This window comes from Pteropus vampyrus, unplaced genomic scaffold (assembly GCF_000151845.1).
Source record: "Pteropus vampyrus isolate Shadow unplaced genomic scaffold, Pvam_2.0 Scaffold483, whole genome shotgun sequence".
Taxonomy (NCBI): domain Eukaryota; kingdom Metazoa; phylum Chordata; class Mammalia; order Chiroptera; family Pteropodidae; genus Pteropus; species Pteropus vampyrus.
This window is the reverse complement of record NW_011889264.1, coordinates 212,623-356,801: the sequence shown is the minus strand read 5'-3', so window position 1 is coordinate 356,801 and position 144,179 is coordinate 212,623. Positions and strand designations below refer to the sequence as shown.

The 144,179-nt window shown below is 34.8% G+C and overlaps 3 protein-coding genes and 1 pseudogene across 20 annotated transcripts in view; 2 read left to right on the top strand and 2 right to left on the bottom strand.

The window, feature by feature from the left end:
• The window catches only part of NOB1 (NIN1/PSMD8 binding protein 1 homolog), a 10,016-nt gene extending 6,259 nt beyond the window's left edge, over positions 1–3,757 (top strand). For 4 of the 7 annotated variants that reach the window (XM_023524633.1, XM_023524632.1, XM_023524631.1 and 1 more), the window contains exons 7-8: positions 1–114; positions 3,023–3,757. The exon at positions 1–114 is cut by the window's left edge and continues 31 nt beyond it. In XM_023524633.1, the coding sequence (XP_023380401.1) occupies positions 1–114; positions 3,023–3,292 (384 nt within the window). In that variant the 3' untranslated portion in view covers positions 3,293–3,757. The remainder of the gene's footprint in view (positions 115–3,022) is intronic. The other 3 variants (XM_023524630.1, XM_011382593.2, XM_011382592.2) reach the window with 1 other exon arrangement.
• Positions 3,758–12,251: 8,494 nt separating this feature from the next.
• On the top strand, positions 12,252–23,236 carry NQO1 (NAD(P)H quinone dehydrogenase 1). The gene is made up of 6 exons (XM_011382591.2): positions 12,252–12,409; positions 17,716–17,880; positions 17,990–18,120; positions 20,210–20,323; positions 21,334–21,435; positions 22,321–23,236. The coding sequence occupies exons 1-6, from the start codon at positions 12,403–12,405 to the stop codon at positions 22,624–22,626; spliced, it is 825 nt and encodes a 274-aa protein (XP_011380893.1). The 5' UTR covers positions 12,252–12,402; the 3' UTR covers positions 22,627–23,236.
• Positions 23,237–27,141: 3,905 nt separating this feature from the next.
• On the bottom strand, positions 27,142–135,496 carry NFAT5 (nuclear factor of activated T cells 5). Of its 12 annotated transcripts, none has more exons than XM_023524622.1 (16): positions 132,497–132,552; positions 85,245–85,370; positions 72,650–72,711; positions 72,060–72,199; positions 71,641–71,712; positions 66,773–66,965; positions 64,614–64,804; positions 62,784–62,956; positions 54,725–54,859; positions 54,532–54,584; positions 48,448–48,580; positions 44,385–44,468; positions 39,572–39,720; positions 36,375–38,880; positions 35,456–35,699; positions 27,142–35,039 (listed from the first exon to the last, which is right to left on the bottom strand). In XM_023524622.1, exons 4-15 carry the CDS (start codon positions 72,197–72,199, stop codon positions 35,464–35,466), a joined length of 4,065 nt encoding a protein of 1,354 aa, XP_023380390.1. In that variant the 5' UTR covers positions 72,650–72,711; positions 85,245–85,370; positions 132,497–132,552; the 3' UTR covers positions 27,142–35,039; positions 35,456–35,463. The 12 variants fall into 12 exon arrangements, with proteins under 12 accessions (XP_023380390.1, XP_023380392.1, XP_011380886.1 ...); XM_023524624.1 differs by lacking the exon at positions 132,497–132,552 and adding an exon at positions 77,394–77,506 and having other exon boundaries at positions 85,245–85,372; XM_011382584.2 differs by lacking the exon at positions 72,650–72,711 and adding an exon at positions 134,255–135,496 and having other exon boundaries at positions 44,385–44,465; positions 71,641–72,199; positions 132,497–132,550.
• Positions 54,209–54,327, bottom strand: LOC111732702 (annotated as a pseudogene).
• Positions 135,497–144,179: the final 8,683 nt, after the last annotated feature.

The window sequence follows — 144,179 nt, the reverse complement described above, 5'->3', positions numbered from 1 at the left end:
TCACATTGTGGAAACAAGACCTTAAAGAAAGTGTCTGTGACTGTCAGCGATGACGGAAGCCTGCACATGCACTTCTCCCGCAACCCAAAGGTGCTGAACCCTCGGGGCCTCCGGGTGAGTGGCGTGTCTCCCACTCCCCTAACAGCAGGGCCTGAGGTGGGAAAGCGAGACCTCTTAGCTCGAGGATTGAAATGACCAGAGGACAAAACAATATCTCATGGTTTTTTCAAGATAGTTACTGAAAGCCTGTAATCTAGGTACCAAGAGAGATGGAGGTGCGTGCACAACAGAGCTTCCGCATGAGATTTTTGAGGAGTTTGCAGTCTAATGAGAAATAACCAGTAATTCCAGACAGTGAATAGTATGGGCCAAATGCGTGGGGGGTCAAAAAAAGGGAGATCGTTTACAGTATGGTGGAGGTTAGATTTGTGCCAGAGTTTGAGGATGGGCAGAATCTCCAGAAGCTTCGTGAACCAGAAGGGAAGGGGTGTGTAAATGCTCCGCACAAAAGAGAGGCCTGGGCTGGGTACTAGCAGCTGTGTATTTGTTTCAAAGACTCAGGAGAGAAGGGTTAAAAGACAAATGAGCATGAGAGTGTAGCCAACCTGGCACTGAGTTCTCTAAGTGTGGTGACTGCCACTAATGTACAAGGTGAATTTTTTTTTAACTTTCTATTTTGAAATAATTTTAGATTTATAGGAAAGTTACAAAAATACAAAAATTCCTGTCTACCCTTCACTTCCCTATGTTAACCTTCTACCACATTGCTTTATTCTTTTATATATAGTAGATCCCCCCTTTGCTGCTGTTTTGTTTACTCCAGTTTGTTTGCCACAGCCCACTGCAGCCTGAAAATATTAAATGGAAAATCCCAGAAATAAACAATACGTAAATCGTGCGCCATTGTCCATGGTGCCATGAAATCTCATGCTTTCTTTGCTCCCTGCCCATTAGTCGGCGGCTCGGTTATCAGATTGGCTGTTGCAGTATCGCGGTGTTTGTGTTCAAGGCCCCCTTACAGTAACCTGACACCACCTCACAATCATCATTCACCCCACTTCATCACATCACGTAGGCGTTGTCTCATCTCACATCCTCATCACAAGACGGGTGAGCACAGTACAGTAAGATACTTTGAGAGAGACCACATTTACATAACTTACAGTATATTGTTATAGTTCTTAGTTATTGTTCATCTCTTACGGTGCCAAATTTATAAATTAAACTTTATCACAGGTACATACGTATGGGTCTCAGTACTTACAATTTCAGCCTTTTACTGGGGGTCTTAGAACATATCTCCCAATGGTTAAGGGGGGGACTGTGTGTGTGTGTGTGTGTGTGTATTTTTTTTATTGTACATGATGATGCTTTGCCTTGAGATACTTTAGTATTTCCTGAAACAAGGACATTATCTTACATAACCACAACGTAATTATCACAATTAAAGAAATTAACATTGCTACAATACCATCTAATCTATGGACCATATTCAGACTTTACCACAAATTTCCTTCATAGCAAAAGGAGGAGAGTTTTTTTGGTCCACGATCCAATCTAAGATCACACATTGCTTTGTCATGTCTCTTTAGTCTCTTTTAAACTGAAGTGGTTTCTCAAGTCTTATCGTTCATGACCTTATCATTTTTGAGGTGAGTTACTTTGTAGAATGTCCCTCACCTGAGGTTTGTCCAGTATTTCCTCCTGGTTAGTGTCAGGCTGTGCATTGTAGGCAGGAACGCCAGAGGGGATGATGTGTCCTTAGTGCATTGTGTCGGGGGTTAAATGATAATCAGTTGTATAGTAAATGATAATCAGGTGATAGTAACTGATCACTTGGTTAAAGGTGTTTCTTATGTAACCACAGTATAATTACCAAACCAAGAAATTAACATTGCTATAATACTCTCTGATCTACAGACCATATTCAAACTTTGCCACAAATTTCCTGTAAAGTCATTATTTGTAATAAGTAACTTAATGGAAAGATACTCTAATACTGTGTAAACAGTATTTCTCATTAAAGTTTAATTCATAGTTAAAGTTACCTGAATGAGTTTTTACAATGATGGTTGCCAAACAGTGATTTTCTAATTCGATCATTCTTTTTGTATTCATTACTTGGCATTGGTTAACAAGGAATTTTCCCTCTGTATTTTCCCTCTGTATGTTCATGCTGTAACAAGGAATTTTCCCTCTTTATGTATTTTTCTATATGAGTGAAGTCTTGTGGATTTTTATTTTAGTCTGTAGGCTGTGATCCAATACCATCATTATTGATTTACTCAGACTATTCATGGAAGCTCTTCATGTTGGCCTCTGTGTCCTTTTGACGTGTCTCAATTATTCTTTGAACTTCCTTACTCTCCCACAACAGGATGTTCTGACTCATACTGCCCCCACCCTAGAAGCAGCCATTTCTGTGAGCATCTCTGGGTCGTCTTTTGGAGAATGGTTTTAAGAAGCGAAGTACGCTCATTGTGCTAGGCTGTCAGCCGGCAATGGACAGAGATGGGAAATATATGTATTTGTATATATAAATACATACATGAATATTCTGTATTTCTATATCTGTATTAAACATTGAATTTATAACTTCAGTTTCAGCCCAATACCACAGAGGTCATTCTAGCCCTCTCATTTATAACACCCTATTTAACACCATTTTCCATAATTATTTATTTGCTTAATCCTAGTAAATGTTACTGCTTCAGAATTGCTAACATACCATTGTGAAAATGGCACCTGCTTACTAGAGTTCTGTGTTCATATGTCATTTTTTCTGTCTTTAGCTGAGGGTACGTAGTCAAAGTGCTGCATCAGGTTCTCCATCTGGGAGTTGAGGTGAGGATCAAGTGGGAAGGCTGCATGTCATAGGCCTAGTGCATAGTAGGCAGTGAATGGTAGACCCCACTGATGTCATCTGCATCCAGAGCCATCAGGAAAGCTTGATGTTAACAGGATCTGACATGTGGAAATGGATCTTCATCCTTCTAATGGCCTTTCTTCGTCTTATTTGCAGTATTCACTTCCTTCTCCCAAAGGGGGCAAATACGCCATCAACCCCCATCTGACTGAGGACCAGCGCTTCCCACAGCTGCGACTCTCACGCAAGGCCAGGCAGAAGACTGATGTGTTCGCTCCTGACTACGTAGCTGGGGTATCTCCCTTTGCAGAGAATGACATCTCCAGCCGGTCAGCTACCCTGCAGATCCGAGACAACACCTTGGGAGCCGGGAGGAGACGGTTAAATCCCAATGCTTCCAGAAAGAAATTTGTGAAGAAAAGGTGAAATGCAAGGTCCACAGGAGCTAGGTGGCTGCCACAGCTGCTAGTGACTTAGGGTGTCTCCTTTCCCCAGCTGTGCTGGCTCCAGAGGTGTCTGCATGGGAAGAATACGCCCAGCTTCTATGCGCTGCTCCGTGGCTCCTGCGGGGGTCACGTTGGGTTGGAGGTTGAACGTGTCATGCATCGGCCTCAGCACACCCAGGGAGCTGGGGTTCTTGCCACGAGGGGCAGAATTTGATGAAAACAGAACAGCGCCCTGGAGCAAGTCTTTGACCTTGAAAGAAGGGAACTTCCAAGGGATATTTTTCTAATAAATGTGGTTGCAAGCTTCTGTTTATTTTTATTAAAATATAGGCCAAATCTTTGCTGCTTAGGTGATTTGAAGGCCAACACTTAAGGTATACAAGATCAAGCATTTAGATTTATCTTTTTTTCAAGAAAATATACCGAGTTTGTTTTAAAGCTAAGAGCTCCCATTTTCTTTTTAACTTAAAAACATTCAGTCATTCAAGAAAGATGAGTGTAGTGAACTCCCATAGAAGCTTTCACCTGGATTCACCCAGTGCTAGCATTTCTGCTTTTTCGCACTGTACCTTTCTGTGTACACAGTGCATCTCCTAGGAAAATTATATTCTTTTATGTAACCACAGGACAATCAAATTCGGGGAATTTGATAACATTACTATTCTCCGATACATAACAATTCAAATTTTAACAAATTATCTCAATGCCATCCTTCATAGCATTTTTCTCTCAATTCTAAAGTTTCTCAGCCTTTGTCTTTTCATGAAATTGATCTTTTTAAATAATACAAGCCAGGTGTTTTAAATGTCCCTCCATTTGGGTTTGACAGATTGTTTCTCGTAATTAGGTGGTGGTTATCACTTTGGGCAGGAATGCTACATGAGTGATTGTTAGGTCCTCACCGTGTTACACTAAGCGATGTTAACTTTGATTACTTGGTAAATGAACCTGCCAAGTCCCCAGGTTTTCTTCTTTACATTGATAGAATGCACACAAAGTTGCTGTCTTCAAAAGTTCCTTAAGTTGCGTTTTTTCCTGTATGGTTATCCATTCAGTATATAGTTAATTTTTTTTGGTTTAAATTTAGTTTAAGATTTTTTTCTCTCTCTTTTTTTTTTTAATATGAAAACAGTTCCAAAAATCAAAAAAAGGTATACTGAGAACTAGGTGCCATTCCCTCCCTGTTCCCTTTTCCCCTTAACCTCTGTAGGTAATCAGTTTCATTTGTTTCTGATTTATCCTTCCATTTTCATTTGCAAAAATGAGTGCGTGTGTGTGTGTGACATTTCCACATTTCCTTTTCTACCAACAGCAGTATACTATATTTTCCCCCATTGGAAATCACTCCATATCAGCTCAGAGATCTGTCAACCTCATTCTTTTTATCATCTTCCTGGTACTTAATTGTAAAAACCTACCAATTCAAGCACTCAACCATGTACAGAGTCTATGTTAAGTGCGTAACCTAGCTACTAATTCTGTCACTTCCAGCAGCCTTGGGCTACAAGAGGTTAAATGATTTCCCCAAAGTCACATAGTTGGTGAGTGTTCAGGCCAAGTTCTCAACTTTATTCATGTACCAGTTGAGACATGTACCAGTTGAGACAGAAAACAGGCTGAACACTGTCTTCCCTCACCCACTGTCTTTGTGAAACTCATATTTGGGTGCCAGTTGATGAGCTGATACAACTAGAGCCCAGGGTGCTGGAGGAGAGATGAGTAGGGTCTGGAACCTGGTAACACCACTGCCTTTGCCATTCCTCCTGCTTTTTCCTCAGATTCTATCAAACAAAAGCAAAGGATAACACCCAAGTACCAAATACCCAGGCTTGTCAAGTTAACATTTCACTATGTTTACTTCAAATTAAGAAACATTACAGATAAAAATGTAATGAAAATTTTAAAAATCAATCTCTCTTGCAACTACCCAACTCTGTCGTTGCACAAGAAAATCAATCCCAGACAATACATAAACAAAAGGTCCGTGGTGACAACTATTAAGTGCTCTAATAAAACTTCATTTATTAAAACAGTGGGCTGAGTATGATTCATACACTATAGTTTGCCAACCCCTAGTGATCTGGGTACTTCTGCCCAAACCACATCTCCCCTCCCCACTCTTCCTATCACCATTTGACATTATTTGTTGCCTTCCCATTATGTCTGCATAAATTATTGATGGAAAACAACAGCTTTCACACAAGCTGTCCTTGACCCACATAATTTGTATGCAGAATACTGTCAAGGACAGCTTGTGTGAAAGCCTTGAAATTGGGCTATATTTATCGAAAGACTTATTCACCCAAATGTCTGGAGGTTAACAACTGTAGACTGAGATCTTAGCTGCACTCGCCAGCTGTAATACTACAAGTAGCCTCTTCCTGTAGCATGGGCTTCCTCACAGCATGGTTGCAGGGTTCCCAGGTCAGGCACCCTGAGAGAGATCTAGGCAGAGTCCTATGATTTCCTGTGACCTAGTGCTGGAATTCATGCAGCATTACTTCTGCTGCATTCTGCAGGTTGAAGCAATTACAAAATCCTGCCCATATTAAAGGAAAGGGGAATTCGATTCCACATTTTGTTGAGAGAAACATCAAAGTTTTCGAAGAGCAGGTGAGATCGAAAATACTGCTATGGCAATTTTTGGAAAAGAATCTGCTCCATGGTCCATCTCCTGCTATTAGAATATCAGCTCCTTAGGGACAGGGCCTTATTTTGTCCACTGCTCTGTCCTCACCACATAGAACAGTGCCTGGAACATGGTAGATTCTCAATAAATACTTGTCATATATATTGGGCATTTAATATTAACTTTTTAAAGGGTAATTATAACTCCAGCTGCTGCCTCAAAGCGTTTTGACTAGCTGGTCACAAAGCACAATTTTCTACCAACCGATTTAAGAACTCGTTTTCAGTTATTAAACCAGAGCCAGAAACTAGAAATTTTAGAGTTGTCTTTAAACTTAGAAGAGATTTTATAAGTAGTAAAGTTGTACTGGCCAAGGTGAAGTAAAAGGGTTCACATTTACCCTCACCTGAAACAACTTAAAAACCACATAAAATACAGCCTTTGGAGGTCAGGCAGTGCAGTAGGGTGATCCCTGAAAGAGGGAGAAACAAATGAGGTGAGTGCCACAATTGCACTAGTTTGAGATCTAGAGAGAATTTCCAGGAGAAGGCGGAGCCCAGGCACCTCCTTCAGTTATAATGCAACAGAGCTGGGAGGCCAAGATGGCTAGAATTCACAGAAGTCTTGGAGACGAGGGAGCATTGTGGAGAGAGGGAGCAGAGAGAGGGAGTGTGCTCTGGAGGGCTGCAGGGGGCCCCGTTACCTCCTCAGCTAAGTACTGATCAGCACATGTGAAGAGCTTCCCGGAGCTGGGGAAAGAAAATACCCCAAAAAAGTGGAGGAAGTACTCCTCAGAGCTCACACAGGCCAGGAGCAGTTCACATACTTTCTGAGCAGAGTGGAAAACTTCATAATTCATAGATGTACGGTGGGTACTCAGGAGTGGGACACAGTTACCTCTAGAACAAAGGTTGCTCTAGTCCTGCCTCTAAGGGGTCCTGCTCAAAGTTCAGTGGCCAGAACTAGTCCTGTGGCCCCACCCAACCACAAGGGACCAGGAAATGCAATCCCAAAGTCTGGAAGGTGGGGTTCTAGAAATACTTGGTGAACTGCCTAAATTGACAGCCACAGCTATGACGAAACATACATGTGGCCTTGAAATGGACTTGTAAGCACGAACATTAGGATAAAGAGGGATGTAAATGCAGGCATAGCACATTATTAATTCCAGCATTTCAGTTCTTAGGACTAGAAGTTTTAAAAGCTTAGGAACTTCCAAATGATTGCTTTCCTTCACCTGCTGATAGCTTCTACTGTTTAGAAGGCGAGGGAGCTGTCTCCCAGTCCCCCGATTGCTGTATCCCAGAGCCAGGATGCAGGGTTCTCTTCTATCGATTAGGCATGAGCTAAGGCGAAGCAAACACCATTCTGATCAAATGCTAGAGAGAATAAGAGCACCCAAAGTAAAGAGAAGCAGAAGAGAACTTCATCGAGAAGATGAGAGAGACAAAGTGGCCTCTGGAGTCTACCCCAGAAACACGGGAAATCAAAAACTCCTTGATTATAGTAACATGGGCCAGGTGATGGTCACACAAGAGACCAATGATCTACATATCCCCAAGCCCATTGACCTAATTCTATTCCTCCACATGACCCATCTGTTTTACTTACATGCAAAGAAACAAAACTCATACTAGAATGGCATATTGTCAAAAAGCAAACTGTAGGGAGCTTTGTTTATACCTATGCCAAAACTGGGCTTGCCTTAACACTAAAGGACACAAGCAAATTCAAGTCCTTGAGCCTACGTGAGACATATACGAGAACTAATAATAAAAAGGTAAATTTTGCTTTATAATGGTATAATAGAAAGATGTTAATCTGCCTCCTCCACCAAAAGACAAAACAAAACAAAACAAACATTAATCGTCCACACAGGAATGACCACACAGAAATAAACAAACAGTTTTATATTTTGTAGCCATATTTGAAAACAAGGACAACCTTTCAACGAAAAAATCTAACTTTCTAGCACACAATTTTTTAATTTTTTTAATTCAGAGTGACAATAGATTTTATTTGGCTGAAATAAAATCTTTTATTTGGGATTTAGTAGTAGAGAGAAACTGATCAGATATATTTAACTTATTTTGAAAATACAGACAAAAGGAATGCTTGTTTATATAAGTAAATTGTACTTGAACTTTGATTGCTAGATCAGAATATTTGGGACTCATTTATCCCAAGTCTTACTAACATTTCTTTGATTATCACTTTTAACAAAGTGATAATTCTGTACTGCTATCTTCTTTAATACAAGATACGGATAATAGTGCAGTGTTTGTTATTGACAATTCTACAACACCCCCCATGGAGGCAGCACCACTGTAATTCACAGCCAAGCAGCATATGCAAAACGCTGGGACATCTAGAAAAACAGCCCCTAATCATTACTTATTTTTACCCCAGTACATACAGACAGGAAAAAAATCTAGAGTAGGAATGTTGAACATGTCTATATCACTGTGCTTGTGGTTCATGTTTTTGGAGGTAAAGTCTCATAAATGAAACGCCTTTGTATAATGAAGACAATGATGAGACTGGAATTCTGTGACCCACGATTACGAGGAAGACTGGTATATATTTACGAGGAAGACTGGTATATATTTACTAACAGCTGCTTAGACCTCTTCAAACACTGTGAACTTGGTGTTATCTTTCTATACCCTCATGAAGCTCGGTGACTGGATCTTGAATGATGCTTAAGAAATGTTTGTGGAATTGATTGCGTGACTCAGAGAAAATAGTCATGATGCAGGAAATGCTTTTTCCTTATTTTTCTCTTAGTTTGCTCTTGGAAATTACAAACAGATTCCCCATCCCTGAAGGCGCTCATGTAAAAGTTGAAGTTACTAGAGGGACGAAAATGATCAGGCATTGAAAATGGGGCCCTGGTATATCTTAAATTCTCTGATCTGGCACCAAAACTCAATTTGCTATATCAGATAAAAATCTCCTGTGCAAAAAAGCAGCCACACACGTGGACGTGGTGCCTAAGCAGGTGACTAATGAGGTTGTTTGTGTTCTTTCACCAGGAGGAGGAGGGGGGACTCCTGGGGATTCTCCTCCCCCTGCTTCTTGTTGCTAGATAATGAAGGCTATCAACAGAGCTTCTTACAGGTCCTTAGTGCTAGCCTGCTCCCTGAGGACTGGGAGGGATGCCTTGAGGACACTGTTTTCAAAAGACACACAAAGCCTGGGACATAAACACTCCTGAGACAGAGGCCTGATCAGAGAAGACCGTGAGAATTGTACCGTCTTAAACTGACAGCATATTAAAAGCCGGAGGGACCTTTAAGACAATGCAGCCCAAACTCATATTTTCAAAAATGAGGCAACCAAGGCTCAGAGAAAAGAGCATTAGCAGCTGAACTGGGGCTAGACTCAAGAATCCTGATAGCGAGTAGGGGCTGAGGGCTTGCTCTGGAGTCTGAGGGCCTGAGTTCAAATTCTGGACTGCACCATTGACTAGCTATACAGCTATGGATAAGTCTCATAGCTACTTGATGCCTCAGTTCTCATATATATAAAGTGATCGTTTTATTCCCTACCACACATCATACACAAAAATTAATTCAAAGTGGATCATAGACCTAAATAGAAGAGTTAAAACTACAACACTCTTAGAAGAAACCATAGGTATAAATCTTCATGACTTTAGGTTAGGCAATGATTTCTTAGATATGACACCAAAAGCATAAGCAATACAGAGAAGTTTGGTAAGTTAGACTTCATCAAAATTTAAAACATATGAGTCCAAAGGCAACACTGGGAAAGTGAAAAGAAACCCCTAAGAATGGGAGAAAATATTTGCAAGTCTGAAAAGGAACTTGTATAAAGAACTTTTATGACTCAATAATAAAAAGATAACCCAATATAAAAAGGTGCAAAGGATTTGAATAAATATTTTTCCAAAGAAGATATTTGTAAATGGCCAATAATCACACAAGTCAGTATCACTAGTCATTAGAGAAATGCAACTCCAAACCACAGTGAGGTACCACGTTGTACTCACTAGGTTGGCCATAACAAATAAGATAGACAATAACAAGTGTTGGTGAAGAGAAATTATAACCTTCATACATTGCTGGTAGGAATGTAAAACAGTACAGCAACCTTGGAAAAGTTTGGCAGTGTCTCAAATGTTAAACATAGAGTTACCAGCAATTCTACTCCTAGATATCTACTTAAGAGGAATGAAAACATACATCCAAACAAAAACTTGTACACATATGTTCATAGTAGCATCATTCATAATAGCCAAAGTGGAAACAACCCAAATGCATATCAACTGATGAATGGATAAACAAAATGTGGTCCATCCATGCAATGGAATATTATTCAGTCATAAAAAGGAAGAATGTATTTATTCCTGCTACAATATGGATGAACCTTGAAACCATGATGCCAAGTGAAAGGAGACAGTCACAAAAGACCAGATAATGTATGATGCCATTTATACGAGATGCCCAGAGTAGGCAAATCCACAGAGACAGAAAGTAAACTAGTGGTTGCCTGGGGCCAAAGGGTGGGAACAGGCAAGGATAGGGGACAGGCAGTGAGAATGAAAAGCTGGTTAGCTTTAAAAAGTGACTCTTTTAATGGGGTCTTTCTTTGACTTATTTAACTTTGATTACTTTGGGTCTTGATGACCTTGGCTCTGAAATGCACTCCAGACATTGGGAATTAATTATCCTGCTTATAATAATCATAGTGGTTTCCCTGATGTGCTGTATTCTCTCAAAAGCTTTAAATACATATTTGCAGCCACTAACAACCAAGCAAATGATCTAAGACTAGAACATCAGGAAAGGATCAAAGAGAATGCCTGACTTAAAGAATGTGAACTGCATGTTGTGATGTGTGAACACCACACAGAGATTCAGCAAAAACTTCAAGAACTCCAGAGCATAGCTGGGAAGAGTGTTAAAGCCTTCAATTTTTAATCACAACTCTCAGGCTGAGTGTCTGATCAAAATGGGGGAATTGCTAAAAACAAGACAACAGGCCCAAAATAGAATCACTTATGCCAACCTCCACAGCACCAAATCAAGACTTAATGACAGTTCTGGGTCTCCCAGAAATGGAATCTTAAACCAGTCAATTGGGAATCACCCATCAGCACTAGTTAGGTAATGTGCCTGTTAGACCCCTGGTGTCCCCTAAAGGAAAGTGACTTTGCAATCATCAAGCAGCTGTTTTTTGCCTGGTATAACTTCTTTGTTCCTGCTCCCTTCTGCTCTAAGTCTCTCATTTTGTACAGCTCCTAAGAGCTCATTCTTGCCTGCTGGATTGGATGCTGCACGATTTGTGAATTGTTAAATAAGGCAAATAAGATCTTTCAAATTTACTCAATTGAATATTCTTTAACAAAATAACCAGTATTAACTGCTTTCTCCTTTTTAGATTCACTATAGCTTGCCTTGGCACTGTTATCCATCCTGTCTTTATTTAACGTTTTCATATTTTGTCTATCATGACTTTTTTCTTGACTATTGATTTTTAAAAACAATGCATTAAATAATGAAGAGATATCTTACCCTAAAGATTCTGTGTACTTCCCACCTCACTTCCCTCTGAAATTGCTCAGTTATCATTAAGCAACTGGTTACACTTTAAAGTTCTATTCTTTTTCCTTCACCTTTGGACATCATGTCTCCTCTCTGTTCCGTAGGATGAAAACTTTACTGTAACTTTTACTTTATAGAGATTTAACTTTGTGCTGTTTTCTGTCCAATTGCTCTAAGTAGGACTTTGTTTAAAGTCATTAAACTTTCATCTGTCTTGGCTATTTGGTAACCTTGGATTAACTCGTGCGGGGCATGTACACACTCTGAACCTTGCTCGTAAAGAAAAAACACACGTTTCGGGAGAACAAGTCCCTCAAGTGTCTCATCTGCCTCAGCCCTCAATTCTAAATCTGCAGTGACGGCGAATCTAAGCCTAGAGGTCCGCAGTCCAATGTACCTACCCTCCTACCATTGTCCCCACATCCGATACTTGGACAATTTCCCGGGATTGGGAAAGGCACGGAAGCCGCGACCAACAGAGCCCGGGGATTACATCAGAAACGCCCTCCTTGTGTCACCTGGTGGTTTCTTGGAGTGAGTCTAGATGGACATGCCTCCCGCCCCTACCCAAACCCACGAGGCCCCCTCTTAGTGCCCCTGAACCTCAGGGCACCCTTCTTCCACGTCCGGGGGGCCCTACTCCATGCCCCAGACACCGTTTCTTTCTTGAAACTGCAGCCACAGTAAACTCTGCCCTGGATGCCAGGTCCAGGCGGCCGGCTCCGCCTTTGCTGGCCACATGGTTAAAGTGGGCGGGGCTAGGTATAAAGTAGCCGGAACTGTGCCTGCAGCACCCGCAAGTCTCTCAACACCTTGGCTCCGCTAGATTCCTTCACTCTGGCAACAGGCGGCGCAGCCAGCAGCTCAGACAATCAGCACGCCGCTCGAGCCATGGCAGGTGAGTGTCCCCCTGGGGAGCCTGCAGCCCCCAGTCCTCATTCCTCTCTGCCGGCGTCTGTAGGGGCTCGGCCCTGTTTTCTTCCTTGACTCAAAATTGGAAAAGTGAAAGCATTAGGGTCACGGGACGAGCCCTGACCAGACGCCGGGAGAGGCGCTCCTGTTTCTACCCTACTGCCACAAATTCGGGTGGACGTTTAAGAGCGAGTGATCTTGGAAGCAAAATATTCCCTCTAAAACAGGTCGGAAACCGGCTGTCAGAGGTCAGAGCTGGCCCACTGTCACACTTTAGACTTCATAGTATTTAAATCATTTTGGAATAAATTGATAATATTTAAAATAAAAATATATGTGATTTCACTTAAAGATATGGATTCCCAGCTTCTGAAGGAAAATCGTAAGATCCGACGATGGGTGCGCTGGAGCTGGTGAGGCTGCTCCCTTTAGTTCTTGGACAGAGACTAGACCAGCTCCAGGCTGCCGGGCTCAGGAGACGTTTTCAGTGGTGACCCTTGGACTGGGCAAACCTGATCAGGTATTGCCCATTTCTAGTGGCAGAGCCTCCTCTCTCCACCATCATCCTGAGAGGACCTTAGCGGTCACCACAACTTTATCAGGCACATGACCAGCTGCAACACTTTCAGGGGCTGGGAGCTGTTTTCCAGAGAGCCTCGCTCTGATGAGGTTGGACGGCGCCAAAATGTAGAGAGCTGTTTCTCAACTAGGGCTGAACTTACCTTTTTGAAATTTCCTTCCCTCTACACCTAGTTTTCCTTCCCCCAAAAAAAACACTGGATCTAATCTTGCTAAAAATAGGAGAAAGAGATTACTGTCGCAGTCGAAAGACGACACTCTCTGAAGAAAGGGCGGAGCTGGGGCCTGGAACGCCCTCCTGGCGTTTCCAGGGGCCGGGCGCAAAGGCGCCTGGGAGAGGCTGCAGGGTAGCTCACGAGGCTTCCTGCGTGCATGTTTCCCACCACTCATTCTTCAGCTCTCCGGAGGGCGCCGGCACCCCCACCTGCAATGTCAGGGCAAGAACTTTTTCCGATCCTACACAACGTTCAGTATTTATGTGTCACTTTGACGAAAAGTGGGGTGGGGGGAGTTAATGAGGGAAAACGAGAAGATTTGGAACGTCTATAAGTAACATGAGCTGTACCCAGCTAACCAAATCTTAGATTAAGTGAAGCATCCAAAGCATTTGTTTGCAACCAAAAGATGTCTGACTCTCCCACACATTCCTTGAAGAATCCAGTGAGCCTGGAGGGCAGAAGCAGGATATAGGAAACTGATTTGAGGGCCTGCCCTTATATTTCCAACAGATTTTCCTTGATAGCTTATTCTTTCTGCCCAAACGATCCTGTGGGTAATATCTTTTACTGCTAAAGGTATCTAGACATGCTTTACATTAAAGAGTCGACGTACCACAGTCCCTTCCTTTCTCTGCCAGCTCTGTCTTTATTTTGTCATTAAGTTCTATGTTGGTCATCAATGAAACAGAGGGTTGACAAAAGTACAGTTTAATCTGAAAGGTTAGTGAAAATTCCTAGTTTCAGACTGGCCTGAGGTCAAAGGCAGAGAATTATAGGAATGTCAGAGCAACAGGGCACAGAGGTCAGCTCCCAGGGGACGGTCAGGATGCTTTGGCTACTAGAATGTACTTTCCACAAAGAGAAAGATTTGTGTCTTTTGTGCACTGGAGTCTCTGGAACGCTCAGAGCAGTGCCTGGCACATAGCTCGGTGAACACCACAGTGGCAAGGATGGGTTAGTGTGAATATGAGCATTTCAGGGGGAGAAAGAAAAGTTCGCTGGCATGTACTTGGGTTGGAAATAGAAGACATGGGATGGTGGGGAAGGAACGAGGGCCCTCAGGACACGGAGAAGTGGAATGAACTGGGAGCAGATTTTGCAGGGACTGAGATCTGAAAATGAGACAGTGCAGAGAGAGAGAAGCATTAACAAAGAGATACTTAGTTCTGTTAGATACAGTCACTTTTATTGGGTAGGCAAATGACATGCATAAGCAGAAATGAATTTTAAACTACAGGTACTGATAATATTCTCATTTGTCTTTCAAGACAAATGGCAGCTCCTTCTGAAAGTCTTTCCTAATCGGCCAGCCCTAATGAAAACAGTTTTCCCCTGTGAACTGTCCTGTGCGTCTCCTATCAGGCTAATGTCATTGGTTATTTGCGTGTTTAATTGCCTCTCTTCAGGTAAATTCTGAGACAGTTTAACGTATTGTGTAGCGAATTAAGTGGCAGAAAGGAAACTGGACACTCCAGGTCTAAAAAACACAGGTTTGTCCATGAAAAATGACCCAGAACTAGTGACTCGGGATTATTGGGTTGGGTATTAAATCTCCTGATTTACCCTTTAGCCCTGGCAAATAAATATGACTGTCTGGTAATTGCAAATGAATGTTCTATTAATTGCCTATTTTTCTTCTGGGTTGTTTGACTATTTTTATACTAGGTTGCTTTAGGAATCTATATATTCCAGATATTAAACTTTGTTGGTTATATTTCTTATTAATATAGTCTTCTTGCTTGTGTCTCATCTTTATTTTTTATTTTTTGAAGGTAATAGGCATGCTTATAGCTAGTAGATGGTGAGTTCCTTGAAAGCAAGGCATAGATAGATATCCTGACTTCCTCATTTTCTGGGAAGCACATTTGTTTTACTACTTAGGAAATGCTTGTTAATATTGATAAGTAAATAATATATATATGTGCATATAAATAACAAGCCAAGAGAATAAAAATCGACAAAGCAGACTTCAGTAAACTTTGATATGATTAATGCAAAGGTAGATCACAAAGAAAATGCATGTTAGAGCTTAATGTACTCACATTTCTCCCAGCAGTGTTAAGTCCGAGAGTTGATCTGATAAGCAAGGGGGTGAGAATTTGACACAGCCTCAGGAATTTCTTTCCCTTTCCCCAGGCCTTCCAAAGCAGATAAATCACTTCTATAGCATTTAGATTCTCATCAAATTTATATTCCACTGAATCTGAGTTCATAGAGCCAGAAACACCAGGAGCGAGCTTGGAAATCCTCTTTTTTGGTGTGCTGGGTCTTGAAACTGAAACCTGGCTGAATTTAACCTAATAGGAGCTGCCTATGCCAGGTGGGGTTAACAAAAAAAGCAGGCAGAGACTTGAAGGCTTAACTGTGCCTTTCTAGTTAATTTTCCTCAAACAAGACAAAAAAGTTGCAGGTGCTTTCTCTTCCAGCTCCACCCACAGTCGCCCCTGTTAAGAGTTAGCAAGGTATGAAATAGTGGCACCAATTATTAGGAGAAATGGTGGTAGTAAACGTCCTGTCTCTGGTACTCCCCGCTTCCCCCCACATTGTTGCATGGATTTATCTATGTCTATATATTTTGAAATTATTCCAGCTTCATCACTTGCTCCATAAATTTGGGTGTAGTAACTTTTCTGTGCCTCAGTTTTCTCATCCATAAAATGGGGATACTCGTCACGTCTACCTCATAGGATTGCCATGACAATCGAAAAAGAATGCAGAGTGCTTGGAGCGGTATGTAGCATGTAGTAAGCAGCCACTAAATGCTGTTATTGCAAAAGGAAGGCATTCTTATTCTAACAACTTTATTAAGACAGAGGAAGTCCAAGAAAAAGTTTATCTTTCCCCTCTGCCTCTACCCGCTTGCCATCTCCTACTTACCTAAGAAAACTATTAATAGTTTCATATGATCATTCCATGTGTTTCCCCCATACCAATATACTGCAAATCTACCTACATATGTGTACTCTCTTTCTTTGTTTTTTATAAAAATGGATTCATATTCACTTCATTTTATCAGTTAACAATATACCATGAATATCTTTCTAGGTCACTTTGTGTAGTTGACTCATATTCTGTAGTATGTGTGTGCCATAATCTATTCAGCTGTTCCCCATAAATACACAATTGGGTAATATTTAATTTTTGCCAATGAAAAGAATGATGCAGTAGACATCCTTGCTCATATGTCCTTATGTCCTGATGCTTTCAGTCTGTAAAACAGATTCCCCTGGGTTGGACAGCTAGATCAAAGATTTATGTGCCTTTAAAATTTTAAGATCTTCAGCCTGATTACTTTCTCCAAACACTGAGGCAGTTTATATTCCCACTGGCAATGTGCCAGTTTTCTGTAATCCTGATAGCCCTCAGCTTGTCTTGAACTGTTTTGCCAGTCTGATAGGTAAATAATATCTCATTTTAATTTGCTTTTTCTGACTGGCCAGGCCACACACTTTCTCATTTGTTTGTCATTTGCATTTTCTCCTCTGCAAAGAGTGTTCATATCCTTGACTTGTTTTTCTATTGCCTTGTCTCTCTTCTAATTACTTGTAGGCATTCTTTGGGATTTTAACTCTTTGTGATAAGAATTGTGGATATCTTCTCCTAATTGATTGTCTTTTGACTTTGTTTAACGGTGCCTTTTAGTAAACACAAGTTTTTAATTTTAACGTGGCTTTATCTGTCAAACATTTCCTTATCCACATTCTCCCTTTCCTCCCATACTATTTTAATAGTTTTATTTTTAAAAATTTAAGTCTGTAATCTGCTAATAAATTATTGCTACATGTGGTATGTCAGTAGGATAGTTAAAAATAAAAACTTATTGTGGGGAGGTAGATGGTAAAAGAGGTCAAATGAGTGGTGACAGAAGGAAATCTAGCTATGGGAGGTGAACATACAATGAAAATATATATATGCCTTACTGTTAAAATGTACTGCTGAAACTTACTGGATTTCGTTAACCAATGTCACCATAAAAAAAAAATTAATTAATTGATTGATTAATTTTAAAAAAAGAAAATGGAAAAAAGAAAAAAAAGGAAAAAAATTGGGTGATTTCTGTTTTGCGTATTTATGTTTAATTCTAAAACGATTAAATTGAGATTTGTCAGAAAATAAAAAAATCTTATTGAATACAATAGACACTGAAAAGTGCACGCGTTCTAAGCATATTTTCACAAACTGAACATACTGTGTGATCACCACCCAAATCAAGATATAGAACATTGCCAGCGCCCCAGAAGCCCCTCTGTGCCCTCCCTGATCAGGGTAGCTACTACATCAACTTAGTCTCTGTTTTCCCACCGAATTCAAATGCCTGTTACTTGCTGGACTTTTAAGGAGAAAATCTATATCTGACTGCAGTGGCTGGGTGGCATAACCTAATGTCTAACAAAGTCACCTCTTCCCTTATAAATCTCGGTTCAGCTCTCATGCAGCTGAAGCTTTGCTGGTTGGTGACTGATTTTCTCCATGTGCCTTGTGTGTGTCTAAATAGTCAGAAAGGCACTGATCATACTGGCTCATGCAGAGAAGACGTCCTTCAACTATGCCATGAAGGATGCTGCTGTAGAGACTTTGAAGAGGAAAGGATGGGAGGTCACTGTGTCGGACCTGTATGCCATGAACTTCAATCCTGTAATCTCCAGAAAGGACATCACAGGTAGGAGCAGCTCCCTGCTTTAATTAGGTCTATGTGGGACTTCTTGCCTGTGGGTTATCTGGCCTCGGCTAGGCCCCATGGCCTCAGCCTCTCTTTTTCCTCTCTGCAGGTAAACCGAAGGACCCTGAGAACTTTCAATATACTGCCGAGACTCTCCTAGCTTATAAAGAAGGCTGTCTGAGCCCAGATATTGTGGCTGAACAAAAGAAACTGGAAGCTGCAGACCTTGTGATTTTTCAGGTGTGGTAGGACATCAGAAGGGGTGTCGGGACACTTGAATTCTTATTGGCCTAGACCTGTCACCTAATTAGCTATGTGTGCTTAGATAAGTCACTTACCCCCTGGACTGCATTCTCTATAAAAAAGGGTGATTACTTCAAAGGTGCAGCATTACACGAATTTACAGATATTGTGAATCTGGCTGTATTACTCTTTGAAAATAGGAATGTGACTGCAAAGATGACGTGTGAGTCTGAAGCTTTTTTTCCCCAGTGTATTTAATCTTTTTTTTTTCAATTATTGATTCTCTATGGAAGCTCTCAAAGTCTGTGATTCTCCCCATCTCTGTAAGCATCCTGACCTGTTTGTGGAGTGATGCATGCGATCAGCTTCTCTGCTGTGGGAGCATCCCAGTTGACATGCATTGTCCTGCTTACTGTGTGTGTTCCAGCAGCAAACTGTGGCTTTTCTTCTGGAAGCTGCCTCACCATTTAGCAGTCGGTACTGGGAATGTGTATACTTCTTGTTAGTCATCTTTTTTGAAAATGTCAGACTGTACTCAATGACTTTGCTTCTACTAATTCCAATTAGCTTTTTCATCTTGAACATGCAAAGTATATGACCCTGGAAATGTCCCCAAAAGGGTGATAGTGGCTGTGGTTTTTGCATTTGTTCAATCATCTGCAAAGAATCCAACCTTTGAAGTCTCAGCAGCAGTAGCAGCTTTCAATTATGCATCTCAGAATCACCATATGTATGTTAGAATTAGGAAGGAACCTAGTAGTCTTGAATTTAGTTTCTATTCGATGCCTAAGTTTTCTTTATTGTCAGTACAACCATGCGGGTTGTACACTGCAAAATAGCAACATACTGAAGGGCATTGTACACAACTGGGGATTTGTGTATTTGCTGTAACAGTTTCCTGACAAATGACAGGAAAAGTCTTATTTTAGAAAAATCAGTGTACTATGTAAGATAGTCTCTCAACATGGAAATAAAGTGTCCTGAGGAAGGAGTGCTTTAATTCATACCAAGGTGCCATGTGGGCTAACCTTCTGCTCAGTTTACTTCTCCAAAAATAACTTGAGGGAGAGTAAACTCCTAACGCCCTATAAGCTGCCCAGTTCTATTTTCAACTCTGCCTGCAGAACATGCACAGGGAAGCAAACCTGCTCACCTAAACAATGTACCTACTTTTCCTGAAAGCTGCAGATCCGGCCCCTTGCAACTGGAGGGTCATCGTGTGAGAAGAGAGGAGCTGATCGAGATCCCTCGAGCCCCTCTTTTTACAGATGAGCAAATGAAACTTAGAGAAGGTCTGGGGCTTGTGTGGCAAAGGTATCAAGTTAGTGACAGATTTAGGGTGAGAACACAACTCCCACTTTTAATCCTTTGTCTCTTCTGTTCTAAAACCCTACTTCCTTAGTCCCTTTCCTGCAGGTCAGCAACCCTTCAAAGAAAAAGCTGCCAAGTCCTAATGAGTCCTTCTGTGTCCTTGTTTTTCTCTTCTGAGTGTGTCCCAGTTGTCATTGCCTTTAAATCGTGAATCAAGGAGAAGACATACTGGTTTAGCTCTGGCTCTGCTTTATCAGGACAAAAGGCCCAAGGAGTCATGGGAACTCCTTGCTACACCTTAGTTACACTGATTATTTGTTTATAAACTTGAGTGGTTCTGTTTATTCTAAATGATAAGATTTTATGTCTGTGAGCACAAGGTACATATTTTGTATTTTTGATACCACACCTACTAAAGCAAGCTCTTGAGAAAATATTGATTTAGGCATCACACATCTAAGGACCACTTTGTCTGTGGTCCTTGCTGTTTAGACCTCATTGCTAAACGTGATTTCATAGGAACAAATCTTATTTGCATGTGGCCTTCTTCAGATCCACTTGATATTTCTACCTTTAGGTGAAACAGGAGTGTCAAGTTGACTGACCAAGGGCGATACTTTTCTTTAAATGTACTAACTAACTCCTTCAAAAGGAATGACAGGGCCAGAAGAAAGATGCGCCCCTCAGTGAGGTCATGGGCAGCGGCTAAGGGGCCTGAGCCTTCTCGTGTGCTGTGTGTGTTCCTGATCCTGCCACTCTGTCATCTGTCCCACAGTTCCCACTGCAGTGGTTTGGAGTCCCTGCTATCCTGAAAGGCTGGTTTGAGCGCGTGTTCGTTGGGGAGTTTGCTTACACATACAATGCCATGTATGACAAGGGACCTTTCCAGGTAGGTGAATGATTTTGCTTTTTCTGGGTTCTGGGTAGATTCTGTCCTGAGGCAGAGTTTTGAGCATAAGTAGATACTAAGATCAGGCTCCAAGTCCCTTTGAGAGAGATGCATAATAAAGTTTTAATAGATATTTTGACATGATGTTTAGAATTTGCTTTAAAATACTCCAGGAAAAAAAAAGGGGCAGGGGGATTAAATAAAACCAGAATGGCAAATACCGAGAGCTGAAGCTGGGTAGTGGATGTATCATCACACATTTGACCCTTGAACAACACGGGTTTGAACTGCATGGGTCCACTTACACACGGATTTTTTCATAAGTACTGTAAATGTACTTTTTCTTCCTTATGATTTTCTTAATGATATTTTCTTTAGCTTCCTTTATTGTCAGAATACAGTATATAACACATATAGCATACAAAACATGTTAATCAAACGTTTGTTATTGGTGAGGCTTCTGGTCAACAGATAGCCTATTAGTAAGTAACTTTTTGGAAAGTCACAAGTTATATGTGGATTTTTGACTGGGGGCACCCCAAACCTCTGCATTGTTCAGAGGTCAACTGTATTATTTTTTTATGTTTGAAATTTTCCATCGTAAAATAGTCTGCTTTCGTTTTTCAGAGACCAAAATATTACATGAAAACATGCTGAGACCTTCTAGATTACATGCCTGATTACATGCCTAAATACATGCCTAGCACTATGGGGAGACAGAATTAAACAGTAAACAAATAACTCCCCATAGGCACCAGCAGTCAACACCAATTTTGCATTTCCATGACAACCTTCATCTGATTTGCCACACCCAGGAGTGCCACACAGAGGTTGCCCTTGTTTACCAGTCTGTTGTACCATTCTCCAGGCTGGTACTCTTGCAGAGTCATCCTGCGTGGCTCAGAACATGAATAGCAGATGAGTGGACTTGTCAGTTGTTTTCCCTGGGGCTGTTTCATTAACTCCCTGCCACTAAGGAGATGTGGAGGGTAATGACTTTTCTTTGACAGAATAAGAAGGCAGTACTTTCCATCACCACTGGTGGCAGCAGCTCCATGTACTCTCTGCAGGGTGTTCACGGGGACATGAATATCCTTCTCTGGCCAATTCAGGTACCTCATTTTCAATGAACCTTCCAGGGGATTAATTAGATGAGCTTTCTATAGGGTCCAAATCCTCAAGATAGAAACTGAACACAGCACAGTAATGATTCAGAACTGTCGAGAGCTTCCATTTAAGACTTACCTGTCTTCCCAGGCCCCTGTGCTTACACGTGTCCACGCACCACTCTCTCCCAACCAATGACCAGTGCAGATCACCCCTAGATTTGTATGGCCATGTGGTCTGATTCTCTCCAGATGACTGACATCTCTCCAATCTTCCTGCCATTCTCCAAGTTGCTGTTACAATGTCACAGATATTAGAGCCTCTCCACCCTAAATTTAAGAAATGATTTAGTTCAGCTAGTAAAACTAAAGTCTGAAGTATGCTTTTTGGTGGTCACTTGACTTTCAAGATAATCTCTCCTAAGGAAGAGAGTTGGAGAGAAGAGCCAATGGGGTGGCCACCTATAATATTGGAGAATTAATATTAATATAGGAGAATAAATGGTAAGGCTTATTTATTAAAACTCATCTAGCTATACGGAGAGGCAGAGAAATGCACATCTGCATTCCTTGGCAAGAGTCAGCTGTCAAGAAACCAAAACTCTCCCTTATGTAATAGAACTGTTATTTTTGGCAGAGGATCTCAGGCTGGCACAGCTTCAAGGTTTTATTAATATAAAGGACACAGCTGAATAGGCTAAAATAGGTTAACAGCTAGGTAGAGAGAGCAGAAGGTGAGAGAATACAGCTCTGAACTGATTCTCCAGGAGGCCTCAGGCCTCCACATCAGTGTCATATTGGGAAACCAAGATTAACCTTTGCTGTTTGTATATGGTACAAGCTGTATAGGGTTTGTTCTGTGACTCACCTCCTTACCTTGTATGTCTCCAGAGTGGAACTTTGCATTTCTGTGGCTTCCAAGTCTTAGAACCTCAACTGATATACGGCATTGGGCACACTCCCGCAGATACCCGAATTCAGATCCTGAAAGAATGGAAGAAACGCCTGGAGAATATTTGGGATGAGACTCCACTGTATTTTGCTCCAAGTAGTTTCTTTGACCTAAATTTCCAGGCAGGATTCTTAATGAAAAAGAAGGTGCAGGAAGAGCAAAAAAACGAGAAATTTGGCCTTTCTGTGGGCCATCACTTGGGCAAGTCCATCCCAACTGACAACCAGATCAAAGCCAAGAAATGATTCACAAGACTTGATTTCCTTCTAAAATGTAGCCAAATTTAGGTTTCTTTTGCAGGTTTGCTTTTGTTTTTGAGATTTGTGTTTTTCTTTCTTTACAAGGAATGAATAGGAGAGACAATAGACTTTATTCATACATTTTGGTATAGTTTTATTAAACATAGCTGTTTCTTGTAATTGCTATTATGGCAAAATCTGATTAGGCTCAAGAGGCCACTTAAGATGTAAAGCAGGGAAAGGTATAGAAAGATGCCAGACAATATTCTCTAAGGCCCTCTACACACTTTAATCCTTCTTTTTAGGGATAAATTTTTAGGGCTGAATCTGGCTCGAAAGCATCCAACTCTTCAATGATCTGTTTTTCTTTTAATTACCTCTCTGTGGTTTATGGCAGAAGGGAATTGCCCAGAGAAAAGAAATGACACTACCTGTCTGATCCAAGGGACTTGTTTAGTAGTGAGTAATCTATGCTCGTTTGTGATATATATTGGTTTTAATTGCTACTCAGTGACTAATATGCCTAATACGTGTTACTCTTCCTTCAACTTTATTTTTTTGTGTATAGTATACAGTAATACCTTGAAATAAAAAGCTAATTGAAGTCTCTTCTTTACCTCAATCTTCTATTTTAATGTCTGCAGAAATAAAACAACACACCTGTATACAACATCTGCTGCAGTGAATGAATTCAAGGAAGGAAATACTTAAAAACCCCCAATACTTGAAAATAGCCTTCCATAACCAATGCTTTATTTATATTTATATAACCATCTGAAAGGTTTTTTTCTATACCATTGCTAAACCGACTACTTTCCTTTTAAGCATGTGTTTTGGTTCTATAATTTTTGGGATAAAATTGTAAGCCTAGAGTTTCATTCGCTTTGGTGAACAATTTTGGCATGATATTCTAACTTTCATTTAAATCGTTGAGGTGCAGCTCTACCCACTGTTGGTATAATTCAGATAGAATATGATGAAAGACTGCCCTCTTGTGGTGCATGGGAAGAAAACACAAGAAATGGTGCAAAAAGCAAGGTTGTCTGAAACTGGGAATAGCTTTGTACCTGCCAAGGAAAAGATGGCGTCGGGCAGGAAACCCTCGCTTACTTGACAGATGCCAACAAACATTGGGTATTTTTCCCGCTACAATACCACAATGGTAGATGGCTTGGTGCTTCAGTTTGAAAATATTTCCTTTTGCCTTCATCCTCACTGCAATTCTGTGTAAATTTCTAAAAGTTCCAAACGAAAGAAAATTCATTTCTACAAAACAAAATCACACTGATTGGTTTCAGTGAAGCTAGTGATAGAGGCATTCAGGCAAAAGCAGAATCTACTGAGGAACACAGAGGGAGAGGATTCAGATTATAATAAATTATAGCCAGACGCTTATAAGGCGACCTGGCTTGAGCGTTTGCCCGAAAGGGCTGCTTCATACCAAATGGTAATGGAACGACTGATTAATATCCTCTCGGAATTTAAAGGACATTTAAAGAAATCGAGAAAAACAGAATGCAGTAAACAAATGCCAAGGGGCAGTATTTATTCTGATTTGCCCGATTTATTCAGATTTATCCTGTCAGTAGGCTAGGCACTCTTCTAAGCACTGGGAACACAGCAATGGACAAAACAAAGTACCTGCACTCATGGGGTTTGCATTCTAGTGAAGAACAATAGATGAACAATTATGTCAAGTAGTGAGAAATGCTAGAAAGAAGCAGCAGAGTAGGAAGGTCAGTGATGGGATGCATTAAGGCTACATCGGAGCAAAGACCAGATAAAGTGAGAGAGTGAGGCATGTAGATAGCTGAAGGAAGAGCATTCTGGGCAGGAGTGATATGAGTGCACCACTGAGGCAGGGGCATGCTTAGAGTTTGAGGAAGAGAAAGGAAGTTACTAAAGCAGAGAAAGGAAGAGAAGGATAGGTCAGACACATGGCTGGAATCAGATCATATGAGACCTTATCAGCATGGTAACACTGTAAAGATAGGAAGTTGCTGGTGGGTTTTGAGTAGAGGTGTAACAATCTGACTTATGTTTAACTCTGGCTGGTATGTGAGGAATCAAGTATAAGTGGCAACGATGGAAACAGAATTGTTGGGAAGCCGCTGTGACCATCTAGGCAACAAATAGGGATGACAGCAATAGTATGTGTTGCGAAGTGGTTAGATTCTGGATATAGTTCAAAGGTCAAAGTAACCGGACTTGATGATAAATTGGATCTAGGTCAGATTAAAAAAAAGAACATAAAAGTATTTTGGTGTAAGCCAATTAGAAAATGGAAATTCTATTTGTTAAGGAAGAATCTGGAAACAGAATTAGGAGCAGGAGTTGGAGGGGCGGGGAAAAAAATGTCCGAAGTCAAAATTTGACTTGGGACATTTTGTTTGTCTATTAAGATAGCCAAGCGAAGCTGTCGAACAGGCAGTTGGATAACAGAAACCTGGAGTTAGGAGAAATTATGGCTAGGGATGGACATTTGGGAATTTTCAACATATGGATAACATATAAAGCAACGATACTGGATGAGATCACCTAGGAATTGAGTTATACTAGAGATCTAACGATTGACATCTAGGGCTCTCCAATGTTAGGAGGTCAAGATAAGAATTAAAAAGAGTGGCCAGTGAAGCAAGAGAGCTATGTGGTATCCCGAAAGCCAAGTGAAGAAAACATTTCAAGGAGGGAGTGATCAAGTGCGTCAAATACTGCGACGAAGCCAAGTAAGGTAGGCCTGAGAACTGACTTTTGGATGAGGCCATGGGGAGGCCATCGGTGGTTTTGATAAGAACTATTTCAGTAAAGCGGTGTGATGAAAGCTTGATTGGAATGGGTTCAAGAATAGAAGGAGAGGAAGTAGAAATAGTGTGTGTGTGTGTAGGGGGGGTACAGTCAAAGAGTTATTTATTTGATTTTTTTAAGAGATAAGGGCCATTTATATGCCAGTGAGAATGACTCTTAGAAAAGGTTCTGATGTTGGAGAGAAGGGACAATTAAAGGAATATGTCTTTGAAAAATCAAAAGGATATGGGATCCAGTGCATGAGAGAAAGAAGAGTAGAGCAACATCAGGACTAGAAATACTAATACAAAGTAATACTTACTAGGAACTTCACACAGATTAATTTTTGCAACAACTCTAAGAGGAGAGTTCTATTTTCGTTTCCACTTTATAGATAAATTGAGGAATGGAGAGGTTAAATAGTAGGTGTAGGAGCCATAACACTAGGCAGGCAAACTCAAGGGCTATGCTTTTATATACCATATTATATTGCCTCCGTTTAGAAGCAGGAACCATGGCACCATGACACAGAGCACAAGCGTAGCAATCAATGTCTTCCTGAGAGCAAGACTATTAAGTGTTGCTGTTGAGAAACTGTACCTGCTTCATACTTCTAGAGTCCCTGTTGCGTCCTGAGCAGGAATAAATGATGTTCCAGTTCTTACAGGCCTGATTTCATGGCTGCTGAGAATTTGCTTCTTACGAAATGACAGAGTAGTACTCTTACCAGCTTGGAATAAAGCATGACGACGACTTCCCATGTTCTAGACGCTGTAACTTAAGGTATATGACCCAGGATTGCATCAGCTTTTTCTGGCAGCCACTTGTAGTCTGATCTTCAGATCAGTCTTTTGCCCACACAGACTGTTTTTTGGAACAAAATATTTTTGATATTTATACTTAATAAATTCCAGTTGGTTATTACTCCTTTCCAGTGCTGTTGAAGTCAATAAATGTCAAAAGACAACTTTTAAATATATTTTGAACAATGGAAGCATTGTTGAAAAATAAATATGTGCGTGTCCCTTCCTAAAGTGACAACTTATTTACACATACGTGTTTGGATGTGTGAAAAATTCAGTCTCTTACATGGTCTATGTTTGATAAGAAGGTATAAACATTCTATCTAAAGCAGTGCTTCTAAAACTTGTTATTTATATATCATATTCATGATATCCATGTTATCTGTATTAGAATTTAATTTTTTTAATTTGACTCACATTCCTCCAAAGTCTAGCAGGTGTGCATATTATATTTTTTTCTAATGCACATTAAAACACATTATATTTAAAAATAATGTTTACCTATGTGTCATTTGAAATCATTTTAAGTACCATTAGTGTTATGAATTACAGTCTGATAAATACTAATGTATATATGTAGAAATAACTGCCTCCCAAATAAAAGAGATTGCCTCTAGAAAAGGGACTAAGGGCTTAGGGAGACTTGGTTTTCATCAAAAGCACCTCCATGCTACATGATTTGCTGCCATGGTCTGTACCATTTTACTAAGCATGAAACATACTAAGTAAAGCAAACAAAAATTCTGTCACACTAAGTCGCTTTGTACACTGCCTGGCAAAACAGTAGGGACAAAGTAACTACTTGAAAATATTTCTATATCTCATACATTTTCCTAATGATTTTATAATTTCAGCCACATTCTCATGCTGCTCAAAATTGACATTTACGGATACAAATTTATTCACAAAGTTTGAAAGAGACAGTTACCCACTGCAAAATGAAAACTTTCATATTTTATTTTTGACTGCAGCTGTTTACAGAAATATACTTGCGAGTATACAAATGTTCCAATAGAAGCAAAATATCTTTTTAATATTTAACAAGTTATCACAGATAGCTAAAAACATAGATGCAAATGAAATTCCCCCAGAGAACAAACTGAAAATATCTGGTTGTCAGTGCTCTGCAACCCTGACTATGAAAGCCATATGCACAAAAAATGCAACCCTTGTGTCGTTGCAGGACAATGGAAGAAGGCAGTTCAGTGGTTGATCAGTGTGCTCAAGCAAATAAAATAAAATTTAAAAAATTTAAATGGCAGAATGGTAGCTAAACCACTTGAGAACAGGTTAACAAAATACTTGTAATATATTTATTAGAAAGACTAAGTAAAAGTTGTCAAAAAAAAGTAGCAACTACTTAGAGCTTATCAACAGAAGGGAACAAAGTGAGCAGATACATTCATTTGATGAAAAGAAATTAGCTCAATGTCACTGGAATAAGTTTGCAGCCACTAAAGTCATAAATACTTCAGTGAGGGACAGCTCTTTACTGTACACATTAGTCTGATTCCAAACCCACTCTCAAACATCTGAGGTGTGTGTGTGTGTGTGTGTGTGTGTGTGTGTGTGTGTGTGTGTTATCCTGAGGTTCATTAGCTAAAACAATAAGTGATCCCTACGAACTATTCAAACCAGGCAAATTACTTCTGGAAAAAAAAAAAAGCAGGAGCAATCTGAGGCTTAAACATGGGGCTTTTAAAGGAGAAACTACAAGTTGAAGTCGAATAGAATTGTGGTAGAATGCTTTGGGTACAGGAATAAATCAAGCAATCAAGTGAGGAAGAGAGGAAAGAGGAGAGGAAAGGGAACAAGAAAGGAGGAATGTAGCTAAAGCATCTCCCAACAGTTTGCCTAAACTTTTGCCAGCACCAAAGTTTGTAGAGTAAGTCACTTACATTTCCACTGCTAGTATTAAGCAGTGGTGATTTTTATAGAGTATACAATTGTTTTTATTTTGAAGTGAGTGCATTTTTCTTTCATGAGTTAATTAACAATTTCTAAACAGTGGAAGATTAGAACAATTATGGAGGTAATGAATTACACAGAGAGATTAAAATGAATGAATAAATCTACTGGTGGTTAGTTTATATTTACCATGATGCATACATTGACAAGAGAGAAATGCCCAAATTATATAATTCATTTTCTTGCTTAATATTTTAGTAAATAACTTTTATCTGAAGCATAAGTTCAAAGGATAGCTCTATCTCTACTGCATCAGTTCTCATACAGAGCAAGAGACTTTTAAAGAAGTTTTATATATAAAAAAATTAAATAATGTGCTTTGTTGACCTAGTCAGCCATTTTGTTTAATATCTCAGATACAAATATAAATACAGGAATGACAATTTTGTTCTGAGAGGAGATCGAGCCAAACCAAAATTGTGGTCTGCTGGTAAAGTAAGAGGCAATGAAAAAAAGAAAGCTTGTATTATCACTGCCCATAATGTACACATTTTATGGATAAACAGGAGAATTTAGCACCTATCAATTATATTAGCTACTTAAATGTCATAACAATCAAAAGAAAAATAGAACATTGCACCTGTATCTTTAAATTGGTCACTTATTGTAAACTTTTTAGTAAGTAGGAAAATGCCAAACTAAGTTAACTGAATTATCAATAACTAGACTAATTGTGTATATACATACAATATACTGTATTTCTATAGGTAGTACTGAGAATAAATTATTATTGCCAATAAAGGATTATGGATAACCAGGTTAAGCCGAATTTGTATAAAGAACAATGTATAACTCTGTATCAGTGGGGTAAAGAACACTCTTCCAGATCTTACTGTAAATAGTTTACACCAGTGGCTCTCAAACTTTCAGCGTGCATCAGAATCACCTGGAGGGCTTGTTCAAACAGCGCTGGGCCCTACTCCAGAGTTGCTGATTCAGTATGTCTGGGATAGGGCGCAAGAATTTACATTTCTAACTGGTTCCCAGGTGATGCTGGGGTTGGCTGGTGGGCTGAGGACCATATTTTGAGAACCACTGGTTTATAAATACTGTATACGTAGAAAACAATATACTATAATGTTCCTATGTACATGACACAAAATATATAGGAAGAGGGCTGGTTTTAATTAACTGTCAAACAGATTAGCAAGCTTAACATTCTAATCTTTCTAAAATGATTTTCTGAAGTATAATCATTTCCCCTTATAGTCAATAACATTTCAAAGTCTTAAGTCTTACTATAGTCATTTTAGAAAATATTCACATAACACTCACACCAAGTTGTTATCCAAAGTAAATATTCTTAGTTAAGATGCATTCAATAAGAAGGAATCATCACTATACAGCATTCTCGACTTCTTTGGAATGATTAAAGTGCAGACTATCAATAGGGCATGATGAATATTGCAAAAAGGTTTGCAGTCTTCAGTGCCACAAACAAGCATGGAAATACTCACACAGGAGGAAACTACTACTGTCCTAGCCTGTTGCTGATGGCCCTTTCTTCAGGTACCGTCGCAGTGTTAAGAAGCTGGAACAGGCAGAAGTAACGAAAACCAGAGGGACGCTCAACTCAACCGGATCTGGTTGAAAGGAATTATCTTAGTTCTGGAGGGATTCAGATAGAACTTCTTCATTTCTTTTGATGCTATTTTTCATAGGTAGATATGGGTAGATCACTGAGGTTATGATGGGCAAGAAGTGCACTATTATTAATTACTTGGCCCTGTCGATTAGAAAAACTGACATTACCAGACTTTACTTAAATTATGTGTTTGTGATTTATTTTCATTCATCTAATTAAGATAATAAAAGATGCTTTAAACACTTGTTGAAATTAAACTACACACATTTGTGTGCATGGAGTCTCACAGACAGTAAAATTTTCATTAGCATTTCAGTAAGACCTATTATTAGTTGGTTGAGATGAAGACAAATTTCGTTAATTTATTTGAAAACTAAACAGTGTAATTCTGTAATCTTTTACTTATTCTCCCTTAAAAGAACAATTCTGGTAATCTTATGCCAAAGGGAGTTAGAAACTTATTGTTTCCTATGGTGATCTATAAAATTCTTCCATTTTATACAACCCCTTGTACCCTTCTATTTGCTAGATAGGATGCTGCCTGATTCATGAATTGCTTAATAATGCCAATTAGATCTTCAGGAAAAAAAAAAAAAAGAAAAGAAAGAAAAAGAGAAAGGAACAACTAAATGGAAAAGTTGAAAGTTGGGACCTATTAGAATCATTTGTTCATGTGTTTTTGGCAATAGTGAAAAATGAAATTACAAAAAAGGGCACTATTGTAGTAAAAAGGCACTTTCCATGAAGCTTTTAATCTAGATATAAAATATGAATTTAAAAATTCTCCTGAAAGAGAAAGTAGAGTAAAAAATAGAATTTTATTAATAAATGAGGTTAGAATGGTATGAAAATAAATGGGGATTAAAGAAATAATTAGAGCCCTGGGACAATCCACAAATGATATTGTAGGTATTATTTTGATAAGTTACTGCATTATGAACATTATCTCCACAGTTTAGCTCTAAGTGATACAAACAAGCAGAGGAGAAAACCTCTTTTTATACATGTTATGAGAGTCTACTAAACCACTAACTAGGGTATATATACTCTGTGTTATTTTTCTAATAAAGCTCCTGAACTATATAGTCTCTTTCTTTCATTAAGTCCCTCCATATAACCAAAGACATGCGAATGCAACGTGGCTGTCTTGGTTAGGGATGAAGCCTGTGGTCATGAAGCAGAGTAAAGCTATCAGGTCTTATGTATACATTTTCAGTAAATTTTAAAAATCAACTAGGAAACAGATATTTGAACAGAAAATTTCATCAGAAAGGTAAAAAATTCTCAACTTACTCTTAGTGAATACTTATAAATCATGTTGAATTTGAGACTTTGATTATTAAAGCATTTAATTCTGTTCTTTAATTACTGATGCATCTAAATAGATTTCACTTTTCCAAAACAAGAATCTATAATGGCTTAAATAATGAAAAGGAATTATCATCTTAGTTCTAGAGGGACTCATTTCCGTGGACACTGTTTTTCCTAGGCAGATTAACTGAGGTTCTGATGGGCAAGAAATGTTCTATAATGAAATTCCCAACTATAGGACATACAATACTACAAAAAAAGAGGAAGCGAGGAAAGAAGGAAGTTCCCTCATTAATACTGCTTCAGTAACAACCTATGTTCTATGGAGACTGGTGAAAAAAGACTTGTATTGGCTAAATAACATCACGATACCATAATTACGAAGGTAACATGATATAACTCAGAAGCAAAATATGACTTTTTTTCCTCCCACGTTGGTATGGATATATAATGGAATGACAATAAGGAATACAACACACACAGACACAGAGATAAGCTCCAAGCATTAATGTGAGTTGCTAAAAGCAAGAACAATTGAATGTAATAATATAAAGAAAATAAATGTGGTTCACAATGTATTTAGGTTCTTCTGCCATTAATAAATTTAATAAATTGTTTCTGAGGCCTTTGCTGGCTCAGGGAGTCTCTCTTATATGTAGCTAAAATTTGTAACGGTAATCTGGAAACAGCATTTAGTAGCACAAGTATCAACCACTGACCACTGAGCTAACTCTTCAATAAGAAGACAAATACTTTTTGTAACCAAATTGTATATTCAGAATGCTGTACTTGACATTGACCTTTAGGGGTAAGAAACATTTAACAATGTTAAAAAACACACACACACACACACACACACACATATCATTATTGAATAAGAATATGGTAGCATAGCAAAGCCCTTGTATAAATAACCACAAAATTTATGAAAATAAAAATTGGGTTTTCTGTCTCCATCTAATCAACCATTACAGTTCAGGTGTATGTTCTGTTCTAAACTTAGATATTATATAACAGAAAAATTGGTCCCTGGTGACTTGTCATTGGAATCAGCATTTTGCAATGATAAACCTTTTGATAAACAACAGAAGTCCGCCACCACTGCTAATTAACATTCTAATTAGAACATGGTGAACAAGACTTCCTGAGTCTCCCGTATGATCACTCAGAAAAATATTCAGAAAACCCAGAAATAAACTTATAGTATTTTATGTCTACTTAATTTTTATACCTGCTGGGTAAGCTTTCTGACATTCGTCACCCCTCAGCAGTTAGAGTTTTACATTTTAAAACTGAAGCATTAGATTGTGTGACTGGTCTTTCTCATAACCTGAACTATATTGGGTAATTTTTCACAATAGGGGTGGGGAGAGAAGAGATACATTGAAGAAAATGCTTTCAGTTTGGAGAATTTATAAAGTAGCTCTGGATATTACAAGATGGGGAAAATGTTATTAAAATTACAAACATGGTTTTTTAGTGTCTTTATAAATAAAAGGCATAGAATACAGAAAGCCAATTAATAATAACAATAACAACAATAATAAAATATTAAATATATAGTGAGCAAAGACTGAATGGCTCATTCTTGTGAAACACCATCTGACACAATGCCTAGATGGGTTTCCTTACTCTAACATTTTGCTGAGTGAAGATCCAGCAAACACACAGTAAGCTGCCTTTAGCCCACTAACAACATCAAAGAACTGCCTGATGGAATGGCTACAGATGAACAGGTCATTTGTTTCAAAAGATACTTAAATACTCAATAAAGACATAACAAACCCCCCCTCACTGTTATCAGACGCCACGTTGTGGTAGAACATCAGACAAACTCACAAATTTACCACAAAAATGTGTGGCAAAAAAAGAATAGTTTATATATATGTATATATATAAATTTCTATATTTATGCCAATGTACTCACTTAGTACAAATAGCAAAATAGTATACCATTTCCTAAATACAAAATATAGCTTTCCAAAAAAATGAAACACACATTAGATATAAACCATCCAAAACTTGAACGATTGAAAACTGTATTCAAAATTAAATGACCCATAGTAGGTCTCTTTCTGAAAAGTTCCCTTCATATCGGCAAGAAGCCTGTACTACTGAAAACGTAATTCAATGCCTCTCAATTAGAGAGAGAAAGAAAGAAAGGTTGGGGGTGGAGGAAAGAATATACGAGAACACAGAGAAAAAAAGTTAGAAGAAGGGCACATTCGAAGAACCAAGGAAGATCATCACAAAAAGGGGGAAAAATCTGGCTAGATAAACAAAACCGACACCACAATTCCACTAAGTATAACTAAATGTATAGGATAGAAAAAATAAAAATAAAAAACAAACAGAAAAGTAGCCTTCAACAAACAATTAACAGGCTATTTTTTGTACATTTAAAAAATAAATGAAACAGACAAGAATACCGAAATATCTTATCTACATATAGAAGCCACACATAATTTGGCCTTAAACTGTATTAGTAGCTTTCTACATGCCAAAAGGAAAATAAGACATAAGCATGTGTCCAGACAAGTTGTAGTGAGAAGCAGGCATCCCATGGGTGGTGAGAACACCCAAAACTGTATAACTAATGCTACAACTGCAAGTTCTGGAGTGTGTTATTTTGCTCTCCATAGATGTAACACAAGTTAATTCTTCATTTTAAGTCAATGACATGACCTTGTAAAGCCTAAGGCTTGTGGGAACCATCAGATAAGTGATCACTGCGAACTGTAAAGCACTGAGGTGACAAGTGAATTACACTCACTGCAGCTCAGGGAGAAGTGATGTTTCAAGAAATTTTACTTTGTCTTTTTTTTTTTAATTAAAATTTACAGTTTCCTATTAGAGAGAAAATTTTGAAAATTTTGAAGACTTCAGGACAGCACCGTTCATGAGGGGGGGAAAATGCATTGCTTTTGTTTCTCAGGAATCAGCTCCCCTCATTCCTGAAAGGGTACCCCCAACCTGTGCTGCAGGAGTTGTTGGGTTACCCCAGATCAAAGTGGCCTTTTCCTTTAAGTTGCTACAGGGTCCCAAAGCTAGGAGCATATTACCAATTGTCTAAAATAAAGTGAAAAGAGAGGGGAAGAATAATATAGATGAATATAAAAAGGAACACTGGCCCAAGACTGGGTTAAGAAGAAAACAGACTCAAATTACTGTGTCAGTTTAAACTACTGAAGGATATCAGAACATAATTTACCATATATTATCCCCTTCATTTCTTACAGAGCAAGATAATTATTTTTCTATGCACAGTTATGGCTAAACCCCTTAACAGAAACTCAGAGAATTAACGACTCTCTGAAAAATAAAATCAACAGCATTCCAGCTATTTCCAGTTTGTATATTGTCTGCCTTTGTGATAAAGAGGCCTCTTATCTGTGTAGAGCTCTTAGTACAGCTTCCTTGTCAGAATGTCACCCCTTCAGTTTTTCTCTCTAAAAACTGAAAAAAGATTCACTTTGGCCAATAGCTGTGCTTTTTATATTGAAAAATCACAGCCTTAGGTATTATTTGAATTTTCCTTTTTCAAAAGCTGTTACTTGACTAAAACAATGCAAGAAAGAAAATAATGATGAACAAAAGTAAACATGACAATATGGATTATTTTCTAATAGCAATAACAACTGAGCAGTCCAGCTTTTAAAATTAAACTGTACTTTTAAAGAAACAGTGCCTAGGAAAATAGCAACAATTAATTCTGTCATCTGGAAACTCAGATAGATTCTCAGTCATCACTGATATTAGGAATATAAAATATAAAGATGTTAACAATGGTGGCAATCACTGCAACAGGCAGCATGGGTGTGCTCTTTTGCAGTCAGAGTAAAATCTATCCATTTACTCAATCACAGTTTTTCCTATTTTGTTTTGTTTTTAAAGTAACAGTTCAGTAATCCTCATGGAATCACAAGATCTCAGGACATCCTGGAATCCAGATTTTCTTCACGGAATTTCTAAAAAAAGAAGACATTTAATATAACTCACTAGGGAGAGAAAGCATTTATAAAGTTCCTATTACCCTGAATGATCCCAAAGTATATTACAGTATTACAAATGATACTTTATCATATTTATACTTCTGCAGAGTTTTCTATTTATTTCTTGAGGAAGGGAGAAATGAGACATAATTATATCCAATATATAATACATACATCAGATTTCCTGTTTTTCCAAGGCAAAGAAGTTTAGAACCAGAGGAATGCCCAGTATTAACAGTACGACCATAAGCTACATAAAAAGTACCATCCTGTGAGAAAGCTGTATTTTAAAAGGTCAGAGTCTAAATAATATTACTTAACCCAAATCTGCTAATAATAATAAAAGTTATTGATGCTTTTCGAAAAGAAAGAAGCCAAGATGTAATACTTACATATCCAGTTAAAAGGATCCAGTCAAGTTGTTCCCTTGGTTTTGCAATGAAACAAGCAAATCGATCTTTTCAATGTTCTGGTTGGTGTTTATAGAGGATGCCAGTGGAGAATTCTCTGGCATTTGCTGAGAAAGAAGTGTTGTCACAGGTGGCTGGCCTTCATTTTGTGGTTGGCCTGGCTGACTTATGGCCATCAACTGATCTGGCAATGCAGCTGGTCCAGAAGTTAGAAGCTGATTACAGTCTGCAGAGACATTTAAAATACAGAAGCTACCTGATTAGTTACTTTCTGTAAGATTCATAAGGAGGTATTTATCAGCTGCTGGGAGAAAGTCATTATTGCGTTCACTCAGTAGACAAGTAAGAGTGAGCCACCTGACAGTCTTCCCCCAAAAGTCTTCTCCAAACAGTACTGGTAATCATCTTTGGTTTCCTCTAAGCAGTATAAAAATACAACTTTGCCTACTTATCATAATAAATCCTATATAATTTCCTTGGCATATAAACATTAGAGATGGGTTACTACCTAACTGGAAACTAATTTAATTGGCTGAGATATTTTCTGTCATTCTTAATTCAAGTTCATAGCTTAAAGTGGCACGTACATTTATACGCACTACCACATTTAATCCTCTCAACATCCTTGTCAAGGATGTAACATTACTGTCATTTTAGATATGGAAATTGAGGTTCATGCCAAATAATTTGCTTAAGATCTCACAGTCTGTAAGTGGTCTAGCTGGGACTTGAACTCAGTTCTGTCTTACTACAATCTGTGTTTTTAAAATGACTGTGTTTTGCTTCCTTCTAGTAGTAGTAGTAGTAGTAGTAGTAGTAGTAGTAGTAGTAGTAGTAATAATAATGTGACCATTTCAAGCAATGACATTTAAGAAATGAGAAATTAGAAAGAGTTTCTTACTATTTTGAATGCCAAATAAGAACATTCCTGAAGTCTGTTGAGATGAGCCAGGAGAATTCTGTAGTTGGTTCATTGTGCCTCCTGTAGTGTTGTGAAATAAAGCAGCCTGTGGCTGAGGTGACGATGTGGCTCCCTGGATTCCTGGCATGCTGCTCTGAGGGGAATAAAGAGGAGACTGTTGCATGTCTTGTTGGTTTATACTGGTCTGCAATGCAGACATGGATGCTGGAGAGAGGAAGAGAGTTACTTGCTGCTCTTGAGAACTGGGTGACCCTTGGACCAACTGAATCTGAGGAGAGCTATGGAACAAGGAAGTCTGTGATGATTCAGACTGGGTAGGACCTGGGTTCTGAAGTGAAGAAACTGTGGGCTGGTTCTGAAATTGCATGGGCTGCTGCTCTTGATTCATTGGGGCCAAATTATTTTGTTGGTGAAAAATTGACTGGTTCTGTTGCTCCTGATTGGCCATTGGATTTTGACTGGGGTTGAATATCATGTTTGGTGGTGGTGGTTTCTGAGATGCCATTGTCGCCATGGTATTCTGATTACTGAATAAGATGCTCTGCTGCTGTTGCTGCTGCTGCTGCTGCTGCTGCTGTTGCTGCTGCTGCTGCTGCTGCTGCTCCTGGGATGGAGAGTTACTCTGGATGGCAACTATTGAGTGCTGTGACTGGAAGATTGTTCCTTGTTGGGTTTGAGGCATTGGATTAGGAGGGAGGGAGCCCAGGGACACCTGAGGCTGAAATAGACCTTGTTGGGAGGGTTGTGCCTGTTCTTGGGGAAGCATAGGGGCCTGGATGTGTGATATTGGAGGCTGCTGTTGGAAAGCAGCTTGCTGCTCAGTGTTTGATGTTGGCTGAAGTGAAGAAATTGAGTTCTGAGCTGCAAAAAATGAAATCTGTTCTTCTTGGGTGACTGTGTTAGTTTGAAGATTATTCATTGGACTCTGGGAAAGAAATATGTTGGCTGACTGTTGGTCTTGAGGAACAGAAGAGCCCTGGAGCACAGCCATGGTACTCTGAGAGTGAAACATTGGAGACTGCATTTGTTCAGCAGAGGTCGTAGAAGTCTGGCTGTGGACAATAGGACTTGGACTATGGAAAATAGACCCTTGAGTTTCCTGGGCAAGGTTCTGAGCATCAGCGATAGGATTTTGAGGATGAAAAAGTTGAGCCTGTGAATGAGAAGACTGCTGCAAAAAATTCCCAGACTGGAGTGATATCATTTCATTACCTTGCTGGAATAAACCATTACCTTGTTGCTGGGTACCACTACTTTGAACACTCATCATACTTTTTGTAGATGAAAAAAGGTTAACTTGAGGTTGACTGTCCCCACTGTGCTGCATTTGGACCATGGTCTGAAAGACACTGTTCTGCATCTGTTTTGCTTGTGCTCCAGTTTCTTCTCCATCTCCTGAACTTGATGTCTGAAACATGGTAGTGCCAGGAGTTGCAACCTGTTGTGTGGTGGTTGTAGTAGTTTCGTTTCCAGAAACTGCAGAAGGAGAAGAAAACAATTCACATTGCATTTGTATGTCCTCACTGGCAGATAATGCACTCATCATATGAGAAGTCTGCTGGTAAACTGGAGACTGCTGAAGGTTTCCGTTTGCTGAAGCAGTTGAAGGAAATAACTCAGACTGAATCTGGGCAGCTGCCTGGCAGATACTTTGCTGCATCTCCATCACCATTGCAGCTGATGATTCCATCACTTGCTGTTGCTGTTGTTGCTGTTGCTGCTTAGATAATGTGCTTTCGGTCTGTGGATGAACACCTTCAGCTCTTCCAGCTATTAGATTATCTGCTCTGGTATGGACTGCTGGCTCTGTTGAGGAGAACATTCCAGGGTTTACACTATTTTGAATTTGACTGACTTGTTGAAAAATGTCTGCACTAAGCTGTTCTTGAACATTCTCATTACCATCTGGAGCAGAAAATAAAACTGAAGATAACTGTTGTTGTGCCTCTAAAACTTGTTGGACCAAGTCAACATTTCCACCGCTGCCACTAGCGGCACTGCCTGTGAAGCTTCCTGCTTGCAGCTGCTGAATCGTATTCTGTAGCTGACTCACACTATTTGGTGATGGGAAAATATTTGATGACATCTGCTGCTGTAAAGTCTGTGCTTGTTCTTGTAGTGGTGACTGCTGCTGTTGCTGTGACGCCTCAGTCAGGTGTGACAAATTAACCACTGTACCATCTGACTGTAACACTTCTCTAGATTGAGTTTCTCTTGTCTGAAACTGTGTAGCTGGCTGCAGTAGTGCATCACTATTGGGCAGCTGACTAGATGCAGAAACTGCTGTAAAGGTACCAGGTTGTGAAATGTCCTGTGTTTGGATAGTTGTCAGGGTCTCTGGGTTGTATGCCTTGGGCTGAATCTGCTGCTGCTTTTCATTTTCAGAAGGTAAGTGAGAAGATGATGATGATGAAAAAGATCCATTTCCTGCTATGTTAGACATACTTTCTAGTGTTTGTTGAGTTGATCCAACTGTCTTTGTAGTCTAAAAAAGAAAAATCCCCAAATGATATGTACATAGAAACATTAAATGAGCTCATATACTTCAAAAAGTATTATTCTAAAAACACATGCATACGCAGGGACAATTTTCCACTATATTATTATTTGGAAAACAAGTATAAGATTATGATTCTCAGTGACAGCAGGTCTGATTGTCAATGAGATATTTTAAAAATAAGTATTATAAGCAAAGATAGTCAAACAAGGAAGTAAAAGAATAATCAGCTATTGATATGCTTAGGACAGTACAAACACATTAATTCTATGGTTCATGAATTAATAGCAAGTTGTGGATTACTGGTAACATCATAGAGAGGAAAACAAGTGAAAAAGGGAAAGGGAATTATAGGAGAAGAATGGAGAAGAAAAGGAAATTAAAATGTCTTTAATTTTGCAAATACTAAATCAGTACTTTCATTAATACCTTACATTCCACAGGGTCTAGCTAACATTAATTCCTTTCTTGCCAAAAATGTATATTAGAAGTCACTTTGTAGACTATTTTCCTGGAGTATAAAAGCATTTAGTCTAAAGAGCAAAATTTATTAAGTGCATCCAAAGAGAAACAAATGTGAAATAGGAAAAGTAAAAAGCATAAACACGGAAAAAGAAATCGAACAACTGAATGTTTTATATTTACATTAAGATGTGGAGCACTAGTCAATGTAGCTTACCTTAAAAATAGGGGAAGATCTTTTTTCTGCTGTTACTTCCATCGGAGTAACATCTTCACTCTTAATCATACTGCTTGATATGAGTGGAGTGATCAGAGCATTAGGAAGAATATTTACTTTATCTAAGTTACATCCAGTAGTTTTCATTGCTGCACACGTACACATACACAAAAAAGAAAAGTTTAAAATCATCAATTATTTCATTCTATAGTATGTTAACTATTAGTCATGATTTAAATGTCTATTTTTTGATGCTATGATGGTAGCATGAAACATAAAACTGGTGTATCAAAATGTGCCCTCCCTTTTTTGAAGTAGCAATGGCTTGTGTACTCCTTGTATGAGCCAGAGACTGTGGGTTAAATATCAACAAGCTTAAGCAGTTCTGTTATCAAGCTATATCCCACCTCCGCAGGACTCTTCTATGGTGCTTTGAATTAATCTTCCCAAAACAACCAGGATATTCTGTAGAATATAACTTGGAAATCTCCAGGAGGTTAAAACTACTCAATTACAACTGTTAAACTCTCCTTTTAGTATATGGCTGCCTGGCAGCACAAAAGTCGAAACTTTAAAGGCCAAAGAATTGTCTGAACATTTCTCTCAATAAAACTCAAGCTTCTCATTAGAAAATACCACCAAGTAACCAAATAAAATTTACTTGTCTAAATTAATGTCTTAGAAAACTTGAATTTGTCAAAATGACACATAAACACATCTCTCTTTTAGACAGGACTTAAATTTTTTTCTTTTCATAAATTTAAGGACTATTTTAGTCTATCAATTAAATTTCCAAAGCAAAACCAGTATTTCCCACTTCTTCCAATTCTCGTTTTCAGGAATTAGAGATTTACACCAAGGAGAAGCAATATATAGCAGATTAGGTGTGTTCTATCACTTCATTATATCTACTTTGCCCTTGGATTCTTTTTCTTTTTTGTCTATGAGTCTGCCACTGGCACTCAGTGGAGCCTACTGATATCGCTAATGAGAATCTTCTGAATTGAGCGCATACCCAAGTAATGATCTAAAAATTTCCTGCTACTTTGAGAACCTGTGGAAAGAAATACAGATTCCCCAGAAGACACAGCTGCTAAATTTCTTAAGTTGATACTGAGAAGAAATCTTGGCCACAAAGAGGAATTTTAAACGGTATATGGTATATGAGTAGGATTGCTACCTTTATAAATATTTTGACTTAAAAATACTTGAAACTTTCTGGTCTCAAACTTGTCTTCCTTAAGGTTGTCTCACAGCCAACTGGCTAGAAACAAACTGATTATACTGTGGGAGGAAAAGTACTCATTTAACTTTGGATATTCTATGCTTTATTACTCTGAGAAATGGATCATTGATTCTTGAGTTCTCTGGACCAACTTTCACCTCGATTTTACCAATACCAATACACTTCAACTTACAATCTAATTTTTACAGAGAGAAAACCAGATCATGCACAGGGCAGGCATTTAAAAGTATTCGAGACCCATCTCACAAGACTATTTGAAAGACTGTACTGTTATCTTAAGTTGATCCTGTAATATTCGACTGCTATTCTTGCTTTTGAATTCTATTAGAATGTGAGTTCCATGAAGGTAGAGATTTTGTTGTTGCTGTCTAGTGCACAGTAGGTAATCAATGAATATTTGTTGGATGAATGAAGAAATGAATGAATTAATCTAACTTTACCTTTATTGTAGTCAATTTAGTTTGCTGTGGATTGTTTGGTTAATCTTACAGTGTGGTACTGCAAATTTTCATTAATAGTATTAATGAAAATATATATCTATATCTTAATAGACCTTTAAACAACATTAAATGGCTTAAGAGATGTCACTCTATCTTATCTTCCTACATTTTTCATTTGGTATTTATTGAACCCTTATAAAGTTTCAGGTAATGTTCTAGGTTCTGGGGATCCAGTAATGAATAAGATAGATAAAGCCCTACTACCTGGAAATTACATTTTCATGGAGGAGGAAAAAAATATAAACAAGTAAAATACAGACAACCTAGGGGTTGGGGGAAACTTTTAAACCAGTTCAGAAAATCCAGACAGTAAATAAGATAGATTTAACCATCCCAGTATCAATCTAAATTTGCGACGAATATTGATATTGATACTTTATACCAAACAACTTTTAAAGTGTTCTCTTCCATCCATGGAAATAATCTATCCAAAAATAATAACAACTTTTGAAATTTAGAACAATCTTTATTAGAAGTCGGTTTTCAGTGATTAGCATTTAGGTCAAGTACAAATATGTATGGTAAAAATCTAAATTAAGATTTATAGAGGAGATAATAGAGTGAAAAAATACTGAGTTTTGAGGGAAACCTAAGTTACAACCTCTGTCTGTTACTAGTTATGTGACCTTGAGCAAATCACTTAACTTCTCTAAGCCTTGGTTTATTCACCTGTAAAATGAGATTGAACTAGATTATCTCTATTGTTCCTCCAAGCTCCTAAACTTTTCCACATAGTAGCAACCAGTTAGAGAAAAGTATACGCTCTCAACTATTTTTCATACTCATCCAATTAACCACTCCTTACAAGCTGGAAGTTATAGAATGCAGATCAATACTTTATTTCTGAGTCCTAAACCTCCATCACAGTCTTTGAACAATCTATCTAGAGCTTATAATCACATCTACCTGTACCTATGCAAATATAAAAAACTTTCTGGAAATATTCTCAAGAAACTGTTAACAAGAGTTTACATTGCATACCTTATCTTATCATTTAATTTATATTACTTTTGTTTTAAGGAGATATATGCAGTTGGGTGAAACTAAAAATAAATCATGGTGTTTTGGCACTAGACTGAATATTTCACTGAGTAGTTGGGCAGTTATCCTCCTTCCTCCTCGCCTCCTACAAACCCTCTCTGAACAATCAGAAACTTACTTCAGAGCAAAAGCTTTCAACATCTGACCATAACATTTTTGGGTATCAAGTTCTAAATCTTATTGTAATTGTGATGGCTATTTATAAGAACGTTATTTAGAGGATTATTGCCATAACACAAATTTAAGTCATTTATGTTACTCAATCTTCATCATTAAAGTATATCTACTTAAATGTGTCAGATGGTACCTTGGTATTATACTAAAGCTCTGAATTTAAAAAATCATAAAATTAAGCCATTTGTCAAGGAAAATTCCTGATTCTGAGAGCTATTATTTTTTTTTAATTGATCAGAAATCTCCAATTGATAATATTGTATTTATAAAAACAAATGAAAATTTTAAATGGATAAGATAGTTGAGTATTCAGTTTTATATCTTCATAAAATTATTTTTATGACTTCAGTTGATAAAATCATTCAAAATAAGGAGGTATGCATTTTGAAAAATAATATGCACATGTGTTTGTTATCCATTTTTTAAGCTTGTAAGATTCTGATCAAATGACTAAATAATTTTGTTATTAAAAATTAAACATAGCATTTAAACAATTTAACCTTCAATTTATAACCTTGTATGGAAAAATTTCACACTGGATTATATTAGTGTTCCATCACCTTCATAGTCTACATGAAAGGAACATCAAAAAATTTTTGTAGAGAAGCACCAATGCTTCAAAGATGGCAAAGGATAGACTACAAATGTTCCTGACCTTAATGATTAATTATGGCATTTATCTAATAAGCATGATTTGAATTACTTTTGCTTAGATGTGGTACTTTATATACGAAGCTTAACTTATCCTTTTCTTAATCCTAGCTAAGTGACTTTAGGCAAATTATTTAACACCTCTGGAATCTTGGTTTCCTCGTCTATGAAATGAGAATAATAAATTACCTACCTCGCAGAGTTTGGAAGATTAAATGAGACAGTAAAGAGTGTGGCATGTTGCCTAACACTTAATATATATTCAATACATGTTAGTTATGATTATTCATAGCACATATTTGTTAATTTTCCTGTAGTCGAATCAGATAATCTTGGTAGTTTACTTATCAGTACACATAATTTCTCACTAATCTACTCTGGAAAGTGTTCATGGTTGGAAATCATGGTTACAAGTTATGTCGAAGACATTATATATGTGAACACTAAATTTTACTACTGACAATAGAAGAAAATCCACTGTATTTGATAAAATTTATTAAGCATATTATGTCCCTTAAAAACATAAGTATTTTTAATTTGATTTAACTCATATGAATTTCATGGCAGAAAAATATAAGTAAAAGCTCAAATTATAAGAATAAATCAATGGCCATTATGTAATTGAACCTTCATATATAATGGCACAAAAGCATCATCAAGTATCATAATTATATTAGAAATCTGCTAAGAAGAGAATCAATTCTACCATATTATAAAATCCTGAAGATACCTTTATTATCTCTTGGGATTGGAAGTAAATAAAGAGGCAGAAGAAAGAAAAACAACAAAAAAACCTAAAGCAACTTTTTCAGATGCCTATAGTTCATATTTTGCCCTCTTCAGTCTCAATGTCAACTACTAATCTTATTGGTAGCAAAGAGCTTTATAAACTCGATTTTTAACACTCATTATTGTACTTTATATATACTTTTAAGACGTTTAAAATTGGGGAATGAAAAACAAAATTAAATAAAAAACTCCTCCATTCTAACATATGTTTTAAAAATGCTGTATGGTGAATAAAGGGAAATATCAAGTTGGGAGACGAGTCTCTGCATTCAGGAAAGTTAAATATTTTACCATATGGAAGATATCTCGCTAAGTGTTCCACGGACATAAGAGAAAACAAAACAGTAAGGTTTGCTAGAGAAAATATATAGGATCACCTATTTACAATTTTTGAGAAGAATCAATTTGATACCTTTCATGGCCTCTTCAAAAGAGCAAGGTCTTGCTGGACTAGATATTTCCTTCTTCACATTTACATTCAAAGCACCAGCTGCTGCTATTAAAGAAAAAAGATTAATGCATTTCTTTACTTAAATTTATTCATCTTAACAAAATATGTATTTTAAAATCCTTTAACTGGACTATTTTCTCACAAAGCATCATAAAAGTATTTGTTTAGCAGAAATTGTAAGTTGAAATGAGTTTTTATAATCACCAGTCTAAAATTCCAACTGGGCAGAAGCATGTGCTCACTTATCAAAACAAAAACAACAGCAACTTTAAAAAATCCTTCTTGTAACAGTATACACATTGATAAGATCTGATAAGTAGAAGAGTGATGAGACTTTTTAAACTTATCAAATACACTATGTAACACTAGCATGAAAAAAATTTGCCATTTACCTACATAAATGATTTATTAAAAAATATGAATTCAGAAACATGTCTATTAATGTAGCTAAATTCTAAAAAACTGTGATAAACATATAGAATCTATAGCATTATGATTATTTTTTTTGTAAAGTGTTGGATAAAAAAATCTTTGCTATTATTAATGGAAAATTGGTGGGCTATTACATCTAGTCATATCAACTACATCTATGACCACTTTAAATTTAATGGGCCTAAGAAAAGAGAGCAGCAGAAGGAAATTTACCTTTGGGTGGTGAACACACAATGCAATATACATATGATGTATTTATTACTGAACTGTACACCTGGGACCGATTTGATTTTATTAACCAATGTCACCCCAATAATTTTAATTAAAAAAGAATAGAGATCAGTTCTAAATGATAAATTCCAAATAAAGAGGTTCTTGCTTAAAATTACTATAGAATAATTTTATTTAAGTAGATTAATTTCTATTTTTCAATGTATTTATTTTATATTCCTTAACTTATTCAAAATGAGAATGAGTCGGCTTATTTTCATTTTCTTATTCTTGACATGACAATATGAAATGACAGTTATAAAGAGACTATAAAGAGATAGTTAATTGTGAATAAAGAGACAATATATATCTCTCTCTCCTAAGAATGAAGTTAATTATTTATCTTAGCATGCTGCACATGCTAGGAATTGAATGGAAAAGAAATCCATAGACATTTTTTAAGCATAATATTAATTCTAACAATTACATATTTAAAAACAGAAAACTAATCTTTTTTAAAAAAAGTTTCTATTCTAAAATCAAGTTTTAGTAATTTTATTTTAAAGCAACAAAAATATGAGTAAGTCTTATATCCCCCATTTCTTAAAAGGAATCATCACTGCAGAGTCACTGCAAAAAATACCTAATATGATTTCTATTTGTTAAAAGACGGAAGTAAAAAAAAAAAAAAATTAAGGGTCACTGCAAAAAATACCTAATATGATTTCTCTGTGTTAACAGACTGAAGTAAAAAAATAATAATAATAATTAAGCAAATTTCAGTGCTAAGTGGCAATGAAACAAAGATTTTATGACTCTGCAAAGTATCTAAGTGCCTGACAGCATGCACGTGCAATGTATTTTTGGCAGTATAGACCCAGAGGGCTGTAGAGGGCTTGTGACGGGCAGAGTGTGTAGACCCTATTTATGTTCATGTGAGCCTTTGCTCCGATTCTACTTTTAGACCATGTACCCAACTACTCAAGATTCCTAAATTTTCTGCACAACTACTCTAGACTATGTGTGCAGTCTTAGGCCTAAGGGTTAAACAGTGTTTGGAAGCACTGGCTGGTGCCTCAAGGCCCTCCAGGTGTAGAATGGAGCCAGGAGTGGGAAGAGAAGAGTGGCAGGATGGGAATCCCCTTTCCTCACGAGCCATGTTCCAGCTTGGAACTCCAGTCTGAAAATCCTAAATTCATAACTGGTCTTCCAGGTTGTTATGAAGGTATCTCAAGTTAGAAAGATAGGATATATTTTATTTAACGATTTGTTTGTTTTAAATATTTAGACAAATGGTATAAGAGCTGCCATTTCTACTGACTTATGAATACTAGAGTAGGCCTAGTTTTAGCTGTTAAATGTTTAACTATAGTCCTCAAATAAATCACAATACTAATCAATTTATCATAATGGTAGTGCAAATTTTCTATAACCAAGTTTTCCTGAAATCATAGTCCCTGTCTCTCATGTACACCTGAAAAGATGTTCACATTTTATAAAATAAAAGAAGGGAAATTATGGGAAGATTCTTTAATTAGCTATATCATAAAGGCAGAAACTGAACATCAGATCTTATTACAAACTTTGCATACTGTGTATTTATTCAATTAAGAGTTTCTGAGAGTGACTGCTATCTACAATATGTAAAAATGAGTGGGGGGCCCTAAAAGAATAAACATATGTTCATAATTGCTTAAATGTGGCCAAATCAAACCAATTAGTATATGCTTTAAAGCAGAAGACTTAGAAGCTGTTTTATTTGGCAATCTATCAAAGGGAAATTCCTAATAATCAGCACTCATCACTAAGAAATAGAATTCTCAGTGCTGATGCTAAGCACTTCAAAGTCCTAAAATTCTTTAAAATTAATCAATAAAAACAAACAACAACAAAACCTCAGTATTTTCAGGAAGCAAAAACTTTAAGGCTATTCCCTGACATATAGATATACTTCTCTCTGCCCTTCCCACACATGATACAGAAGCTCATTAGGAATAAAGTTCTTTTGTATTAATTATGCCATCTTTCTCCCCACACAAACGAGCTCCTCCTCATACAAAATATTAAAGATCAATATTCAGTAACTAGTAGTTATTAAAATGCTTTAACTACCATTACTTTAAATCAAACTTTCTTGGATTTTTGAGGCCTTCCTAGAAAGAAAACAATAAAATATTTGGTCTTTGGGCATACGCCAATTTTCTTTTTCCTATTTTTGTTGAAGCCAGTATATTATTTCTAAACTTGGCTTTGTTCTGTCTGAAATTTCTACTTGTGATCTTTTATTCTGAAACAAATACTAAGATGATTTAATTAATGCTATACTGTAGCATACTTTTATAGCAGACTAGTGAAAAATAACCAATGTTGTGAATTCAGACATGATTTAAAATAAAAAGGAAGCAGATATATTAAGTGATAGAAAGTAATTTATCAATACTAGTTATTACTCTGTCACAGCTGTTTCCATTATTTTTTCTTGCCAGGGCTTTCCTTGCCATCTTTTTTCATTTTGTACCTCACTGAATCCTGAACTATTTGGAAATAACAGATACAGAATCAATAAACTTACAGATACAAAAGAACTGCTAATTCTGTAGTATACCTAATGCCAGAATGAATGGACCAATGGTAAGCATGGCAGAAACCAAGCCTAGATCAATGGAACATGCAAAGAGTTTCCATTTCTAAAATATTCTCCCTACTTCTGCCAGGAAAGGCTTCTCTTCTTCAGGCAACTGAATGAATGCGAGCAAACAACTCATAATATACGTCTTACCCAGAGTTCTAAACTTTTAACATTTCAATTGCTCTTACTGCTCTGGTTTCTAAACCATCTGTTTTACCTAATTGCTTAAAATTATATTTAAAATATTCACCAGCAGTCTTTGATATTTTAAAATACAGAAATCAGAAAACGTTAAGGCATATATAAAACTTTGTGATTTTATCACTTATCACTCCAAGCTTATCTCTCACCTCTCCAAAAAGGCATCCTGTAAGCCAGCCAGACTAAACTATTATAAGTTTCCCGAGGTTGTCACTTTCACTTTGCTGCACTTCAGAGGTACTCAATGAGTGGTATTTCTTAGTAAAGAGTAACCTGTAGGATAACTCTGGAAAGTCTAATATCAAAACATTCCTAGCTTTTTTTTTTAATTATTAAAGCATAAGGCGGAAATGATTCTCTTAAATATAAAGAATAAAAGCAGTATCTAGTGACTATCTTCTTAGGAAATAATGCCATCTCCAAAAAATACTAGTATCAATTCATCTCAGTATATAACTTTTTCATTTTGGTTGGCTGGTCTTCCTCATATCCCTCCAAAGTACTAGAAATTAATCATTCATTTTACTTCAGAACCTTTTTATTTTGACATACCTGGGTCTGGAGTGTAAGTGAATGGCTGAACATCATGAGATCTTCCAGCATTGGTCACTACATATATTCCCACTGATACTGGCAAAGTTATGTGTTGATCATGATATGGGGGGACCTTCACAATAAGATGATTCTAATTTAAAAAAAAATTACATGAGTCAGAAAAGAAGCAATACTTAAATTAAAATTAAAATATAATTAAGTACATTTCCTGTTAGCTACAAAGTTTAAGAAGGCTGACTAGAAAATAAAATGTATTTTAATGCTCAGGTTCACAGGTAGCGAGACATTAACCTTAAAACTGCTTTTAAGGTAAAATCCAAATTTTTACAAGGGCTTATATACAAGGTTCCTGCCCTGTCAACTTTATGTCATTCCTATTCTCCCTAGCTTATTACACTCTAACCACACTGGCCTTCTCAGTCCATTCTTTTAGCAACTAAATTCATTTTTACCTCAGAGCCTTTTTCTTATTGTTCTCTCTCACTGGAATACTCTTCCTTCACCCTTTCAAATGACTAGTTCCTTACTCATTTTCAGATCTTATTCAAATGTTATTTCCCCAGAGAAACCTTCTCTAACCATTCTATGTAAAGTAGTATCCTTCCCTGGCCTGATCACATAATCTTGTTTCTAAAACAGTGATTTTTCACCACCTGAAATTACTGTGATTATTTGCTTTTTTTGTGTGTCTCTCTCCAACCTCAAGAATTAAGTTCCCTGAGAATCTAGGCTGATTTGTTTTTCATTCTATCTCCACTATTGAGCACTTTACACAAAATACACACAAAATGTATTTGTTAAATAAAAGAATGAATAAATTTTAAAGAAAAAATTATGCCCACTAAGTACAATATCAGTTATCACATTTTGTGCAGCCTTGAGATGTACTTCACAATGCAGTTCACTGCTACTTAATGACTTTAATATTCATTTAGTTAGGCAACAGGGTTCAGTTTACCCAAACCCCAGTAAATCAGTTATTTTTTTTGTCAGTATAGTGGCAGGAACACCCTTATAAGAAAAGGGAAGAGTTCATAAATGCTTCACCAACTCTTATTCAAGGCTACTATATCTTCTTGAAAGATACTGCGAACCACACTAGACTCATTCTCTTCTCCCCTAGAACATTATAGTAATGGGAAGGGACGTCTAGGGATGGTGTTATGCTTTTGTACCAACGAGGTGATATATAGGAGGCCAATGTTGACAGCTAGGGTGAAGCGTGTTTGATGATATTTTTTATTTTATTAAGACTATATAGTTGGTTGACTCAGTTGAATAGAACATGTGACAAATAAGGCCAAGGTAAAGGTTTCAATTTCTGAGCACTTAATTTGTTTCTAAGTCATCTTAAAAGATTCTCTGAAACAGTCACATTATAAATAAAAAATAGCTTCTGATTTATGATATTAACAGAATGCTAGCCATCTCAGAAAAAATCACACTTTAAAGCCAGGTGGAAAAATACATATACATGTATGTATATACACAGGTATTGGGGGGCAAAAATCTTGAGAGCACATACTCAACTGCACATGAGGTCATCAAAAAATGTACCTGCACTGATCCAACTTCTAAGAAAGTTTTAAAATCTTGTCTACTCTCATTTTAACTCTTTTGTACACTTCAAATACATCACAAAGCAGTCCTACCTACAGTTAAAAAGATGGCTGAATGGATGGATGTGAAGTATCATCCTAGTCTTAAAACTATTTGGCAAACTCTGTATTGAAATTATTCTCAATAAAAACTTATTTCTGGTAATTAATAACAGAATTAGTATCTAAAAGTCAAATGAATATTTAAAGCGAATCTAATTTGAAACCTTTTAAAAAACCAAATGAACTTATTCTGATACTAATTCTTCATATTTCTTCAATCTGAATCTAGACATTCTACAAGCAATTTGAATTAAAAACCAAGTAAACTGTGCATAGTGATATAAAGTTGTTTTAAAATACTACTCGCTCAAATTAAGAGCAGTTAACTACCACTGAGCTAGGAGTGCAATATAGACAAAACATGCAAAAGGTTGGAGGCCTTTGTAGCAGATACAATGCTCTCTGGGGGTAAAAAGAGATTATTTGAATTTTAATTTCTTAGAAAAATCTTCTTGGATTCAAAATAATGATTTTATTTTCCCAGGAGATAATCCTTTTCAGAGCTTATAAGCAGTGGTGTCAGATATTTTTCACTCTCCTAAAGTGACAATTTATCATTCCTAAATAAAACCAATTTGAAAAGACATAACCTCTAAACCCTCGAGCCTTTGTTTAGTCTAGCTGTTCGCACAAATTCTGAGGATCTTTTTGGCAGTTCTTTCAAGAAATTTCTTTCCGTATTTATCTTGAAAATGTCTTCTCCAAAACTTTTCCATTTGTTTTTATTCTTATATTCTAAAAAGTGCAAAAGAAAGAATCCAGAAGACTAAAGATTGAGAAACAACAATTCATAACAATTTTCTATTTTGGGACACACTAATGCCTGTTTCACATTTTGCAAAACAAGTTATTCTTAAATCAAATTGTATACCTCTTCCTAGTTTCTAATATACCTGTTTTTAGCGTCTAGTTCCCTTTTAAAATCTCCTCTACTTTCCAAACTACTAAACTCTCCTGCTTTCTTTCAAAACCAACTTATTCTATCTATATTTATATATAGATATTTTAAATTATATTTTATATATTTAATAGGCCATTAAGGTCCTAAATAATTTATCTAAAGTTAAAATGAGAGTGCTTATAATGACCATGTGCCTACCACATATGGTATACATGAGCATGAGGCAAATTATGGCCTTGACAAGAAGAGCCAAATATTAAAGAACTGTTTTCTTAGATTTTGTTAATTTCAATTTTTACGTATAGAAAAAGTTTGATACCTGATGAACTGATTTTGGGCTCGCAAATGAATAGCTATCACAGTTTTTCATAATTGTAATCTGCAAAGTTATCTTTAAATGGTCTTTTCTGTATACTATCTTTTGGGCATTTTTTAAGATTGTAGAGGTCTTTTCAATTTTTCTGTATTGGCCTGGTATTTCTTTATTGACCACACTCAAAGTTTTGTTTCTCTTAATAGATTTTCTGATCACCTTTCTCTCTAAATGTTTTTTTTTTGTTGTTTTCTCTTTCTTAATATAATCTCTAGGGTCAATTTGTTATATCTCATCTCTGATACCACTCCAAAATACTTCCCAGAAAGCCCCTTAGGAGAGATACTCCAGAAAATTCTCTCTGAAAATGATAAAAATTTAAAAATGAACAGCAGAACCACAGAATTAATGAAAGATCATATTATAATTTAGTTTGTTTACATACTTGTTTGCAAAAACCCCAGGACCTCTAGATATAGCCACCAAATAAGGACATAATTCCTTTCCATTCCACTACATCTAATTTTTATGATTATTATTTAATCTATTGTAGCTGACATAACTGCCCTGAAAAAATGTGTTTTAAAAATTACAACCACCCCAATGCCTCAAAGGTAAAGAAAGAAGGAAGAAAGGAGGGAGAAGGTAGAAGGAGGAGGAGGAAGAAGAAGAGGAGAAAACAATAAAGATTTCTTATTAAGTTCTTATGAAACAGCAAGTTAAGATTATAAAATAACTGGGGCTATTTTATTAATATTTTGTATAATATATAAGGCAAGTCTCTCAGTCTCCAGAACTAGTTATCTTACCTATAAAACTGCATCATAGGATCAGGTAAGAAATAACAACTGTAGTAGAACATCACGAGGAAAGGACTTTACATCACTCTATCAAAACCATCAAAAAAACCCCACAAAACTACAGGCATCTAAGAACCTAGTTGAAATTAGGGGCTGAAGTGCCCTCAGGAGGAAGAACAAGGGACTTCAGATTCCAGAGTCTTCTTTTTCTTCAATGTGAATAAAATGAACTAGGAAAGTTTTTCACGAGTATCTATTAAGTGTTTAACATTATGAGAAACACAAAAGAGTTATAATACATTGCCCCTAACCTCTAAAAGACCTCCAGAGGAAGCCATTGTTGGTTCACAGGCAGTGGGAATGTTCTGACCAATAAATTATATAAGAAACTGTAAAAGGTCAGAGTTAGAAGGAGTCTCAAATAATCTAGTAAAAGCTTATTTTACAGATTAGAAAACAGGGGCACAAAAATGACTTGTCTTATTTAGGAGTAAGACAGATTGTTAGTGACAAAGCAGGTACTGGAACATCAGTTAAGATTAGTCTAGCAGAGATTGTCCAATGGTATATGTGACAAAGGAATGGCTGAGATCTCACTATTACTTTTGACAGCATGTTGTAGCATAAGGCTAGAGGAAAACTTTCTACACAGCATTTGTCTAGGTATATAGGAAGCTCCACTTTACATGAGTAGTGAAGCATTAACTTCACCCAAAGTGAGGTCTCATCTTTGCTGATGGCTATTAGGAGGTTCCTGATAGATCTCCAGGCCGTTGGAATGTCTTGTCTGGAAGGAGTATCTTTGTTTATATCTGGGCAGTCTAACAACATGATTTATGAAGGGTGGTTTGGAGCATGTCATATCAGTTCTGATGGAACTGGAGACTAAAGGTTAGCTGCATAAGCAGTATGTGGAAGAGCCCAAATAAAAATTCTGGACTCAGTGGCTTGAGTGAGCTTCCTGATGGACAATACTCTGTGTACTGTCAAACACCAATGTACTGAGAGGGTAAGGCATTCCTGAGGATGAAAGAAGTCTTGCCTTTAGGACCCTCCCAGACCTTGCTCTAGGCATCTGTCTCTTTGGCTGGTTCTGATTTGTGTCCTTTTGCTCTAATAAAACTAAAATAGTCAAATGTAGTGCTTTACTGAATTCTGTGAACTGTTCTAGCAAATCTGAGCGGGGAGAGGGAACCCTTGAATTTGAAGCCAACTGTTCAAAAGTTAGAGTGGCCAAGAGACCCCTGAACTTGTGGCTGTGCTTGAAGTGAGGGGCATCTTAGGAAGCACTGTGCCCTTAGCTTTGAGTCTAGCAATATATTGTATATAATATAAAGGATATATAGTGTTTTAAAATTTTATTAGATTTTTCTTAAAACATGAGAGAGTAAAAAATAAATTTAAAAAACCACAAAGGAATTAGGAACTTTTTAAAACTGGCTTACAGATGCTCTAAATTGTTGCCTCCTCCAACTCTGCTTGCTTTCATGTGCTCTCTTCTACTCTTATCAGCATTTTACGCTAAATTTTAGGCCTTGGGTATTTTACACATTAGTTTGTTCCTGCTTCTTTGTTCTCTATCATCTACTCCTATACATAGTACTCTTCTGCATATGTCTTCTATCTGATTTGCTCATAAGTTTGTCCTTCTCTTCTGCTAGTTTATGAGTATGGTCCTATTTGCTTTACATATTAATTCTTAAGTCAGTTCTTTATTCAAACATCTATGAGTTTGGTCCTATTTGCTTTACATATTAATTCTTAAGTCAGTTCTTTATTCTTGTTTTCAAGCTCTTTTTCTTTGTTATCTGAAAAACAACACATGTAAGGTCTTACGAATACACACCTTTTAATATAAGTGTAATAAATTGCACTTCTGAATGCAAAAGGTTAATAAATATAAAACATCTGGCACATAGCAGGTACTCAATAAATAAGTTTCCCTTTGATTTAACTAAATAGTAGGTAAAGATAATCCAAATCTCCAGAGCAAATAAATATTAGGAAAGAAATGTTTTATTTATTAACAATGGTAATTTGCTAATGCTCTTAAACTTTTTATTTTTATTTATTTATTTTTTAATTCCTACAGCACTTGTTATTCCTAGGTGGTCTCCCATCCAAGTACTAACCAGGCCCAACACTGCTTAGCTTCCGAGATCAGACGAGATCAGGCACGTTCAGGGTAGCATGGTCATAGACTCTTAAACTTTTTAAAAGAGAAATGTCACTTCTAGTATCAGTGGAATAATTCTATTTCACTTAAAGAAACTTGAGAAATAAACTTTAAATAATTTACATCAATCTCATATAAAGAAGAAATTTAATGCTGATTTAGGAAAATTTCAGAACAAAACTATTTCTCGGAGAGTAAACAAACAAACTATTAAAGGGCTTAAATTATACCTGATGAAATAATTCCATGTCAATTTCAGCTTCTGATTTCCAAGAATTTTCATCTGATTGAAATAAAAACACCGATTTAAAATTAAAATTTAAAATTTAAAAGTTTTAAAATTTTTTACTTGTAGTTATGACTATATCTTTATAACAAAGTGAAACATGCGACAATCTCTAATTCAGTATTATGCCTACTTACCAGAAACATTTTCGTGGAAAATCACTTTAGTTCCTTTCAGAAAGTTCTTGCCAATTAAAAATACTTCTTCCTCTCCTTTCACTGAACAGCTATGCAAGCTTTTCTTCAAGATTTCTGGCACTCCTGCTGGCTGAGCTGTGGGTATACATAAGCATTCCATGAAAAGAACCACTAATACTTATTACTTATCTAAAAACAGCTCTCAGTTATCCAGTTCTGTAAGTTTTCTTTGCTGACCTCTGAATTTTGACTACCTTTAATCTATAACTTAACTTTTATCCTAACAGAGAACAGAAAAAATGGAAAAGTCCACATTAATTTTTAATTACTTTTGTAAAATTTTATAGGAATAGATTAATGTCTAAGATGAGGTTTTAATTATGTCATCTTTGTTTTCTCATTACATGAATAAAAAAAGTTTTAAAATATGAACTAGGTCATGTTTTGTCTTAATAATATTTTTTAAAATTTCAGTTAAAAAATATGCTTGTTCCACAATCCTAACCTTAAAAATTTCAGCTAGCTATGCCATTACAAGACTTCTGAGACAACGAGTGCTTCTGGGTGGTATGGGGCTTCTTTGAGGATCTAGATCCAAGACTCAGAGGACCCATACCAAAAGAACACCTGAACACAACTGCATCCAATTCAGAATAAGTCTTTCTACCAGGGAATCTCCCTGAACTGGGATATCCTGAGATTAAAAAATAAAATGACTTGATTTTCAGTTACAAAGACTAACAAACTACTAACAAAATTGAAAAAGAGGTTGACAAGCACTGAGGAGCCAGATCTAATGAATGAACTGTAATCACCCTACCAACTTCTTCACGCCAGGATTTTAAGAAAATTTATAGGTATTGCTTAGCAAAGTAGGTTCCAAAGTAAACTAAATCAGGGAAATACTAGGTTAAGCAAATTAAATGAACAAAAGGATTTCTCCAAGCATTCGTATTTTGATGTACACTAAATATTCAATAAGGAGATACAGTATACAGTTTCCCCAACATATCTGACTCCAGAAACATTCTTCCTTATTGATACCTAAGGGCCAGTTTTTCACCAGAATGCTTTCTAGGATATTAGTATATGTAAATAAATACCTTTTAAAGTACTCAAAGAACTGCTCCCCTTAAGGTCAAGCACTTTGACATAAATTACACTATTGGTTGTTTTAATAAACCCTTACAACATATATATTGCAAAGGTAAACTTAAATATGGCTTACATAACTCATCAACTTCTAAATTAGTGAGATATCCCACTAACTTTTAGGAAAAGCTTAAGTTTTTTCTCCTTAGATACTTACATATTTAATAGTTAATTTTATCTTTACAAGAATGTAACGTGATGCGGGACATTGTTATTATCAAAATACCCACTGCCCTTCTGTCCCTAGGCCTGTCCTTGTGGAAAGGCTGAAATTCTTGCTCCACGCGCATCAGGATTAGCCACGTGACTTGTCTGGATAATGAAATCTGAACTGCTGTAATGTGCCGGTTCCAAGCAAAAGTTTTAAGAGTTTCACATGGTTCCACTTTCTCCTTTTTCCTCCATTACAAAAATGGCAATATCCTAGATAAGAGCAGCTCCTTCAGCCTGGATCCCATAGTGAAGAGAATGGACCTGCTTCCAAACTGCACACAATATTATCATAAAGTGAGGGAGAAGCGAATCTTTGTCATTTTAAGCCACTGAAATTTTTTGTTGTTTTGTTTGTTACTGCAGCATGATTTAGCATCACTTATTGACACTAATAAGTACCTTATCCTTATTAATTATTTAAATGGTAAATGACATTTTCAGCAATATCTGAGAGTTTAAAGAAATTGTGAATGCATATATACACTGCTTGAATCCACAGGGCTAATGTATGAACAGAATGGAAACAGTTATTGGTCATACACTGGCAATTATATGCCCTTTTTACATGAAAAATTAACTGAACTAATTTATAACTTTTTGGGGCAACATTGAAACTAGATATTTGTTTTTAAAGGGCGTTCAGAACTATGGCATTTTTATTAGAAAATAAAAGGTGCAAAATTATATTATATTAACAAAATGAATGGAAAGTCTATAACTTTTCCTCCCATTTTCAAATACTATGTGGAAATTCCACTTCACTGATGGTTATCAAAACTTTTTTTTCCTATCTCATTTTTTCCTTTTATGTACTAAAGGCATAAGATGGCCAAATAAGGCCCCTCTGAAAGTACGATGTGTATTTTTCTTCTATATATATGTATTTACATTATACAAATAGTTTGTTACTGTTCAAGATAATTTAACTTTAAACTTTGACCTTAAAAGGTTTTATTTATTAAAAAAGTTTAATAGTTACCTAACAGAACAGACTTCATACTAACCAGAACGAAAATCAGGATTATTTAAGCATTAACTTTTATTTTAAAGTAATTAGTAAGCTCTTGAAAGTGATCACGATGCTTAAAAATTATAATACAAAAAAGGAGTCACCTTTCCAGTATTATAAAAACAACGTGCTTTTAGATGCTTTCAAAACATGGTCTCAAAAACAAAGCTGAAAAAAAATTCATAAATATCTGAATACTATAAAACAACACAGCAAATATTTCAACCTTTTAAAAGAATTAGTAAAGATTTTTTAATAATATCTGTCAACAGAAGGTAAGTTTACTCAATGATATTATTTTTTTCCTAAAGTTGGGAGATAGACAGAAATAAGGGAAGTAGAAACTTATTAAATTCAGTCAAATTTAATACAATAAGCATTATAAGTAATAATATACATTATTAAATAAAGCTATTATTTGCTGCATTAAAAAATTACAAAAAAATTCGTATTCTTTTGAATACTAAAAAGTATGAAAATGGATATTCTTAATTTGATATAGTATCACTAAATAATATAAACAATATACCAAAACAAAAACCACGTATACCTTTATTGTTTGGTGAAATCTGAAGATGTTAAGAACGTAAAAGGGGATGATTTGTTTATCCCCTTAAAAAGAAACAAACAAAAAGACAGACAATAGATCCAACGCCGTTGTTAAACCAACAAGTAGAAACAGGACTTTATTTTTAAGGTCACAAGGCATAACATAAATTCTGGCATTAGGCTTTCTTTCCATTGAATGTCTCTAGATGGAATATCAAGTATCTGTTTCCTCTCCTCCCTTCCACCTCTATAGCCTTTTGGCCCCTTTTCCTTTTCTAGCTCCCTTTCATCTTCCTGTTTCCTCCTATCTCCCATTCCAATTCTATCCCTTCTTACTAACCTATTTCCTTTTCACCTCTCAATCTACTCCAATTGTTCAAATCTGCCAAAAAGGTTTTATTTATGGAAATAAACACAAATCAGAAACCTGGAATGGAACAGATATTCTTATTTTTAACTTTTTAAATAAAAACATTTTGGGGGGTCCTTTGTTTCATTATGTATTATTTATATGTTTACTTTTCTTCTCCCCTCATATAGCCCACTCCAAAGCCTAAGTTCAAACCTGAGGCTCCCTAAAGCGGTTACGATAAAAGCCAAATTCTTTAGCTCAACACACAAGTTCTCTTTATAAAAGAGATCTTGCCTAGCTCTACCAGCCTCAAATATAACCACTTCTTCATAAATATCATTTTGTTCCAATCACATTACATCAAACTCTTTTTAATCTTCTTAAAAGAAGCACTCTTTAATGGAGTATATTTATACACTGCTCCCTTTATCCAGAATGATTTTCATCTAAACTCCATTTGGCTTGGTTTACTTCTATTTGTCCTTAAGACATAGCACAAATTTCACCATCTCCCAACAGTCTGGATTAGACGTTCTTTTCTATGTTTCCACTGTACCCTATATTTAAGCATCTACTATAGTCTTTATAACATTTTATAATAGGGCGTTTACTTGTCTTTTTTCCCGCTAGCCTGCCAGACTGTAAGCTCCCTAAGCTATCATGTCTGTTTCCACAGTTGGGCACATCATTAACTATCCATTAAGTTAATTATGAAGCTTTCCCAAAACATTCCTAAGACCCACCTTTGGAGATTCTGATTAAACCGGCATGTTTTTTTTCTTTTCTTTTCTTTCTTTTATTTTTTTAATGCACCAAAAGAGTCTTTAACAGATAACCAGGATTGAGAAGCACTGCATTTATACTGAATAAATGACTGACTGACAGGCAATGAGGCACTATTTTCTTAGAATACAGTACTGTTTCTATGAACTACATTGTAGCCTCAATAAGCACAACTGTTTAAAAACAGAAAAAAACAAAACAGAACAAAAATCTAACCTGAACAATTTTACTGCCTGCCAAAATCTGCTGACTGATCCCACAAATATGAAAAATTTTAGTATATATATCACATTTTGTTTTTAAAAATAGGTCAAATAAAATGGTTGAAGAACAGAGATAAAAATGATCAAATCAAAACAAAGTCAGTTCTCTTAAATATTTCAGAAAAATGATAAGGCAGGAAGTAGAAGTATAGAAAAATGATGGTGTTGTTCTTTTTCTAAAAAACTGTCATCTACGAGTCATAAGATGGATTTTAGATCAACGTTAAACAAGAAACTGTCTACCATACGATCCAGCAATTCCACCAAAGAGAATTGAAAACATAGGTTCACACAAAAACTTTCATTCATATACTCTTAGCAGCATTATTTACAACAGCCAAAAGGTAGGAAAAACCCAAATGCCCATCAACAAATGAATGGATAAACAAAATGTAGTAAATCCAAACAACGGAATATCATGCAGCTATAAAAAGGAATGAAGCACCAATACATGCTACAACATCGATGGCCTTGAAAACATTATTCTAAGTGAAAAAAGCCAGACAAAAAAGGCTACATACTGTATGATTTCATTTACATGAAATGTCCAGAATAGGCAAATCCACATAGACAGAAAGCAGAATAGTGGTTGCCAAGAACAGAGGCGACAGGAGAATGGAGCATGACTGCTAATAGGTACAGGGTTTCTTTTTGAAGTGGTGATAAAATTGTTCTAAAATTAGATAATAGTGATGATTGAATAACACTGTGAAAATAATAAAAACTACTTAATTGTATGCTTTAAAAGGCTGAATTATATGGTATGCAAATTATATCTCAGTAAACTATTATAAAAGAAAAAAGAAGCTTCTATGGGACAGAAACCACAAACCTGATTGTATATAATCAATTATGTGCCTATATGCCAATTCTATGCTAGTAAATTATAAACTATACAATTTAAGAAGTATATCCACTATTACATTACAGTTGATCAAAATTACTATTAAAAATATTTTAAGCTATATATATAATGTTTTAAGAAAATCAGTTTGCATGAAATTCCAGTAAGAAATATGAAAGCTATTTTATCATGTAAACTTATTTGCAAATTAATTATTACTCTAGTACTTTCTCTTCTAAAAGAAGTATGGGAAGTACACAGCAAAGGTACCCCTTTCTTTAAAACAAAGTACTACCCAATGTTTATCTAATCCAGTTTCTCTAAAAAGATGTCAAGTACCAAATAGTCAACGAAAGGAAGAAAAATATATATCATACACCTCCATAATAAATGACATCTACAAAAGGAAATGGAAGGGATAATATAGGTATTCGAGTAAAATCTAATGTAAACTGAGATTTACTTTCTAAATTCATAAAAAATCTAAATTACATAACATAAATCTCCTAGGTAGTAGAAACAGTTCTCTAACATAATTTAATACTGTATCCATGGTCCTAACCACCCAGAGGCTATGGCTATAATGAAATGAATTGTTCAAACTTGGTTTTTCAGCACTGCAAGTTAAGTGATTGCAGTGGCAATGCAGTACAGTGGTTAAAAGCAGAGGCTTTAAATCCTGGTTTTACTATTTACTAGCTATGTGACCTTGAGGAGATTATTTAATCTCTTTTAAGTCTCAATTTCATCAACTGTAGAATGGAATCTACATATAATGTGATGGTAAGGGTTAAGTAATATACTGCTTATAAAGTGGTTAACAAAATCCCTGGCATATAGACAAGAGTTCCAAACATGGTAACTTTATTAGTATTAGCTCTATGTGCTGCCCATTGGATGTTACTGCTTCTTAGGGCTATCAAATCCACCTCAAAGACTGCCTCCCAAGGACAAATACTTTTTTTGCAATGTGGACATATATTATCATTAATGGTGATGAATTAACAAATGATAATAATTACACATGAGAAATTTCAGAAAATCATGTTTTCTATTTCTTTTGCATTTTGTACCATTTTTAGCTGGATATATTTATACTTTAAAGATACCTTAACAAAATAGAAAATGAAGAAATAAATGAACAAACTAATGTAAGCAGGAGAAAAGCTGGCAACCATTTCCCAGTCCCTGCTAATGCAGTATGACTTGAATTATCTAGCATGACTATAATTTCTGAGATGAATTTAAAAAAAGAGAAAAATAAGATTTATAAAAGATAAATAATCTGACAAAACTAAGGTACAATTAAATAACAAAGGCTCTGTAACTATCCTACAGGTAGCAAGGTCATAATACCTATAATAGCCCAACAAGAAATTCAGCAGAATGGGTCTCTTCTGCTCTTTTGACTTTAGTTATAAATTACAAAGAAGCAATGCCAAAGAAAATCACACGTGATGAAAATCTTAAGCGATGTATAAAGGAAAAATTTTCCTATTTATCACTTGTAATAATACTCATTAAAGGGAAACCAGAATATACGGTGAGGTACATTCAACGACATGGTTGAATTTAAACACAGACATGTCATTTACTTTCTAAGCCAAGGTTAGCAAAATAAAAATTTATTTCTCATTTTGCAACACTATAATACTGTAATTTGTAATCAGAACTCCAATTGCTGTATACTTACAAAATTCTGCTTATCTTCTGGTTTCTTTTTTTTTAAAGTATAGTTGACATACGATATCATATTAGTTTTAGGTGTATAACATAGTGATTTCACATTTCTATAATTTATGATGTGATCACAATATGTCTAGTAACCATCTGTCACTATACAAAGTTATTATGATATTATTTACTATATTCCCTATGCTATACTTTACATTCCTGTGACTTATTTTATAACTAGAAGTTTGTGACTCTTATTCCTTCACCTTTTCACTCATCTCCCCACCCCCTCCTCTCTGGCAACCGTCAGTTTGTTCTCTGTATCTATGATTCTGTTTCTGTATTGTTTCGTTTTAGGTTCTTCATATAAGTAAAATCATACAGTATTTATTGTTTTCTGTCTCACTTACTTTACTTAGTATAATACCCTTTAGGTCAGAAGCCCCTAACCCTTGGGCCTCAGACCAGTACTGGTCTGTGGCCTGTTAGGAACCAGGCAGCACAGCAGGAGGTGAGTGGTGGGCTAGGGAGTGAAGCTTCATCTGTATTTGCAGCCGTTCCCCAGCACTAGCATCACTGCCTCAGCTCCATCTCAGATCATCAGGCATTAGACTATCATAGAAGCACTGGTCCCTAGTGCCTAAAAGGTTGGGGAACACTGCTCTAGGTCCATCCATTTTTTCACAAATGACAAGAATTTATTCCTGTTTATTGCTGAGTAATATCCCATTGTGTATGTACACATATATATACACACATACATCCTCTTTATTCATCTATTGATGGAACACCCAGGTTGCTTCCACATCTTGGCCATCGTAAATAATGCTGCAATGAACATAGAGGATGCGTATACCTTTTACCTTACTGTTTCTTATTCTCAACACAAAACAGAGTTAGGATCACAATAATTTATCACACAGTAAAGATGCTGGGAAAATCCTTTGACTTTGCAATTCACTTCCGGTAAACTATTCAAATTATTTCTTAAATCAGTATAGGATGATAATAGAAAACTAAAAAATGCTACATATCTTTTGAATTTTATTTAAAATTGCCTACCTTTAGTCTAGAAAATCTGACTATAGCTTTAAAATGTTTCATATTTTGCATAATCACAAGCTGGAGTATATGAAACATGAAATTTAGAGATGTCTGAAAGCTTAATAGAAAATGAAAAAACTTCCATATATTTAATATCTCTGTGTTTTCTTACTTACTGCATAAAATTGGAGAAGAGGGTGTTTGCAATGTCAAAGTGGAGCCATCTTTCCTTGTGATATTTACTCGAAAAACCAATCTGGCACGAGTGCTTTTTTTCTTGGAACCAGCAATTCCTATTCTGGCTTCAACATCAGCATTCCTCAGTTTCAATATCCCTACACAGTCCACCCTAAAACAGAAAAAATACATTAACTGATATTTTCTGTTGTATGTAGAATACAATATTCTTAAACAAGCTTCTTTAAAACTTTTTTTGCTTCCTTATTAATTTTTGAATATGTAATATAATCATAAGGTTCCAAATTCAAAAGGCATAGAAGGGCAAATTCTGAATATTCATAAATTCTAATCTTGGCAACTTTTCATTTATAATGGAAAAAACAGGAAAAAGGTAAAAACACTTGCAAAATCTGAACATAAGTAATGATTTACAAGAGATACTTTTGTTGTTTTAAAAAATAAATAAATAAATTTTGCCTTTTTTTGGAAGTTAATTTACATATTAAAATAGAAGAAATGAGTTTTATTTTTAAAAATATTAGTAACTGTCCCCAAAAGAATGGAACACTATGTAGCCATTAAACCATATGCTATAATATTTAATGTTATGGGAAAATGATCATGATAAGTGAAAAGGAGGTTAAAAAATAGTAGGTACAGTATTATCTCAATTTTATCAGGAAAAAAGATGAAAAGACAAATATCAAAATAGTGCTTACTTCTGGGAAGTTGGCTTTTGGGGATATGTTTTATTTATTTATTATTTTTTAATTAGTCTGTATTTTCGAATAAAAATGAATAAGTACTATTCTTATAATCAATTATTCCCTTCCTTTCTTCCACTATTTACATTCATTTTTATAATTTTCAGAAACTAAAAAAAATCAATCTTTTTTTATGAGCAGAAACAGATTATTAATTTTTGATAACTATTCTCCTTCCCTCTGTCCCCCAGGTTCTATTGCTGATATTAAAGATTAAAATGTCTAAAGGGCCATCCTCCTTCAGGATGGTGGTAAGCCTGTGATATTTGGTCAGCCTAAACTCTGACCGTAGACAAAAAAATAAATCTTTACTGAATATTTTTCGAAATTTTCTTTTCCAATCAATCTCTTACTAAGTTGTTCAAAATGACTTTCAAAAGGAAACTGAAAACCAAACAGAGAAAAGTCTTTAGTTATCCAATACAAATAATTACAACATAAGTCTACTCCATACCAACATGTTTTCTGCTGTTATGGTTCAACCTTAGGATTAAAGGTTCTTAACAAAAGGATTAAGGAAAAAAAAAGTTTTTAATTTAAATCACTAACACTTCTAATTTTTAGGCAATGGAAATGCTTCAGATGAAAGATACACAGTCTCAGGACATAATTTTTTGTAATACAGGAAAATAAAAACAGGTGAAGTTAAACTAGCAATATGCTTTTTCACATCAAGATGGGTCAAGGCACCATGAATGGTCTCTGTTAAACAGTTTCTAATGCCAACACTTAAGAAAACAGAATTTAAAAAAGCAAATGATATTGTAATTTTAATTTTTAATTTAATATTATTAATCTCAACAAATTAGTCTATTTTCTGAAAAGCCAGTATTCTGCCTGGCTTTTATTTCCCTGTCTTGGACCATGGGAATTCTCTCTAGCAAAAGGCAAAAGAGTTAATTTTAACCCATTACGATTCTATAATAATTTATTTTTTAATTTGTAATGTTTAAAACATTTTAATAAAATACTCAAAATTTTCTTTTATACATTAAAACTAAAATTTTTTCCTGTTTACACGAAAGTGTATTATATAATGAAAATTTTTTACTAAGTACTTACGCTAGTGTCATGTTGTTGCTCGGATCAAGGCCAACTTCTATAACAGTAGTGCCTTCGATGTCCACTTCTTTGCAGGGAGTTGTATTTCGTCCAGTTACCCTACAGGCCTGATAAAATCCATGTGGTTTCACTCGACCAGAGTCATTACCCACAAACACTTGCAACACTACTGGCTCATTATGGCCTTCCAGCTGGAGTGAGATAACATGAAACATAAACACTAATTAGCTTTTCAAATAATCTAATTGTAAAATCAAACATTCAATACCAAGTCTTTTATTTATAATTGTATTACAATAAAGAAATAATTTAAATTCTCAAGAAAAACAGATGTAAAATATTTTCATAAAAGAGAGTTGGCTAAGTTTCTGCAGAGAACCATAAGTTTAAATTCTGCAATAATCACATTTTAATTACAATTTTAGATATTTAATGATAAACTATCATTCATAATTAATTTGCACAAGCAAACGAGAATGACTACACAGTCCTTTAGGTATTTATAAATTATGTACTGCCAAAAAAGCATGTGGGTTACTCAGGATATACCACAACCACTAAAGAAAAATTCACTAAACTGTATTAGTGGCATCATTATCATCATCATTAAATTAGAGTACATATACTAAATTTTTGCTCTTTTAAAGTTATGCAAGTAGAAAAGTGTTCGAAGTACAGCTATATATGTAATAAGGAAAAGGAGCTCTTTTTCATAGACTAAATACATACATACAACTTCATAAAATCCTGGGCCAAAACATTATGGTCTGAAAAACTGCTAGATCAAACTAAGGTCTATATGGGCCATTACAGGTCTCTAGCAAGCCTTCATAAATTAAATTATAATTTGTATGCTGAAGAATAAATAAATATTTAAAACAGCACTTGGGAACAAATGTTTCTTTCCAACACTGATTCTTGTTAAGGTTTATGTTTAAACATTGAAGTTGTTAATACAGAATGCAGGAAATCACAAAACAACTTGTTCAATGTACACCGAAATGGTTAAACTCATACATCTTTTCTATCCCAGTACAGCTGTATCTCTGTGAAATGATATCGTAATGAGGCAAATAAGCAATTTACCTAAATTGTTAGTGGTACCTAGAATAGTGTCAGACACATAGGGAGATGCAATATTTGTTGAATGAATTAATAAACTTTTAAGTTTTAAGGTCAGTCAACTCACTCCCTATCACAGTTAGGCAATTACCTAACGACACTTCTAATCAGACAAATACTTAGATAAAGCAAAACTGAAAGTCAGGGCATTAGGTTAAAAATATTGACCAAACTATCAAAAGTATAACTTAAATTTCTCACTTGCTTGTTACTTGTTTTGAGTTTAGGGGACTGAGGATGGTGGTGTGGTGAGTAGTAGAGAGGTAGAAATGATATGGTACATACGAGTATTAACCAATCTTATAAATGGTCATGAGTAAGTTTCCTGATTCCAAGTTTTTACCATTATTTCATTCAAGTATGAAACAAAAGGCAGTCCACTAAATATTATTCAACTAACACATTTACACAAACTGTATTTAACAAAAATGTACCATGTGATTAGCCAAAATTCCTCCCTGTTTAGTATTTTGCAAGGGGTTAGAACACTTGTTAAACATCCTCCACTCCACTTTTTCTGGTTTGTCTTCAAAGAAAAATATCGTTTGTAACAGGTAACCCAGGTGCTGAAATTTAAGCCCCCCTTTTTTCTTTTAGTCTAAGTTCTGAAAAGAACTTAGTTAATTAAGACTCAGGTAATATCCTATTTCTTAAACTAAAGACTTAAGTTACCTATCAACCAATTCTTTTCTGAGTTGAATAGTCCTGATTACATTAGCCATCTAAGAAACTTTGTTTTCCAACTTCATAATAATTTCTACAATATTTCTTTGAACTCACTTTAAATTTCTTCTTAAATATAAAGTTTAAGAAGAATCTAATATGGTTGCTACTGATGAAAAATATAAACTAAAATTCAAATTAAAATTTAAAGTAATAATATTTGGCTTACGGCTCAGTAAGATTTTTACTTTCAATTTCTATTTTATATAGCTAGCAATTCTATCCTATTTTAGGCAGCTTTCGCTGGTTAAAAAAAATAACTAATATGCAAAACTGGAGAAAATTCTTCATATATTGTGAAATAAAATAAGTACCTTTACTGTAGGAAAGCCTTGCTGTGTTCTGTCCTTTACTGAGCCACGGCTACCCTCAGTCAGGTACCGAGCTCGATGCTGGGTCTCAGGTTGTACAACTATCTTGAGCTCCTTTCCCTCACTTTTAACAGGATACTGTCCACACAACATAGGGCTCTTCTTTACTCCAGATCCTTTTTGGTTTTCCAATGTTCTGAGAAGTCAAAGCACAACATGGAAAAAGCATCAAAAAGTGTTTTCTATGAAAGTCATCAAGATAAAGGAGGAAATAGACTAGGTAATAACATTAAAAACAATTGATTATCTTACTGACGAAATAAAATACAGTCTGAGAAGATACACAGAATGCATGTGTGTGGTAGGAAGAAAGACTGAATGCAACAAATCGGGAATAAAAGGAAAGAAAACGGCTAATGTCACTACAACCTTTCATATTGTACTTCAGTCAAAATAAATTTTTAAAATTATACACACAAACACACACATACGAGTGTTATATAAAGCTAGAAGATTAACTACTATTATTTCCCAAACAGACTTGCAAAGCAAAAGTTAAGTAGTGGTAGCAAAAAGAAAAAAACAAACAACAGGCTTTTAAAAAACAACTGAAGGTACATGCAGAATATTTTCCTAGATATCCTTCTCAGGACATCGAACTGAGAAAATTATGATAAAAATCAGTGATTCAACTTTTATTGGGAATTAGCTTTACTCAAAACAATTTCAGAAGTGTAATTATTCAGAGCATTTATATTTGTGATTAATTAATCAAAGCCCTTAGCATATCTAAATTTTATAATCTGAGCTTTACAGATAGAGAATCTAACTTATTTTTTAAAATCATGTTTCTAATGTTTATTTTGTTTATCATGCATTTTCTATGTGGACTATATATCCAAAGAAAAATATTTCAAATGGTGGTTAAGACTTCAGATCAACACATTTAATCTGAAGCACTGCAAATATGTGATAAAAATAAATAGAAAATAATATTGTTAGTTTTAAAATAGATTGAAATTATCCACATACATTTTAAAAGCGTCAAGACCAAGAATATCTTCTCTATGACTCTTTCAGTCCTAAGTTTAAACACATTGAAGACACAGAAGCCAAGAGATGACTGTAGACAAACTTTCCTCCAAAAGCGAACAGGTTCCAGGAGAAATATTATGATTGCAAACAGAGAGGAGCAATGGGGACTAAGCAGCCTTAAAACTGGCTCTCATGTTTACCCTTCCAGCTCTAAGCCGTTGTTTCAATTATCAGTAACAAACAGGGGAAAGACTGTACTTTCAATGGAACCAGGGACTGGAGTGAAATCCATGGCTAAGAAGGGGACAGAAGAATGGAGGAAAGAAGGGATGTAAAGAAATGCAGTAAGACTGACAGGATAAGAGAGAGAGTTCTGAAGGCTAGTGCTCAAACATCTTCATATTCCCTGAACCTTGCACAATTCCTGAAAGATCAGGTGTGGAAAGAATATTTTTTGATGAAGGCAAACAGAAAGAAGAGAGGAACAAAGAAAGGAAAGCAGAGGAAAAAAGAAGCTTCTAAAATAGAAACAAAAAAGACTGGATCCTAACTGGTCAAGGAATGCCATTCATGTAAGTTTGACATAATTAAATCAAAGATTACCTGTGTTAGTCATTTAAAAGGCCTGGAAGAATAAATTCTATCAACAAAAGTATCGAGTTGAAGCTGGAACAATGGGCAATGGGCAATAAGTCCTATTTTTCTTTTCAGTATTCTGGGTAGAAATTCAATGTGCATTCCCTTACACATGAAATTCTATGATATTGTTTTTTTACTCATTTTAAAATCAAAGCAAAAATATTACTGAAACTATGTAAAAATATATCCCAAATATGCATCAAAAAGGACTAAAAGAAAATACAGCAAAATGCTAATAGCAGTTATATTGGGTGACTAGATTAGGGGTTATTTATTTTCTTCTATTTTTTTCCCTACATTTTTCAATTTTTTGTAATTAATATCTATTAATTTTAAAACAAAAAATACTTCGGTTTGACATATAAGGAAAATTTAGCATATCAATTTGGCAAGATATGGTTTTTATACTCACTTACGCTAGCCTAGCTAATATTTATGAGAATAAATAGTTGATAACGAGTTTTACTATTTAGTAAAACAAAATAGCTTATTTGGGATGAAAACTATTGAACTGATAAAGCATATACATTATGGCATAAAGAAGAATAGCACAGATAATTAAAAAATTTCTGAAATGATATTTCTTAAAGCCCTTAAAACTATCTTTATTCTCTAGGTTTAAATGTAAAAATGGATACATATACATTTAGATCTCCAGACCTTTAAACCAATTGAAAACATCACCTAATTCTTAGAAAAGTAGTCATTCAAATTACTAATTTCAAAGGCATGATGGCTTAAGGAAAAAAAACCCAAGAAAGTAAAAGTTTAATTGCTTGGGATTTTACTTCTAAATGACATCTAAAAAGAAAATCCACTGTCTTGGCATATTCTATTCAGCTTTTAAAATGACATTCTAATTCATTTGTGCTTCGAAGCCTTCTGTTGTCTACGTCACAAAAATAATTTTTACCAAAAAATGCCTAAATCATGTTTCACATCCAGATAACATTATACCTTAATTTTTAGGACTATCTAGAAGAGACATGGGGCTAATGATTCTCAGGACATTTAGCTGAAGAATTTAAGAATGATATGATTAGGAATGTTTAAATACTGATTAGTTTTTTTAAAAAAAAAATGGTTTTGTTTTCTTAAACTCTAACTTTTATATAACATTTTAATTATACAAAAATGCTGCTTCCATCTTGAAGATCACTAAACTTCTGTACATAATATATCTGAGTACATTTCCTATCATTTAGAATATATAAATTTTAAGTTTATGGCATATTAGATCTAAAGCTTAATCTCTAAAAACATCTCTAAATATCTTTCATGTTTCTAACATTTTTCTTGTTGAAGAATTTAAGACTTTAGTTTGAGATCCTCTTAATAATTGTCTTCGAAGACCTACTTTTCTATATATTTACAAACGGTTTTATCTTTTTCTTGATATAGTTCTTAATAATTCAAAATTTAAACTTCTTCCATCATTTCCATATGCTAGAGTCAAATATTTTTCCATTACCTAAGAAGCTGGACATTTCTTCTGCTGCTTGATGAGTTTCTGTTCCATGAATTATTTCATGAGAGATTTTGTCTTGACAAATGTTATTATACTTTCCCTGGGTAACCTCAAATCATTTCTAAGATATATCTATCATACAAAAGCAGAAGCAGAAAAGATGTAGGTCAAGAAATCTTTTTAATAGCAACTACAAATTATGTGTGTTGACTAACTCTACATCAAAATTTTATTTGTTCTTCATTTGAAACAAACATTTTTCCATACAAAAATAAAAATCTCTCTACTCAAACTTAAAAAAATAACCTTCTCCATTGAAACCCACATACTCATATTTAATAAGAGATATACATGAGCCTTTTAAGTTCTGTGCTACTGTGTTTCAGAGCAATATTACATAGGTAATAGTTCTACAAATATGTTATAGAATTCTTGACTTTGCTAATGGCAACATTTTAGGAAAGGGTATGCCTAGTTTTCTTTTAGATAATTTCCTAATCTGGACTTTCTAAAAATGAAAAACATTTAAATGTGCATTTTCATTTAACTGTATCACCCCAAAGGAGTTTTAAATAAGAGTAGAGAAGCAAGTAGTGTAGAATAATTATTACTTAAATGATAGATATTACTTTAAAAATGTACTGAGAGAATATTTAAGGACAAGTTTAATATACATTAAAAATATTCTCTATATTACTCAATTAGATTTTTAACTTAAAAGATGTCAACAATGTCATCAAATAGTAAACCAATTGAAAGCTTCTCCATCACTTTTTGTGACAACCTGAAATTGTAGATCCTGGGTCAACTAAAGGACCAAACCCTGCCTCCCAAAAAAGTAATCTCTCAAAATCCAGTGAGTTAAATTTTATCAAACTATGTTTAATACACTATAGGAAAATCTAATTTAAAAGTCTAGCAATTAAATAGTACAATAAAAGTACTAAAGAAATCAAAAAGTTAAAAATAAGTCACAGTATTCTGTACTATATAGCAGTAAATATTCTGTAATATAGCTATAAAAATATATTTAGTGAGTGTTGTGAACTGGCAGAAATGAAGGAAAACTCAAACATGTACCCATGATCCTGTTCTATCACTCTTCAACTACATAACCCAGAAACACAGTAAAAAAATAGTGATATATTTTAAAAAAGAAAAAAAATCCCAAGTCAGCACAATGTATCAAAGAAAGCTTAACGTGAATCTAAATGATGAGAATCAAACCATTGACTTAGTTTTTTCTTATTTTCACCAAATTAAAGAAAAACAAAGTTTAAAATCCTCACAAAAATGGAAATGGATTGAATCTAATGGGGAGACAATGTGAAAGAGAACACAACCCTTTGTGAATGTTCTGAGTTGTTTTAGCTGGAGCTATTACATATTAGTTATTTCTATGCTAGAGTCAAATATTATGAGTAAAAATATTCTTAAATCCTTTAAAATATAAATCCATTTGAAATTTAAGTTGTTTCAAAACAGATTATTTTCATTTTCTACTACTTAATCATATACCTAATAAGATACCTATAGCTAAAAATTTATTGATATTTTTTCTCTAGTGAAACTTGGTAACTAAGTTAAAATTTTCATGTATTTCAGTGATAAAATTAGTATCTGCTTTATATGCAAACTTGAACTGAGCAATTAGGAAAAGTGGGGAATAATTTTTGTTTGTCTGTTTTGCATAATGGTGATAGAACTTAAAAAAAATATAAATACCAACCCATTTCCTGCTTTTGAGTTGCCTTTGCTGTCCGTGGTAAGCTGAGAAAGCACATAGTGAGGTGCTTTGGCACTGTCGGCATCAAATATATCCATATTAGATTCTTCACAATCTCGTCGTTTGACCCCAGGCCTCTGCTTTGGATTTCGTTTTCGTGATTTACGAGGTACCTCAGTGTTATCATTGTAGGAACTGGTGCTCATGTTACTGAAGTTGGAGGGGGAATCCTCCATCCACATACTGCAGCTCTGCTCAGATTCCAATCCACACCCCTCATCCTGGCAGGACATCCGACTGTTATCCAGCAAGTCCTCAGGTGGTGGTGAGATGTACAAGACTGTGTGCCTCTTCGGTGTTGATGGATGCTGCTGAACTGTGTTACTGGTTAACTGCTTTTCACTTACCCCTCTGTTACTTACCCCCAAGGCTGAGGAGCAGCTCTCCACTTGCATAGCCTTGCTGTCGGTGACTGAGGTAGAATAAATGGTAGGGCTGGAAGAGGTGGTAAAGGAGCTGCAAGCACCGCCCATGGAGGAAGAGGAGGGAGCTGAAGAAGCATCTGTAGTGTACAATTTAAGAGTAAATACACTATACATGTTTTCACCTATGCTGGCTAGCAGTCCCATTGAAAATATGATTTGTGAACTGATTGTTTTTCCCCAAAATGAATAGTTGGAATTTGGTTAAGTTTTAGAATATAAATGCTTCAAGCAATACAAGGCCTAAGAAATGCATTTTTTAAAAAATGCCCAAAATAGCATTATTTTATTTGTGTTATAATCGATAGATTTTTTTTAATCTAATTTAATGCTTTAAGCTGTAAAGCAAGAATAAAGCTTTTATTGCCTCAGCTGGATATTGTTGAATTTTAATCATTTAAAATAATAAAGAAAACCCCAATATAAAACATATGCTTGTGGTCCACATTCAATGCCAATTAAATAATTCATTACAGAATTTGAAAAGTGGGACTGTGCTTAGCCACAAAATATTAAAATAAGTTTCTAACCTATGAAGCAGAGAACTACAGGTCATTTTTAATGCAGACACTCCCTGCTTCAGAGGCAAATCCTGGAATAAAAATATGAGAAAATAAATGAGAAAAGAGCTGCTGATTATTCCAGATATCAATTATAAAATGAGAAATAAATAGAAAAAAATATGTAATCAACTGAATTGGAGGCAAAATGGAACTGGTATCGTCACTATGACTGTTACAAAATCTAGAAGAATAAAAGTGAAAAAAGTTTGATATGGAACATGCTGGGCTATAAAAGAAGCAAGTTAACCATTGAGGGTGTCTAGAAGTTGGAAGTGGCAGATCAAAACCATGATCTCTAAAATAAATAAATCCATCCTAAATGGCAGAATGAAAAGCAGAGTAAGGACAGATTATTGGATGGATTTCTCTTTTATGGTACTTGATTATACACTCAGCAACTGGTTACCACTGTCCATTTCCTCTCTCTTTGAAGGGACTGCTTGATTTAAACTATTAAAGGAATTTCCTAATATGAGTACTGGTAAATTTTATTAGCTGGAATCTAACAACAAAGAATTAGGCAGGAAAAAACTGGAGAGCAACAGAATTAGTTCCTATAAAAAGGTATTTTATAAAATTATTGATCTAGTATGCTTGGCAAAAAAAGATTTAAATAGATCTTTTCAAAATGTGTGGCAACTGGCAGAATGGCTCATTGAAAAATACTACTACTTTAAATCCTTAATAGCATAACCTCAGAGGCATACTATTAATGTTCAGGTTGGAAGTTGTCAGTCCTAAAATTTTATAAATACCATTTTATCTTCTAAAAGATATGGAAAGGTTTATAATTATACATATAAAAAATAAAAATAAGTGAGAGATAACTAAGATATGTTTAAATTTAAAGTTAATTTTTATCTATAGCCAAGTATGCCACTGTTTTAAAGTGGTATGATGAAACTTAAAACTGTGATATACAGTCATTGAAGTTGCAACATTCATATCAATTATAATATAAAGAGTGAAATGTAAAAATACCAGTGTTTAGATAATCAAAAGCCAAGTGCCAAAGATCTATTTTTAAATTGAAAACATGTACCGAAAACACTTAAATTATTTGAAAGAACTAAATTCACTCATAATTTTTCATTACTGTCAAGGCTAAAGAGCATTGTAATTAATATTAACATCGATAATGTACTCTACACAGTGCTGCATGGAAAGAGTTTCCCCAACTACCATTGAGTCAAAGAACCTAAAGCAATTGGATGATACCAGTTCCATTTTCCAGTTTGTATCCTTGTCAAATTCAATAGCCAAAATTGGAAAATTCAGTCATTTTAAACTGCATTCCAATTTAAAGAAAAATTTATCGATTTTGTATCATGCATTAATGCAATGTTTTCTTAATAAATAAATATTTTAAAAGATTTGTAAAAACTACAAAATCTAGATGCTAATGTCAGTGACAGTTTAGGAGCTGATTTGTAGCCACTTTGGGTTTAAATAACAAGTTTTTTCCTTGTTTTCTGAAATATACAAGAGAATTCATTTTATAAAAATAGATAAGGTATTATGGCTAACATTCCTCCATTTGTTCCAACTATTGGCAAAAAAAGAAACTAATTTTTATGTGTGTATGAGCCTATGCTCTTCATTTTCAGAGAAATACAAGTATGCAGCATGCAATGTTTGCAGTGGAACACACAAAGCATGCAGCATTAATGCTGTAAATTCATATTTCTATAAACAGCTTTCCCCCATCCATCTTTTTTGAATCTAAGTACCATGCACAAGAATGCAGAATATGAACATCTCAGGGATCCCTGTCCCTGACAGACAGAAAATAGAGTTGAAAAGTAATGATGAATTCAAAAGCAAGTTAAGTGGTGTTTATAAATTTAATATGCAAGACATTGCTCTTTGAGGTATGTATGAATTTATCGTGTAAATCTTATCAAAACAATTATGGTTATAAAACACAATTGATATAACCGTATATAAATGTCTGTTCTGGGACAGGTATGCCAAACTGTGATCTCATACTCTACATAAATTAAAATATTCTACACATTTTCCTTGGACACCTAACACACAATTTTTATATTTTACCTGCAGTTTCCTGGATATAGATATTAAATTAAAAAGTTCATTAGTACAAAACTATGACACTGAAAACATAAATTCTGTCAGATGACAGCAGTAATCATCTTTTAATTAAAAAATAGTATTACTTTTTAAAGCCTACCTCATTTTGATCCTAAATTATAAAGATTCTACTCATTTTAAGACTAACAAATGAGGCAATTTTTTAAAACTATAAAACTCTTTACCACAGTATCATTGTTGATCTGATGATGATGATAACGATGCATAATATCTTGCATATAAAGATGTTACATTCTGGTTAGCAAGACATCACCTAAGTACACTATTTGCCAGGTGAGATGGTGAAGTGGAGAATAAGAACTATGAGCCCCTTGAGAGCATGGACAGTTATCTTTCTTATCTTATACCCTCCCAACACCTAACGTAGTGCCTTGCATTGTTTTTTGTTATTAAATTCATTTAAGAGAAGCCAATATTTGCTATGTGTGTCAAGTTATATTAAAGTTAAATTGGCAAATAAATATACCAATGTGTTCATAACGGACGCATCAGGTTTCTTAAAAAAGAGTTTACTGCTAAAAGTATTTAGACTATATATGACTATAATAGCATTCTCTGATAATAGGGAAAGGTTTAGAAGTAACTTGAGAGTTTAGTGGTAACAATTTGTTATTTCTACAAAGAGCGTGCTAGTAACTTACTTTCTTGAAATTACAGGTAAGCTAAATGACCTACTGTGTATTAACCCATGAGTTCTAAAAAATGCTTACTATTATCTATTAAAAAATAAATGCATAATAATTATACCAAGTACATTTTATATTCTGAGACACTAATTTGTCATTTCTAAGGATTCCCAGAAAAGCACTAAAGAACAATCCTGGAAATACTGTAAATGTACTTAAAATATCTACAAAGACTTTTCAGTCACTATATCATTCAACATCAAGAAACAACTTAATTGACATTCTATAGCACTAAATGCTAACGCAATTCTGCCTCATATACATTCTTTTTTTATTTATAAGTTCTTACAAACAAAACATGCTAACTAACCCTCCCCAGATTTCTGGTTTTTAAGTCTCCATTTTTGTCTATTAGAAATGTAGAGACTATGTTTAATTGCTGGATATTAAAAACACAAAAACTCCAACATAAAAATGTTTTAGCAACTTTTTATTTTCTCACTTCATGGAACAGTCATAATGTATTTCTATTTTATAACTTTACAGTTTTATTTGTTATTTAAATCCCTGACTAATCCTTCATAAAGAGGGAAAATTTTCTTAAACTTATTCTCTTAAGTGAATATATTTTTTTTATTTTTTCTTTTATGAAAAAAGTTATCTTTGAGCCCAGAAGAATTTTACTTTTCCACAGTATCTTATGTGACCACAGAGAGCACGGCAAACCAAAGGGAAAACCAACAGACCATTTCTACAATTTAGTAATGTAAATTTATAATCTCAAAAGAATAGATTAATTCAAAAATTTATAAGTGAAGGGAAACATTACATCTGTAGTGTTCTAATAATTCTATTATTAGCAGTAGCCAATTACTAGACTAAATGCCAGTAATAATGGTGAACTTGGATATATGGCTTCTTTTTAAATAATTGATGGATTCATTAAAGTTTACTATGAATATTCAAAGTAGCTGAGATAAAAAGTATGACAGACAATATCTACATGGATAATTCAGAATTTGTAAGTACTAACAATCTCATTAGAAAGATGAAAATAGATTTTTAAATGGTACCATATATAGAAACCCATATATAGTTTATATATTCCTTGCTTAAACTATATTTTAAAATTAAGAACTATTAGTTCTAGATTTGTGAACTAGAAATTATTTTAATTATCCTATCACTTTAGTGCTTAAAATACTCTAAAAAGGAGATGATACTTTTTATGGAACTAAACTTTTTATAGAAAGCTTTGAAATTAGGAACATTCTTTAAAGTCTTCAGAAGAAACAAATATTTCACTGATTTAAAATATGACAGAAGGTACATTTAACTAAGCTTCAATATATTTTATAACTTTTCAATATCCGTGAAAAATCAGTTGAATTTCCTAAGAAAGTCATTAAAACAAAAGCCATGAAATTTTGCAAGTGTGCTAATAAGTAAACCAATAGTGGAACGGAGAAGGAGTAAACTATTGAATGCTCAGAAAATAATCATAATGAACAACATAGAATGTTTAGAAACAATTTCTGGTCTAAAACACTGTTCAACCTTAAAGTATTTCATTTTTCTTACTGGTAACAATGATGTCAAATCAAAACATCTTGTCTGATAAAAGTCATCATATACGAGGACATATTTTCAGATCAAAGAAGAAAGATATTGAGAGAAAAAATTATTAAGGCCAACATTCGTGTTGCCAAGGGACTGAAAAATCTAAAACACACAAAGTGGCTGCAAACCTGCTTTATCAACACCTTACATGCCAACCTTTGTTTTCTACTTTTCTTCTTATAGTATTGATGTAAAGTTTAAAACTTTACAAAAAGTTTTAGTTTCAATCAGTATCAATCTACTATTTAGAAACAAAACAAAACAAAACAAAACAATAGAAAGGAAGGAAGGAAGGAAGAAAGAAAGAAAGAAAGAAAGAAAAAAAAGACTTATGAAGAAGTCTGAAAACCGACCTATACCCTGGGTGAGATTGGATGGGTTAAGTGTCTCTGGCACTATTTGTCTTCACTATTGACAGACACTGTCACACAACCCACCACACGATGCCTGTCTCTGAATGACGAAGCTAGAATGCAAGTTAAGTGTATTAATAGAAAAAACAACTAGCATCCCAGCATATAAAATAAGCAATCCAGATTACCAAAAAACCAAGAAAACAAAAACAAAAAACAAAAATTGTAGGGTTGATAATTTAATTTATGTTTAAAACGATTTCAATTTCTCATTTGTACTTTTCCCACCCAACATAAGTTTATATGCTACAAAAAGCAGTTTTAAAACAAACTTTAAAAAATTAAATTATTAACATCCAAATAAATGCAAGTAGGGAAATTTCTTATCCAAAATTTTTGTTAACTCATATTCACCAAATTGTTCTCCTGTTTACCAATGTAGTCTAATCCATAAGCCAGAATGCTCTCTCTCACAGGTGTTTTTAGGCTGTGCCCTTATCCAAATTCTCTGAAAGAGTAGAAGAGGATGTGTTCTGACCAATACACTCAAGCAGTAAGAAGTATTTATATTTTAGCAGCAAAAAGAATCTTTTCATTTCTTTGGCCAACTTCCACATACTTCCTCATTCCCCCTCAACCAATTTACTTTTAAAAATTAGATATGCTACTATGCATAAAGTGTCTGATCCTAGAAGCTCTATTAAAAAAAAATAATTAGCACTACTGATGAAGCTGAAAAGTTTGTTACTAAATTATTGGAGTCCATTTTTTCTTCCCCAGTCCATAAAACTGCCAGTCAGGGTTCTAATATTACATAATAATTACTCTCTCCTTTTAATCTGAATTCTCCTATCTCGAATAATTTAAACACCAAAAAAAAAAAATTATACTAGCTGATAACTACATTTATTACATTGTCGAAGACTCCAGGAAGTACAGGTTTTAAAAAAAGGATAACTTTTGTACTACTTGAAAAATGTTACTTTTAAGACAAAACAAAGACTATCACTATTACCTAAAATAGGAACCAGAGAGAAAAAGTTCCGAGGGATGCTATTTAAAGGTCACTTCAATGCTTTATCATATAATACATTTTAAAATAGTTTAGATTAAATAATAAAGGTATTCCTGCCTACTCTAGTGCAATGTCTTCACATTTCTTCTTTAGAGGTGACCAAAAAAGAATAGTATTTGCATTATTAAATATTTCTGATTTAATTAATCAGGTTTTATACCTAGGTCTGGATTAGAGTATATATTAGATCCAATTGTAGACGAAATAAATTGTCTAGGCAAGAAACAGAAGATAAGTCATAAACTGCTCAAAAAATAGAAGTTTTGATAACTGATCATGCAACTTTATCATGTCAGTAAAAAAAAAAGTGGGGAGAGAATTCTAGGAAGAACTGTTAAACAGTCAACTTTACAGAATCATCCCATTAGGAACTGTCTTCTCTGTATGACTCATCATTCTCTATCAATGTTCCTTTTACATACAAGGGTTCCTATTGAGAGAGTGCCAATGTAAAAGAATAAGTCTCAGAAAGTAAATTCCATGGCCCTTGTGTGTGGCTCTATCTTTGCTGATATACAAAACTTCAAAATAAAGTAAAAAACAAACTGGGTGAGAATGGAAAGAAAGAAGCAAAACCAGGTTTAAAAATTTGTTTTTATAAAAAATAAGATCTAGGTTTTAAAACCGTACTAAAAAAATGAAAGGAGAAACATCATGTGGTAAGGAGGTCAATACATATTCAATGATCACTAATAGTCAGGTAATATTAAGTATTTCACATATTTATCTTCAAAGTAACTTTAAGATAAAGTTGGCATTGTTGCCTAGTTACAGGGGTGATAGTATTCGAAATTTAACTTCCGCAAGATTCTGTTTACATGACAGAAATGATATATCAATCAGATTCAAATTAAGTCTTTATGGTCCCAAAACCCATGCTAATTTTATTATATTTCATATGGGTAAAACTAAATAGAAATAAAACTATAATATGTGTGTATGTGTGTGTGTTTGTGTATGTGTGTTTGACCTAGAGCACGGCTGCATGGGCCTGCCATGTTGAGGTACTTTCGTGCTCATTTTCTGATTTAATTTAACTGACCATAATACCTTGTAATGAAGGAGTGACATGAGAAGAATGAATTTTACCTCACTGGCCTAAATAAATACTGCCATGAACACATACTTGTATTTATGGAGGAAAAGTTAATGTACTCTTCTTTATGCCCAAAATAATTCAAGTATCTAATATATGCCACACCTTTGTTACTTTTAAAAAGCATAGTTCATTGGGCATTTTGTCTTATTTTACTCAACTGCTACCTGGTACTTTTTAAATTAAAAAATAAAAACTAAACACCCATGAACCCTCTGGCCATACTTAACAAATGCTAATATTTTAGTATGCATGATTTTATTTTTAAAAGAAAGAAGCCATAGAAACAGGTGAAGTCTTTTGTTATATATTACCCCAATCCATGTCTCTCACTCCTACCCCGGATGAAATATTATTTATATAACTTTGTTAGTATTATTTGTACAACTAATTGTAATAAAGCAATTAGTTATGGCAATATATTTGCTTATGATATTTTCACTCTTATAGGTGATATAAAAAGTCCGCTTCCAGGAAATTAATAATGCAAAATTGTACAAAACACATAAAAATAGAAATTGTGTCAATTTTATATATGTATTTGGCCTATCAATGGTTGAGAATCTGTGAAGTTTTAAAATGCTATTCTACAAACTTAGGGAATATAAAACCATGTTTATTCTACCAAAAACTGAATAAATCACAATATTTACAAAATTATTCCTAAAAATTATTGAGAATAAAAAGGGAAACATTTAAAGATTAAATCAATAATAGGCCATGTGTACTTTTTGTCAATGATAATTTATAATATGGATAGCGTCTTGAACTGGTAGTTGTTTCCAAATTAACTGTAATGGCCTAAGTTTGCTTATGCTTTTCATTTTAATAATGCAGATATTAGTATAAATCTATACATATGAACATATTTTAATTTGTATGAATGTATGTATCTAGATTTATTATGTAATATCAGTAAAAAGACAGAATGAGGAGTAGAGTTTTTAAACCTACTTGCAACATGTTTGTAATTAGGATCTGCCTTCCTTCTTGGAAGTGGTCTGGTTTTCTAGGAAAAGTAGAAATGGCCATAGGGAATAACCAAGATCAACTCACCTTTTAGCTCACAACTTCAATATATAGGTTACACAGGTGAATCACCTTTCCTGTTAATGGGCTTTGGGTTTACCATAATCTTAAGAACAGTATACTGCATAAATTGCCAAAATTTTGAAATATGTTAACCTTGTTAACACAGGAGAGGAATCAAAGGGAAATTTACTCCCCAAATTTTGTCCACAAGGAAGTCCAAATTACATAACTGTAAATAGTTTCTAATATTAATAAATTTAAATTGTAATAAATTCAGTGGGCTATGTAATTCTGTTGCTGTGAATCACTTCTATTAAAAATTAATATTCTTCTAGAAATCATATTCCCATTTTGTAGATCCTGAAACTTGAAGAGGAGGAATATATGGTTTTTTTTTTTCAATTTAACGTCCTACACACTGCCTTCCAAAATCTTGTTTTCCCTAATTAAAGTGATAGCACACAATGCTAAATTCCCTAATGAACAATTGCAAGGAGCAAAACACAGACCCCAGGAGAAAAGAAGAGAGGTATACTGTGTTTGGAAGGATTGAGATATAATGACATGCAAACTGCTTAGCGCAATTCCTGTCACAAAGCAGGAACTCAAAAATGACAACTGGTATTTTCTTCAACTCAATTTTTGTACAGTTTTGTTGTTATGGATGGTTTAGAAATTCCTAAAATTTTAATTCAGGTGTCTGAAATGAACAAAAAGCATAGCAGTTTTTTGATTACAGAACATTAATTTAGTTCTTGAGTGTGTTCTCCTATAGTGTAAATTGCACTCAAGTTCTTTCATCATAGAAAATACCTGTTAGGTAACTGAGATTTATTAATTGCTGGGGCACAGAATTCAAAGCACTATTTAATAAGTCTCTACTAAAAGAAAACTTTATTATATGGCTCACTTCATGTAAAGTTGTTAATGTAAATTACAGCCTTAAAAACTTTCAGTGATCAAAGTAGTGGAGATATTCAATGGAGATTTCTATCATACATGCTTTATGGGTATACATCCCTATACATGTTAAAAATTGCCACAAAGTATTAGTGTACTGAAAATAGGTTACCTCTAAAAAGAGTACTAATATATAATTTCTAGAAGTAAAAATAACAATTTTATGAAAACAACAAAAGAATTACTACCTAATTATTCTTAAGATTCTCTCACTGAGTTATAAAATGTATGGTTTGATTAATTCGTTTACTCAAAAATTAAAAAAAAATTTAAAAGAAACTTGAAACAATCACCTTAGCAAAATCATATTTTGATATAAACTAATAAACATAATGCCATATCCCAAAATGAAGACAAATAGAGTCTAGAATAGAAAAAGAAAATAGTTTGGCTTTTAAAAATGATTAAAATTTATTGTCCTCTTCTGTCAAAGACTTCCTATTATAAATAAAAGAAATCTAAAGATAAAAGATAAACATACAAGTAGATTTAAATATATATTTAACTGGTATGTTAACTATATCTCAATAAAGCTGTTAAGAAAAATACCTCCCATGTGTCTTTTCAGAAACCCCAAATTCTGGTTAACTGTTTTATTTCTCCTAAATACTTAAATTTTACCTGTAAAAATGCTTATGTTTTATAATCTATACTATGACAAAAAAAGATGCCTTTCACAATTTGCATTTCTTCGTGATCAACTCCTTATTTTGCCAAAAACCGCTAGCAATTCATTTGGATAACTTGTTTTGTATCAGGAAAATGGCCTCTGGCTTAACTACTGAGAACCTACAACAGTACTGTTCAGAAAGTCTGTATTTCTAAAACTTTTATTCACTCACATACTGAATTTCAAACTCTTAACTACTTTTCCGGTAGGACAAAAACAGAGGTCTTTAAAAAATGGGGAGGAGTACAAAATTCAGACTGGTGATTCTCAACTATACCTCCCAGATTTTGACATTTGACCCTACAGAATGGGGAGGAACTGTATAGAAGTAAATCATCTTTCTCTCATCCTCAACCCTGGGATTTACTGGATAAAAAGATGTCACTGATGGGAGTATATAAAAGTGTAAGTAGTGTAGAGGCAGAAAAATATTTGAGAGACACTCTTTTGCTCAATATTCTGGAATGTGGATTAGCAGCATCATGTTTATTCATTCTCTCAATAATAAGTAAAGGTAAAATATCTAGATTGGTGAATCTGAGAAACACATTTTAATAATTAAATAATAAAGAATGTACATGAACACCTACATGCCCAGCCTCTAAATTTTAAAATTTAAATTGATTTAGAACTTGTGAAACACAAACCTTTATGGCAGAACTAGAAGTCTGTTCCCACCAGGCCCTCATACCTGATAGCAGCCAATCCGGCTCCTTCAAAACTCTGAAGAATTAACTACATCAAGAGTCATCATTTTTATGCATTTCACACTTAAACAGCAAATGCTATAAATTAAAAAAAAACTCACAGAAGCCTAAACTAACATGCCTTTCCCTAGACATCTAGTCTTTTGGCCAGAAAACACTGATAACTGGTAATTTACTCTAAATCTCTTTCTTTTGACAGTTATGTCACTAAGGATATTAATATGTCAAGTAAAAAAGTAACTCTGATGATATATACTAACTGATCTCCCTATAATAATTATTATGTAATTTAAACTCTCACCTATAATATTATATAAAAAGACTACCAATAAGACATTAGAATCCTAGAATAAGACTATGTTGCTTACTAAAAGCAAATTTATGTTAAAAAAAATTCAAATGACTTGGTTTTAGATCACAGAAACTTTTTATGTGTGAATATAAGAAAACAGTCAAGGGTATCTCCTTACTTTTCTCACCATCATTCCAAAGTCAATAATTTCTCGATCTAATACAAACATAATATTTCAGAATATTTCCTGGGTTAATTCTTTTATTTTCATGAGTTTCAACTGACAGCTTTCGATCTAATTTATCTGGAAAGGATTTTCTCAAATATATAGAGGGAGGGAGAAAGGGAGAAAGAGAGAATCAACATTCCATTAGTGACCTAAATTAAAAACTTTCAATATTTATATATAAAAATTTCTGAAATTCAGTTTGGTATTATTTAAAAGGAAGTGTTGTTTTTTCCCAAACCTAGCTAACATTTTTTCAGCTTGTAAAAGAAACTGAATTTACTGTCAACAGAGGTTAAAAAGCACAGAAGAAACAGACTTTTAGTTCTATATAGATTCAACATGTCTTGAAAAAACAATCTCAAAAGATACAAAAGAAATTGGTTAGTCAATTTCTACCTGTGGATTTAAAGTGAAATATTTCATTAAAAAATTTTTAAAAATACATTTTATTATCTGATACAAATTTTAAACTAGCCTAAAGCTTTAAATTCCAGAAAAAATATTCAGGGATATTTTACCAACCCAGTAGATGTAGAATGAAACCAGATCATCTTGCCAATTTCGTTACTAGAAAGTTCACACTTAAATCCACAGAATTGGTTAGAAACTGTCTGGCAATCCACATGAACAGTGAGCAGGGCTGATAAGGTTCTTTGCCATGTTTAAAGTTTTCCTGCCCTCAATTAGGAAGGCAGTAAAATTGTGCTGTACAGCTCAGAGGCAAGATTGGTACATAAGGTAATGGTACATAGATTAACATATACAAGAAAAATATCCGAGGTTCTACTATAGTACCAATATCCTCATTTAAATCACAACCTTCCACTTCACTGTTCTTTTTGAAACAAAAAGAATTTAGTAAAAACAATGCTCCAATGAACTTTAAGTAGCATTTAAAAAGATGAGAGGTATCAGATTAGACAAGAAACCTCTAATTATTAAAACAGATAAAACTGCAGAGTATATATATAATTTTTTTTCCTTTTTTTAAAAACAAATACACTTAGCAGTCTATAAATCCGACTAAAAGAAGAGTACAGTTGGGTAATCTAATATTTTTTAAAGCATTCTTATTAATTTATCGTGAATCAAGACTTTTTTCTGTCACCGCGTCTGTCAATCTTTTATTCTAATTCAATCAAAATTTCAGCCAGTTTTATATAATTATAATTATACATTTATAAAGTGTATGATTTGAGAGCTGAGTAAAAATAAACTTGATAAATTTCAAATGTTAGTTTCCATACTTTTTCATTGATATAAAAGTCTTTATATAAATATTACATTCAAATCTTCCATTACTTTCAACTGAATGTAAAATTAAGTATAAAGTCACATTTTAAAATGTAGAGAAAAGGTTATGCTATAAACAGAAAAGAGACTTGAATGCTTGAGTCCTTTTTCAGATTATACAAAGTAAAATATTTTTTTAAAGCAAATATAAAAATAATAATTGTTAAATGTAATTTAACAAATATAATTTTCTACCCATAGCTTGGTATTTAACATCTTTATGTGCAGTCAACAAAAGAGCTTTAAACTCATTCCCATAGTTGATGACAAGGTCCATTCTAGGAGATGGCATTAATAAGTGTGCCAATGTGAAATTTTAAGAAATAATAATTATATCGATAAAATTACATCGAATTTTTTAAATTTTAAAAGTATATATTTTAAAACCTAAAACAAGCCTCAAATCACACTCTTTTTGATATGATCTTTGCCAGCACTGTTCATGTTGGCCAGATAATATTCTAGTTTTCTTTAATAAAGTAAAATGAAATGCATACCAGCAGCAACTACGGCTGGAGGAGGCGAGCCTGCCTCACCACCACTTGTCTGACTCATTGATGCTACAGATGTTTCTCTAGATGGAGGTAACTGTAACTCCTTTGGGAGAAGATCATAGACAGATTCTGTGGGAGGAAAAGATAAAAAAATTTGAAAAGAGTATAAGTCAATAACCAAATATATCAGTACAAATATGTCTTTTCACTTGCGAGAACTATATTATTCACACACACACACATGCTCCATATAATTAAAGTTGTAAAAAATTATTAGCAAATATTTTTCTTTTATTATATAATATTATTAAACAGAAGAATAAATTTTCCATTAGTTCTGCCCCTGGTTTTCTTGGCTTTATCCCTTATGCTTAAGACAGTCTCTAGAAAGTTATTAAATTTTAAACTGGATTAAACGAGACAGAATAGAGAATGTCAAATAACCTAAGGTGTTCCAAGATCTCTCTTTGTAATAATGAGTGTAACTTACTATCTTTCACATATTGAGATAGCATATACTAGTGTCTATTAGCTTTAAATTGCCTTCTCCAATTAGACCATTCTTCTAGTCATGCATGCTCTTTTACCTAGCATCTTGTAGCAAATATTTTAATTTGCTATCATAATGTATTTTTCTCTCCTAAAGAAGCTTAAAAAAAGTCAAGGCTCAAGAAAATACTTCTTACTCTGAGAAACCTTCAACTCTAGAAACTAGGTACAAGTACAGGATACTCTTAAATCAGAAAGCATTATTGCCTATATTAGATTATGATTACTTTTGTATCCCAAATTAAAGAATACTGTATCTTTTTAATATATTTCATAATACTCTATCCATAAAATTAAATTTATAACTACTGTTTAAAAATTCTGTTATAGTTATTATTATATGGTTTTTAGATAGAAATAATTCTCAACATATCCTTTAAAGGTAGGAGAATCAATGTTGGAAGGAACTTCAAAAGGCCAAATAGAAACATATGCCCACTTTCAAAGAACCAAGGCACAGAGTTTAAGGGACTTGCCTAGTATTCCAAGAAACCTAACATTCCAGCAATCAAAGATTATTAATTATTTGCATGAGTTAATTAAAAAACCACAGGTAGCCATATAAGACATTTTATCCTTAATAACAAATAATATTTTTAGTTGACTGATTACTGAATTCATAAATACTGTGATCCTCCCAGTTAATCATTAAACTATGTATTCTAACTTTGATGTGGGTAGGGATAAGGAAGAATGTTCTGAAGGAAAGCTAAAATTAGAAGCTGTACTACTAAATGCTCTTTTTTCACAGTAAAGAATCAACTTAAAGGTTTCATTTGAAAAACTTTATTACCTAACACTTGAATTTTTTATCTTCAAAGCATTTGGCAAATTAGACATCTGTCTGGATATAAAATGCCCTGACTGAAAAGTTTTCAGCTTGTTAAAATGTTGTTAAAAGCCTTAAGTAAATTAATTCCAACTTTCAAATAATATGAGGACAGAATTAAAACAAATGTCATGTCATCGAATATTGATTTTAATATGCTTATCTTTCTCAATCCATGTTGAAAACAAGAATTCTTATACATAAAAAAAAGAAACATACTTGAGTCCTCTTTTTTTTGTCCAAACAAAAAGGAAATTTGAAAATAAAAATTGGCTTAAAAGGATATACCAAAACTCATTTATGTCAAGGGAAAAAACTTATCCTGGTAATAGCCCTATTACTAACAGTGTTTCACTGGTTGGGATTATTTCTCTACTTCTCTGGTTATTAAATAAATAAAATTAAAGCAAACCCTTTGGACTGAAACACTCTACCTTTCCCCAAGAAGGGTATAAAGTTGAGTTTACATTAGAGGTATAAAAGCAATGTTAATAAAAATACATTGAAAAGTAACTAAATACAGAACTTATTATATTGCAACCCTCCCCACAGCCTGCCCTCTAAAACAAATGGAAGTAACATGAAAGGTCAAGTGGAACGTGTAGAAAGCATAGATTCATTTCTTTATCAAAGTTATTTTCTGATTAACTGACTCAAGTGTTTGGAAATTGAAGAAGTCAGTTTTATCATACTTATCCAAAGGAAGCAGCAGTTAATACAGTGATTACCATCACAGGCTCTGATTTCAGACAGAACTGGGTTGGCTCTGATACTTTAAACAACCTAAGACTTTAAGTCCTCATTTAAACCCTTCTTTAACCCCATTATCTCAAAGATATTAGCTCTAAGCTGTAACTATATAACTTGACCACATATACTGTCTTTACTCTTTAAATCTGCTTCTCATAAGACAAAAAGATTAAAGGAACATGTATTATGCTGCTAATACTACTGTCATTTAATCTTAAATTCAATACAAATTAAACACTTTCATAGTTTCCATTAGCCAATGAAAAACCTCCTGAACAAGATCATAGGTATTTTAAATCTATGAAAATGACAAGTAGTCCTAAAAAAGGGCTAGCTACCTCATGTTAAGCTGTCATGTCTGTTTTGTGTGTGTGTTATCTTTTAAACCAGTTAGATAGATAAGGGAGGGGTGAAATTCTAGGTTTATAAACATAGAATATGAAAAATGAGAATGGAAAATCTTAATGGAAAGGTAGTTTCCCAAGGAAAGACTTCCTTAAAAAACAAAAGTAAAATCACTTCTAGATTTTCTTTTTAAAGAAGAGAATGATTACAAGGTTTCTTTTTAGGGTGGTAAAATGTTCTAAAATTAGATTATGGTTATGCACCTCTGTAAATATACCAAGAACCACTAAATTTACACACTTTAAATGGGTGAATTTTATGATATGTAAATTATACATCAATAAAGCTGTTTTTAAAAAAAGAGAAAAAGAGAAACAAGTACAAGTGAGCAATGCCTAGAACCAGCTAGGTCACTCAATGTTCCTAATAAACTTCTTGGACAAAACTATCTCTTCACATAGCTTCTATCTGTTAAAGTGAAATTATGAAGAAGGCCAAGCTGTAAACTAATCTAATTTGGTTTTTAAAGCTCTTCTAATAGAGGATCGGGAAAATGCTATAAGCATAGTTATTGTAAATTCAGTAAAATGTCTGATGAAAATCTTTCAAAGTTCTTATGAATAAGATGAAGAAATGTAGATTTAATAGACAACTCTAAGTAACAGCACCCAAAATGTGCGGTTCAACCTGGAGGGAGGTGGTTACTATATAAACAACTTGAACAACGATATAGAATTTGTGAATGACACAGGCTTAAGAGGAATATATTGTATGTCATAACCATCACAGATGATGAAAGCCTAGAATATCTGTCCAAAGGAATGAAGTGAAATTTAATAAAGATTAATGTAACAGCTCTTAAAAATTGTTCTTGTGCGATGTACTTAAATGTAGTCACTCTTTTTAAAATTTAGAAATGATTTCACTTTTATTTTCTACGGAATTCTATCATTGATCTACCAGGGTTGGGTGACTGTTGTCACATATTTTTCCTCTAATGTTGCTAATAATTTGTGCAATAATAATGTTTAATCAACTTACTTAATAGTTCATTAGGAATGTTAGCTGACCAAAATCCCACTATGCTTAACTATCTATGTAGTAGAATTAGAGCAAGTGCACTATAATAAATAACTCTATTAACATAAATTACTATCATAAGGGTATGAAAAAAGAAATTAGGCAAAAAAGGGGAACAAACTCAGCAGAGCAAGAATTTGTCTAACATTGATGCAACAGTGCAGAGCCTAGAACAATTATGGGAAAGAAAGAAATGGAGGAACGAAATCATTTTCAGATATTAAAAGTGAACTACTGCTTCCCAATGTTGGGTGGGCAGGCGAACAGTGTAAAAATGGGCTGACTGGCTGGCTTGTCTGCTTGATCATTCAGCAAACTCTAATTGATCCATTTTTGTCACTGATTATTTCTGGGTCAACTTGGTCCTTTATTCTTAAACACTGGCTATGAGGGAGGTTTCACTATACTGCACCAAACTCAAAGTTGAAAGAAATACTATCCAGCGGGCACAAGGCAGTGAAAGAGAAGGGAAAAATTGGTAACCTGATAGTGCAGTTTTTTCTCATTTGGGAACTGTGTTCCCTAACTGCTGACTGCCCAAATCCCATTCTCTACTGCTTCATTCTGCACGTTGCTCAGTTCCAGGAAACGATGAAAAGAGGACCTGAAACCCCCATATTCCTTCATTTTCCCTCGGAAGAGTCCAGGGAGATAAAACAAAGAAAACAGCTAAGAAAAGTATGCTTTTCTTGTTCTCTCTCAGCAAAATAACATTAATAATACAATTGCAGCTACCATTTACTGAGCATTTGGGGAGGGGCAGGCACTGTGCAAAGCTCATTATATACATATTCTGACTTAATTTCAAAACAATCCTGTAAGATAGGTTTTACCAATAAAGAATTTGAGGCTTGTGTAATACCAAAAAATGAAAAACACATGTGATAAAACAAAAGAAGAGAATGACAAATATAAAGTTTGGGACAGTGGTTTCCTTTGTTGAGAAGACAACAAGATAGCAGAGGAGCAGCAGAAATAAATTAGGCTGAATAGTGGGTTCATGGATGTTCTTTTTACTAAAATATATAATCTTAATCAAATCAATAAATACATAAAAATTAAGGTTATGCATGGATTGTGTGTAGCCTCAGAGTTACCATAAGATTTAAATAAAATGTTAAAAAGAACTCTGTAAATTATTTTTCTTTTTTGCAATTTTTATCCCCACCTCACCATTGTTGACTTGATAGCTAGTATTCCAAAGTTCAATTGCTTTAGGGTCAGAAAGTAAAGACCGAAATTGTCAGAGAGCCCACCTACTTTATGACTTCTCTGAAGACTATCTCATTTACTTTCAGGTACCAAAATAAATAAAAGTTGTATACAACTAAAACTATAGACTTAACTCCATGCAGAGATGAATAATAAAAAGGGGGAGGCTCTGTAAATAAGATGTTTCTGTTCAATTGTCAAGCATGCCGCTAAATAGAAATATCTGTGGTAAAAAGGATGATACTTTGTGTTGGGAATGCTTAAAAGCTTTAACAAAAAGTGAATTAATGCTTAGCACAGATATTAGTTATTCTAATAATGAATGCTCCCTGATATCAGATGCAAACACTGTAATATTGAAAAATTCATTTATTAATGTTTGAATTTTGTTTAAAAAAATGAGATTTAACTTTTTCCTTCCCCTCTCTCTCTCTCTCTCTCTCTCTTTCTTTCTACTTTAAATACAAAGCTATTTTAGTACCCGAAAGAATTTTAAAACTTTCAAAAAGTCCTTGCCAATGGTTTGGGAACTAATTGCCTTATTCTTGCATGTCTCTATTAACTATCTCAATAAGCTGGTAAATCCCAAGCTATGGTTTCACATCAGACATTCTAAAACAAAATGTCTGGCACCTCCACTGTGCCAACATAGTTCTGCATTGAAGAGAGACAGCATTCATTCTGTTAAAAACACTTCAGGCTTGACAGTCATCATACTTGGCATCTCCACTGGAAAAATGTACTGGCTGCAGGTTTATTGGATATTTGGTTTCTAAAAGATTATGAAGTCCAAGAATAACTGGTAGGTGATGCTCTGTTTTAATAAATTTTTCTAAGTCAATTTACTAGTCTGCTATCACATATTAATCATATCACTTCTTCCTGGCTATATTTTATTGTTTTCCTAAAACAATCTAGTGTTCTATGGCAATTTTAAAATAATATACAGAAGCATAAATTATATCAGTTTAGGGAATAAAACTAATGAGCTTCGCAATCATTTTAATATAGCACATCATATATTTTTTTCTAGTAGGTATTACTTCTTACTTAAAAAGTTCAAAATTATTTTCTAAATAACTTCTTAACATTTATAAAATACAGAATGGAGTATACTATTGAACTATCCATTCTGATGATCTACACTCTTAATTTATTTTAGATATTTTCTATAGAAATTACTTGAGTCTGTCCTAGAAGGAATAAGATTTTCAAAGTTATATCTATGACATAAACTATTGAGGAAAATATTTATGACTTATTTATAATTTTCAAAGATCTTAATAAGAATACTTTTACATTAGAATTTGAGAACTGTAGAGTTCAGACAGAGTCCAAGAGGGATGAGAAGTGAAGAGGGTATGAAGTATGAGGAATGAGAAATTTATATAGTTTCAAAGTACAGCACCACAAAATACTTATTACAAAGAATAAATAGGGTAACTTTGAAGTGAAGAAGTCTGACAGATGCCACCTTAATCAAGTGATCAGCGTATTATCAGTAATGACACAAATCAAAATCCTATGCCACCTGAGGATGCAGTAAGAATACATCATTATTTATGTGATATTCTTGCCAAAGATGCATAATTTGAATGTAATCATGAGAAAGTATACAATTCTAAATTTAAAAATATTCCACAAAATAACTGACTTCTAATCTTCAAAAGTATCAGAATCATGAAAGTCCAGGAAAGAACAAGGAGCTATTTCGAGTTGAAGAACACATGATAACTAAATGGATAGGTAATTCTAAACCTGATCCTTATGATATACAGGACATTATTGGGATAACTGGAGAAACCTGAATGGAGTCTGAAGATTAGGTGGAAAAATGTATTGATGTTATTTTTTAAATTTTGATGGTTACATTGTGATTTTGTTGGAGAATATCCTTGTTTGCTAGAAATACACACTAAAGATTTTAGGGGTGATGGGGCATAATGTCAGCAACTTTCTCTAAAATAATTCAGGAGAAAAAGTTCTTTGCACTGTACTCACAACTGTTTTATAAAGTTCGAGACTGTTCCAAAAGTAGAGGCACACATGCATGTTTTACTAAAAATTTAATAGTTAATCACTACATAGTCCAAAGTTTAGCTCTGTAACTAGTAGTTTTACTTTTAAAATCACAATTTCCAAAGAAATGCATATATCAAGAGGAAAAAAGATTATTTCATGTCTTCATATTTGTATATCTGGTCATCAAAAAATAATCTACATTGTCCTCTTACCCTCTCACTTTTGCTATCATTTTTGTCTAAAATCAATCAAACAAAACCAAATACTTTGGTAGTGCAGTAAGAATGGCAAACAGGATATAAATTTAAAGATGTTTAGTAAACTGATAGAGGGAGGTCTAGCAATTGATGATGCTGGGCACACAGATTGCTTTACTTCTGTACTATAACTTTGACACCTTCATATTGCTGTGAGTCATCTTTATGTCCTTTCTATCTCTTCAATTAGTTGAAAACTCTTCAAAGACAGAAACTATGGCATGTCTTCTTTGAATAAATAAAGTTTAGCAGTACTCTACTAATGTTTACTGACGAGGTTATCAAATACTAAAGAAAGCTACTGGGTAATAATTCTAAGTTGTGAATTAAGTTTCAGGAAAATTTATAATTTTGTATTATTCAGAAACACTGTTAATAAAAGTAATAAATAATGTATCGGTAGTAAGGTGACAACACTGTACCTGGAATGAAGCACTGTTCCATAAATATCCTCATTCATTTATTATGTACTCATTCACTCAACATATATATTCTGACTGCCTGATGTATGCCAAGCACTATCCTAGATCTTGGGGATATATCGGTTAACACAACAAACAAAAATCTGTGCCATGGATCTTCAATTTAATAGACTTAAATTATGGTGACTGACTGCATGCTTGCTAAAGAGATGAGGCTCCAATTTTCTACCCTTACTAAACTCACATTTAATCATAGTATCACTAAAATAAGTTCATTTCTGGAACATAAGCAGTAGAAAAATCTCAACATGCATGTATTTTAAACCTTTATAGTACACACTTAATATAATGAATACACACACTTATAATTTAGCTGAATGTTTACAAAACCAATACTGAATAGAGCTCTGTTCTGTTGCTTAACAGTTACCTATATTATATAACCACAGACTTAATAGCTGTTCCTTTTTAAACTAAAATAACCATGTACTTATAAATGTAATACTCTTAACAATGAAAATAAGTGGAAATTATTATTTTATACATATTATTTTGTTTTTGATCTTGAAAGGACAGTTAATAAATGATGATTTGCTCATTCATTAAGCATATTTTTGAAGTGTCCCTTACATGCCAGGCACAACATAGCAAATAAATTAGATGGAGTTCCTAACTTCAAGGTAGCTTAGGAGTTTATTTTCTAAAAGAAGAAAAACTTAACTTTGTCACCACTAATTCATTTTGTGCACATAGGTGCAGACACTAAAGTAACCTGTGTCTCTGTTTTCAAATAGCTTACAGTCCAGTGAAGTAGACTGCAAGTTAAGTACAAAATAACCAATGGAATCAGCACCAAGATCAAGATGTTACATGCAAAAAAATAATAACAACAACAATAAATATTAAAAGGGCAAGGCAAAAATAGGGTGAATGGAATGAATGTAGTTTTACGAGATTAATCTAAAATTCACATAAAAAGCACAAAATTTTAGAGACAGAAGTGGTGAAAGTATTCAGCATAACTATTTTTACAGAGAAGAAATTATATTCCAATTAGGTTATGACTTGCTTAGCATAGTCAAGACTGGTTAAAGCTGGGTCCTGAGCAGGACACTAGCTGGCTAAAAGATCTGCTCTTTCCCCAGCATTCCTGTTTACAAAATTAGAAAGAACACTGAAGTTAGGAATTCCCTCTAATTTACTTACTATATTATTATTGGTTGGCACATAACGGGCACTTCGATAGTGTGCTTTATGAATAAATATATGAATGAGCAAATCACCTACCTTGAGTGATTCTACCCAAACAATTCTAAAACATTAATACTTGTTTTTTATATCCGTAATCTTAGTGAGGGAAAACAAAACAAACAAAAATCCATTTTGTTTTCCTTGTTATTACCAAAATGTCAAACCACTGCAACTAAAAGTATAGTTTTTCTACAGTATTTTCTATCCCAGATACCCTATTTCCCCATGTCCTATCTTCTAACTTGTACTATCATCATCACCTAAACCACCATTTTCACAATAAACAAAAATTACTTTCCATGTTTTAAGGTCTTCATTTTCAATGATTTTTAAAGTTATTTCCTGTCAAATTTCTTCTTTGCTATTAATGTAACATGGACATTTTTTCCTCTTTCAATACTGAAGAAATCAACAAGGCTCACTTTGTCTTTTCTACTCTACACAGGGATTATCAACAATAAACAGAAGAAATGTGCAAATCTCTTATTTTTAGGTATAAACTGATTGTTTACAGAGTTCAAAATATGTATTTTTGCTACCATTAATACCAATAAACAAATGACGAAGTTCATTACTTCTGCTCTTTAATTTTAAGACAGTGATAATCAATGAGGATTATCAGAACTGCCCATGGAAATATATATATATTTTTCCTTAATGAAAATGTCTGGGATTCCATCACAAACCTAGTGAATAAGGGTTTACAATAAATAGGATCACAAAATGTGTATTTTTATAAAGCTCCATAGATAATTCTGGCTAAGAGCCATTACTTTAAAGCATGAAATTCAGCCTCAAATGTACTAGCCTATACTAGTTTATTACCTCTTGAAGTATTTTTTTCCCTGAACAGTTGAGGGGGGAAAAAAAAGAAAGAGATGAACCAATTGCTTTAAATCTGCAGATTTAAAAAATTTTTACATTTTTAAAAATTTTTTAAACTTGAAAAGAAGATAATTATATTTACATATCAAAAAGGGAAAATGAATGTTGTTTATCTTTCCTAACTAAAATGACAACTGCCATTTTACATGGCAATAGATAATTTTGGATATCTGACACTTAGATATGATACATGTAGACCTGAATAATACCTAAAATCATGAAACAAATTAGCACAGTTCTTGTTATTTTGAGCCTGACAGAGATTATCTAGAATTATCTCTTATTAGCAAAAACCAGTGACTGTCAATGGAAGTCACCCACTGATAGCATATGGCAGTCCTCCAAATCATCTCCTGGCCATTCTCTAACACAAATAATATTTATTATACAAAAGTTTAATACCCTGCTTCTTGCAAAAAAAGAATAGCTTGGTTTTGATATATTAATTAGATGTCACTTTACTCATCAACAAAGCCACTCTTATTCTGATAATTTTCAGTTTTCATTTGACAACAGGTTGCTTACGCAATCTTTGTGCCATGATGTATGTGGTCTAGAGAAACTAGAGAAACTTCTCTAGAAAATTGTTCTAAAATTAAATTGTCTTATTTTTACAAAGTACTTTTATATTTATAACCATAGTACTAATAAATGTGAAAAGTGCTTTGACCTCAAAGTATATATAAATGAAAATGGGTAATTATTACTAACCTTACAGGTCATAATATCAGAACAGATTTTTTTCTACTGTTTTAACTTTTTATTAAAGCATAACATATACACATAGCAAAGTATACAAATCTTGTCTTGAGCTTGATGAATTTAAATAAGTGAATATACACCACCACCACCCAGTTGATTAAGCATCCTTCATGCTTCCTCCCAGGCACCACCCCTAGAAGTGACCAATCTTTAACTTCTATCACTACAGATTATAGTTTTATCTGTTTTTGAGCTTTATTAAGGAATCATACAGGATATACTCTTTTGTGCCTAGCATCTTTTACTTGGCTTTATGTCTATTCAGTTTATCAATGTTGTCTCTTAGAGCAGTTCATTCTTTTGCACGTCTATATATTATTCATATGAATATTTTACAATTAATCCATTCTACTGTTAAAGAATAAATTTATTTACAGTTTTTACCTATTACAAAAATACTGTTATGAGACTCAGAAATATAGTGGACAATTTGGTGATGGACAGAGAGGAGGGGAGTTTGGGGGGCTCGGAGAATGGGGTGAAGGGTTAAAGAAGTACAAATTAGTAGCTGATGGATGCACACAAGGATGGGGAGCATGGCATAGGGAATGCAATTAGAATGAATATGTTGGCTAGGTGGAGGGTCAGGGGAGGGAGGGAGCAATTGAGGGGGGACTGTTTTACAAACTATATAGATGTCTAACCAATGTACTGTATACTTGAAACTAATTAAAACAAATTAAAAAAAAACTAAATGTAAAAAAAAAAAATACTGTTATGAACATTCTTACATGTGCAGACATGTACTTCCGTAGAGATGAAACTGCTGAGGTCATAAGGTATAAACAGTTTCCTCAGGTGGTTGTACCAATATACCCTCTCGCCATTAGTTTATGAAAGTTCTGGCTACTCCACAAGCTCAGTCATAAATAAATGTTTTTATAACTTTTTATAAGCCATGTGGTAGAGGTGGAATGGTATCATATTATGACTTTAATCTGCATTTCCTTGATAACTAATGATTTTGAGCACCTTTTCATATGCTTATTGGCTGTGTGGTTATCTTTCCTGAAGTGACTATTCAAGTTTTTTACCCAATTTTTAATTGGGTTATCCTTAAAAAAAAAAAAAAAAAAAAAAATATATATATATATATATATATATAGTGTGTGTGTATATATGTATACACACACACACACACATATTTGTAGGCATTCATTATATATCCTAGATACAAATCCTTTTTCAAATATACATATTATCAATGTCTTCATCCGTAAGTGGCTTGCCTTTCCACCCCCTTAATGGTATCTGTAATAAATGAGAATTCTTTATTTTAATGACATTTAATCCATCAATCTTTTCATTCATGGTTAGTGATTTTGGTGTCCTGTTTAAGAAATCCTTGCATACCCCAAGTACATAAAGATACTCTTTCTTCTAGAAGTTTTTTTTGCTTTACCTTTCATATTTATACATATGATCCATCTGGAATTGGTTTTATTTTATTATGAGGTTGAAGTCGAAGTTCACAGCTTTTCATATGAATATCCAATCGACCTAGCAAGTAAGGTTTGTTTTTACAGTAGAAATATGTCTCAGAACCACACTTTAGAAAGATGGAGCAAGCATACTTTTCCATATTCTTCCCACTAAGTTCAGCTAAAAACCTTGGACACTATGAACATTTTTAAAAACACACACGCATAAGACTGAAAGGTAGAGAAAAGAAGGTAGATCAGCCAAGGGTGGTAGGATCCAGGAACAATACACCAGTGAGTTCCCTGAGTTTTCTCTTGGCCTCATATATCCCAGACTGGGTATACAACCTAGAAAAGCCAATAAGAACAAACAAACAAATAAAAAAGAACAGTAATTTCTAGATCTTGAATTAATTTGATTTATTGATTTTTCTCACTGTATGTTTTAATTTTCTGCCTCTTTCTATGGCTACTGATCTTTGATTGGATGCCAGACATTGAGAATTTTACCTTGTTGTGTGCTAGATATTTTTATGTTCCTATAAATATTCTTGAGCTTTGTTTGGGGTTACAGTTAAATTACTTGGAATTAGTTTGATCTTTTTGGATCTTGCTTTTTAAACCTGTGTTAGGCAGGACCCAGAGCATGTTTAGTCCAGGATTAATTTTTCCTTACTACTGAGGCAAGACCCTTCTTAACATTACCCAGTGTCCCCTGAATTACGAGGTTTTCTACTCTGGCTGGTGCAAATAGGCATCATACTCAGCCCTCTGTGAGGTCAGAGTACTGTTCCTGCTAATCCTTTTAGGTAGTTTTTTCCTCATTCTTGGGTCGTTTTCCTGCATTCATGTAATAATCACCCATTCAACTGAATATTCAAAGACCTTCTGCAGATCTCCAGAGTGCTCTCTGTGTGCATTTCCCTCCTTTCCAGTACTCTTCTGTGAGAACTCCAGCTATTTTGGCTTCCCCAGACTTCTAGCTCTACCTCCACAACTCACGGAGACCACTGGGCTCTCTCTACCTGGATTTTCCCTTTCTGCACCACAGCCTGGAAATGTTTTCCAGGGAGTAAGACAGGATACTCTTAGGGCTCATCTCATCCCTCCCTCCCCGCCCCTCAGGAATCTTTGTCCTTCATTGCCTGATGTTAAATGTAAAAAGAACCATTGTTTTATATATTTCATCTGGCTTTTTAGTTGTTTTAGGCAGGAGGGTAAATCTGTCCCCTTACTCTATCTAGGCAAAAAGCAGAAGTTATTATATTGTAATTTTAACCCACATGAATATGTTCTTTGCTCAGAGGGTATGGAGAACTAATATCACATCTAGTTCTACTCCACAACCTTTAATAGATCTGAAGATTTTTCAGGTTACTTGATTAAATATTCAATAAATATTGTGTGTGCCCTATGTAAAATACACTGGGTTAAGTCTTTTGAGGTTTAAAAAAAACGAGAGTCTTAATCTTCTAAAAGTACAAAAATACTCTGTACACACAAGACACATACAAATGTATCCTTTGTACTCTAGGCACAAAGGAAGATATAAAAGAAATTAAAGACACAATAGTCTATGCCCTCAATGAACTGAAAAACTGGTTGGAATAAAGCAATATAAAACACTTCAAGAATAGGAACAGTTATATATCAATAATGATATCTATATAATCATTATTGACAATGTTTATAATTGAAGACCAGAGACAGAAGGCCAAAGTCTTGAATAATCAATAAGAGTCTTTAAATCTTCTCAGTCAGATCTAGTAATATAACCAGTACAAACGTATCATAACACCAGTCTATAGCAATAAGCAATTATCACAGACTCAGTATCTTGTAAAACCTAGTTTTGACTGTTCATTGCAGCAAGAGTGGAAACTAGAGTATTAAAATGTATAATTATGTGGCAGTACAGCTATAAAAATAACACAACAGAACACTAATTAAATATTTTTGAATGAATATTTATGAGTGCCTACTTTGTGAACCTGCAGGCTTATCCCTCTCCTTTGTCCTCTACCCCTCCATACTCTCGAGATATGATTTTCGATTCTTCAGCCATACATCCCCTTACCTTTATCTTTGCAAATGCTGTCATTTCTGCCTGAAACACTAACTTTCCCACAGCTTTCAATTGTTATTTCTTTCAAGAAGAATTTCCTGACCACTCTAGTCTTAGGTATTCTGCTCCTATGTATTTCCTCTATCAGGATACTTATCACACACTGTTCCACAACTGCCAGTTTATATATCCATATTTTCTATTAGACTACACATATCATGAAGACAGTGGTTGTGTCAGTCTCATTCACCCTGTCTCTTCAGCAATAGCACAGTGCCTGGCACAAACAGGCATTTGTTTGATGAACGCTGCTGTGGGAATACCTAGCACTTCTGACCGAGTATATCAAGAATGAAGATGCAGAAGAGTCAGAATGAGGAAAGAAGCCAGGAAAGAAGCTAGAAAAGAAGAGCTGGAGGAGGGCCTGGTGAGTATGGTGTCAAAAAAAGAAGTCTTGGGAGCAGACTGCCAAAAATGAAGATGCCTCATTTAGTTCAAATAAGGAAAAAACTTGAAAGAATGAATTTATTTGATGTGGCAAAAGGTACTTCTTAATACCTTTGCCAAAGAAGTATCAAGGGAGTGCTGGGGACAGAAGCCAGAATACAAAGAGTTAAATAAATACAGTGTAAGCAGAAATATAGGCTACTATTTCACAAAGTCCTTCCAAAGAGAAGGAAAAGAATATTTACGGAGACAGGGCCAAATAAAGGGTTTGTTTTATTTTACTGTATGGAAGAAGAAATTGCGAGTGCTTGACAGAATAAAGAAAATATCCAATAATGAGGAAAATCTTGAAGATCCAACAGAGGACAGACAGAATACATTTAATTAAGAAAACACCATCAGATTTGACAATTATGGAGTCACAAATGAATTTCCTAAGGAATGCTTACATGATAACAAAGGATTAAGGGGCAACAGGATGGTGAAGAAGTTGAGATTAGTATAGCAATAAATATAATGAAACAGTTTCTAGGGCATTGTTATGATTATATTACTACAAAAAATTTGTTTCCTAACTTTCTTTTTAAGTATAATTTCATTTCTTTTGAAATGATATGTGCAATGATATCTCCAAAGAAATCGAAGCTAAACACAAGTTGACAACTAGTGCTATGAGAAAACAAAAACATCAAAGAAAATCATAAAAAAGGAGAGTTAGAAAATATTTAGGTAAGGTAAAGTATGTCATGGAATCAAGTCCAGGAAGCTGAAGGTGCCTTAGAAAAAGACTGGGCATTTTTCCCACTGACGTGAGAGAAAATGAAAATAGAAAAATGAGAAAACACAAAGTTTTGAGATGAAGAGGTAAAAAAATTGAGACACTTCAGTGGGATGGCTTCAAAGTGCTGTAGGAAAAGAATTCAATTATTTCTATTTGCCTGTGACTGTGTTCTAGAAGCAGTTAGATACTTAAAAGGCATATTAGAAACTCTTTGATACCTATTAACATTTAAAGGGCCAATTATATCATATAGAAGAATTAAGGATAAGACTCAGTGGGATAAAAGTTCTACTACTAGAGGGTGTCAATATTATTATTAAACAAAAGTACATGAATTCTCATTTGGCTTGATCAGAAAGTCAAACTCATGAGAGCTATATATAGCAGATGATTCATAGGCATTTCAAATATTATTATAATCTACTTTGTATAAAGGGGGATAAGGGAGGAAGAAGAAAGCCACAAGGTTCCTTAGAAATGTCTACAATCACTACACAAACAGTATGATCAGGATACCAATATTTTTTATAATAAATAAGAGGTAGGTAACATGTCATAATAAAAGAAGGTAGAGACAACTGGGCTTTCATTATAACTCTATCACTTATTTTCTGTGAGACTTTGGGCAAGTTATTTACCACACTAAGCCTTGGTTGTCTCAGTTATAATATGGTAGTAATATCTATCTACTTTGTAAACTGTGAGTGCTAGCAAAAAAATATACAATAGTCTAGAAAGAACTGTTTAGCACAGTGTAGGCATACAACATGATTATTTTGCTGGTTAATTAATTCATTCAAAGGTAATTTACTGTGAGTCAAGGATACAAAACTGAATTAAGACAAAAATGGTCCCTGTCCATATGAAGTTTTTCTGTAATGAGAAAAACAGAAAAACAAGGAAATATTTTTCTGCAACAATATGGATGGACCTAGAGGGTATTATGTTAAGTGAAATAAGTTAGACAGAAAAAGACAAATACCATACGATCTCACTTATATGTGGAAATCAAAAGAACAAAATAAATGAACAAACAAAAAAGAAACAGACTCATAGATACAGAGAACAAACTGACAGCTGCCAGATGGAAGAGGGTTGGGAGGCTGGATGAAAATGGTGAAATGATTAAGAAGTACAAACTGGTAGTCACAAACAGTCATGGGGATATAAAGTACAGCATATGGAATGTAGTCAATAATATTGTAATAACTATGTAGAGTGCCAGGTGGGTACCAGACTAATTAGAGGGGATTACTTCATAAATTATATAAATGTCTAACCACTATGCTGTTCACCTGAAACTAATATAAAACACCGACTGTCAATGTTATTTAAAAATAAAAATAATTATAAAATAAAATTAAATTTTAAAAAATAATAATTTTAAAAATTCAAAGTGGAATGCTATAAAGAAAACAAATATGAATTTGTAATAAAAAATAATGTAGCAACTACTTTAAGAGGAAATACTCAAGGAAGGCCTCTAAGAAGTTCCTAAGGATAAGAAACACTCAGCAACTCAAAGAGCAGAGAAAAGCAAGACAATATGAGGGAACTGCATGTGCAAAAGTCCTTAGGTAGATAAAGACATAGTATGTTTGAGTAACTAAAAGGTGCACAGGTTGGCTAAAATAGTAATCAAAGGATTCTCCTTGCTAGCATGAGATAAGGTTAGTGGGGATAGTAGAGAGCAGATCATGCAGGGCATTGACATCTTTGATATGGTCAAGATAATGTTTTTTAGAAGAACAAAGTTGGAGGTATCACTCTACCTGGTATCAAACTATACTACAAGGCTATAGTAATCGAAATGGCATGGTACTGGCATAAAAACAGACACATAGACCAAAGGAACAAAACAGAGAACCCAAAACTAAATCCATTCTTATATGGTTAATTAATCTATGACAAAGGAGGCAAGAATATATAACCGGATAAAGACAGTTCATTCGATAAATAGTATTGGGAAAATGGAACAGATAAATGCAAGAAGATGAAACTAGACTACTTGCTTACACCATATACAAAAACAAACTCATCAGAGGGAAATGGGGTAGGTAGATAAGGGAGTCAAATATATGGTGACAGAAAGAGATTTGACCTTGGGTGGTGAACATACAATGCAATATACATAGGACTTATAGCTGAATTGTACATTTGAAACCTATATAATCTTATTAATCAATGTCACCACATTAAATAAAAAAAAAAACAAATTCAAAATGGATTAAAGACTTAAATGTAAGACCTGAAACCATAAAACTCCTAGAAGAAAAAATAGGCAGCAAACTCTCTGACACTGCTCTTAGTAATATTTTTTCTGATATATCTCCTCAGGCAAGGGAAACAAAAGAAAAAATAAACAAAGGGACTCCATAAAACTAAAAAGTATTCGTTCAGCAAACGAAACCATCAACAAAACGAAAAGATAACCTACTGATTGAGAGAAGATATTCATCAATGTTAGGGGTTAATATCCAAAATTTATGAAGAACTCATACACCTTTAACACCAAAATAACAAACAATCCAATTAAAAGATGGGCAGTGGAACTGAATAGACATTTCTGCAAAGAGGACATACTGATGGCCAACAGATATAAGAAAAAATGCTCAACAGTTGTTAATCATCAGAGAAATGCCAATTAAAACCACAATGAAACATCACCTCACATCTGTCAGAATGGCTATCATCGATAAAACAAACAAAAAATGCTGGTGAGGATGTGGAGAAAAGGGAACCCTCGAACACTATTGGTGGGACTGCAAATTGGTGCAGCTGCCATGGAAAACAGTATGGAAGTTCCTCAGAAATCAAAACTAGAACTACCTTATGACCCAGCAATTCCACCTTTGGGTATTTATCTGAAGAAATCCAAAACACTAGCTCAAAAAGATATATGCACCCCTTTGTTCACTGCAGCATTATTTACAATAGCCAAGAAATGGAAGCAACCTAAGCGACCATTAATAGATGACTGAATAAAGAAGATGTGGTACATATATACAATGGAATATTACTTGGCCATAAAAATGAAATCTTACCATTTGCAACAATATGGATGGATCTAGAGAGTATTATGCTAAGTGAAATAAGTCAGACAGAGAAAAACAAATACTATATGATTTTACTTACATGTGGAATCTAAAGAACAAAATAAATGAACAAACAAAACAGAAACAAACTCATAGATACAGAGAACAAACTGATGGTTGCCAGATGGGAGGGGAGTTGAGGGGCTAAGTGAAAAAAGTGAAGAGATCGAGAAGTACAAGCTGGTAGCTATAAAGTAGTCACATGGATGTAAAGTACAGTAAAGAGAATATAGTCAATAATATTGTAATAACTTTGGTGCCAGGTGGGTACTAGACTTATTGTGTGATCACTCTGTAAATTATGTAGATGTCTAACCACTATGCTGTACACTTGCTGTAATACTGAATATCAACTGTAACTGAAAAAAGGTAATGTTTATTGAATGGATGGATAGATGAATGGATGCATGAAACATTTCATACAAAAGTACTCAGAAGAGAGGAACAGTAATGACGTGGCCAGGACCTTTAAAAAAATAGAAACAATTAAGTTCTAGTTATTCATATTAGTTCACTTTTTATGGAAGGGAAACAAAGTAAAAAATACAGGAATAATTACTATTGTCCTAAGAAAGCTAAAAATATAGATGTGAGAGTAAACAAGAGCCAAATATACATTAACAACACAGTACTCCATCTGTTCCCCCAACCTAAAATGAGCCAAAAGTTTACATGTAAACTGGTTCTAATCTGTGATTGTCTTTACTGTAAATATATAAGCTCTGATATGGATAGAGTCACATCTGCTTAAATTTCATGCATTCATTGAGGAGTTACTAGGATCACTGAGTTCTGGATATATTAATTGGATCTACTAACATAAATAAAAGTCTCAATTCCTTTCCTCAAAAGGGCATGCAGTGGGTTATTATTAAGATATTCTATGGTATTATTTCTTTTATTCCAAAGGCAATCAGATGAATACCTCAAGTCCATTTCAAGATGACTCTAATTTCACTTCAAAATACACAACTTTTCTTTCTGCAGGTCTTGCACTTTCTACAATACATATCTGAACTGCAGAAATGTTCTGTTTGGCCTGCACAGTGTTCTAAAACATTTTGAATTAGTTGTCAACATTTAATAACAAGATTTCACATAAAATCCAGGTTTCTGGCTTCTCTTGATGAATCACAAGATCTGGCAACATTAAGTATATATTCCCACGAGGAAAGCTGGAGTTGCCTCTTTAAGTGTCCTTTCCAGTTAACTCCAAGTACCATTCAGCCAATTTCACTGATTTACATTATACTGAGTCCTGCAGACATCTGTGTTTTCACTCTCTACACCAGGGTTTGCAAGATTGAGGTCTTTTTATGAAGTGGGAGGAGGGGAAAACAAAAGATGAGTTTTTCCTGAAGAAACTTTGCAAGAGCTTGAAGTCTAGAATGGTGGTCTCAACTTTCTTGATCATAAAGATCATAACTTTCTTGATCCCTTGCCAAGGGCAAATTTAATGAGAAAGAAACTGCATAAGACAGTCAAGGGCTGGTAAGTACCTGATCTTCCAGAGAGTGAAATAAAACACACAGTACCAAAACATTTCTTATTAAAAAAAGGTATAAACTTTCACAAAACTTAATCTGACTATTTCTTTATGTTAAAGATATAAAACTATATTTATATAGTTCATATACAGAGAGTATATCTATATAACATCAGAGATTAAGAACTTGCCCAAAATCAGATACTTGACCACAAAACCAGAACTGGAAAACAGTTTCTCAAAAACCAACAGTTCAATTTAATATTTACTAAGCATCTAATATTTGTACAGCTCCATGCAAGATGATATGGATACAAATATGTACTCTTTACAATATGCTGCTTTTCCATTTTGTTTTTTTGTTAATATTTTCATATAATTTTAAAGAATTCAATAAAGGCTACTTTTAAAAAACAAACCAAAAAACCCACTTTCTATACCCAAAAGAAGTGAAAACTAGTATTCAAATACATGTATATGAACATTCACAGCATGTGACTAGCAGTGCTATTGACAATAGCCAAAAGGTAGAAACAACTCAAATGTCCAACAGAAAATTAATGGGTAATTAGAATGTGGTATCCATATAATGAAACAGTATTCAGTCACCATAAAAAAAGAATTACATAATTATATAAGTATCATTAATATGATATAGTTAGTATCATTAATTAATATTAATGTCATGGGAAATTTGTAACTAACAGGTCTCTCACCAAAAGCTGTTTGTATATGATAGCACTGACAAGTAAATTGTTCGAAACTTAAGAAGTTCTTTTATTTAGAATATATACAAAAGAAATGAGAATTCTAGAATTATACATATAACAGAACTGGACCTTAAGAGAGAAATATGTTCTAAGTTCTGCAATGCATAAGTGAAATACTTATACATAAATATAAACACTGAAAATTAAAATCTATGAGGAAAAATAAGATGGTATAAAATTTTCAGTCAGAATATTCTAATACATGAAGATTCCTATTTTAACTTCTTAATGTTAAGTTATAAAAGTGATAAGACAAAAATAGAAAATTTGGAAATGTTTTTTAAGTATAAAGGAGAAAATTAAGTTGCTTTAGCCCAATTCTCAGAGATTGACATTCTAACATTTAATCTATTTCCTACTAGTCTTTTTTTTTTTTTTAAATAAAACTGGGATCACAGTTTTATATTTTTGTTTTTAAAATTTAACATTTATAATGCATTTTCTTCTATAATTAAATATTCTGATACAATAGCACAGACTTCATTTATAAACATTTATTAAACAAAAGATGATAACCAAGATTTCACTAGCTTCCCTTAACCTAACAAAGGAAAATAACATTAAAACTATACCCTGAAGGATTTTAATCAGCTATAACTTTATATAGTTTTTTTCCCCAGCTTTATTGAAATATAATAGATCGATAGTTGCTCGTATTTACGTTGTACAATTCAATGAGTTTTTTCAATTATAGTTGGCATACAGTAACATTAGTTTCGGTTGCACAGCATAGTAATTAGAGATCTATATAACTCACAAAGTAATCATTCCACTAAATCTAGAACTTCTTTTCCCCCTTACATATTACAACATTGTTAACTATTTTCCTTATGCTACACTTTGTATCTCCATGTCTATTTTGTAACTATCCATTTGTACTTCTTAATCCCTTTGCCCTTTTTCGCAGCCTGCCCCCTCCAACTCCTCTCCCATCTAGTAGCCCTCACAATATTCTATGTCTGAGTTTATTGTAGTTGTTGATTTTGTTCTTTAGATTGTCCATGTATGTGAAATCATGTGAGATAAGTCTTTCTCTGACTTACTGCCTAGAGGGCAATACCCTCTAGGTCCATCGAGGCAATATCTTTTTCCATCCCCTTCCTTTTAGTCTGTGTGTCTTTTAATCTGAAGTGAGTCTCCTATAGGCAGCACATGTAGGGGTCTTGTTTTCTTAACCATTCAGCTTCCCTATCTTTTAGTTGGAGCACTTAATTCTTTTCCATTTAAGGTACTTGTTGATAGGAATGTAGTTATTACCATTCTTTATTCATGTTCTTGATATATGTTTTTTCTCCTTAAAGAAATCCCTCCAACATTTCCTGTAATACTGGCTTGGTGTTGATGAATTCCTTTAGCTTATTTTTGTCTGGGAAGCTCTATATGTCTGTCTTTCAACTCTAAATGATAAAAGTATTCTTGGTTGTAGATCCTAGCTTTTCATCACGTTGAATATTTTGTGCCAAACCCTTTTGTCCTGCAAAGTTTCTTTTGCAAAACTGGCTGCCAGTCTTATGGGTGCTCTCTTGTAGGTGACTAACTGCTTTTCTCTTGCTGCTTTTAAGATTCTCTTTGTATTTAAACTTTGGCGTTCTATTATAATGTGTCTTTGGGTTCATCTTTTCTAGGACTGAGTTTCCTAGGTTGTATGTTTATTTCCTTCACCAGGTTAGGAAGTTTTCCATCATTATTTCTTCAAATAGCTCTTCAACTTCTTGGTTTCCTTCAGGTACCCCTATGACATGAATATTTTTACATTTAATTGTGTCCCATAGGCACCTTAAATTATTATTATAGTCTTGGCTTCTTTTTTCTTGCCATTCTGATTGAGTGTCGTTGGCCTCCCAGCCTCTATATTGGTGGTTCAATCCTCTTCCTTATCTACTCAATCTTGATCCCCTCTAATATACTCTTCATCTCAGATAATGTGTACTTCATTTCTGGTTCCCTTTTATAATTTCCATTTCCTTGTTAAAGTTCTCACTGAATTCATCTACACTTCCCCTAAGTTCATTGAGCATCTTTATAATCAGTATTTTGAACTCTGCATCTATTAGATTGTTTGACTCCATTATTCATGGGTCTCTGTTCTGTTCTCTCATATGGTTTCTGGTTCTTTGTCTTCCCATTTTGGCTGCCTTTCTGTGTCTGTTTCTATGTACTAAGCAAAGCTCCTAAGTCTCCCAGTCTTATTAGTGTGGCTTGTGTAGTAGGTGTCCCACAGTATAGTCTTGAGGGGTTCAGCTGCAGGCCAAGTTCCGCCCTAGCCTGTGCCCCTCCGGGGCCACCTGTTAAGATTCAGCAAGCAATCCACAACTGTGCTTATGGTTGTCTCAAGAGGCCATGCCAGAAACTGAGGTCAACTGCCACCAGTGAGTCTTGGAGTTGGCTCGCCAAGGACACAGTTGGATGTGGTTTGCATGGGTCCACAAGTTGGGGGAAGCAGAGTTTCAGGAAATCCTCTGGGCAGAGTGATTTCTGTTATCCAGTAAGATGGCCTCTCAGCTATGGCGAGGCTGAGTCCACACACTGGTCGGGGGATGGCTCAACAGAGGAACAATGGATACTGCCGGCACTTCTGCCCGGGAGAAAGCCTTGCCTCTGGCCCTCGCTCGGACCACTCAGTGTCCCGTCTAAGTCCCTGGCATCCCTCGAGTAGTCTACTTGGCATTGGTGCTTAGAGCGAGAAGGTCTGTCACCACAAAAGTCTGCTCACAAACAGGGCCCCTTTAAGAAGTGTCTGCAGCTACCGCAGCCTCTGTCCCACTCAGCCAATCCGACCTGCCAGCCTCATGTCTTCGCTCCCTCCTACCTCCAAATGTGGCAGAGTGATTTCTTATTTCTCTCCCTAGTTGTAGTGCTTCTGTTCATTTAGATCCTAGACGACTTTGCTTGCTGTTTGCTCCTTGTTTCTGTCACAACTTTGATTTGGTCACAAGAGAGATGAACAAAGCCTCTATTATCTACACCATTTCTTTTTTACTGTCTAGCTATAACTTTTAAAATAATTATTATTTCATCTTAATTATAAAATTTTCTCAATAAAAAACATCTTATGCTTTAAATGCCTTTAACGTACTGGAAAGCTGAAGTTTAGAATCCTACAACTAAAATAAATAGCAGCGCAAGAATTTGAATCCAGATCCATTCTGATTCCAAAGCCAAGTACTTAACCACAACACTAAATATTATAGGATGGCTTGGGTGTGGTCTTATCTAATTTTGTCAGATAGTCATATTCAGTTACTCCATTCTCAAAATAAAGCTAAAAGATGCAAGCCTTAAGCCTTCGCCTTGAAATTTAACAGAAGAAATTAAAAAATAAAAAACGTATTTAAGTGCTTAGAACAGTGCTTACCATAGAGAAAATGCTACGTTAAGTATTAGCTATTATTGCTCACTGGGAAATAGTGAAAAAAAAAAGTATGTACTGTGTTCATTACAGTGATGTTTACAACAGTTAAAAAATAAAATAATATTCCATTATCAAAGAACTGGCTGATTTAAGTATATTTTGTTATTTAAACCTTGAGATTCTTTGCAGCTATTATAAATAATTATAATAGATCTATATTAATAATATCAGTAAACAGATAAGAGAATACACTGTATAATCCCATTCATGTAGAAATATACAAATATATTTATACATACAAAAATGTAATGTGCATACGTACTCAGAAATATCTGAAAGAATCACTAACATATTAACAGTGGTCATATATAGATACAGCAGGCTTTCATGTGATTTGTCCTTGTTTTGTACTTTTCCATATTTTTAAGATTCAAGATTTAAGATACACACACACACACACACACACACACACACACACACACACATATTTAAATCTTATAAGGCAGCATTAGCAGAGAAAAGTATAGAAAAAAGAAAAAGACTAATGGAGGATAACATCAAGGAAAAAATAAGGTTGTGTCTTGAAAAATTCCTTTACCCTGCCCTGTTTCTCTATTATATTCACCCTGTTAATTATGTACCATCCTCAATGACCCTAATCACTCATTGTCAACATTCTTGAACCATAGCTTCTAAGTTTTAATGAAGAAAAACACAGAGACTAGTGCCACAATGAATTCATGATATTCCTCAAAGTAACTCAGGAAACTTTTTTTAAAGTATTCTTCCTCAGCTCCCTCCACCCTCATTCCTCAGAATGATTCTGTTAAAGTTACCACCCTATATCTATCGTCCTCAGCAAATTATTTCCCCAGAGAGAAAACAAACTATAGGACATGAATTTCTCATACTTCCTTTCTCATATACAAATTATCCTTACTTCTGTCCCTTTAGGCTCGAGAGAGGAAGCAACCCTGTGTACTAGATACCCTTTTCTTCTTTGCTCCTCCAAAACTTACTTTCCTGTCTTTCATCTTCAACTTCTTCACTCTACAAGATTCCCATTCGTACTGCCTCTTTCTAGTTTCCACCTTTTGTTCCCTTCACAATCACACTTAGTACAATCACACTCGTCTTTGCTTATTGCCTTCACTTCCTCTACTCACATTTATTACTCAACCAACTACTACCCAGCTTCTATTCCCACCGCTCCATTAAAATTTCTGTTACCAGTAAACTCCTAATGGATTTATTTGAAACTTCTGATATTAGTGACTATGGCTTTCTGAAAATTCCCCTTTCCATTATCTTATGTTTCTTTTCTTTCCTCATTGACTCCTTTTTAGTCTGCTCCTTTTTTCATGCCCCTTAAATATTTTGTTTTTTTTTTTCCCCATAGGAAATGAATCCTTAACTTTCTTTCTCCTTTTTCTCTTCTGATTGTTAATTTCAACTTCAACCTTAACTCCAATGATATCCATAACTTGATGATGATTAATGTTTGCCTCTAGTTCCAGACTTATAAATACCTACTCAATTTCTCCATTTGGATACTTATACAGACATTTCATCATTAACATGCCCAAAACCAATCTCTTGATTTAATTTCCCTCACCTATCCACCCATCCGAGTCTTTACCATCTCATTAAATGAGAACTCTATTCTTCCAGTTGCTCAGTTAGAAAATTTTGGTATTATTTTTCACTCATCTTTTTCTCTCATACTCCACACATTCAATCTAAAAGCAAATCCTGTTTGATCTTCCTACAAAACATATCTAGAACTCCACTACTTCTTGCTACTTCCTCTACTACCATCCTGGTCTAATTGTCTCACCTGGACTAATGCAGTTGCCTCTTAAGTGATTTACTATTTCATTCCTATAGTTTATTATCTACATTGCAGCCTGAATAATCCATTTAAAACTTTATTCAGATGGCATCACTCCTGAGCTCCTTACCTACTCTGCTGCAGCAACACGGGGTCCTCACTGTGCCTTTAACATGCCAAGCACCTTCCCAATTTCAAATCCTCTACACTCTGGAAAATTCTTTCCCTAGACATCCCCATAGTTTACTCAGTTCCTTCAGATCACTGTACAAATGAGGCACCACTTCTTTGAGGCATTCTGACTACTCTATATAAAATAACACCTCCTATCACTTTCTTACCTTTCCCTAATTCTGCTTTGTTTTTTCACTCTCTGACATTTTTTTGAGACATAATTCATAAAACATAAAGTTCACCCTTTAAACTGTACAATTCAGTGGTTTGAAAGCATTCACAAAATTTTGCAGTCATCGCCATTACCTAATTCCAGAGCATTTTCATAACCATCTCCCCTCACCCCCATAAAACCCACACCCATTAGCAGTCATTCCCCACTCCCTCATCCTCTGAGTCCCTGGCAACCAGCAATTTACTTTCTGTCTCTATGGATTACCTATTCTCAACCTCTGATATTTGGTAATTATTTGTTTAATGTCTGTTTCCAACCACCAGAATATAAACTGGTGAAGGCAGGGACTTTGTTTTCTTTACACCTGTATCCCCAACATCTAGATCAGTACTTGGTGCATAGTAGATGTTAACTACCCCACAAGCATCTTCATTTCAACATACCTAAAACCGAACTCATTATCTTCTGCTGTATTTTTAGCATAAAATAATTACTTTAAAGTAGCACTTACCAAACTATGTTGAAACTGTGTCTGCCCTATTAACAATGGTGACTCTCTTTATACTTTAGGCATTGGGCACAAAATATATTGAGCAAGTGTCCACCTTCCCAAGTATTTTTATATTCAATATATTAATGACTTAAATTTATGCTTAAAAATTAAATTAACTAAATACCATTATCCACCCTTCCATCCCTACTTTCTCACTGGCTTTTCTCTAACTCCTTCTTCTCTAGACAACAGATGCTAAGGTCTGGTCTAGCAAGGGTAAGCCTCACTTATCTATTCTCTATTAACTTTAGGTCCAAGACCTACCTCAGAATACTTTGGAGAATAACCTAGACATACCAGAGTAGTTCTCCCCAAGCTAGAAATGAGAGCAAAAGAATCAGATAGCCAAAGCTGATCTCCAGGGTTCACCATTTTGAATAACACAGTTATGTTTTCAACTATTGGGATTATATGCCCTTTACTGTACAAAGAAAACACAACACAGGTAATAACTGCATAAAATATCATTTGTTGACTATAATATTTCTATCACATTTATTCAGCTTTTTGTGATAGTTGGAGTTGTCGTCTCTTCATCCCAGCTGCTACTAATTCAGCCTCTTATCATCTCCAGCCTTGGTATACCACACCTTATACAGCTATACCTTTTACCTTCCTTACTCTCCTCTTCCCAAGTTTCTAGCTCTATGATCTAGCCATACTGAATTTCTTTCAATTCTCCCACATACTAAACTCTTGTTCACTTCCAAATCTTCCAACATGATATTCTCCGCTCTTCCTCTTCCAACACAGCCACTTCACCTTTATCTGACAAATTTTTATGATTTTAGGACCGAGTTTGAGTGTCACCTTCTATCAAAAACCCCCATGACTCCATGGCACACTGTTACCTTTCCATGTCCTACCTCATCAATTTGGAACTTCCCTTTTCAGAGCCCTTAGCATGCTCTGAAAAAAATCACGTTTTTGTCTTTTACAATTTTATCTGTAGTCAGTCTGTAAATAAATGATCTTGGCTGAGGTTGCAGAAAAAAGGAATGATCAGAAGTCATAATATGTACTTTTTATTTTTAACCTAGTTCTTCTATTGATTAACAGTATCAACTTGGGCAAGTCTCTTAATATTTTGGGGTTTAGGTTTTATTATCTAGAAGATGGAAATGATAGCTATATCTCTTAGGTATAAAAAAGGTTAAATGAAATAATGTATATCAAAGTACTTTACAAAGTTGTGTGCAAAGTATAATACAACACTAGTAGTGTAAGCTATCTACTTGCCCACTCTTCTATTAATATAATCTAGCTTGTTGATCATAACATATAAATCAGTCTATTAAAGTTATTAAAGTTCATTTTCTTAAAATGAAATCAATTTGGAAAATATACTAGAAATAGAATAGTTCTAATTCCAGCTCTTAATTAACAGTTTCAACAAGTAGTAGATTTTCCTGAACCTATTAAAGTGGTCAAGTGCCAACAGGTTAATGAACAACTAGGAAAACTGGAGTAAATTCAGTCCATTAACAACTACAGATGAAAGTAGCACTTGAAAAAAAAGTTCTAACATGAAAACAGGTTAAAATACAAGTTTTTATATTTAAAAATTCTGATAAGCTTATATTCTTATATTGTACAAAAAATGATAGTTTTTTGTAATGATAAACTCAAAAATTCAATTTACCATTTTCTTCCTTTAATTACTCCCTTTTCCTCACCCTATTTTATACACCCACCAGTTTTAGAATTACACTCTTTTTATCTGTATTCTCAAAATTATTTTGTTAAAAATGTAACTGTGCTGCAATATTAAAGGTGAATTAAAGTTATTCCAATAGCAAACGCCATTCCAGTTTCCTTAGATGTTTCACTCAACATCTTCTAGAAAAAGAGATATAGGAACTCAGTAAAATCACATTTTTCAACTTGACCAATTAAAATAAAATTCTAAGATTTTGTGGTTTATTTATTCACATTTAGTAAGAACATGTACATATCTATAATATTTAAAACACACTGGAAACCTAGAGCTGATTTATTCATTTGGGGCACTAATATAAGTAAAAAAAAATATGTAGTTAAACCTGGCATTTTCATGATCCCTGAAAAAAATAAAATTGTCTTTATTTTGAATTTTAAAAATGACTGTATTCTTAAATCACCCATGAAGAAAATGGATGGGAATTCATTCTTATATCCGTGCCTCCCTCATAAGTGTCAAACTCCCAAGTATAAACACTACTATACTCCAAAAGTAAATTATTCCACTTAAAAATTTCAGACTAACCTAAATGAACACTTTAAAGAAATCAACAACTGAAGAGTATACTTAGATCAGCACAGTTAGCTTTAAGGTTTACACTAATGCATCACACAGTACATTGAAATTATGATACATAGTACTGTTGAGATGATTAATATTTTACCACAAGTACCTCAGTCTCTCTCTGAAATAGCAAGCACCTAACACTGAGGCTAACAAAGAAGTAATCTATCACAATTATGAAATTACTGACAACTAAAAGAAAATTCACTTCTACCAATGATGTATACCTTTAAAAAGACAGAATTTCAAAAAATCCAAATAATTAAACTTTAATATCTCAATAGTTAAAGACTTTCAAATTTTATATCCATTAATTATATTATTTGCTTTAAAGAATATAATATCTATGGCACTTAGTTATACAATAAAATACCAATATATTGTTATTATTTATTAACATTTTTTATCTTTTTAACTACAGTGCATTTTTAAAAAGGATAACTTGAGGAGAGTGATTAAAAAATGATAAAACTATCATTTTCATAAATATTAATGCTCTTTAAAACTTTAAGCTAGTAACATTATAAGGAACCAAAAGAACTCCAGTTTAATCTTAATCCTGTGTAAAGCACAAAACTACTCAAGATCTGTGGATCTTTGGAGTTTAAATGATCATAAGCGTATAGGTACTATAATAATTTTTGATAGAAAAACATTAGTGACAACTAAGTACCACAAATCACCATAAGAAAATAATTATCATTTCCCTTTTTAGGGAACTTTTAAATCAACTGGGAGAAAATGAATACTCCAATAGAAAACTTAACAAAAGATAGGAATAGACAATTCAAAAAGATATATAAATGGCCAATATGTACATGAAAAATACTCAATTTTAATGGCTAATTAAAAGAATAAGCATAGTGTATGAAATGTAATAATTTTTTTAAAGATAATACTTGGTGCTGGCAAAAGTTCAGGGAAATTGGTATTGCTAATAGATATAAACTGATAAAATCTTTTCAGAAGCAACGAGGCAACAGCTATTAAAATCCTTTAAAATGTGTATATGCTTTTTCCCAGCAATTATACGTCTATAAATTTAAATTAAGAAAAAGAACATAGTTAAGTATGCAAACATATATATGTAAAAGAATGCTCTCTACAGCATTGTTTATAAAAGCAAAACTAGAAACATCCTAAATGTCATTAGGAGAGTGATTAAATAAATGATGGCACATTCATATTATGAAATACAATAAGCCATTAAAAATAAAGACATAGATCTATTTGGACCAGAGAAAATAGAACATACTTTTGGATGAAGGAAGCAGGTTATACACAGTATAAAATCATGTAAAAATAATCCTATTTATGCAAAATATATGTGCATAGAAATAAATAATGGTTATCTATAAGAGATGGGATTTTTTGTGATTTTTATTTTATCCTTATATTTTTACATTTGAAGCTTTTATGATAAAAAATAAACTTAGTTATGCTCCATTTATTAACCTAGAGTGGTGTGTGAAATGCAGTAAGAGAAAAAGGTTATAAAATTCACAATATGATACTATTTTAGAAAAATAAGTAAATATTTGCACAGAAAAGAAAAAGTACAGAATGATATAATGTATGTAAAAATATAAACAATGGCTATCTGTGTGGTAGGATTACGTATTATTTTCCTTTTCTACTTTATATGTCTTATACTTTTCACAATGGCCCAACTTTTTTGTAATAAGCATATAAAAGTATAATTTTATTATAATCTGAAAAAAATTTAAGCTTTCAACTTTTGAAAATTTTATATTAAAAATATCTTAAACACTCCCGAAAAATGACTTGTCCTGAAAAGTTAACCTTCTTTCCTTCAAATACATATTAACTTTTTCTCAAAATATCTAGTGCAAGTTAGAAATTCACATTCTTAATGAAAAACATTATTTCATATAAACTTCATAATAACCTTGTTAAAGAGAAAGAGGATAAAAAAATCAAAATAATTATGACTAGGAAAATGTAAAACTGGTATTTAAATATGTTCCCTAATTACAAATATGGTACTTTTTTCCCTACACAGGTATATCTCAATTAACTGAATTGCAAATAAGATACAATAGAAGTAATTTTTCCATGGTGGCCAGCCTGGAATCAACTACGTAAAGCTTTTCCCCACTTCATCTTACCCAGAATAAGAAAACCGAACCTTAATAACCAAACATCCTGAATAATACAATTATTAGTAAAAATGAGATGGCTGGCAGCATTATTTGCTCTTGCACTAGCACAAACTCTTGTTTTTAAACCCAAAGACTTTGGCACTGTTATTATTCCTACAATCAGATAAATCAAGAAACCACACAAAGGAAAATGGCCACAAACATGGAATGTCAAAGAGATTAATACTGATGTTTATTCTGCTTTATTTAAAATGTGGTATTTTCCACTTTTTCTTTGGCATTAATGATTTTAGAATAGAAGTTTTTCAACTTTTTAAAAAAATATGTAGAAACTATATAACAATAATAGCAACTTATGTAGCTTGTACTATAGGCAGCATTCTAAGTACTTAGATTAATTCATTTGATTCTTACAACCCTATGATGTAATATGCTCTATTATCAACAGCATTTTACAGATGAGAAGACTGAGGCACAGAGAGGCCGATTAACTACTCCAAGCTGTCACACAGCTAGTGAACAATATAACCAGAACCTGAACCCAGGAAGTCTTGCCCCAAGGCCTCAAGAAGGGGGATAGTAAATGTTCCTATATAGTTGGGCATGAGACCTTGTAATTGGATCTGCTGTAGAACAGAGAATAAGGTCCCACAACATGACTTCTTAGTGATCTTTTTTCAATAGAGAAATTGAGTGAGGAAATAGAGAGAGCAATTACCTGTGAGTTGTTACAAAACTCACTTTTTGACGCAAAGAGAGACTCAATGTCTTTTTACCCTTGGCCCAAAGTTAGCCATTTAAAAAATATGTTTAATAAAACTGAAAAATAATTATGTGAGACTAACCTTCTTATCCTGTCAGACTTAAGGCCAGGGGGAGGGCGGGGAAGCCAGAAAAAGATATAGAACATAATTTGAAATTTATAAAACATTAAACTTAAAATATGATTTTGTCTAAACTACTTTAGAATTTATTTTCCCCTTACAATCTTCTAAAGACAAAATAACTGTGAATGACAATTTTCCAATATTTACAAACTGAAATTCAACTGATTGAGCTTGATATTTTAATAACACAAAAAAACAGTACTGTTCTGTATTGTAAAACACCTCTCCCTGAAAAAAATCCAATGAATTTCAACTATACAGTTTGTTTTTTTTTTATTTCAAATAAATGCTCAAACCTAAAATGATTAGGAAACTACTTTGTTGTATACCATAGCCCAATTGTCTAAAACAAGATTTGTCAATTTGCTGGTTCATTCAGAATACTCATGTTTAGTCCCCTGGAACTGAGCACTCATTAAAAGCTGTACTGAGAAGTCCTACAAATGCCAAAATAAGGAGCTCTTTAGATATCTGGAGTATCAGAGTAACATACGAAGGAAGACAAAATATATAGTGAAGGGATAATGGAAAACAAAGGAACAAAGTATCACAAAAAATAACTTCCTGCTGCTGATTAAAAAAAAAAAAAAAGACTTCTTTTTTAATTCCTAGGTCTGGAATTCAAAAGCCTTACCCTGAAAACTAGAAGGAGTGATCTGAATCATTCCGAGGTACAGATCTACAACCTGAAGTTTCTATTCAACTTAGTTAAATACAAAAATTAGGGATATTGTTTTTTTACTTTGTCTCTTCCTAGCTGTCTTAACTGATACATTTTTTTTACTCTCTTATTTTTATCAAATTTTATCCTTTGAATTTCTGAGTTGAAGTTTTATCTACCTTTAAGGATTTCAGCAATTCAAATGAGGAGTACTAATCCATATCCAGATTGCTAAAATGGTCTTTTTCTCACAGAACACACCATCCAGTTCTTTTATGAAGAGCTATGTTTACTACAATCCATGATCTCTACAATATGCAATTAATGGACAAACTGATGAACAAAGTCCTACTAAAAATGAAGTAGGAAAAGGAGAGGTCCAACACACTGAGAAGGACTCTCCATAAAATGTTCTCATCTATATTTCTTCCAGAACTAGAGTGGTGGATATTAAAATAGTTCTTTTTTTAAATAAGATTTAGAATATTCTTTTTTTAATGGTGACACTGAGTAACAAATCCAATAAGTTTCAAGTGTCTAACAGTAAAAGATATATATATATAAATATAAGATATATATATGACATATATGTATGTATACGTGTGTGTGTGTGTGTGTGTTTGTGTGTTTTTTGCATTGTATGGTCACTGCCCACAGTTACATTTCTTTCTGTCATAAAATAGTTCTTGATGGAAGAAGGCCTAGAACCAATTTTGTATTTCCAACTGGATGGAATTCTCTCTTTTGAGCTTTGTTACTGGGTGAAACCTAAAATGATTTTTCCAAAAGAGCATACTTCTCAGTTCACCTTTTTTGTTTCATTTTCCTCATACAATAAAGGACTGCTAAATTTCACTTCTATTTGATTTGGGAGATTCCAAAATATAACTTGCTTCTATGCTGGTTGACAGTTGATGTTTCTGAAAAGGCCTAGCAAGTTGAAGAAACACTTCCTAGTATAGGTGTAAAAAAGAACAAAACACATCTAAATTTAAGAGAAAATGCACTTTTGGATTTATACACAAATAAGCAAATGAGTATGGTTGAGAACACAAATTACTCAATAGCTACTTTTCAGCTCTAGGTTACCTTTCTATTTTTAGAATTAGCCACCATCTCCCTTCTAAAGTTTGCCATCTCAAGCAATCCATTATAATTCCACCAAATGAGCAAAGGCAACAATTGATTACAGAATTAATCTTAAGTATTCTTAGAAGTAAGTTTGTTTCTATAATTAGAGGGCATATTTAGCTTATAAGGCAGTCAGAGTATCCATCAGAAAATTATTACTTGGTAAAAGCACTAGTCGTTTTACAAAAATTATTATAAATTATCAAAGTGCCAATTTATACCTAAAACATCATTTATTCATAAAATCTACTTATGTACAGATTAATATGCATTTACTAATAAACATACAAGTATTGGTCAAGATTAACTTTATTAAATTGGATTATGTTCATATTCTCATTTATTCTCAAACTTAAAACTTGAGTTATGGCAATAAGCTAAGAAAACATCTTTTTAAAATAGAAAGTAGTTTAGTAGTTGAGGAATGTAATAAATCAAATTAAAGAAAAAGAAATTAAGTACTTTAATGTTCACATAAAACAAATACTAAACTACCCAACAATGTCTCTTACCCAGGCCCTCCTATGAATATGATTATACCTATATTTAGTCTAGCAGTTATCCAGGATCCTCATTAACCTCTACTAATATCTAATTAATGATACAAATACAAAGAGAATACCTTTTTGAGACTTAGTAGGGTTTATAGTTTCTATATCTACAGAAGTGTGTCTTACTTCTCTAATGCAGCTTTTCTTCTTCTTGGCTCACTGCCACAATTGTGACATTTATCAGAAAACTGCAATCCTCTTGCTACTATTAAATACTATAAACATTTGCTTTCCAGAAATCAACAAAATGAATCAACCGTGCATATTAATAGTCAAAAAATTTTCCAATCTAAATGAGGTTAATGTGTCTACTTCATGAATTTTTCACAGTCATCTGTAGTCTAGTCTGGCTCATCAAAAATTTGTTTTTGATTATCCAAGATGTAGCACACTTGGTGGTGTGTAAGTCATCTCATTTATATTTAAAGCTAAAGATCTGAGGTCCCATGTAGAAAGCAAGAGGAATTATAATTTATAAAAATGGAAGAAAACCAAAAATGATTTACACTAAAATATACTCTGTTAAATGGGAAAATGAAAAAAGTCTCTTTTCCATGTGCCACTACATAAGTACCTCTGTCTCATTAACTTTACGAAAACATCTAGTATATCTCAGACTCTTAAAATTATTTTGTTTTTTAACATACGGTTTTGTGGTAAAATATACATAACATAAAATTCACCATTCTATCCATTTTTTAAAGTGAACAATTCAATGGCATTAAGTTCATTCACGATGTTGTGCAACCATCACCACTATTTACAGAACTTCATCTCAAGCATAAATTTTGTACCCGTTAAAAACTATAAGACCCTATTAAAAGAAATTGAAGAAGATACAAAGAAATGGAAAAATACTTCGTGTTCTTGGATTGGAAGAATCAACGTAGTTAAAATGACCTTATTACCAAAAGCATTATACAGATTTAATGCAAGCTCCATCAAAATCCCATCAGCATTTTTTAAAGAAATAGAACAAAAAATCATCAGGTTTGTATGGAAGCAGAGAAGACCCTGAATCGCCAAAGCCATCCTGAGAAAAAAGAACAAGGCTCTACCCAACTTCAAAGTATACCACAAAGCGACAATAATCAAAATGGCATGGTATTGGCAGAAAAACAGACACATAGACTAGTGGAACAGAATCAAGAGTCCAGAAGTAAAACCATGTTTATATGGGCAAATAATTTTTGACAAAAACATACAGTGGAGAAAGGAAAGCCTCTTCGATACATGTGCTGGGAAAATTGGAAAGCCACCTACAAAAGAATGAAACTAGACTGTTGTCTATCACCACACACCAAAATTAACTCAAAATGGATCAAGGACCTGAATATAAGACCTGAAACAATAAATTGCATAGAGGAAAACATAGGAACTAAACTCATGGACCTTGGACTTAAAGAGGATTTCATGAATTTGAATTTCAAAGGCAAGGAAGTAAAAGCAAAAGCAAATGAATGGGACTCTATCAAACTATAAAGCTTTTGCACAGCAAAAGAAACCATCAACAAGGTGAAGAGACAACTATCCAAATGGGAAAATATATTTGCAAGCAACACCTCTGATAAGGACCTAATATCCAAAATATACAAAAAATTCATATAACTCCATAACAACAAAAAAACCCCACACAATCCAATTAAAAAATGGGCAGAGGACCTGAACAGACACTTCTCTCAAGAAGACATACAAATGGCCAACGGACATGTATGTGAAAGGATGCTCAACATCGCTAGCTATTAAGGAAATGCAAATCAGAACCACAATGAGATATCATCTCACACCTGTTAGAATAGCTATTATCAACAGGACAAGTAATAACAAGTGTTGAAGAGGATGTGGAGAAAAAGGAACCCTCACACACTGCTGGTGGGACTGTAGACTGGTACAGCCACTATGGAAAACAGTATGGAGATTCCTCAAAAAACTAAAACTAAGACTTGATATACCATATGATCCAGGAATTCCTCTATTGGGTATTTACCCCAAAACTTGAAAACATATCCAAAAAGTTATTGGCACACCAATGTTCATAGCAGCATTATTCACAGTAACCAGGACATAAAAGCAACCGAAGTATCCTACAATACAAGACTGGGTAAAGAAGCTGTGGTACACATAGACAATGGAATATTACTCAGCCATAAGAAGAGATAAAATACTGCCATTTGCAACAAGATGGATGGACCTCGAGATGATCATGCTAAGCGAAATAAGCCAGACAGAAAAAGTTGTTCTGTTTATTGCTTTTAGGATATAAACCTAAAATGTTTTAGGATATAAACCTAAAAGCAATAAACAGAACAAACAGAGATTCATGGACATGAACAATAGACTAGAGGTTACCAGAGGGTGGGGGGAGGAGGGAGGTAGAAGGGGGAAAAGGGGTCAAATATGTGGTGACAGAAAGAAATCTAACTATGGGAGGTGAACACACAATGCAATATATATATGCCTTACTGTTGAATTGCACACTTGAAAATTCCTGGATTTCGTTAACTAATGTCACCATAAAAAACAAACGAACAGAAAAAACTCCCCACTGCCCTCTCCTTATAGTCCTTGGTGACCACTATTCTAATTCTACTTCCTGTCTCTTTTCTAGATATCTCATGGAATCATACAATATTTGTCCTTTTGTGCCTGGTTTATTTCACTTAGCATATGCTTTCAAGGTTCATCTATGTTCTAAAATATGTCAGAATCTCATTCCTTTTTATGGATGAATAATACTCTACTGTAAATATATACCACATTTTATTTACATATTTATCTGTTGATGGACAGTTGGCTTTTAGTAAATTCATAGAGTTGTACAACCATCATAATCATAAATTTTAGAATATTTTTGTCATCCCCTGAAAAACACCCCAAACCCTTTAACCATTCCTCTACCCTCATCCCATTCCTAGGAACTAACAATTTACTTTCTGTCTCTACAGCTTTGCCTATTCTGTACATTTCATATAAACTGAATCATACAACATGGTCTTTTGTGATTGACTTCTTTCACTTAACATGTTTTCAAAGTTTATCCATGAAACCTTGGATAAAGGTAGCATGCATCAGTAATCCATTCCTTTTTATAGCTGAATATTATTCTAGTAAATGTATATACCATATAATGAAATAAGTCAGAGAAAGATAAATATGGTATGATCTCACATGTGTAACCTAAAAAGAACAAAAAAACTGAATTCATATACAAAGAACAGATTGGTGGTTATCAGAAGCAGGGGCAGGGAGTGGGGTGGGGGCAGTGGGCTGGGCAAAATGGGGGAATGGTCAATGGTATAAACTTCCAGTTATAAGATAAATAAATTTTAGGGATATAACATATAGCATGGTGACTAGTTATCAATACAGTACTGTATATTTGAAAACTGCTAAGGGGTAAATGTTAAAAGTTCTCAGCACCAGAAAAAATATTTTAACTATGTGTGGTGATGGATGTTAACAAAAGTTATTGTGGTGATCATACCCAATATATACATATCAAAATCGTTATGTTATATATCTAAAACAAATACAATATTATGTGTCAATTATATTTCAAAAAATTTTTAATTAAAAAAAAAGTCGATCATAGAAGTAAAATGAACAAAAAATCCTAAACAAAATGGACTTAAAAATCTCAGAATTCAAAAACTAATGCCTAGCAGAAAAAAAAAATGTTTAAAATAATATTTTTAACTCAACACAATTATTCCAAAAATTGTGGTATTATACCCATGAAATCAATAATACAAGTATGGTAGTCCCAAATCAGTATTTTAGATGCTATACTGCTCCTAGGACTCTGCAGAAATTAAAAGTTAAAAAATTTCTATGTAGTGTTTCTGTATGTGAAATAAAAAATCTACCTATAAACAATATTGCTAAGTCCTACTTGGCTGATATTTTTAAAGTGAAGTTTGTTCTTGGAATATGACAGCTAAAAATTACAAGTTTAATTTAATAGTTGTGAGGGAGATCGAGTTTGACAGGAGTGATCCTTACATGTACCCACACACATACGCCACTTTACTCCACTAAAGTCCCAGGGAAAGCATGCCAAGTAAGAGTTGAGAAAGCTAGTTACGTAGAGATGGTATTGAGCAAAAAGGTCTATTTCCAGTTCCATAATCGCCTCATATTAACTGGTTCTTCTGTTCTGTGGGGCACAGACTTTTGAAAACTCTTTTTTTAGTTAAGACCCACCTCTCAAAAAATAATCCTCTCAAACATAGAGAAAAAAGTGTCCTGTTGGGAAAAATTATATTTTCTGATAAAGGCACCAGACATCTTCTATGCCATAAAACTAAGGTCACATCTCTAGCTTTCTCAATTATCTATGGCAGTCCTACCATCTATTACTTTAACCATTCTAGAGTCTTTTTTTTCAGTCTGTAACATGTAAAAGTTCCCCGAAGAGAACTTTTGCTCACTATATTACATAATCATACATTTTGCCCTAAGCTGTCCTTTCAAGGTTCAAGAGAGCTTTTTTATTCGAGTATTAGTGAACAAATCCACTTCCATTTTCATCTTAATTATCTAAATTATCTAAATCTTGATCTTTAAAGATTAAATGGCTCCAATTCTTTAAAGGCTGTTTCCACCTGTAGTCATTCTAACGCAATTGTTATTCCAGCTGAAGCTCTCCACAGGGCTGTATATAACTAGAGCACAATCTTCTCAGACCTCCAATACCATTCCTTCCTTCTTTTCTGAATGTGATAGTCATTCATTCATTTATTCAATGACTATCAAGCCCCTTTCAAATATAAAGCGCTTATGTGAGATGTTATGAGAATGCAAGGAATAGTCATTGCCCTTGAGAAAATTATCATCTGGTATAATTTTTTAAACAAAACTGGACTTCACTAAATGTTTTTTTGTGGTTTACTGCAGCATTAATTCTGTGGCTTATTCTAATATTTTACAATCAATTATCTTATCATGGTTTGGATTTCTTTTTCTGAACACGTGGGTAATCTAGGACTTCAGTATTAAAGCTCTCCTAAGTTTTGAGAGACTATTCCTCAAATTATTTCCATAATTTTATTAACACTGAGAACAATGAATAAAATGATACTTTTAAAAAATGTTTTTAAAAAAGTGTAAAATTTATAGTCTGAAAAATACAAAACATTGTTGAAAGAAATTAAAGATGACCTAAATAAAAGGAAAGACATCCCACGTTCACAGACAGGAAAGATTTAATATTACTGAGGTTGCAATACTCTCTAAATTGACATCCCTACTGATTTACAATCCTTATTAAAATCATAGCTCATTTTGCAGAAATTGAGAAGCTGATCCTAAATTCTAACGGAAATGCAAGGGACCCTGAATAGCTAAAACAATCTTGTAAAAGAAGAACAAAGTTAGAAGACATCCTTTCTAATTTCAAAAGTTATTTCAAAGCTCCAGTAATTAAGACAGTATGACATGACCATAATGATGGACATATAAATGAATGGAAAAGAACTGAGAGTCCAGAAGTAAATCCATACATCAATGGCCAACTGATTTTCAACAAGGGCACCAACACTATTCAATGGGAAACAGTCTTTTCAACAAATAGCATTAGGGCAACTAGATATTCACATGCAAAAGAATGAAGCTGAACTCCTAGTTCATACCATATACAAAAATTAATTCAAAATGGAGTAAAGATCTAAATGTAAGAGCCAAGATTATAAAACTTTTAGAAGAAAACACACATGTAAATTTTCATGACCTTGAATTAGGCAATGGTTTCTTAAATATAACACAAAGCATGAGCAACAACAAAAATAGATAAAGCAGACTTCAATAAAATTAAAAACATTTATGTATCAAAAGACACAAGAAAATTAAAAGAATCCACAGAATGGGATAAAATTTCTGCAAATCATATATCTGATAACGGACTTGTATACAGAATATATAAAGAACTCGTACAATTCAACAATAAAAAGACAAATAATTCAATTTAAAAATCTGATAAGGGACTTGTATACAGAATATATAAAGAACTCGTACAATTCAACAATAAAAAGACAAATAATTCAATTTAAAAATCTGATAAGGGACTTGTATACAGAATATATAAAGAACTCGTACAATTCAACAATAAAAAGACAAATAATTCAATTTAAAAATGAGAAAAAAACTAAAATAGACATTTGGCTACATTAGAGAATACAGGAATATATGAGAATAAAAAATATCTTATTACCCTTGCGTCCTCTAAAAAAAAGTAGCTTTCTCGTTTAGAAGTTTATGGTACTCAAACAACGAAAGTTAAAAAGAGTTTAGACTGCATAAATCCACTTATACAAAATTCTTATGAGTGTACCTCTGTAAAGATGGTTTAAGAAAAAGAAGGGAAAGAGAAAAAATACAAGTAACAGCAGAACCAACAAGCAAAATGTTGAGAGTATCATGAGAAAATGGGTAGAAGGGGAAGATTCAAAAAAAGAGGGTGGGGGCAGTAAAAGAGAAAAATCAAAGAAAATTAAGAAGGCCTTTATGCAAAGTATCACTATTCATATAGCATTTCAGTTTTCAAAGTCCTCTCACATTATTTCAGCTGTTCTTTCTCAAAACTCTTAAGTAAGCAAGACTGATAATGTCTCTGCTGAAGAAAAGGAATGCTTACATGATTTTCCACAATGTCTCAAGGCCAAGTTAGAATTAAAATTCAAATTTTTTAATGCCTAACAGAATTCTCAGGAAGTTCAGAAGCAAAGACCAATCATATCAAGAAACAGAACCAACTCTTGAGGCTCTATTTACACTGTTTTTTTCTGTTACTCATCTTTTCTCAAACTTAGGCTCTGAAATATACTAGCAGAAATAGGGTAAAATGATTTCTGTTCTTCCATAAAACTACTGCCAAACAAATCAAGAGCCTCCCAGCATCCTCAATTTCTAAAGTAATTCTCCTTAGGTGGTGGCTTGCTTATCCTACTTTTCACGTCTGAGTACCATCATCAGTCAAGAGAGAGGTGGTTCAACAAGCGATGTTCTTGAGCTAAATCTTAAAGACACTCACCAAAGTCAGGCAATGATTTGCTAATTTTGAGCGTTAAAATATTCCCCAAAAAGGTCATCATCATATTCTTTACTGTGCGGCTTACAGAATTTCTCTCATTACTTTATGAAAACTGAATCCTATACAAAATATTCTCTTTACACCATCTGAACAGTAGTGTAATCTTATTAGGGCCCAAAGTGTAAATGCCAATTATCAAGTATTTGTACTGTAAGAAAGTCAAGATAAGCTCAAAATTCTGGGGTAAAAATGTCAGGTTTCAGGTTCCAGCCTTTTCCACTAGCTATGTGACTTTGGGAAAATTAGTGAATCCCTCTGTAAATCATTTTGCTCATTTATGAAGTAGAGATATTGGTACTATATCAAAGGATTTTTCTGAGGATTAAATGTGAAAAAATAGCTATAAAATGCTGATACACATAAATTTCTTAAAAAGTGTTTTCAATTATACTAACATTGAATTCATTATTTTTTCTTCTCTTTAACTTCCAATATTGTTTCTTTGAACATGTCCTAAAAAGATTGCTTTAAGTAGATTTTTTAAAACTAAAGCTAAATTTATAAAGATAAGAATAACCAACAACTTACCTCACTATTACAAACTTTTCTGTTCTTGTCTCACCTTCAAAACCAAGTACCAAGTTTACCAAAGGACTAATCATAACATTTCTGAATGGAAAAGATGTGATAAACATTCATGGCTGGCCAGCAGTAATAATGATCATCTATTTATCAAGTATACAACATTCCCTCCTTATCCACAGGAGATATGTTCCAAGACCCCCAATAGATGCCTGAGACCTCAGATAGTACCATACCCTACATATTTAATGTTTTTTTCCTATACACTCACACCTATGACAGTTTAATTTATAAATTAAGCACAGTAAGAGATTAACAATAACGAAAAATAAAATAGAATTGTAATATATTGTAATAAAAGATATATGAATATGGTCTCTAGAAATATCTTTTGAATTGTTTATTTCTGGAATTTTCCAGTTAATATTTTCAGACCATGGTTGACTACAGGTAACTGAAACCACAGAAAGTGAGCCCGTGAATAAGAGGGGACTACTATATTAAAAATAAAAGCAAGAGGGAAAATAATCTATTTTTCAATAGTTAGTACAAATACATAAAAATAACTGAAAAATCTCATGTAGCACATCTTTAGTTCAAATTATCAAAAATATAGATCCTTTATCACAATATCAGGTTTTATCTATATTTGGAAGTTGAAATCTTTATCTGTAGTTAATCTATACAGAAAATGTCTACTTTTTCATTCAAGTACATGTTTGTAATTAGTGTAATACACCTTATTATATCTTTTATTATACCTTTTAACTTTGCTTTTTATTAAAAGAGCAATGAATCTCTTTTATGTAACTTGAAATAAAATCTCAGCAACAAGAAAAGATAATAACATAAGTTAGTAAGCAACATTTCTATTGAAGAATACCTTTTACTTCTCTAAAATTAACAGAACTATCCTGTCACTACATAATCAGCCCCAGCTGATGTCTCAGATTGATTTGATCTTTTACTTTTTCTAATAACCTGTTATTCTTAATAGAAAACAATCTGATGAGTCAACTTTTCCTAACAAAAAGTGGCTATTTTAAAATATATTATATTGATTATAATAATAAATGATTTTCTGTACTACCACTTTCAAGTTTTAGGGGACTCCTGGAATAATTACAGTACAGTCAAGAGTCAAGAGAAGATTAAGAACCGTCTGATTAAATATGAATTTCTATCGTCTAACAATAATAAACAATAGAATTCTAGCATTGAAGAAATATAATGAAAGCAGAGTTTAGGAAGAGACATAAAAACAAATGGTAGAAAATCAGAAAGACGGATCCTAGAAGAATTTGGGATGAACCAGGTTTGACTTCTGTCATACAAAGGAACTTAATTATTTCCATAATATTATTTTTAGTTTACTAGCTATGGATCAATAGAGATTAATAGATATTAAACAAGAAAATAATCCAATAGATTTTCACTCTTAAATATTTTCAAAAATCCTTTCCTATAAGTTATCTTCATATGTTTCACCATGTAAGAGTTAACAGCCTAACTACTTTAACTTACTAACACAGGCCCTAGGAAGAGAAATAAATCAGGCCTAATAGCAATTCAGAAATATTCCATAAAAACAGTAAGACATTGCTGCTATTTTTAGGATTTTCCTTTGTGAACTATAAAGTATAATTATGCATGATACCATATCAAATAGATTGACACTAGTGAAAAAACAAGTTTACTTCTCTAGCTAACTGTAATATTTCAGATTTTCTTTTTAAAATCATCCGATCTTAAATGTTTAATTCATACCATCATATTGGTGTTTAGTTCTTAATTAACCAGTTCTTTAATTTGATCCATCATATAATTTAACTCATGCTTTTAAAAGCATTTTAAAATTTTAATCCATTCTTTTTCTCTTATTTTTCCAATTTGCTTATTTTTCCTGTTTTATCTGATTTTCTACCATCTTATCTTACATCTCTATATTTCTAGAATATCTTTATATATTTCTAGAATGACTTTTTAATCTTATCTGTACATTTTCATTTAGTTTAATTTTAATCTCAGTTTTCTATTTGGCAAACAGTATATGCCATAATCAATATTTTTCAGTACAGTATAAAAAATGGTACCCTTTTCTCTGTAATTGAAATTTTTCTCTAGGTACTCCAAAGAATCTAAATACACTAACTGTAAACCATCTTACTTTTATTGATATATACAAACTATCTTCTTTAAAGAAGGTATGAAACATGCAAAAATAGAATCAAAAAGTAAAAATTTGATGTATACTTCTGTCCAGGATTTTTCTATGAGTTATCTTTAAAACAACTGCAACACTATCTCTTTTTTTTACTTAATCAAAAGTTTCACATGTAATTATGGAGACATCAGAAACATTATTTTAATGGCTATATACTATTGCATTAAATAGCTAGACTCTTTGCCCACTGTCGAGCAACCACCACATTAAATTCGAAAAGCAGTAGCAGAACTCTGGATGGTGACTTAGTTAACTAGACTTATTGTGGTGATCATATCCCAATATTTACAAATATGGAATCATTACATTATACACTTGAAACTAATATATTATATGTCAACTATATCTCAATAAAAAATAAAAAATAAAAAACTAATTTCCTATCTAAAAAAAAGGGTAGAAAGCAGGAAGAACCAGCATCAATATGCAGGATAAATACAAACTTAATTAAATGGTAAAGAGATTTTGAATCTATTTTTAAAGCTTAATAACAGCCAATTGCAGTTTTCCAACCTTATTTTCCTAAAGAAAAACTTAAATTTGGAAAAGGTATGTTCTATTAAAAAAATTTAATGAACTATATCATAATAATTAAATTCCTCTCACTCCGGGCTGAGTTTTTAATTATTAGATGGAAATCTAGACTATTAATATAAAGCATGCATAAATATTACTAGATACTTCATATTACATAACATATGGCAGTACAGCATAGTACTAGTTAAGAATACAGACTCTAAAGTGAGACTACTTGAGTTGGAATCTTGGCTCTACAATTTACCAGGGGTGTGACTCTGGATAAGTTACTGAATCTCTCTATACCTTAGTTTCCTCATCTGTAAAATGGGATAATGACCATCTCAAAGAGTTGTTATGAGAATTCAGTGAATTCATAGTCGTAAAATTCCTGGCACACAATAGGCCCTATATAAATGATTGTCATTTAAAATTTTTTAATATAGCTAACATTTTTTGAGCACTTAACTGTGTGCTAAGTAAAATTCTTTACAAGAATTTGCCTCAACAACAACCTATGATAAAGATACCATTGCTACCTCCATTTAAAAATGAGAAAATTGAAGCACAAAAAGATTAAATGACTAAGCTGAGGTCACACACAAATGTCGAAACACGGATTTCATTTGAACCCAAATCTGACCACATGATTTACAATCTCAACAAAGATTACAAATTACATATACACTAGAAGCAGTAGCCTTCTGTTGCACTCTATCTTGATAAGGGAACAGGGGAGACATGAGAGATATTGCTGAAATAAATCAGAATATGTATTTCCTGGTAAAATAGAGTATTTTAAAAATTAATGATATGTAACCATAATACAGAAATATTTATGTATTAAATGATATGTCTTGATATTTGTTTTAAAAATAATACAGCTTGGGGGAGGGGAGAGAATTATAGTTAAATAATTATTAAAGCTTAGTGATAGGTAGATGAGAGTTCATTATTTTATTTTGTGTACTTTTGTGTATCCTTTAAAATGTTCATATTAAAAGGTTTAAAATAGAAAAAGGACATATACTTTCATTATACAAGCAAATAACTTATGATACCCTGTATCAAAGATATAAAAGGATATGACATACTTGATACTTATACATTTTACATTTTATATTTCATCTGTAAAAGGCTGGTCTTACTTTAAATATATGAGAATCCTCTCAACCAAAATGAAAAATTAATATAAGTATTTAGGTACAAACATGCAAATATATATATTAAATGGTTGTCTGAATTTCCATAAACTCGTTAAAAATATTTGCTTAATTAACACTCATTTTTTTTCATATCTTTCACCTGCCTAATAATCTCTATAATTATGACACTCTGGTTTGTTGTCCAGAAAATGGATGGGTTTGTACAGACAAATAGGATTCCATTCACAACATGGTTACAAACTGACCATGAATAAAGATCAGAAATCTGCTTCACTAATAAACACGTCTAATAATTCCTTATCTAAAATTGTACTTGATTTTCTTACTAATATATATCTTTGGGCTTCTTAAAAGTATAAATATAATCAATAATTTCAGAATCTCATATGCTCTAAATTATAGTTAAAACGATTTAGTTGTTACTAAAGGAAAAAAAAAAACATTAAGCCAGAATCTATACTACGCATTTTCAAAACCATCAGTTTACTAAATTTGAGATTATACATTTTTATAGAAAGAATATTAAGGTTTCGAGAGGTAAAATCACTTGCCCAAGGTCACAGAGCTATTACGTAGCTAAACTGTTATTCAAATTTAAGCTTAATTATAAAATCCAATATTCCTCCACTATACCAGACAACTATATAGGAAGCAAACACCTACATTCAAATATTTAGGGCCTTTTTAAAGTGGATCACAAAATGTTTAAGTTACTGGTTACATATATATTTTACAGTGACAGCTTGGCTTTGAGTAAAGAGCACCAACTAAAACACAAAAAGCATTGTTTCTGCTACTATGATCTTTTTTCCCCCCAAGTCTCTTAATTTCAACCTCAGGTTATTCATTTTTTCTATAGTTGAAAAATTAATATCCTGGCTGTCTAACTCAGGATTGTAGATTCAAAGATAATATACGTGTAATCACTTCAAAAACTACAAAAACAACACAAATAGATCCTTTCTTGTCTTAAAATGTTAAAAATGACATGACATAAAGTTTTCAAAAGTAACTGTCAGTTGTTTAAATTATTCTACATATCTATTAACATTTTCAGGACTTCTAAAACCTTTCTTTCTAAGCATAGTTCAATCATCATCCCTATTACTTGGCTTTCCTCATCCTTAAAAACAATGCAGTAGTAATGACACCAATGCTTTTGTAATAAATAATTAATGTATCATTTTGAAATGCTCAGCAAATAAAAGTTCTGAATCTTCAAACTAAATATGTGTTTGGTGTCATTCTTAGTTATATTCACGATCTTGTTTGCACTTTTTCATAGTCAATTTATAAAAAGCTATTATTAAAATCTGGAATTCTAAGGTAGAACACCCAACACATAATTAACGATTTTGTGAGGTTTTTTTTTAAGGCTTCTCAAAGCAGATACAAGAGCTAACAAGCACATCAAACACAGCAACAAAATCCAGAGAAACATTCAGCTGCTCTAAAAGAAGGATCAGGCTCTTTAAGAGAAAACTACATTGTATGAGTTTGCAAAGTTTCACACTTTCTCCTTTAAACTCCATTTCAGAGAAAGCCTTTGCATACTCACACAATATGCTTTAAAATGGCACTCTGCTGACCTTCCAATAGTCCAGCTCTATGAAAATTCTGTGATGGGTGTAACTTCAGAGAATCTGAAAAACACAAAAAGCATTAAGTACTTTTTATGCTGAATGATTTTTTTTAAAGCCAAGGATAGCATACACCTCTTACATAACTGTCATGTATTTTTAAGAGCTAAAGCCTATATTTGTGAATATATTCTCTGAAAAAAAGGCTGAATTGCCTCTACAGTGGTCTCTATGATAAACTTAGATTTTCATAAAGCATTTGTTTCATGGAAAATTATCTGATTACTGCACAAACAGTGTTAATGTTTTGACTATTTTTAGCACCCAATTGTACCACATTTGCCCTCCTCTAAGAATCATTTCTTGATAGCGTCCTGAGACTCAAACCTACGATATTACCAAACTACTTCAGGTAACGTTGCCCGAAAAACGTATTACAGGATGGTGACTGCCAACTAAAGTCATCAGAGCAACAGACAATGGCTACAGTTACTAAGTAGGACTTTGTGTACAAACTCAATCGTCAGTCTATAAAGTCTAGTACCTTCCAGAGTAAACCATCTCACTCCGATTCACTTAAACAATTTAAATACACTAATGTGAAACTGAAGTCCCCCTTTTTGGAGGGGGTGAAATCGGCGAATGAATACGTCAAACCAAAAACTGAAGAAACCCTAGATTTCCCAGGAAGGAGGTTCATAGTGGCACACAATTTTTTTTTTAATATGGTGAAATGAATAACTAGTAACTCAGTTATGTCTTTTGCCCCCTCCCAGTGGTTTAAAAAGTGATGAAGAGTGCAGTGGGAGCATTTTGGTCTGATGCCCCTTGCACAGGGAACCTGTTCTAACACATTCTTGTGGTGTCCAGTATAGGAATTTAATCCCACTAGATATTAGCTCAAGTGTTAATATTTTAAATCCTGGGAATCTCCTTTAGGCTTTAGTCAAAAGAGTTTTTAAATTGGGAACCTCTATCCAATGCCCCTCTCCCTGCAACGAACCAAGAACAGCAACGAAAGAGAAAATTCTCAAAGGACAGTGTCTGTGCCTGAGCTGGCACCCCTGGGACAGGAGAGGAATAAAACTAATATAGAGAGAGTACCCCTTTCTTTGTAAAATAGAAGAAGTAATTAGAATGCCACAGAGGTGGAAAGAGAGAAAAGAGAGAATTCGGGCCCTTTTCAGCAATGAGATGACGAGGAAAGGCAGAGAGCCTGGTCGATGGGGGCCGTCCCAGCAAGGGGAGGGAGCAGACTAGGCCAGAGGGAGAAGGGGTTAGAACGACGACGCACAAACAACCTGGAGGGGGAGAAAAATGGTGACCCTGCACCCAGAACCAGCTCCAGGCCACGCCGCCCGTTTGGTGGCAACTTTACCGGTGAGGATGGTCCTGGTGAGAGGAGCCGCGGCCCCACGCATCGCGCGGGCCACAGCGCCGGGCCCACTCCCAGGTGATCCCCGAGCGGGGGAGGTCGGGGTTGGCCGCTAGGAGCGTGGTGGGCCGGACAGGCCGAGGGACCCAGAGCGACTGGTGCCGCAGAGACCCGGGGGCCGACGGCTTTGGGGCGGCCGGCAGCTCCGCGGGGGAGGGGCCGCCACTCCTCCCCAGCCCTTCCACCATCACCCAACCCCATCGGCCTCTCCCCACCCCCTTGGGACACGCCATCCCGGTCCGGGCTCGGCCGTTTCCCCCGACGGGGACCCCTCCGGCTCCTCCGGGGCCCTGCCTCCCCGCCCCCACGCCCCAGCCCCCAACCTGACTCACCTCGCGAGTACAGGGACTTGGGCGATTCCAGGTCTAGGTCCGCGCTGAGCAATGAGATGAAGTCTGAGGGCATCGCAGCTCGACCCAGCCCGGCCCGAGGGCAGCGGGGGGGGGCGGGGGGAGCGGCGGTGGCGGCGGCACCTCCTCTCCGGGACCGCGGACACCGAACCGGGGGCGGCGAGGCGAGGGCGGCTGCCACTGCCTGCTCCTCGAGGGCAGTGACTTCCACCGGGCCGAGGACCGAGGAAACGGCGGCGGGGTGGAAGGGAAACTCCACAGGGACTAAATCTCGGCGAACCAGGAGGGGGGGTTCAGGGCGGGGAAAGGGAGGGGGAGAGCCAACGGGTCCGTTTCTTGCTTCTCCTCAGCGAAAACTGACGGTCGCCGCCGCCACCGCCGCCGCCGCTGACAGGAATCTGAGCCCCGCCCCCCCGGCGGGGCACTGCGCAGGCGCGGAGGGGGCGCCTCCGCGCGGGGAAGAGCGGGGGCGGCCAGCGGAGGGCGGAGAGGCGCGCCGTGGAACAGCATCAACAAGGGCTTCGCTTCCTGCCGCCGCAGCCCGGTTTGCTGTTCCCCAGCCGGGAAAGGGCCCCGCCGGCAGGGAGGGAGGGAGGCTGGGAGGTGTCCACGCTTGGGGCCCCAGGGAAGGAAAAGGTATTTGCACCAACCTGGTGATGGCGATCCTGAGACGGCCCGCGCAGCGCAGAGCTGAGCGCAGGAGACAGACCTAGGGGAGCTGAGGTGTCTGTGCGAAGAGGGAAAGGACCCCAGATCCGGGCGCGGCGGGGACTGGTGGCCTGAGGTCTCGCAGGGGAATGGAATTTCGTCGCTTGGACAGCCACCAGCCCTTTGGGGTTTTCATAGCAATGTCCAAATTGAGTTGGCCAAAGGGCTATCAAATTCATTTCTTAATTAGGGAATGGCAGACCATATTGTAAAAACCTCAAGTTATTGGTTGTTTTCATTAAAGTACCTTCTCACCCCTTTCCCTTTCCCTTTCCCTTCCCGGGTTCCCAACCAACGTCTTTTAGAGGTTGAAAATGAAAAACAAAAATCTTCCTGATTGTGCTCGGCTGGCCCGGTTTATTCGGAGTGGGAGATAGAAGACAGTTTAAAAATTGGATCATGTGAATCCACCTAGCTGTTTTAGAGGGGAAAAAGAAAAAAACAAACCTAAACACTCTTCCAAGCAGTTTTTCGTTTTTTACCTTTGGATTTAGGCAAGGATGGAGAAAGAACACATTTAATTGAGTTTTTGCTATTCTGTTCACAGAGCCAAAAGTTTCCATTGCAAAAACTGAAAATCCTCACCTACACCGCAGACCGTTTCCTGACTCTAATAGACTTCTGAGAAATTTTTAATCAAGTTATTAAAATATCAATTGGAGTGCAGGGTATGCATGTTGGAAATAATTTTATTCTCGTGTGGGATATTGATGCCAGCAGCCACCTGGGCAACGTTTTTAAGTTGTTTGACTTGGTTTCGTTTTTGTTATTTTATCTACAGTTGTATTTATATACAATTTATAGAGCCTTTTTCCCAGGAATTCAGGCAATCATCTGGACTTGGAGTGCTGGGGATGGCAAACTCCCAGCAAGGGAGGCCCCAGTACAGGTGTCTCTAGGGTGAGGCCCTTCACAAAGCTTTACCTGCAGACCCAGAACTTAAACTTATGTTATCAGAATCTACCTGCCTTTCTATCTGAATATGTGATTTAGATTGCTCAATTATCTTTGCTGCATTCTGCTTGGTAATCAATCAATTCTGTTAACATTTTCTTCCTGTCAGAGGTAAGAAAACTTTTTAGAGCCACCCCAAGATGGAAAAGCAGAACAGGAAACTACCTTCAAATATCCATCACCACTGTATGCTTTTGAAACGAGTCCCAAGGGAAGTCCCTTCATAACTGGTCAGAGCCCCACTTATTTAAGAGAGGAAGACTTAAACGCCACTCTGCCCAACAGGCCAGGGCCTAGGTCAAGGCTTTTGAATCCCAGTAGGAGTAAGCACCTGTTGGAGAACTACCCCCTCCATTTGTCAACATATAATGCCAGAAGAGGAAATTGCAAAGCACCAGGCAGAACCCCAATACTAAAAAAAGTTGAGTGAATCACTCTGACCATATTCCTTTTCCCCAGACCTATGTAATCATTCAACAAATTTAGGGTTTAGGAAATCCCCAGTTGCTGTTATGACCCTAATTAAGAAGTCAAGAAGTGGCAAGGCCTCTTCCTCTTTTTTTTCTTAATACAAGTGCTTCTTTGTATATGTTAATCACATTTCCCCTGGTAAGGTAAGAGCAAAGTGAAGAGGGGTACCCCAAAGTGTGACGACCTAGACTGTCAATTCTCCTATATTGGGATTCTTTGGGTTCAGGCCCCACCCCATCAGGCCCTGCAACAAGCAGCGATTATATCTAAATGGACATTTGAAAATTCAGTGGTCCCCCGCCATGTCCTTTTACAGAGACACATCTTTTGAAAAACTGCTTAGATGGATAGTTTTCAATGCCATGTTTTGCAATAGCATAGAAACCTAGAATTTCATTTTGTCCCTTAAAATTTCGGTGACTAAAAACACAAATTAATTAGTAAAAAGTGTTTTCTCATTTCTGATCACAAAATACAATATAACCTGTAGGATATTGAGGGTTAACAAAAATAACTATTATGATCATTGTGTCTTTAGTAAATTACATGCTACCACTAGTTCCAATGATATTTCTTTCTGTGGTCATTAATGTCTCAATTGCCTCCCCTTATATTTGATATTTGAAATAGTATCATGTTATATTTTAAAAACCACTCCATCACCCAAACATATACCTTCATAAACCTTTCTCTGTGCGCAATAAAAAGTGACACTTTAAGCCATAAAATTTGGAAATTTCCTCTCATTGGAAATTACAATAGGATTATGGAACAAAACATAAAGCAGCTTTAGTAGTTTGTAGAATTTCTTTGTATTACTTCCCAATCATATCACATTCCTGAGTTACTTGATTAAAATTTCACAAGAACCCAGATTCAACTACAAGGTTGTACAGATTACACAATAGGGTGGCAGTTTTTATATTGATGGCGTGTTCTTTAACCCCTCCTGGACCTGTTTCGGCACTTAGTGAATTGTGTTGCTGGATCTACCTCAAATAAAAGAGGTTCAAATATCAACCACTGAAAAAGAATTAAAGTCATACAAAACAGGAATATGTTGTCACAAGACCTACAGAATCTTTGTCATTGTAGTACAATTGAGGCTGTTAAAATTTTAGTCACACGTATATTGTAAAGAACTTGCTAAACAAATACAAAATCTGAAAGGAAAATTTCCAGAGTGACTTAAGTCATGAACAAAAAAATAAGTTTAGACCACAAATTATCTTTGCCCCACCTTGGGAGCACTCAATAATAATGGAGACTTGATAGTGGTGAGAAATAGCAGTGACTGACTGAATTTGTGCTGAAATTATAACCAAAGTCCTATTTGATTATATTTATGTGTCACTCTGCCCTTAGAACATGTTTTAGCAAATATTTCTGAGGGCAAAGTTAGTTTCAGTAGTTTTCCCATCAAGTTTAGAACATTCTTATTCCTTACATCTTTCAAAGTGCCTAAATTTGATAATCAGGCATCTAATTCACTTTGATGAAGTCCTTCTGTGCTTTATGACTTGGTCTGACTCAAAGTTTTCCTGAGGTCTTCTGGAAACCAGTTCAGTCTCTCAAAATCTAGAATAACTGCAGTTTCTGAGCTATGGTGCAATCAGCTTGGATCTGGAGGACCTAGAGGGCAGTGACAAGGAGGTAAATACCAGAGAAACTCAAAAGTGGATTAAGAAGGAACAATTTTAATGAGAACATAGAAATCCCTGAGCCCATTAATCCAAGACAGGAAGGAAGATGTCTGTAGATCATCTCAACAGTGGGCAGGTTAGACTTATGCAAACTGCACACAAGTCATTCATACCGGCCTTGAGATCACCACTTTAGGTTTGCAAGATGCTCTTTCTATATCCAATCATAATATGTATTGGGTCTGGTACCCCCACCTCAGCTGTGATATTAGTTTGACCAAGAACAGGAATGAGAAATTGTTTTACAATTTCTTATTACTCTTTCTCTTAATTCAGGGAATTTTAACCTGAGGTCCATGTGTTTGTTTCAAGGCATCTGTGATCTCTCTAAACGTGTATACAAATTTTTGCAAACTGGTACTTTTATGCATCTTTTTCTTTAGAGTGAAGGTCTTTAAAGTTCATACGATTTCTGGGGAAAAATAATATCTATAACCCAGAAAAGAAAAATAATCATCCCTCTATATGAAGTAAATCCATTATTTCCTCTTTCCACACATGGGTTCTAGGAACTATAGTCGGTGCAGGAAATACGAAGATATTACAAAGATGAGTATAAGAAGTCAACTCTCAGCCTGAGAGGGGACATGACTTGTAAGCAAACACATGCATCGTAACAGGTGCTGTTCTAGAGTTCCGTACTGGTATCTAGAAGGACATCATGCTTTTGCTTTCTTAGTGAGCTAATAGAAGGGAAGAGGAAGGAATCCCACTCGACACACATCACCCCTTCTTCTCTGCCCCCACAGCTGGTATCTCTTCACTCCAAACCATTTGCTGCAGTGCTTAAAAGTGCTAGACATTTGCAGGTCAAAGTTTACATACAAATGTTTACATTTGTATCACAGCTATTGTGTGTTGATACAAATATCCCAAGAAATACCTGAGCTTCATTGGACTTTGTCAGTGAATGGTCAAAGAAACACCATTTGTCCTTTTTTCAGCTTTGCTGAAGATTATGGCTAAATACTTAGGTTAAGGATACATTGATAAAATAGTTGAATTGGTCATCCACAACTAAGCCCCAGAATCGAAGAGCTAAGTTGAAGTTACTGGATAAACGAGACTAACTTTAGAAATAACATATTCCACCCAAGAAGCACTTGTTTTGGCTGAATCAGGAAATGTGGACTGCTCCAAACAGGGAAGAGGTATGCAAGGGATCTGCCCACAGGTGTTAGAATCTAATTACAAAATACGAAGCTGAGAGAGAATATTTATTTATTCATTCATTCAATTTCTCTACCTCCAAAAATCTTACTTATCCTTCAAAGTCCAACTCAGATATTACTTCGTCTGCAAATTCATCCTGAGCCTTTCCAAGCAATATGACTTGTTCTCTCCTCTGGATTTCCATAGCATTGTGTCCATACTATTGGTATAGCTATCATCACAGTGAATTACTGTTCATGGTCTCTTTCTAATATAGGTAAACACTTGGTTGTACCCGAGAAGGTCAAAAGAAATAAAATACATCCTTGCCTTAAATAACTTACAACTGATTGTGAACACATGACTTTTGCACTAAGAATGACACAAACTCTCTAAAGCCATTTTAATAGGAATTTGACTTTAGCTACAGAGATTAATAAAATGAAAGAAGAAACTGGAAAGGTAAGAAAAGGGTAGAGTCAAAAGAACTCAATCGTTATGTGAAGGATTTTATTCTTTAGTCTATAGGCACTAAGGAGACACTGAATGTTTTTGAAGAGAGAAATGACCTGCCCAGAGTTGTATTTTAAGAAAGTAACAAAGGGGTTCTGGTAAAGATAGTGGAGTGTGTCAACACCGTGCTCACCTCCTCTCACGACCACATCAAAATTACAACTAAACTACAGAACAACCATGATTAAGAATCGCCTGAAGTCTAGCTGAACAGAAGTTCTACAACTGAGGACATATAGAAGTCACCTTGAGACTGGTAGGAGGGGCAAAGATGCAAATTGGGCCAACCCTCACACCAGCATGTGGACGTTAAAAGTCCAAAGGAATAGCTCAGCTGCAGAAGACCCCCTGGAGGAGCAGAAGAGCGAGGGATCCCAGTCCTATACCAGACTCCCAAGCCCAAGGTTCCAGTGCCAGGAAGAAAAGTCTCCATAAATTTCTGGCTGTGAAAATCAGCAAAGATTGGGGCTGAAGTCTCAAGCATTCCTTTTAAAGTGCCCTTACACAGAGTTACTCACTGATGAACTCAAGAGTCACTCAGTGCTCCAGCACTGGAGCAGCAGCTCGAAAGGTGCCAGGAACATACAGGGAGAAACTAAATTGTCCGGCTTCAGGGCGAGGGCTGGAGGGGCAGCTTTCTCCCAGACAGAAGTGCTGGTGGAGGCCACTGTTCCTTTGTTGGGCCCTCCCTGCTCCCAACGTGCAGACCTAGACAGTTGCCATATCTGAGTCTCCATCAACCCGGCTAACACTAGTCACTCTGCCCTGATGATTCCTTGAGGCCCCACCCCACCAAAATTGCAGGCCCACTCAAGCCACTTACAGTGGCTCTTCAAAAAAACAACCTGTCTTGGCTCATGCTGCAGACTTACCTAAAATCACGAAACTCAAACAAGCAGCATCTGGCCTCAGTGTGCCCCATACCTCTTGCTGAGCAGCCCCAAATCTGGCACTAGCAGCAACCAGCCCTGGTTTGCAACTTGACCTCTTGTGGCACTTCCAAACCCAGCACAAGTGGCAGCCGTCTGTGGACTACTTCAGGTGGCCCCAGGCAGGGCACAGGCAGCAGGTGAACTTGGCCTGTGGCAGGGGTCCTCCCAGGAGGCCCTGGGGCTGGCATGCCCAGTGGCCAGCTTCAGACCAAGATGGAGCACCACCAGCCAACTCTGAGGACAACACACACAAAAGGCAGACTAGTCAGTCACCAGAGCCCTGCTAAAGTAAATCCTGCTTCATGGGGGTCAGTCCTTGCACAACAGCTACTCTACTGTAGTTACCAGCCAGTCCTCACAACCAATCAGCCCAAGAGTCAGTCCCTCCCATTGATGTACAAACAGCAACCAAGGATCAACTACAACAGAAGGGCATACACAACCCATACAAGAGAAATACCTGGAGCACCCGATTCAGGTGAACAGAGAGAGTGTACCACTGGGCCCCTACAGGACACCTACTACATAAGGTCACTCTACTAAAAATGGGGGACAGAGCAGCCCTACCTAATACATAGAAACAAATACAGGGAGGCAGCCAAATAGGGAGACGAAGAAACCTATCCCAAATAAAAGAACAAACCCAACTCCAGAAAAAAATAATTAAAGAAAATGGAGGCAACCAATTGACCAGATGCAAAGTTCAAAACATTGGTTATAAGGATGCTCAATGATCTCAGTGGGAACTTCAACAAAGAGACAGGAAACATGAAAATGGAGATAGAAAACATAAAAAAGAACCAGTCAGAAATAAAGAACACAGTAATGTAAATAAAGAATACATTAGAGGGAATCAGCAGTAGATTAGATGAAGCAGAGGATCAAATCAGCAATTTAGAAGATAAGATAGCAGAAAACACCTATGCAGAACAGCAAATAGAAAAAAAAATTTTAAAAAACCGCTAATTTAAGGGGCCTCTGGGATAACATCAAGATTACTAACATTCAGAGCATACAGAAAGAGAAGAAAGAGCAAGGAATTAAAAACCTGTTTCAAGAAATAATGACAAACTTCCTTAATCTAGCAAAGGAAATAGACAAGCCCAGGAAGCGTAGAGTTCCTAATAAGATGAACCCAAAGAGGCCCACACCAAGACACATCAAAATTAAAATGCCAAAGGTTAAAGACAAAGAGTGAATCTTAAAAGCAGCAAGAAAAAAAGCAGCTAGTTACCTACAAGGGAACTCCCATAAGACTGTCATCTGATTTCTCAACAGAAACTTTGCAGGGCAGAAGGGACTGGCATAAAATATTTAAAGTGATGAAAAGCAACAACCTACAACTAAGATTATAATACCCTGCAAAGGTATCGTTTAGAATCGAAGGACAGATAAAAAGCTTTCCAGACAAGAAGAAGCGAAAGGAGTTCATCGCCACCAAGCCAGTATTATAAGAAATGTTAAAAGGACTTAGTTGAGAAGGAGAAAAATTAAAAATATGAATACTAAAATGGCAGTGACTACATATCTATCAACAATTACTTTAAATGTAAATGGATTAAAGGCATTAATCAAAAGACATAAGGTGGGAGAACCAGACAAAATGGTGTAGATGGTAGAAGCTTTGCTCATCCCCTCTTGTGACCACATCAAAGTTGAGATGGAAGCATGGAGCAAACAGCAAGCAGAGTCACCTGGGGGACTAGATGAATAGAAGCCCTACAACCAGGGGGGAGAAATCACCCTGCAACAGTTGGAGGTAGGAGCGGGCAAAGACACGAGGCTGCCCAGTCTCCAGCAGCTGAGTGGAACAGAGGCTACAGCAGTGGCAGCCAGCAGCTGCAGACACCTCTCAAAGGGACTGTATCCACAACTGGACTTTCGTGGTGATGGACTTGCTCGCTCTGAACACCAGTGCTGGGTTGGCTGCTCCGGGGTCACCAGAGACTTACAAGCGGACACTGAATTGTCAGAGTGAGGGCTGGAGGTGAGGCTTTCTACCAGGCAGAAATGCTGGCGGTATCCATTGTCCCTCTGTTGAGCCCTCCTCCCACCCCCAGTGTGCGGACACAGCACTGCCATAGCTGAAACGTCATCAAACTGGATAACAGAGGTCACTCTGCCCAGAGGATTCCCTGAAACTCTGCCTCCCCCCATCTCACGGCCTCACCCAAGCCACATTCAGTTGTGTCCTCTGCAAATCCAGTGCTCCTTGCAGAGCAGCGCCAAGACTCACACTGGTGGCAGCTGGCCTTGATTTCTGGTGTGGTTTCTTGAGGCAACTATAAGCACAGTATTTGTTGATTGCTTGCTGATTCTTAACAGGTGGTCCCAGAGGGGCACAGGCTGGGGCTGAACTTGGCCTGCAGCTGAACCCCTCTCAGGACTGTGCTGCTGGACACCTACTACAGAAAGCCACACTAACAAGACTGGGAGACTTAGGAGTTTTAATTAGTATATAGAAACAGATACAGAAAGGCAGCCAAAATGAGAAGACAGAGAAGTAGAAAGAACAGAACATAGATCAAGGAAAAATGTGTCAAGCAATCTCACAGATGCAGAGTTCAAAACACTGGTTATAAAGATGCTCAATGAAATTAAGTGAAGTATAGATGAACTTAGTGAGAGCTTTAACAAAGAGATAAAAAGCATAAAAATGGAAATGGAAATTACAAAAGGGAACCAGTCAGAAATGAAAATACATTATCTAAGATGAAGAGTGTATTAGAGGGAATCAACAGAGTGGATAAAGAGAATCATACCACTGATATAGAGGATGGGGAAACCAAGGACGCTCAATCAGAATGACAAGAAAAAGGAAGCCAAGACCATAATAATAATTTAAGAAGCCTATGGGACATAATCAATGTAAAAATATCCATGTCATAGGGGTACCTGAAGGAAAGCAAGACGTTGAAGAGCTATTTGAAGAAATAATGATGGAAAACTTCCTAACCTGGTGAAGGAAATAAACATACAAGCCCAGGAAGCTCAGAGAGTGCCAAGAAAGAGAAACCCAAAGAGTCCCATACCAAGACACAATATAAGTAAAATGCCAAAGTTTAAATACAAAGAGAGAATCTTAAAAGTAGCAAGAGAAAAGCAGTTAGTTACCTACAAGGGAGTTCCCATAAGACTGGCAGCCGATTTCTCAAAAGAAACTTTGCAGGACAGAAGGGTTTGGCACAAAATATTCAAAGTATTGAAACTCAGGATCTATAACTAAGAATACTTTATCCAGCAAAGCTATCCTTTTGAGTTGAAGGACAGATAAAGAGCTTCCCAGACAAAAATAAGCTAAAGGAATTCATCAACACCAAGCCAGTACTACAGGAAATGTTGGAGAAATTTCTTTAAGGAGAAAAAACATGTATCAAGAACATGAATAAAGAATGGTAATAACTATATTCCTCTCAACAAGTATCTCAAAGGAAAATAATTAAGTGCTCCAACCAAAAGATAGGGAAGCTGAAT

Excerpts from the sequence above, each read along its gene's own strand:
- NQO1 (XM_011382591.2), top strand. Across the intron at positions 18,121-20,209 it reads CAGACCTTGTGATTTTTCAG|TTCCCACTGCAGTGGTTTGG; the intron begins GTGTGGTAGGAC and ends TCTGTCCCACAG. Across the intron at positions 20,324-21,333 it reads ATGACAAGGGACCTTTCCAG|AATAAGAAGGCAGTACTTTC; the intron begins GTAGGTGAATGA and ends TTTCTTTGACAG.
- NFAT5 (XM_011382583.2), bottom strand. The coding sequence starts at position 134,327 with ATGCCCTCAGACTTCATCTCATTGCTCAGCGCGGACCTAGACCTGGAA. Across the intron at positions 64,805-66,772 it reads AAGGCTTTCCTACAGTAAAG|CTGGAAGGCCATAATGAGCC; the intron begins GTACTTATTTTA and ends ATCTCACTCCAG. Across the intron at positions 38,881-39,571 it reads GATCTTCCCCTATTTTTAAG|ACTACAAAGACAGTTGGATC; the intron begins GTAAGCTACATT and ends TTTCTTTTTTAG.